General features: G+C 40.0%; 5 protein-coding genes across 11 annotated transcripts; 1 reads left to right on the top strand and 4 right to left on the bottom strand.

Moving 5' to 3' along the window:
* Window positions 1-37,708: 37,708 nt before the first annotated feature.
* eng (endoglin) lies at window positions 37,709-74,107 on the bottom strand. Of its 3 annotated transcripts, none has more exons than XM_034547603.1 (14): window positions 74,007-74,107; window positions 72,759-72,948; window positions 58,930-59,072; window positions 53,068-53,181; window positions 48,406-48,583; window positions 45,829-46,009; window positions 45,621-45,723; window positions 45,255-45,450; window positions 44,667-44,818; window positions 44,241-44,471; window positions 43,932-43,998; window positions 40,426-40,536; window positions 40,295-40,342; window positions 37,709-40,208 (listed from the first exon to the last, which is right to left on the bottom strand). In XM_034547603.1, the coding sequence occupies exons 2-14, from the start codon at window positions 72,814-72,816 to the stop codon at window positions 40,087-40,089; spliced, it is 1,704 nt and encodes a 567-aa protein (XP_034403494.1). In that variant the 5' UTR covers window positions 72,817-72,948; window positions 74,007-74,107; the 3' UTR covers window positions 37,709-40,086. The 3 variants fall into 3 exon arrangements, with proteins under 3 accessions (XP_034403494.1, XP_034403493.1, XP_034403496.1); XM_034547602.1 differs by having other exon boundaries at window positions 72,759-72,917; window positions 74,007-74,093; XM_034547605.1 differs by lacking the exon at window positions 74,007-74,107 and adding an exon at window positions 73,262-73,340 and having other exon boundaries at window positions 72,759-72,917.
* A 5,296-nt stretch (window positions 74,108-79,403) lies between these two features.
* On the bottom strand, window positions 79,404-84,780 carry ak1 (adenylate kinase 1). Of its 2 annotated transcripts, XM_034547563.1 has the most exons (8): window positions 84,609-84,780; window positions 83,538-83,584; window positions 81,395-81,432; window positions 80,504-80,539; window positions 80,225-80,388; window positions 79,859-79,975; window positions 79,576-79,767; window positions 79,404-79,490 (listed from the first exon to the last, which is right to left on the bottom strand). In XM_034547563.1, the coding sequence occupies exons 3-8, from the start codon at window positions 81,399-81,401 to the stop codon at window positions 79,425-79,427; spliced, it is 582 nt and encodes a 193-aa protein (XP_034403454.1). In that variant the 5' UTR covers window positions 81,402-81,432; window positions 83,538-83,584; window positions 84,609-84,780; the 3' UTR covers window positions 79,404-79,424. The 2 variants fall into 2 exon arrangements, with proteins under 2 accessions (XP_034403454.1, XP_034403453.1); XM_034547562.1 differs by lacking the exon at window positions 83,538-83,584 and having other exon boundaries at window positions 84,609-84,779.
* Window positions 84,781-85,454: 674 nt separating this feature from the next.
* Window positions 85,455-109,729, bottom strand: gpsm1b (G protein signaling modulator 1b). 2 transcript variants are annotated; one of them, XM_034547143.1, is made up of 15 exons: window positions 109,383-109,591; window positions 108,863-109,024; window positions 100,251-100,472; window positions 98,855-98,990; window positions 98,335-98,477; window positions 96,636-96,759; window positions 95,168-95,283; window positions 94,777-94,932; window positions 94,473-94,581; window positions 94,242-94,356; window positions 92,638-92,708; window positions 92,350-92,520; window positions 87,824-87,986; window positions 87,512-87,717; window positions 85,455-87,381 (listed from the first exon to the last, which is right to left on the bottom strand). In XM_034547143.1, the coding sequence occupies exons 3-15, from the start codon at window positions 100,469-100,471 to the stop codon at window positions 87,172-87,174; spliced, it is 1,941 nt and encodes a 646-aa protein (XP_034403034.1). In that variant the 5' UTR covers window position 100,472; window positions 108,863-109,024; window positions 109,383-109,591; the 3' UTR covers window positions 85,455-87,171. The 2 variants fall into 2 exon arrangements, with proteins under 2 accessions (XP_034403034.1, XP_034403033.1); XM_034547142.1 differs by lacking the exon at window positions 108,863-109,024 and having other exon boundaries at window positions 109,383-109,729.
* Window positions 109,730-113,513: 3,784 nt separating this feature from the next.
* On the bottom strand, window positions 113,514-117,000 carry LOC117740711 (uncharacterized protein DDB_G0271670-like). Its single transcript, XM_034547248.1, has 3 exons — window positions 116,967-117,000; window positions 113,846-114,499; window positions 113,514-113,602 (listed from the first exon to the last, which is right to left on the bottom strand). The coding sequence occupies exons 1-3, from the start codon at window positions 116,998-117,000 to the stop codon at window positions 113,514-113,516; spliced, it is 777 nt and encodes a 258-aa protein (XP_034403139.1).
* A 10,854-nt stretch (window positions 117,001-127,854) lies between these two features.
* On the top strand, window positions 127,855-136,921 carry lhx3 (LIM homeobox 3). Of its 3 annotated transcripts, none has more exons than XM_034547035.1 (6): window positions 127,855-127,924; window positions 132,793-132,964; window positions 133,088-133,290; window positions 134,887-135,038; window positions 135,854-136,025; window positions 136,488-136,921. In XM_034547035.1, exons 1-6 carry the CDS (start codon window positions 127,855-127,857, stop codon window positions 136,919-136,921), a joined length of 1,203 nt encoding a protein of 400 aa, XP_034402926.1. The 3 variants fall into 3 exon arrangements, with proteins under 3 accessions (XP_034402926.1, XP_034402925.1, XP_034402924.1); XM_034547034.1 differs by having other exon boundaries at window positions 127,855-127,930; XM_034547033.1 differs by lacking the exon at window positions 127,855-127,924 and adding an exon at window positions 130,521-130,617.
* The last annotated feature ends 7,258 nt before the right edge of the window (window positions 136,922-144,179 follow it).

Here is a 144,179-nt window from a genome sequence, read left to right as displayed (position 1 = left end):
GACAACAGACAGAGACTGAGTTATTTATCAGCAAATATTGGAGCAAACTCTTTGAATACTTATTCAATATGAGGACACGTGACTTTAGGAAAGCAAATGGCTGAAAATAGAAAATAATCTATACACTTCATATCCTGATGTCTTTAAAAAAAGATGTTCTTATGTATGGATAGAAATTTAATGTTGAAATTCAGAGATGACTGAAGGCTAATGCTTTTTGTCATATTTCATCATGTTATTACATGTCTTGAAAAATTTAATTTCAAACTGCCCAAACAAAACATATTATTTAACATGATCTGACAGATAAGCTGGAACAACACATGCTCATAACCTTAAAAAGCATTCAGTATTTAGTTACTGAAATGTGCTCTTGCTGTTCATCAGCTGTGGCAGATACAGAAACCACATGGTCAGCAATAGCTTGAGGACTAGAGGTCACGCAGGTCCCGGTAAGCTTGATGTATTTTGACAATTTAGACCGGTTTCATGTTTACTGCAGTCACAGCTTTGATATGCTAAAGCGTCATGATGGGATTTTTTTGTTCTGTTTTATTTCTTTTATTTCTCTGACATACCTGTCATTGCATCAGTCTAGTGTGCATAATATAGGTAGGGTGAGCATATTACATGCAATTTTTATGTAGATGATGATGAATGTGGCCAAATAAAAGAAATCCACACATACCTATCCGTAAAGGCACTGTAAACAGAAGGTGAGCCAGTCAGCAGCAGCAGGAGTGTGAAGCCAGAGGGCAAAGTTGAGACACAGAAACACTAAATAAAACTGCAGCAATTCCAATTGGGCTTTGACTTTTAGGCGTAGAGGGTTGCGACAGTGGACTTTTAAAAGTTTTTTTATTGCTTTCTGTAGGCCGACAATTTCGGCAAAGAATATAATAAGAATAGATTTTTTTATTTCAACATTTTAACACATACACACACACATACACTCCTCACAGACTACTTGTTAGAAGGCTGCTAGGTGGGTGGTTCATTCCAGATCTCCTCACTAGCAGAACTGTGTGGGTGGAAGAGCATGTCTGGAGTATGAAAACAGTGCCAAGGTTGTAGCTCATAACACTGGGTAAACACATGGCAGTGACACACACGTGCTCATGCACCTATACACACACACACTCACATTTGCTCGCACAGACGCACACACACATATTGCCTTGTTCAAGTTTGTGAGCTGGCAAGATGCCGGACTTGAGCCATCCAGCCCTAGGCCTGATCATTACAGTCAAAATTAACTTACCTTCCCATGGCCCCGAACTATACTGTTTATCCTCGTTTACCCTCCCTCCCTGCTTCTGCTCTGTCTGAAAGTGCCGTGAGCAACATTGCGGTAAGGGTCGTGGACTAGAATAGAGCTAAACTGATAATAAACCTGTTCGTTTTTTCTCTTACTTTATTACCCTGGCAAAATGTCATGACATTAATATGTTTTCTGCTGTGAAGGATAAGTCCAAAACACCCAAAGGAGAGTCAGAATAAACACAGCAAATTAAAAGTAGGTAAAAATGACTGATTTCTTGTCTCACTCTTGATGGGGCTTGAGCTTGTGTTGACTGCTGATTAGACTGTCACAGCCACTCTGACTCTGACTCACTGAACTGGCTTCAAAGCAGCCTGTGTGTGCAGGGTCTATGTGTGTGTGTTTGTGTGTGTGTGTGTGTGTGTGTGTGTGTGTGTGTGTGTGTGTGTCTGTGTGTGTATACGTGTCTTCTGCTGCTCGAATGTTTGTCTTTTTATGTATGAGTGTGTGCGCTTGTGTGCGTTTGCATATATGAGCAGTCCAGCCATTCATCATGGCTTCGTTCCTCAGCATCATGAATAATGTCAGTGTGTATGCATCTATTTGATGTCCCACAGCACAGGACTGCAGTGCAGCTTCGGCGAACTCTATTCATCGTAAATCAAAATTAATCAATTAAACGGAATCAATTCACTGCACCAATGGCCATGGATATTTTGTTAAACTGTGCATCCAACTAAAGTTATCAAGCATGCGCTTGAGCACTGAGACATTTGAATCATCTTTACTCATGCTCATGTAAGAGTAATGGGACAGTATAACTACAAAAAATGTGCATTCTGAATGTAATTTTAATTGAAAATCCTCAATAGTTTTCACAGAAACAGAATAACAGTTTGGAGTCAACAATAATTTAACAATAAGACAAGGCAAATATCTGTTTTTTTACTGGATGGAAACAATGCTGACCAAATAACATCTAGTGTAATAGAATTATCTCTGTGATCCAGCTTAGATACGGGCCAAGCACATCAATGAGAAGACCTGCCAGGGAAACAAGAGAACAAAGCAGATACTAGAGCTGAAACATCCTGCTTGATTAGGCGGCAACGGACGGAAAATTAATTGGTTTAACTAGTTTAATCATGTATCTTTTCATTCAATTATTAAGCAAAAATGATTGGACAAAACATGACATTTGTCACCCAGCAAATTTGAAAACTTCTTTCACTATTTTCTGACAAAAAGCTTTTCTCTTTACATTTCGTTCAAGGTAAACTAATATTTTCAGGATTTATTAATGTATTTATTGTTGTATTATTCTAATGATCAATGTTTAATTGGGCGAGACATTTTCCCTAATAACCACGGACTAGGGCTGCAAAATAATGGCCAAAATGATAATCACAATTACTTTGATCTATATTGAGATCACGATTGTTTATCACTATTATTCAGTAATGTGAGGGAAGAAATATTTTCTTTCACTGTCATGGTGTTCTACATTCCTTCTAACATACACATCTGGTCCTTACTCACAGTGCATCTCCTAGAGGCAAAATTAAATTGTACCAGAACTTTCTAACCAAAAATAAATCAACAGAACGCTGTTTTTACTTTCATGTTGTGCAACTTTTCTGCTAATTAAAAAATGTTTGTATATTATTCAGTATATTATTATTCTACTCTGGACTGCAGCCGGAACATTTAGAAACGTTTTTTACATGCTGCCCACCATAGCAAAGACATAAAATCTTGATCGGCTCCTGTTGGCTGGCTGTTAATTTAGGAAGTGCTTGATTTGATTAGCAGCAGAGTTTTCTATGAGCGGAATACATTAAACGTCAAAAGCACAGTCGATCACGTTCATCAAATTGTGGGAATCCAAAAATCAATATTGTGATTAATATTTGATTAATTGTGCAGCCCTAACAAAGACAAGGGGCTGCTTCTTCCGAGACAGGACTGCACTCCTTCAAGACGTGGCTCGTCAAATGTCAGCAGTACCCGAGGAAGAACTCCCTATTTTTCCTTCAAACACTGGTGTCTGTCACCACCGGCCCCTGCATAAAGATTGAAAGCATTTCAAAATGGCAGACGTTCCATATGTCCTGAGCAAAGAACAATATCTCAACTTTGAAAACAGCTCTTGTTCAAATTGAACATCACTCGCTCAAAAGACTGAGAAACAAGACAAGCGATGTCGCCCGAAATATCAGGATGAAGAAACAGCAGACGGATGACAGCCCTCAGCTGTCTTCAAATCCGGGGTTCATCCTTGGATTTAGAACCAAAGAAAAGGGAAAAAAAAGAAAAGATGGATGCAGTTCAAGTGTGCCTGACAGATGGACAGTCGTGATGCAGGGCTCGCCCCTAGCCGTCGTCATTAGGTTGCGTAATTGCACAGATAATGATTCAGTCTGCCTTCAAGTTAAAACACTCCATGACGCACAGCGGAGCAGGCTTTTTCATTTTCCTGCCTAACTGCAAATGTCAGTCTGAGAAACATGTTTTAGTAGTGTCTGCAACCAATGAATAAAGACTTTAAAGTGGTGGCAGGCTTCATTGTCAGGCTGGTGGGTGATACAGTCCCTGCGGTTACCACTGCGGCTTTCACAAGGAAAATCCATTCACAATACACTGCAAGTTTATACTCGGCTTGTAACGCAGTGTTTGTATTAGAGTACAAAGAACAAGAGGCATTTTTCTTTTTAAACAGCCTCCTAAAACTCATGGAGAGCAGTCAAGGAGGGTGAAGTCTGTTTTATAGACACTTGCCTTACAAGATGACAGAACAGACAGTACAGTTGAGCCTATCCACAGATAGGCCAACACCCTGAAACACATAAGGAATAAGGGTCTAGCATGTGTGGTGCTGTCCAACAGAAAAACCACAAACTAGAAAGATGGCTTTGTTCACTACAGGTGTTGCAATGCACTGAGAAGCTGAATGCAGAGACTTGGCTGACTACACTTTGGGTCATCCCTGATTCCCCTGCAGAAGCCGAGGCAGGTGAAAGCTGCTGTCAAAGCAAGAGATGCATGCATAGTAAATCTCTGACAGGATTTTTCGTTTATTACCCAGACGGGGGTGTCACAGTTGAAAAATCTGAACCCATGAAAGTATTTTATTTTATCGATGAAGCGGGTGGTTGCATCAAACCCGGAGGCTGCCGAAAGACTGGGGATCCATCAAAGTAAATCTCTCTATGAAGACAGCCATGGCAATGAACTCTTTAAATCTGAATATGATGTTGTTCTTACATTACACATTCTAGTGAGAACAATGATGGATTGAAGTTTCCCTTAAGATTATAAACTGACTGCAGCCAACAGTCTCGGTGTATATACCACTGTGCTATTCAGGCCACACCCACTGCACTCACAGCTTTCGCTCTGCTCTTTGTGATGGAGGTATTCACTGAAACACACGAGAACTCACTCTAAAATCTTGAAAGCATTCGGCTGCAGGCACCGCGTCACATGTTGCTCAGAAACACAGGGCCTATTCTATTTCAGCCTGTCTTAAAACATCTTCCTTTAAAAGGCACTCCAGCACAAGTTAAAAGATGGATGGATATTTTGATGAAGACGGATTCAATGACCCGCAACACAGCCTTCAGCCTTCTCCACGGAGCTCCTTCACAACTTCAACCTCATTGTATGTTAGCCAGTCTAATTGTAGCTATGTCACTGTAACTCAGTTTTACCTTCACTATTGAACAGTCGGCTGACCAATCCACATGAGGAACAAGTTAAATTAAATGTTAAAATGCCATTAAAACAATATAAAGGGGAAAAAAGAACACACTCCTCAGTCTATAATGTATTCGCATCCTGTGACTTGTTCAGTGTTTGAACCATAAATGTATACAGTGAACTGTTGGTGTTCTTTCATTACTGTGCTCTAACAAGCATTGAATCTGACATCAGTGACAATGGACATACATCCTTCCTCTCGGTAAAGACCGAAAGAAGTGAGAGACTCCCCGGAGGACACATTTGTATCCAAGGCTTCAGCCCGAGCATGTATCATGGATAACAAATGACTGGAATTCCTCAGTCTCTCATCTTGACAGCCATGCAATGCGAGCAATTCTGAGTTTGTAATATACTGGAGGTAGACAGACACCATGCATGAACTTTCAGAACGCCTGTAACTTCCCCAGTGCTTGTGCTTTGCTTATTCAAGATCTTGATTTTTGTTTTCATTTGATTCATTTAGGAACCTCCGCCCTGCCCACAAACTCAATACTGGCAAGACAAAAACTGTCAAATCAGTGTCCCCATCATTAAATGTATTGCAGGCCCTAAGGACTTTATTGGATATGTTTCAGATGAGTCATAAAGTATGACTACACAGGACGTATGATTTGGGGAAGAAAAATAAGTCTACAAAGCAAAAATAAAGACACAACATCATTATAATGATGTTGCTGTTTGCTGTGTTTGCATGTGAAAGTCTAATTACAAAGCAAATTCAGGAGAAAACTAAATCGCCATATCCTATTCAAATACACACCGATTCTTTTGTAACAACACTTTGATTAGATGCAGTTATACAACCTTATTTCCATTCCTCTGTGATACTTGTAGATCGATTTTATTCAATTTAAGTATTTTTTTATTTGTACATTTGGGACGCAGAACGTATTTGTCTTGATTGATTGTTACTTGTACTATTATTATTATTTAAAATCTCACTATTGTACCTATTTCTGGTTAATACTACATATGTTGTTTACTATAAGGAAATAACATAACGCATTTATGTATTGATAATTACATGTTCCACTCTTATGTCTAATGACAACCTTTTCTGCAACTTTTGCTTGATTCATTTAGTATCTAATTTTGTCCTTTTGGGGACATACCCACGCAAATCTAGTTAAGCTGGACCACGAGTACAGCCTGCTGGCAGAACAATTAATCTGAATATCTTGATGCCATATGTGTCAAAGTGTAAGCCTCTTTTCCATACAACCCAATGCGAGTCAACTTTCTAAGTCCAATCTTTCACATACAGGTAAATGAAGATATGGATTTTGCACACAGACTTCCTCAAAAACCCCAAAACAGTGGGTATTGGGCTACAACATGAGTGAGTGCTGACATGGGTTTATAGTAATGATGCAATGCCTGAGGCATACTGACAGGTCTGCTGTAGGGGGCCAAACCAGAACTCCGGGCTGCTGATGCTTACTGCTGACAGATATTGACTTCTTCTGAAGGAAGGCCTTGCATGGCTGTGTTGGTGATTACCATGTTCTTCGTGTTGACATGTCGAGTGTGTCAGGCATATGCAGGGCTTTGAGGCCCCACACCGTGACTCCCTCGACTCTCAACTAGTTGTGGAGACATAATATATCTTGGTGACGAAAGAGTTCCTTTCAACGATTCTACCCGCCCCTCCGCTAAGTTTACGTGCTACTGCTAGATTACATGTTCTCATTTCCTTCAGAGCTAACGGTGTGCACGCTCTTACTCATCCTTGACTCTTTTATTATCAACTCCCTGCTAGCTTCCCCCCCAAGCTCCTTCACTTGTTCCTGCTTTCTTTGATTATCCAATTAGTCAAAGTCTCTGTTTCCCCTGTCTTTTTTTTAATCTCTTTTGGGTTCTATGGCATAATATGACAAATGGAGGCAACCTTGTCTTTTAAAAACAATGTACATATACAACTAATTTGCGTTTGGCTTTTCTTTTTTTTTTTCATGTAACATGTCTGCAAAACATTTACCGTCAATGCTGCTAACATGCACGGTATTAGCAACAAAAAACCACACTAGGCTACTTGGGTAAACTGGTCTGGGTGTGCAGACATGATATGAATAAAACATTTTAAAACACTAATGAGACACTTTTTTTTATGCTGGGCAAAACAAACCTACACCTGTATCAGTAGATATGCCAAAGTAAGGTCAGTAAGCCATTCAGGCAAAGCTGCTCAATTTTACACAACCAGAACGTACATACTGTACATCATGCACATACTAGTGGAATTGACACAACTTACTTTGTCCACTGATCTCGATGTCAATGTTATGATTGGTTGAGGCCTATCCATTGGCCAGGTGACGTCATTAACGAGGTAACCATCTTTGTTGTATTAACTAACAGTTCTGTAATAATTGTTTTGTCAAATGTGATATTTTCTTAGACAAATACAATGTTAAAGTTGGATTTAAGGCAAGAGGGCCCTCCTGCAATGGGAATGCTCTTTATTTAATTCTAAAGGTGAAGTGAGAACTCGTGGTAATGACTTCTATCCCATATTGAGTAGCTTTGGGGCTTTTCAACATTGATGCTTCTTTGATACTGACACCTTTGTAAAAAAGAAGCCTCCCAGACAGTGCTTCCTAAGTGACTGCTTTAATGGCAATAACACTGTCTTCTCTCTCATCTTAGTTGAGAGGTTTGTCTTACTGTAGGATAATGCTTATTATCCATTAATATTGTTGCTTCTCAACATATTGAAGTTTTTTTTTCTTCTTAATCTCAGTCTATTAAATGAACAATTGAGGACTCTAAAACATAATTTTTGCCCATTATTTAAAAAATGTGTCAAATCAAAGCCTAGAAAACATCAATGTTTTTTAGACTACAATGCGGCTGTCTTTTCAGACACAGTAATATATTATTGTAAAAACTGAATATATTGAGTCTCATTATCTTCTAGGATTTAATGCCCACCAAATGTAATGCCTATGTATAGTATTATATTTAACTGTAAACTGGAACAATCTCTTAACAGGCAACTGAAGTTAGAAAGATACGAACATATTTGCAGGCAATGTCATGCAATGGTACATTCTCTATTAAAATCACAACATAAAAAAAAAAAAATTAAAAAAAATCTTCTGCCATCTCACCTTATTTCACTCACTTTCCAGCACAGTTTGGCCTGCACGCCAATATACAGATAATACAAATATGCTCATTATGTGATGACTGTGGCTCAGATCCCATGCCTGCAAAACGTATACCGTGATAACAGGCTGGAGAAATTAATGGGATTTTTATGCAAAAGAGGGATGAAAGATATCTTTTCTCAGAGACATACACGTCCAAAGATACAAAGGGTATTAAAGGAGTTAAGATAAGAGGTTAGATACTGAAGTCAAATTACATAGAGCAAAGCTCTCTGAGGAATTAGTATTTGATCTGAGCTCCATTCCCAGTTGTGACTAAATGACACTTGAGGACTGATGCTGGCGTGGTGAACCATGTACGAGGTGCCCTCTGTAACAGTTCTCATTATAACTCTCTGCTCTGTTGCATAGGGAGGTGTACATATACTGACAACATATATTCTTTGCCACTGTGGTGCGACAAGTCTAAGCTTTACAACATACAATGCATACAGCATACTCAGCCAATGAGTGATGATACAATTGTGAAGATATCACTTTAAAGTGATATTATCGACATTTAAACAGATGAGTGAAAGGCTCAATTCAGGCTACAAGTAACATATATAATCAGTACAGATGGTAAAGGTCAGCCTTTATAGCCTGAGATTCAATTACTCTTCTGGAAAATCAATGTTCAGCACGGTATGTGACTGCGCTGCTCACTGTAGAGCTGCACGATCTGAGCAGAAGCTCCAAATATACACAAAAGCACACAAACTCAAGAGGTTTTTGTATTTCTAGTTCCCACTTCAGAGAGAAATGTGTCTAGCATCTCGACTCACCTCGGGGATTACAATACTGTGCGGTTAAAGTAAACAAGTGCAATGTAGCATCTTAGATCCCAGACAGACAGACAGAGAGGAAGAAAGGAAAGAAGGAAGGACAGTAGATAGGTAGATGGATAACATAGCTCATATTTCTGTAACCAGTTACGCTGTCATAACATTGATTAATGTTGGAGTTTGTATGTGACAGAGTTAGCAACTAAAACAAATGATAAAAGCCCTATGTAAATCTATGTGAAAAGGCTGTCTGAGACTTCAATTTGATATCTGAAACTCAACACAAAATAAAGAAATTTTGAAGGGTAAATACAGAACTGTATGTAGGACACAGGCGGCAGATAGGGAGAAATGACAGATAATCGCCTTGCAAAAGCAACTGAGTTGACACATTTATCTTGAATTCGTAAATAAACAAAAGTAGTGTGAAAGGAAATAAGTTTCAGACAAGGGTCTAAAACTTTGTGCACAACAGTGGCAAAAATTTCATTTTACAATCCTCTATTTAGTTTTTAATGTGTGGAGTGAAGGTGACACAAAAAAAAGCTCATTAGTGAGAGCAGTTGCTTGAGAGACATATCCAAGACCTTTCATATAATTTCTCTGTCTGGAAGTCGTGATCTGGAGCATTGTCACGTCTCATCATTACACCCTGGTGTTATCACTTAGCTCCGCTTGAGGGCAATACACAACAGTGCACATTAGCAGAGTTTTAAAAAATTCCAATTAATCGGGAGTTTAGTGGGAAAGAGTTTCAATTTAATCTCCCAAAGGAGGAGGCTTCATGTACCTCATTGAAGCATGTCAGAGTTCAGGGGTTTAAGGGATTGTGGCACAGGCTTACCGCATCTGGACAGGGACAGTTATTGAGTGCACTCGTCCTTGGGGTCGGACAAGGGCTTACGTGCTGGTGATGAGAGTGACAATGGCAGTTGTCCCTGATTGTGTCCTATGCTGTTTAGTTTTGCAAAGGAAATGAAAAGGAATGAAAGGAAGGAACGAATAGCATTCACTGGATTCAATTAGTGTTTGGAAGGATTAGTTCATTAATCAACAACTTTGATAAATTAATTAATCCTTTCGGCCATTTGTCAGGCAAAAATGCCTTGATTTGCTGCTTTTCTCTGCTTCATATTGTTGTTCATTGAATATCTTTGGGTTTTAGTCTGTTGAGCGAAAAGAATCAATTGGAAGATGTCAGAAGATTTTTCTCAGCATTCTCACATTTTATAGATTAAATAGTTGATCAGACGGGCTCATTTGATAAAGAGACAATTTTCTGTTCACTCACTGACTCTATTGTTGTTATTATTCTGTTCTTTATTAACCAAAGTTAAGAAAGCGTCATATCCACATTCTTGGAACGACGTTGTGTGTGTTCTACGTTTCTTCCCCAGGTGGTTTATAGTCAGCAGTGTCAAGTCTGACGGCATTGTACTCTGCCAGGAAAATAGTGCTTTGCCCAGATGGAATTAAGCTTTTGCCCGAAATGAGGAATTTAAGCATTTCAGGGTCTCGTCAAGAGTAAAATTGATCGATTACAAAATGTATTTCTGCTTTGCAGTCAGCAAACAACCACTGAGCTGGACTCCTGGTTGTGTTGAATAAGATTCCACATTTATGCACATTTTTATAATCTTCGCGGCATTATGCTCTTTCACTCCGTGGCTGTGAAGGACGCAGTTTTGAATATTTGTTACTCGTGTTATCAAAATTCTGCTTGTGTCAGTCCATTGAATAAATTAATTCAGGGCTGAAGAAGAGACTTTCTCCATATGTTCACCTGGACGTGTGAATGCAACTAAATATAGTCCTAAATTACACCAATGCTCCAGCTGTTGAATACACATAATCAAAATGTGACATTGGGGACAGTAATAAAATAATTGTCGCTTGCAATTTTGGGTTTGCTCATATTGGTAATAAATTCAAATGAAATTATATTTCAAAGGCACAGTAGCCTGTCACAGAAAAGATATCTTATTGGAAAGATATTGGAAATCGATAACAATTTGGAGACCCTGTTTTATTATGTACTGATTGTTATTTATAGCCACCTAATTTAAAAAGGTTACCAGTGTTGTATCATCAGTCAACCCAAACAGGTCAGGCCCGTTCTCCCTTCCCTCGCTCCTCACCTCACCCACACCAGGAGGTACTGCATGTGTTCAGTTGATAAGTCGGTTGTATCCATGTTAACGTGGTGTTGTCGTTCGCGTTCTACACATCAGAATCCCTCTTTGTACTTTTCTGATATTCAATAATACCTCTTACTATTGTCCTTATTTTTCATTCTCTTTGTTTTGCACTTTGAGACTGAGAACTTGGACTCAGACACATTTAATTTGGTAGCACACACAAAATTACTCGTCTGTCTAATGTATTTCCTCCTCCGTGACTGACTCATATTTTATTTTAAAGTTTTCAACATTTTCTTTGGACCAAACATTTTATTATTAAACCACATTGCTATTTAAGTATGTAGCCCAGCAAGGAATGTCTTAGTACACTGTAATTGTTGTTCTTTTACTGAATAGATTCATATCCTATGGATGTCCACTCCTATGAGTGACTGAGCCTCGGCCTGGGTGCATTGGACAGGTCTGGACAAGTCACCGGTGTATCACAGGGCCAAAACATATAGAAAACACAATCACACTGTTCCTCTTTACTTCTATGTCTCACAGACACCGCAGCTCATATACACATTGTATTGAACCCTTAAAGGTGCTGTGAAACAATCAGTTGAGCTGACACATTTATTGAATCATCTGTTCGGACAGATCATGAATATGTTCATGTTTATTTGCTGCAGGTCTTTTCCCCTTTTCACATTTTCAAGGAGAAAATGCATCCAAATAAAATGCAAATAAACTCGCTACTGTTTAAATTCATACACCAAATCACATTTTTGTTATGTGTAAGTTTGAAAACCTGCAGGGGGGGGATTTCAGGTATGAGATTTTTGTGGGCTCGGCTGAAGGCACACAGTCATGATTGAGTGCTTTTCCTTGAATCAATAATCCTGGACTATGCAGTACCAAGGACAATAACACATTCCTAGATCTCCACCAGCCGTCTACAACACCTGCATCAAGCCCTTCATAGTAGAGACGGGGTCCCGTGGTTAAACGACGGACACGATGCATAGTCACGATTAAGTGCTGGGCCCGGAGAGTCGAGGCAACGGTGGTGAAAGAAGTTCTCATTAGTCACCCATTCCCTATTCTGCTGGCTTGCCTGGAGGTACTCTCGCCGCACATGCTTTGAATATATTCACACTTCACATACACACTCATGCAGATGTTCAAACGTGTTAAAAAATATATTTGACATGGAATCTGATTTACTTTTTAACGGCATGTTTTATGAGAGTCGACTGAATAATTATGCAGAGCATGTGACATGTTAATGCATATTTGTTATCTTGTGTGGTGTAGCCCTGAGCTGATCTTCCTGCCTAGCTAACTGGCTGGTCGGGATAGATTTTACTGTATACAAGCAGTGTGGGAGGTTTACAGATTATCAAACTCCCTTCGTGGCCCGCAGTTCATCTGCTTGCTTGTTTATCTGCTTATCCCTTGCCATTACTGTAATTAGGTCTTTTTTGAAGCCACGGCAGTCGAAGCGCAAGCTCAGAACAGCATGTGAAGACAGAATGATGGTAAATAGGGCAAAAGCAAAATGGACTATGTGTACAGCACACTCTCTGAAGAGAAATAAGTCAGTGAATGCTATAATTGCTCTCTTCAAAGGCCCCCTGCCTTGCCAGGACACAATGGAATGACCTTTTTGTGATTGCAAACCTCTATTAATGTGAACCCCACACAACCCTAGGCCTTCCCTTTTTGTTACTGTCCTGCACTGTTGTCATTCTAATTATATAATTCAAGTGTTTTTACAGCACGTCTCATTAAATGTAGGGGCATAGATCTTTGTTATTTCAATTGAAACAATACTCATTTTGTTTTGGTTCCTACAGTTCATGCTGTGTCCTAGTTTGAGTCATTTTGGGGAAGAAGAAAAAGCTTCCTGGCTCAAATATTCACCATCTGGCTGCTCTTTGAAAGGGTGACAGCTTACGACACGCTTGTTTGAATTGCTGTGGAAGTCCTTATGTGACATAAGGGGCAAATTGAATGCATAACTATGGCACTCATTGAATGAATATGAATGTCTTATGAATGAAACCATTACACAAGTTCTCTTTACTAGCAGGTAATGGTGCCTAAAATAAACATACTTATTGTTCCAATGTTATATGTTTCATCTCTAAAAGTAACTGCACAAAGATAAATGACCTTAGCAATACCCAAATCAAGGAGAACATGCACAGCAATTTTGTGTTGCTCAGAAATAGGATACATTTAGTAATTAGCTTATAAAAACTATTATGAATCATCCTAATGTATTATTGTCAGTTGCAACGCTTCAACAAGGTTGAGTCAGTGCGACACATTCATTTTCACCAACCATTTTTTTACACCAGGGAAAGCAATCAAGAGCCAATATGCTAAGAATGTTGCGCTATTATGATTGCCAACATGCCTTGGACTCCACTGAATACCAGATGTCACCTCCAGAAACCGCTAAATCAATGATGTGGCGCGGTGAACTGACTGAAAAGACAGGCCAAACGATATTTCACAAGATGTCTTAATTTTGTGTCTTAATTCAGGGACTTAATTGTCTTTTTTTGTAATGATTTTGTGTCCGAAAATTTTTATATCTATATGTATACATTTATTTTCTTTTTTTTCTTTACTATGGCAATCAAAATGTTGACATAAAACTGTAACTAACATGACAGATGGAGTAACGTATTAGTATAAATGCTGAACCGAACAGTGATTTTGCTGGGGCAAGCTGGAATGGAGGCTCCTTATATCAGTATTGGTTGCAAATAGGAAATTCTTGCCATTTGGCAGCAAAATATGTGCTAGACATATGCCAGATCTCTGGTGCAAAACATTAGAATATATGCCTGTGTAGGCAAAGTTTCACACATATAAAACTATAACAACACAGGCTACAATTCTGTAAGTAAATGTATTTACCACCTTTCGGGGAACATCCGCAAATCAAGTTATGTGTTTGCGATTTTTGTTTCTGAAAACTAATAAAAAAGTAATGTGCTTCTCTTTCAAAGTCATGAGTCTGCCACCTCTATCAGAACTGAATTACGAGCTGTCACCAATCACACTCTGAAACTCTAAAACATCCTGACATACAGCGGTCAGCAAAGCATTGATCTTAGTGCCAGAGAAAGCTGTTGGTTGTTTGGCCAAAGCTTCACAACATAAAGAAAGCCATCCTTCGAATATATCTGCTTTATCTTTCAAAGGAAGAGCAGACACTTTGGAGTTCTTTCTTTTACACATACATTACATACATTACATGTCATTTAGCTGACACTTTTATCCAAAGCGACTTACAATCATGTTACATTCATACACTGTAGACACAGCTACAGGGAACAATGCAGGGATAAGTGTCTTGCTCAAGGACACATCGACTAGGGCGGGGATTGAAGTCTCCAGACTTGAATATTAGCTACTGAATATCTGTGGTCATTTCTCAAAGGTGCAAAGGTCCATGCAAAAAAAAATGTTCTGCATGGAAATGTAATGAAAAAACCTTGAAGCAAAAATGTATAGGTGTCCACAACTTACTAGTGGTTTCCTGCATAGGATGAATTAACTTGGTTTCTCTTTGAAAATCTACAAAACCAACAAATGTCCTAGGTAAGCAGACTTTTATATATATATATACATATTCTGAGCTACAGTGTACCTGCATTTGTATTGTGTCTGCATTCATTGTGCGCCTTCCTTTTTGCCCCTGCTGCTCATGTGCTCTCAGTGCATTGTACATCAGTGGATTTACTCCAAATAGCTTGGCTCCCCCCTACTGCTAGTCACCCCCTCTATTTTGTGCATGTTACGTGAGTAGCATTGATGTAACATCCCCTGACAATGCCCTGGGTTTCTTATTCAGGAGGTATAGGGCTTCTAAGTAGCCATCTATCAGAAAACCAGTGCTCCAAAACCAGTTCTAATTGTGCTCACACTCTCTGGTGGCCGCTGCCAATTGCTTCAGATTAACTGTATGACCAACCCATTAATTTCCAATCCATTGTTTTGTGAGCACTGTAGCCCATTGAACTTGAGTGTTGTTTGTTTTCTACCCTTCACCCTACGATGCGTCTTTCTCTCCCTTGCTTACTGTCTAACTTTGTTAGTCTTCCTGCTCTAACTCTTTCTTCATCCCTTTTTTGCCTCAGCTTTGAGCTTGGATACATGAAAGCAGGGCTGTAGGACGTGCTTTTTTGTCACGGATGCTTCTCAATGAACGAATAGAAGAACAGCAGACAGTGTTGCTCCGGGCAACACATTCCTCCTTGGGTATGTGACATGAGTCACTTGGTACATCTGTATTTACGTCTGTTATGAATGCATATAAGTGCATAGACCTATCCATGGCTACATTGGCAGATTAATCAAAAGTACCTCTTAGACTGCATTAAATTCATTATTACAAATGCACTTTGAGAGGCCATTCATTGTTCAAACCAACATAACTTATCCAGTCAAGGTCATGTCGTTAAATACCTGTTGAAGAATTATAAGAAAATTGTAAATTAATTAAGCTCACGCATTAGATTTTTTTATGTCATATAATGGCACACTCGAAAAAAAGGAATTGTGCGTGTGACTTTTTTTCTGCTTGTTTTTTTTTAATTTTCGAGGACTTCAAAACACTTTCACAGCAACTTCGCCCCGGTATAGGTTTTTTAAGGTCATATGGCTAAGAATAACACAAATATAACACATTCAACATAAACAGCAACATGGGCATCACGTTGTAGTCTTTTCCTTTAAACTTTAAGTTCAGGTTTGGTCGGCCAACTCATGAGAAAAAAAATATTTCACAATCGGCAGGTGGCATAAACACACCTTGTCTGAGCTTGTTTGCTGGATATGGGTGCCTACAGTATATAGAGGGTCGATAGAAGCCGATAGGGAACAACCATACAGTCGGATCCCAAACAATTAGCACCAAGCTGCTATGTGTTGATACTCTGTAGGTTTGGCAGTCGCCCACAAGCAACCTTTCCACATTACAGAAAGTTTAATTACAGAGACATTTATTTAATGTTAATATCGTCTAATGGAACTTTAATTACACCTCTCCTCCACCAATCATTCTTAATCTGTATCAGGATGTAGCTATCTTCCCTGCCTTCTGTTCCTATACCTTGATGTCTTTTTGCCTCTGTCACTCGGCCCTGCTTCCCTTCACCTTTTTGCAACCCACCTTCCACTACCTCTCTGTCTCTCTCTCTCTCTCTTGATCCCTTCAGCAATATTCCACGTCCCTCACTTTGCATCTTTCAGCTCTTTCCTTCGGCTTGGCCATCCCCCCTCTTTCTCTTTGAGATATGGCTATCATGAGATGAAAAGCACATTTTTGTGTCTCCATCTTTCCCCTCACTCGGTACACCACCCTGTCTATTTGACTGCATTTCTCTCTTCTGCTCTCTCTGCCCTCCTAAATCAAGCAGAGAGAGATACAGCCAGGAACTGTTCAAACAAAATGCTAATGGTCTGCTAATGGATCCGTGCTTTCCAAAGCTTTGCCTGGTAGCTGGCACAAAAAAAAAGTTTACACTATGCAATGAAACCCAGCACTCATAGCCACCTAACTAAGCACACCTGCTTTATTCAGAGTGAATGGTGTCATTATTGAACAAAACATTAGATCAAGCCATGTGCTCTTATTATAGTTGTATGAGGCCTGTGTCTGCTATAGAAGAAACAGTTGATGGTTTGGGGATTTTCACATATTTCTCTTTTCACAAGGCTTACATAACACAAGGTTGGGTGACAAATTGAAGAAAAAAATTAGTGTCTCACTAAGGTCTTCATTGAACAAGGACCATTCACTAAAAGCATCAACCTCAAATGAGAAAAGATGATTTATGCGGGATTATCTCTTAGCTAATTTCCATCCGCAGTCCCTGGGCAGGTATGGCTACACAGAACAATCGCCCATGACACTAACACTAACTATTGAGACTCGACTACAAGCACACATCAGCATATAAATACCAGCACAATAATGCAGTCCAACTATAAAATGACAATTCATTAAAAACGTGAATCACTGTCAAATGAATTAACATATTACTGGTTGCTCAATATCCGTTTTCTTTTTTCACCATGGTAAAATAATGAAAGTATATGCACGTTTTAATTAAAAAGCATAATCCAGTGCATGATGGCAGTAAATGAAAAAAACAGACATCTTAGTTAAAGCAGATCGAGATGTTCTGCACTTCATTAAAGGAGACGTGGCATTGCAAATGATCTTGAATCCCAATCAAACTTCTGAAAACAGAATGAGATTTTCAGTTCAATTTATACATCCCTTAGGGGGCAATTATATTCAGCATAGTTAAAGTAAGTTTGGTACGGCTGTTTCAAGCAATTGTACTTCTCACTAGCATTTGTCTAGCTTATTCTTTCAGGTGAGGTAATAAATAAGAAGACAGACAATTTTAAGGTACTTCACCGTTTCCCCAGGGTTTCTACTGGCAGAGATGCCACGAAAAAACTTTACTAGGAAGGTGCTTCATGCATTTTTTGTACGTCCTTTTTTCAAACCCTTCAATGGAATCTCCAAGTGCTCTTATGTAGTGAAACCATCGGTTGGCGTCCTTACACTTGATAGAGCCTGGCATTCTTGTGCGAAGAAAAATGTATCAGCATCGGGTACCCGAACAACCTCTTCTATCTCAGCAATCGCTTGACTCCAAGGTCCCTCCAGACCTCTGATGTCCGAGAGTACCTTTTATTCTTGCAACATGGGCAATTAAATGTTTGCACTAACAAATACCACTAAATCTCAGATTTGAAATACTGGTGTGATTAGAAGAACTTAATGTATTTCTAATGTTCTGGTAATATGAACATTAGATAAATAAAAAGGATAAAGGCATTCAGTATATGAGTTTAATAATGTGTCTGTATTGTGGTATCTATGGCATTTTTAAGTATACAGTATGTGTGTGTCCCACTGGCTAAAGGAAAGAAAGAAAGAAAGAAAAAAAGAAAGAAAGAAAGAACATTTTCAATTTGAGTGCATGTGCAGGATACTCTACAAGGTATGTTTGTATGTGTAGATAAACATGTAAGTAGCTTGATGGACCGGAGAGCAAATACAAACTATTTGTCTGCTCAGCTATACTTTGGGAATACCATACATAACAGAAAGATGCAAATCTACAGTTCAAGCAGACCTATCACATTGAGAAGTGCTGCACGAACATCACAAGAAGAGACGTCAGGAAATAAGCAGCGGATACTGTGATTCTTGATTAACCTGTCGTAAAATACATAAGCATGCAGGCCCAGGTAGTGCTGTAAACAGAAGAAACCTTTTACCACTAAGGTGGGCACTCAGTCCTTCGAAAGTCATTCCTCAGCATTATCGATTCATTCCCTGCTCGGTGAACTGAATTACATTCGATCCAATTTGTTTTCCCACCTTTTCTCCTCTGCAGGACAGGAGACTTATTTGCATGAAGTTGCAATTGAAGTTTTGTGAGTAGAGACAGGAGGACAAGATGAGAAGAGGTCGGGACCACAAAACCAGAAACTGTATCGTGGATCTGCATTTTTATATACACACACACACACACACACACACATTTGTATATATATATATATATATATATATATATATATATATATATATATTCATCAAACAGAAAAATCTAATTTCTGTGTCAAGTGTTATAAACTTTGAATATATAACAATCCACCCACAATTAAAGTAGGTACTGCTTTAGAATTACAGCAAGCTGCATGGTTTCAACCATTAGCGTTGTCCTTGGTAGTCATCCACAGTACGAGAGAGGGTTGTCTTGGTAACCTTTCATTTTGAGACATGGCATGGGTGAAGAAGAAACTCTGTGGCATCCAGTTTCTCACAAGTCACACATGTGTCCAACAGCAGTCGGAATATTCCAGTTAGCACCTTCAGTCTGGTTTCTTACATCCTAAATCACACATCAGCATTGCGGCATGTATGCTTGAGACAGCCAGTATTATAATGATGTGTGGACAGACCCTCCCGCTACATTTGCCTCCTTTCAGTATTACACATCTGGTAAAGCCAGGGGCTGCTGACAGGACAGCAGGCTTATTAATGATTACCTTCAGCAGGTGTCCCACCGTACTGTATCCTCTGACCTTTCTCTCTGAAGAAAACAGTCGATGGACTGCAACAGCGCCCAGTCAGATGCCCTCTCTTCTCCTCCTTCTCCTTATGCCCCGTCAACCATGTGAGGAGGTCAAGCTGGCTAAAGGCAAGGAAGGAAATCGGTGTTTCTTTCAAAGGCTTCTTTTTAAAATGGCTTTTAAAGGTGACTGTTCCCGGAAAAGCATAATTGCTGTCTGCAAAAAAAAGCCTATTGTTGAAGTTAGAATTCAGTGTGTGAATCCCTGCTTTTGTTTCTTTGTAAATCTTTATCATCTCCTTTCCTTTTTCCTTCTCCCTACCTGTGGGAGGGGCATTTTCTAAAAACTGCATTTCGCTGTATGCTAAACAATTATGCAACAAATATGGGTCAACATATCCCTAGGAAGAAAACTCAGAATTGATTACATATCTGGAAAAGCACTCCAGTGATTCCATTATCAAATATTCCCCAAGCAGTGCTTAAAGGAGAATGAATGAATCCACCGTACACATTTTAAGACAAGTCAAATGGGTTAGCTATCCCCACATCACCTTTTTTTGTGCTGACAAAAACAAATTAGTGACAGGTCTTAACGATGGCTCATCTGTTTTGTACCTGTGTGAAACGTGAGGAGTTATCTAACATCCCAGCTCTTCACTGAGGAGCAAATCATTAGCCCAAGAGTATCTAATGTGTTGTACTTCTGCGGTGTGTTCAGGGGAGATATCATGGCTGCCACTAGCCTTACTGTTTCTGTCTTTGCTCCTGTTTGAAGCTCCTGACAGCCTATAGCCTCAATCTCCATTCTGGGAAACCAGCAGGAGATTCTTCAGATACTAGGATTCTGCACCTTTTGAATATAAAGGATAGACCTGTAACTATTCTGTTAAGCCTTCATTTGTCTAAAATAAATAAATAAAAAACAAAATTAAAGATAACAGTAACCGTTGATACTAATAGAAACAACCTTTTACAGACATTCATTTTTTTATATTGTGAAATTGACATGATGATAAGATTTATTTGGATTGGGTGACCCAATAATATAATGATAATATAGTATATAGGTATATTACTTGATATGTGTGTGTGTATATATATATATATAGTATGTTCAGGCAAGATCATAAAATAACGGAAATCAAAAGGTAGAATATTTAAATGCTGGTCCTCTTCTCGAGGAATATATTTCCATTCAAATGTTCTAAATGTACTAAAACAATACTTTTTAAAATTTCGGATCTTGGATAATATATCTTGCAATAGATTTGACCCATTTCTTTTTCCAATACGCAAAATAAATATATTTATTTTACTGAAGGTAGAATAGACTTTTCTTGACATAAAAACAAATGTAATTCAACATGTTTATTGTTCATATTTGGTAGTGTGGGAGGAAACCGGAGCACCCGTAGAAAACCTACGCCGACACAGGTAGAAACTGTGAGGCTTCAGCCTCAACCACGGAGCCACTGTGCGGCTTTGTTACACGCCTCTTCCGCCTGCAGCTGCTGTTGTGCTGCTTCATGGGATGAGTAGGATTTTAACTAACGCAGCAATTAAACCAGCTAAAGCAATGACCTGGAGCAGACCTTTCCACCAGCAGTGGGAGGGCTCCTTCTTTGCAAGCTGAGCAGACAGCTCTGTGATTTAGACCTGCAAATACTGGCCGATGGCTACGTCAGTCACTGAGACTGCAGCATCCTCTTGTCGCAGAACTTTCAGTACAGTTCTTCGTGCTCTTTAAGTCCAGGCAGAAGCCTTCGGCGATGGCGAGTCCCTCCATTGTCTGGTTACCAGACTCTTTGTGTGGTAGAACCACTCTTCTTGGCTGGGGTTCTGGAGAGAGCGTGACACTTGGTTATCACTCTCGCTGTGAGCAGGGTGGCAAACAACTTATTGGAGGCAGAAGGATTGGCAGATCCCATAGGTGTGTGAGGTTGGTTCATGGTTCTGGTTCTCTCTCTCTCTCTCTCTCTCTCTCTCTCTCTCACACACACATACACACACACACACACTCTCTCTTCCAGAAAACCACACAAATATAAGTAATAGACACATCACCACCACCTATAACCAATGATGAAAGAAGTTCTCAGATCATATACTTATGTAAAAGTACAACAATACAACAGTGTAAAAATATAGTCCCAAGTAAAAGTTCTCCATTCAAAATCATACTTAAGTAAAATGTAATAAATATTATCAGGAATATAAATATCACACTGGTAATATTTCTTTTAAACCATTAAAGTAAAACACATAAATATTATTTTTGCATGAAGTATCTTCAGTTATGGGCTGCACGGTGGTGCAGTGGCTGGCACTGTGTCCCCTCACAGCAAGAGGGGCCCATGTTTGATCTCCGATGCCGGCTGGGCGGTCCTTCTGTGTGGAGTTTGCACGTTCTCCCCGTGGCTGCGGGGGTTCCCTCCAGGTTTTCTGGCTTCCTCCCACAGTCCAAAGGCATGCAGCTCAGGTTAATTGGAGGCTCTAAAATTGCCTGTAGGTGTAAATGTGAAAGTGAATGGTTGTCTGTCTCTATATGTGACCTGCGATAAACTGGTGACCTATCCATGGTGAGCCCTCGCCTAATGTCAGCTGGGATATATATATATATATATATAAACAACATTTTCAACGAGTGATTTTTCTCAAAATCAAATGTAAAACAAAAATTTACCACAGGTTGTTTCATACAAAGGAAAATTAAGATACCAATTCTCTGCAATTTAAAAAAAGAGTGGTACACTTGGTAAAAGAGCTTTAGTTAAAGTTGTCAATATAATAAACTGTTTCCGTAATTAGAAGCACTTGCCAATACAATATGTTTGTTAAATATAGATGAATTGAACCATAATGTAAATAAGAGATACTGTACGTACAGTGGACAATGCCTCTTCCCAAGAGACCAACCTGCTTTTCATCAGAATACTTAAACAATACCTATTTCTTGAAATGTGAATATGGATATTAATTTGCTATATTGATTTATGTTAAGACCATAGTTTCTGAGCCAAATATTACCATGAAAGTCAACTTTGAAAAACTTGGCAGTAATAATATAGATAGTTTCTAATCCTGGATAACTCGTTTGTAATTGTGGGACTTGCTGAGCCATTTTTAGGTCAGAAAGTATGATGCCAGTTGACACGGATTATGCTAAATTGACCGATAAAGGCTGACAATAGGAGTTCTGACTACAAACTTTTGCATCAACTTTCTTTTTGGCAAGGCATGGACCAGCACTTGAAAGAAAATCATTGAATTTACAGAATCATTTTTTTTCTCCTAATGTAACTGATGAATATTCTTTCATGAAGCCTTGATATTGATTTCAGATTTTTTTAACTGGTCACTGAAGAACATTTTTTTGACTGCTCTAAAGGGGATGAATGCATTTGTTTTTGTAAGATGTATGAATAAAAAAAAGAAACAAATAAAGAGACAAATAAAGTTGACCGCAAATTAGCATTATGTGTCAGGTTTAATACAAGTCAAACATTTTCTACTTTGATTTGCAAGTTTGAGTGCCAGACTAAGTTAACTAATGTGTGAAAAGACAACAGTTTATATTGTTGGATCATTGGTCACAACCACTACAGAATGATGTAATGTGTCAAAAACACAAGAATACTGCCCTGGCAAAGATAAACGGTGCTGACAAAAAGACCTACACTAACACTCATTAAAGAACACTTCCTGTTTTGTTCCGCTTAATTACACAACATATTATTGCCTAGAAATCACCAGCATGGAATCGCCATTTTCACAACAGTTGTATTTCTTAGTGTTATTGCATGGCATTGCAATATCCTGTAATGTGCTCCTATTATTTCATCCAACCCATGTGTCTGCACTACTGTCCTGAGGGAGTCCACACTAAGCCTGTCATCCAATTTGGACATAATCTGATTTTGCTAAAAGGCTCCACAATTTAGACGGGGTTTCGGGAGCAGGCACTGAGGTGCATTACAACTGGGAGATTGTTTGCATTCATTTTTGAAGATGTTAGCACAGTCTGCTTCAACTCCTAACCCCTTCCTGCCTCATCTTTGCTAGAGGCAGCTGGCAGATACAGACAAATAGGTCAACAGTCAGACTATAATCAATATTTTCATAAAATGTATCAAACGTCAATATGGGAACAATGTGACAATGTGAAAGGGATGCTCAAGCTCCCCTTGGCCTTCCAGAGCTTTACTGTGATATCCCACCTGGTATGCAACTGTACAGTTTCACTCTTATGGTGTTGTTTTTGTTCCTTAGCAGGTAGCTGTTTTCAGAGAAAAGGTCATAAAACCCAACAATACATTGACTGCTGAACACCAAACAGCAGACAGTCAAAGTTAGCGACTAGCTGATGGACATAGTAGAGCATTTAGCAGATAAAGAGACACATATTTCTCTTGGAAGGTGGTGGAGACCAAATACAGAGCTGAAAACATCAAATTAACTATTTAACTATTGCTTCAACTAGCTAAAACAATGCCATGTTCAGGCGCATATGCATCAGTTTGATTGAGCGCAGCCTGGAGTGACAGCCTGACATGAAGTCCTTCTGACAGCACCCCATTACAGTCTATCGGATGAGAGAGAGCATATCAATCTTCTTCTCTGTCGCGATTTTATATTGTACCAATTCGAACACATTGCAGTGCTGTCTTCATATGCTTGCCTGATATGAGGTATGTTGATTAGTAAGTGCCTACATCATTAACTGTGCAAAATGAATCTATTTTTAGTGCAAATGTCTAGAAAGCTGAATTTGATCAAGCAGACTTAAACAGGTTTCTAGTGCCATATACTCACACACAATGAGCTCTTTGCACTGTTGGTGTTTTTGTCAGTGAATGCTGAAAAATAACTTCTGCAGTCTTGAGCCTCAATGCCTATTAGATAAAAATATAGCTTACTGAGTCCTAGTTTTTGTGACAACTGTACATTATATGTTCTATAGCCTAAACACTTTATGAATACAATACAATAAAATAGCTATTAAAAATTATAATAACATTGTCATTCATTATAAAATAATTTGTGTTACTGAAGCTTCTGGCTATGGTAATTATTTTCCCACATTTTTATCATCATTTTTAACATATGGGTTTGAAACTGTTGCTGCTTGGTCTGTACAATCTGTCAGTCATAGCCTGACTTCCTTTGCCCTTCAAAAAGATGACTGACACTTTCATATGCTACAAACAATTATCCAAATTGACTTGGATTCAAAGAAAGGCCATAAATGTCAATATGGATCAACCATATTGAGGGGCAAACTTAAACAAACACTTCAAAGGTCACAGTGGTAAAAAGAAAAGAAAACCCATGTGATTCTTGTAAAAGGTGAAACATGAAAAGATATCTTCCTGTAACAAGAGCTGGGAGCAAATAGGGAAGAAATATGCAAAGGAGTTAGTTGTTCCAATATCTCTCAGTAGCACAGTATAAACTTTTACTATCACAAGCTCTCTGTAAACAGGAAATTCAAAATATGATTCATTGTGGTATTTCCAGAAATATTGCATGCTTTGCAGAACAAATGTAGTTGTGTAATAATGCTTACAAAAATATTGGGCCAAACATATGCATAGGTAAAACAGTATGAGGATGAAACCGGAGATATATATCTTTGAATATATATAGATATATACAAAGATAGTAACAATTGCAATATTTTAAGGGACTACAACCATGGCCTGTAATATAAATCACAACTCAATATCAATGGAGCAAATTGTTGCAGTGTTTGCTGCTTCTGGCTCAGGCTTTGTGAAGAGAGAACCGGCTTGAACAAATTACCTCAAAGTGAAGTGTACAGAATTTCCATTTGCTATCCAAGTCTCAAAGATTGTTTTGTGGTGCTATTTTGGTGGATTTGGTAACACTTGTAGAGTCTGATTGTCGCATCAATATTTCACACTTTCATCTGGAACAGAATAAAGTATAGAAGGAGGGGGCAGCAGTGTGCCTTGCAGCATCTACTGTGCCTAGAGATTCATTTGGAAACAAACACTCTCGTACAGCAAACAGCCCCAATAAACCAGCATAGTTAAACTGATAATGTGCTGAGTGTTTTATTAAGAGGGCACATCAGCAGTAGATCGCCTTCTTTCTTATATTATTTAGCTAGTGTCTCATTAACCATTAGCATAGTCTCCACAAGCTGCTCTCTTCTAGGTTTGACAGTATTGCATTTCTGTGTTGCGATCATTCCCCGCGTGTGAATACAATTAACATATTTGCTGGGACCCACCAGCACCCAAATCGACTAGCATATACAAACATACACACATATACGTACAGGAGGCGCTTACGGAATGCAACTACTGCATAAGCCAACCTTCATTATAAGGCTCACAATGTAGACACATATACAATATTTGTGATGTTTTGTCACATTTCAATGAAAAAAGAAATAAAGTAACACAAACGTATACATTGAGTTGTTTACTGGTAAATAGAAACAGTGGCAAGGGAAACTGTGTCCCATCGCAAAGACAACTTGAGATTCAGCTGTTTCTTGATTTCCGAAGCTTTCAGCTGAATAGCAGCTCTGGTGACATTCTTCATTCTATTTTTTTCAGTCACATATATTCTGCTATCAAGTTCTTGGAGGCAGCTGTTTTTGGGGCCACGGAGAAATTTCCACTGACTGGATTTTTAAGACTGTCTTTAAGGATTCTCTTCTAACATGACGTACTGTGACAGCATATTTCTTGGCCAGTCTGTTTCTGTGGAGAAAAAGTCTAGAGATAGTTTCTAATACTTGGGAATTCTAGACAAAGCATTGAGTTTGAAGCCTCAATTTCTTATGAAAACTGGGTGAAAGCCTTCTTTTTCCGTCATCTAGCAACTGAATATTCTGACATGCCGGAAATGATTTACAATTCTGCATTTTGACATGACGGTTTGGTATTGAAGAGTTGAACACTTTAGAAATTGAGGATGGAGATAGATCTGCTAGTTTGGGTTACCTTGAAGAAGCTTGTGCTTGAAGACCTGCACACCTGCAAGAACCCTAGGATAAGGCTTGACTTATGCACTCACATTATATTAGCACTTGATTAGCAAGCCTGTGCTGCCATTAATCAAACACAGCAGGGCAGACACATCCTCTTAAGCCTTGGTCATGCTCGGCTCTATCTTCTATCCCTCAGCTGTACCAACCTTCATTCTGCATTTTGCCATTGAAATTACTTTGCAAAAATACAAAGTTCACAAAGTTGATCCATTTATTTGACGGACTATCAAGGTCAAGCTTGGTAATCAATGCCTTGGCACATCATCTAGCAAAACGTCTTGCTACAAACCTTGCTTCTGTTGAAAGCTACTCAAAGGCAGGATTTAGAGTCACATAATTCAATTCAGCATAAGAGAAAAAAAATAAAGTATTCACTCAGAAAGCCACCCTCTACAAGAACACACCCCTGTGCAGCTACAGAGCTATGGAAGATGAATGCATTTTTATTTTTTCAAGAGGAGGAAGGACATAAAGGTATAATGGGATTCCTGTGAATGTCTTGCCGTTGCCTTGTCTGAACCCAACATGAAAGGTCAACCTGTCCAAGGTGCATTTTCTTCTGGTGAAGCATTGCAACCTTACATCACATCCAAGACATTTTGTATCATATACAACAATCGGCCTTCATTGATCTTAAAATTGGTGCTCATATCTAAAAGCTGCTTTTTTCACAATATCTAATACAAAATGTCCTTTCGACAGTGAGTTTCTCTGCTGCCTCAGCTCTTGTCAATACGTCTCGCTAACAACACAGTGGCATCTCATCCCCATCGTATTAAAGACAACCATTGTTGTATTACAAGACCGACTCAGAAAGACTTTTTTCTCGGGGTGGCAATACGTTAAACAACGTGGTAAAGTGAGGTTTACCACAAAACAGTGTCTCGTGTTTGAAAGTCCTGTGTTTGTTGGACCCATCCACCTCCCCTCCCACCCACCATAACTGTTTTTCGGTTATATTTATTATTTCGTCACTTGAATCTGACTGTTGCTTCGTCACGTGGATGCAGTTCATTTGTGTCCACCGTGAAAAAGAATCCTAATTGACTTTCCATTGGCATTATTTTCGCCCTGAGCCACATGAAACAAAACGCCAATTTGTGTCCACATAAAAACAATTGATTGCATTTTGTGACTATTACACAACCTGTCATGATAATGGGCTGAATATTACTACTGGCTGGCGATGTGGAACTTAATTTTAATCTACAGCCATTATGGGTGTAAATGAATATTATTGCTACCTCCAGCATGTTTACATCTTGTATATGTATACTGATGTTCATTGTCATGTTGTGTCCCTGCAATAAACTAATAAATAGCATTAAAAAAAATACAACATTCAATCCCTCGCAAACAGCAGCAGTATATTGATTGATGTATATGGCCTGGTGTATGGTGGCCAAATTAATTGACCCCTAAAAATGTGTATCTGAATACAAAACTGACACGGGCACACAGAACATGGACTATCTTATTTCACAGTGAGGGTTCACACGTGTACTCTTTGTCTCTAAGCTTTGGACATTTTGAACTGTTTCTAACACCGTTCTGACCGGAGTCCTGATCCGATGTGTTTGTTCTTCCGTGGCTGTCAGGCAGTTTTAAAGTGATTGCTTTCTCCATTGTTGTGTTTTGGTTGTTATTGGGTCCAAAACCTTTGTTTATGTTTGGCTCACCGAGTGCACCGTGGTGGAGTTGAATAGTTGCGAATGTGTGACATGATGGATGCTCAGGGCCAATGTTGTGGAAAACGTGATTCCACTTCACACCTAATAGACTGTCAAGCCATCCCATAGACCGCTGGAGATCTTAAATAAAAGCGCAGGCTGACAACACTTCTGACATTAAATTAGCTTTACTATCTATCCCAGTCAGACAAACACCCTCATCATATTGTACAACAAATGCATATAGCCCTCCACGTGTTGAAATTGAATTTAAATCTAGAATATATTTTAGAATGTATATAAACCCTGCGGAAATGTAATAGCTTCTAAGTCTGAATCAGGCGAAGCAACAGAATCTTTCTCTCGAATGGTTGCAAACAAAATGACAAGCACAGACAGTATCTTCCTTCGAGAACGGAAACATCGGAAAACCTTAAGCTCCGAACACAACAACATTGCATGTATTATCTATATGCAGTGAGCTTTACAGAAGCACACGAAGAGAGAGAGAGAGAGAGAGACACAGACAGAGGCAGAAAGACAGTGAGACAAAACACCGTACTGCTTCTGACCTTTTCTTAAAGCTCTCCATCTCTGGGTATTTAGGCCTCACAAACACAGAAGAGAACAGTGGACAAACAGGGGGACTGCCCTGGTCTGACCTCACCACAATTGGATGGAATGACTTGATATTCCCCAGGCACACGACACAGGGTGCTCAGATTAAAAGCCTTTTATTCACCGTGACCTTTCCCTTGCCGTTTTCCCTCAGAGAAATCTTCCCTCCTTCTACTGCCATCTCTGTGACAGGACATCCCCACCAAAACAAAAGGCCAAGTGGTAGAGTGACATAAAGTCAATATGGGCGACTTGTTCGCGTTTGAACACATCGCAGAGTAACCTCTGTGTTATTTTTCTTATACCAAACTCATTGCGGAGAGAATCCGACCTGCCATGGAACATGTTGATCATTCGCCGTTGTTCAGATGCATTTATCACAAAAAATGTACCGTATTCATTATTGCCAAATGTTAAGGTAGCACACGTTCAGCCTTTCTGTTTCTTGGATGTTGTTTAAATCATTTACATTTAACAATAGGTACTCTATCATCCGGCGCAATGTGGTTGACAGGACTCGGTGTGACACATACCTGATTGAGTTCCAGTCTCCATCTTTGTCCAAAACATTGGTCATTATTACCTTCGCTCTCTACGTCACCCTCAATATGTGATGTTTTGAGTGGACATTGAACTGACGCATTCCTTAATCTTGTATTTTAAAGCTTTATGGTGGGACTACAGCTCCAACAAGGTTTCGGTATTCCACCTCTGTCAAAGGATTTGTGAGAGGTACACTTACCGACTGCTGGGCCAAGAAATGGAGAAGAATATCATGCCTCAGCTTTTTAAACTGATTGATTTAATCCTAAAATGTTAAATAGAAAGAGAATATATGAACAGAAACAATGGTAGACATAAGAAACCTTGAGTCATATACAGCCATATAAAGGTCAAACTGCCATATAAAAGTTACTGAGGTCAAACACACTTAAGGAATCAGATAAAAAATCATTACCCTGAACAATAACTCTGCTTCTATGACACCTATTCAGAATTGAATTAAATAATAGCTACAACTAAAATTAGGAGTACAAATAGAAAGTAGTGTTTTTATGATGTGGTCAACTTATTATTGATATAGTTAGAAGGCACTACAATGGTGCTACAATGCAAGATTATTATTAGAGTAAGAATATGTATATATTTTGGAGCTTTCAAATTTCGCTATAATGAAGTAGGTAATTTACGTTTTGTAGTGTAATATCCATAACACTGGTATTGAAAGCGATTATGAACAATAATGTGTTCCCCTTGCTGGTGAAGTGCCTAGACTTAAATGCTGAATATCTGCAAAAATAAATTACAATTGCAAATACTCTCTCTCCCTCCAACACAAACACACACACACACACACACACACACACACACACACACACACACACACAGTTTCTCTCTCTTTGATGTATAGATAAAACACGGAGAATAATCATAATAATTTGATTTTGATGCACATTCATATGTATGTTGTTCCCCTAAATTCATTACGGTTGCACTTTTGGCTGGAGGCTTTGTTTGTCATTGTCCAATTGGTCTGTGCCACCCGCTAGTAACTTTTATCTCTCAGTCCAGCTTTCCCTCCACCATGGCCAATTCCTCTCTCCCTCCACCCACAAAAGACTGTCCTCTTTGCACAAGCCCCCCTCATTCATTCTAATTAAGCCAACTGAAACTAAATAGCAGAAGCTTTGTTTACAAGGGGCTGGCTGTGCTCAGCAGTCTGTGCACGGAGGCACTTGTCTTTACAGCCAGTCAGGGAGGTTATCTGGAGCTACACTTACTGCTTACACTAATTTACATTTGTGTATTCCTTTCCACTTATTTCCATATCTGCCACTGTGGGGCTAGGTCGCCTTCACAGAGGAAATGTATCAATCACAGTTAAACTATAACTAACGCAGGCTGTTCCAGCGCCACAAAAGCATTGTTGCGGACACGGTTTTGAGAGATTGAAGGGTGATGATGTTATTGCATCACCCTTCAATCTGCATGGAAAGCAGTAGTATCAGACGAGGTCAATACGAATGTTGGTTTTGACAAAGAAATAAGCAAAATAACTTGCCGGACAAATTCAAAGAGAACATCCAATCCTGAAGACATCCTTGAGGACTTCACATCGTTAATACGAGATCAAACACGCAGCATGCCACAATGCAATATGTGCCACCCTGCGATGATGAAGTCGAGAGAGGACTCTCTTCAAAGAGTTACGAAAACATAGAGAAATGAGACGAGTGAAAAGCGATATCATCATCTCTCATCATTTCTTGCGACAAACAAGACGCCAACAAGACTGTCAAAAACTAGACGTCTTAAACCTAATTCATCGTTGAAGACTGTGCTACGGCTTGAATGCTTGGCTTCAAAGAATCATTAGCCAGAGTTAAGCCCGGTTACATAATATTAATCAGATTTCCAAACCCCCCCCCCCCACTCCCCCCTCTTTTACTACAGTTTATATGTCCCATGTGTGTACAATACAGGTACAAGTTATCTAAAATGCTATATTGGTCATATAATGTAAAATAAGTGCGCTCTGCAAAAAAGCCCATCTCGCTATTGTGATGAAATATTTTATAGTACTGGGATTCGCGTGTATGATTGGCCAGTTCTGATCCAGGTACATATTTTCATATTACTGTATTTGTTATGTCATTTTGGTCGTGTAACTTTGCCAGAGACATGAGTCTGAGCCGACCATCTGTCATTACTCAAACCCAACAAAACCCAACCCAGAGTCAAGGGGTTACTTAACTAGTTTCAGTGGTGATCGGTCGTGTTCGGCTGTGATAAGCAGACAAGCAGAAACACTGACCCGACTCCGACACTACAGTAAGTCTGGTCCTGAGCTCGGCCCGTTTTAGGTGAAAGTGGTAAAACGTGTAAAGTTCTCTCCGAGAGAGCAGCATTAGCAGTTGAAGGAAAAAGCAACACAATGAAAAAAAATATTACATTACATTTAATTGTAGCAGCTATGGGGAGCAATTCTGGGTTCCGTGTGTTGCTCAAGGACACATCGATTAGGGCTGTGAGGGGGGATCGAACCTCCGATTGAAAGACAGACCTGCTTGACTACTGACCCACAGTCACCCAATATAATCTGTTGTGCCAGTAAGAGCCAACCTAGAAGAGAGAAAAAAGCAATACCCGTTAAGCATTTAAGAAGGAAAGAAGCTGAAGGAGAACATGCTTACCATGCCTTACCTATATGCCATTAAAAATGCAAAGCTGCAAGCAGCACTTTTTGGTATCTTACTTTAAAGAATGTCTTGGAACATGAAGTTGGAGCGCCACCGACAACCTGCTTACTTTAAATGAGGAGGACAAGAAAGAGGTAAAACTGCTCCAGACTGTTGTCCGCTCCCATCCAGTTGAAGCTGTTTGAGCTTCTGGGTTCGAGGAACAATTGTCTTTCTCCAACCACAATCACAAGGAAATATATATGACAAAATACCTGCATCTGCACTGAGTCGGGAGGTGGAACCCTGCTTTTTCAAAATGCCAAAATAGAACATGCCGACCTGGTTTGCGTTCATATTCTCTTTTCCGCTAATGCTCATTTTGAAGTACTGTTCGCCCCAAATCAAAAAAAGGAAACATTATCCACCTGCTGCTTTTCCAGATCTACCTGCTACTGTTGTCAAGGTTTTCTTCAATGTTGTGAACACTGTAACACACTAAATTGTTCCTTCCCATGACAAATCTACATGATGTTAATGTTGATTATATAGACCAACCTGTGTGTTGTAACCGCATCACCGTCACATATCCAGTCTGCACGCAAGCAATTATTATAATAAAAACTCATTGCAGGCTGGACATTTCTATTACACAAGTGTTATTTCCATGTTGTAGAGAAAGGACTGGAGCAAAGGGAGAAAACATAAAAGAAGACAAAGCTGTGTTATTTCACCTTTGAGGTGTTTGGGCCACAGCTCCAGAGGTGTCTGCTTTCTAAAGGGGTGGGATTTGATTGGAGCCTATTCATTAGGGGATGACCCTGGTCCAGGCTGTGGATGCTCAGTGAGGTAGTGGCACGTGTACCGCTGCTTGTGAGAGAGTGAATGTCTGCGTGCGGGTGAGAAATGGGGAAAGAGGCAGAGCCTGGACACAGTGCCAGTGTCTGTAAACAACCTTGCGTGCAGCACATCGCCTCAGGGTGTGAAAGTCTGAGGGAGAGGCGGCTTACTCCGAGTAGCTTCAGTTACGCTGTCACATAGCGCTCTAAATTCAACATGCCCGAGAGGCTTTATAGGCTTCATGTCGGGATCACTTACAGATGTGTTAACCCGATTCTAAGAAGAGTTTTAAATATGCATACACGATAATTTGAACGGCAAACAAGGTGTAAAAACGGACCATTTCCACGCCGCTGTTTTTTCGATGCCGGCCTAAATGATTTTTATCCAGGCGGCGGCATGAGCCTAAATGTTTTCATTACATCATTGCTGATTTCATTTTTTAAATTATTTCAAAAGTGCATGGTAGCTTTGCTTTACAATGAGGCTCATTGTCTTCTTCTGTTTTTTTGGCTATACTGTCTGTGTGTTCAGAGAAAATACAAAAAATGTACTACCATCTGGTGGTGGTCAGTGGTAATTCATTCATCAGAGTAATTAAATGGACTGGGACGTTTCCCTGCAGCCACTCATTACACACCGTTAGAGGCAAATCTAACGCTATAATGAAAGGTATGCTGGGATAGTTTATCTTTTTAATTTCATTAGAGGGCACAGGTCAACTTTACCCAATTGAAAGTTTGTTGAGTACTTACTTAGTGCTCAGGGACATACAATTAAACACTTGACCTTTACTGTCTATAATCATATTAGGGTCATTGATAACTTGATAACATTGTATTTCTTATTTGCACTATTTGTCAGTGAAGAGCTTTGTAAAACATTTTTCGTATATCCTATAGAAATAAAGGATATTATTGCAAAGGACATCATAATATAGTAATTATATAATACTTATTTATACTAATATAATATTTAGTAAAAATGTGTAAGTATATCAATATATAATCTAAACTGGACAAAAATAAGACCCTGATAAGCTATATTTCTGTAGTAATTTTAATGAAAAACTTTCAGACATTCCTTTCCTCCTTTTTCAAATATTTAATAATTTAATTATATTGAAGGTTACGAAACAATACAACTTGTGTTGTTCACCTGCCAAGGATCTGTCTATTCACACCAGTTTAGCTAATCTCTCTTAATCTGATCCCCTTTTTCTACTCTCTCTTCTCTTATTTTATTTTATATGTTGCATGTATGGTTACAAAACTTAGAACTGAAATATGCACACCCTGTTGTTACCCTTTACAGTGGCAATAAATCATCAAATGGTGTTTAATTTACTAAAAAGGTGAGCTGAATATCTTATCGGCTATTGTTATTTTACAATATGTGAGCGTTGAACACATGGCAAGGAGAGGTTACATTACCCTACACAGTGTTCACAAGACACTGTATCCTAGTGCCATACTCTGTATTATTGTTTTATATGTTTGAATATGCAATGGGTTGAAATAGAAAAAGTAAAAAAATGTAGTAATCTCGACAATCTCGGTATGCATAATAAATTGAATATTTGAATATTGAGCAATGTGCGTAGGAAACGAAAGAGCTATCTTCATCTGAAGCAATAAAGTTATACATCTTTCGACCATCTTTGTTAAGATTTCCAATTCTACATTGCAACTAGTAACCTCAGTTCACATTTTTTTTCATTGGCAGGTAAGGCCACGCGCTAATAATTACCATACAGCACGTTAGCATGGTCTCTAACATGAATGTGTGGATGTAATGAGAGCTGATTAACACACTATGATGCATATGGAAGAGACTTCATGACAACCACAATGCGGTGTAATTGTTCCCTTTTTCTCCTGAAATGATATCCCTCACATTCAATTTGCAAAGACAGAAGGCTTTATAGAAGTTATACCCCTGAAGCTCACGACTCCATAGAATGATGTCATCTGTTTCTTTATTTACAACAAACTGTATGAAGTCATGAGTCCTAAAAACAAAATTAAATGTGTATATTTCCATTTTATACTACTATAAAACATCTATTCCACTACATCTCACAGCAAAATATTGCAAATCCATTTCTCTACCAATCCTTTTCTCTCCTGATTTACACCTTCATTTTTAAAGAACAACAACAGCAAAAGACTTGTTTTGCCCTGAGGTCATTGCATGCACAGTTTTGCAGAAAAGAACATATTTTTTCTGAGAGTTAAACAACCTGAATTGGCATGCAAGCAAGCAAGCGCACACACATAGACACACACGTCACATAATGTATCCTGTAAGGCCAAATGGCTCCATGGTCATATTTGGAAATGACGGCAGCCCATAATCATGTATTGTGTGCTCTGGCTCGAGTCCTGAAAACTAAATTGAATTTGTATATAAGAAGGACAACTTGAAACCTCAAGAAAGGCCATAGATGGAAGAAAACACCATTATTTTTTTATCATTTCGCCCAACAATAAATGTTATATATGACTCATAACACCATTATGGTATGATGTCTTCGATTCTTTAAGCTTATAGTGTTTCTGGTCAGTCATAAGGCATGCTCTGCTGAATCAGATGAATATAATAATACCATACAAAGACAGCATTTTCTGCGTTATGTGATTTTTTTTTTAAAACAGTTTCAAGAGACTGCCGCATTTGATTTTTATATTCTGTGAGAAAATATCCTACTTGTTACTTAGTGGAATATAAGTATCGTTACTCTGTTACGTATGCAACTATACATTTAAGTATTTCCATTTAATTATATGTTTTACTGCTTTTCCACTACACAACAGAGTGAAATATTGTACTTTTTACATGAATTTGACAGCTACAGCCGATGCTATTGTATAACATTATTTCCACCTTAAGCCGCTGCAAAATAAAATGCTGCTTACACATTAACACATAACTAATAGCAGTATACATTACTCTTATTACTTTTACATCAGGGATTTGAATACTTCTTCCACCACTGATGACACCTGTACAAAATGCTACACTCTAAAATGTCCAGTTTTAAGAACATACAAACATTGTAATGATTATTTTGGAGTCTTGGTTTTCAAGATCTAAAAATCTCATCTTCAAGTCACAAACACTTTTGTTCCCAAGTTTGAAACTTGGCTCCTGTAGTGGGGGCGACGCACCGTGACATAAAACCTGGATTGCATGTCTGAGATCCCCCGTTATTAGTCATTATGCTAAACCACACGTGTCCTTTACTTGGGTTGAAAGTAACTTCTATGTGTTTGCCAATTTTTATGAGAAGTCTCTTTCCGATGCCAGTGCTACGGTGGAAGTGTCATCAAATCAGGGAGAGAAGTCAACAGGAGAAGCTCACACATCCTGATGCAGCAAGTCATTAGGTGAAAATGTCATAGCAATCGTTGCCACTCGAATAATTGGGCCTTTTCACTACCTCCATACAGCATGTTCAACAATATTTTCAATTAAACCCCAAGGCAAATGCAGCTTAAATACAGAATATGTTATTACGTGTGTTTATTTCATGCTATTTATTCTATATGCGAGTGCTCTGCCAAGTGTGTTGAATACATGCTCCATGATATTACTTGTCCTTGGGGATTGTGTGAGTTTGTGTATTCCAACAGTACATAATGCTATAGGTTCACCACAACAATGCTGCCCACGAGGCTGTGAGAAGGAGACCAGACAACACAAAGAGCAATTGTCATATTCACTTTATTAAGATTATTTTCAGACAAAACGTATATTTCTTCAGAGACATTTTAGAATTACATCAGATTAGTATTATCTCAAGAAATGGACCCATTTTAAATGGTACAAAAGAAACACTGCATTTTATACTTGATTAAATCAAAGCAGACATTCTGACATGTCAGCTTCTTTAGTAAGTATTCAGAATATGGACATTGTTAAGAGATTGGAGCAAAGATCCACTCATATAAACGTAGGCATAGTTTCTATTGTACACCTACACACAGACACAGATACTGTGCATGTGTGCACACACACAGACACACATATTGTGGTAACTGTGTAGACTGTCTGTGGATGAGGAAGCTGTTGTCAGAGGTAACGAAGGGGTCTGCAGGGTTAACAAGTGATTTAACTGGCAGCCTGTCTGATTTTACTGTCAGTGCTCAGACAGTAGCCGTCAGTCACTGTGGCTGGTTTAACACAGCCACAGAATACCTGACATTTAATAAAAGAAGATCTTAAAATTAAATGATAAAAAAAAAAAAATTCTCAATCACCACCACATTTTTACTGTTTTAAGTCTGAATGTTCCCCGCATTCTACGAGCCCGTGGGTGTTGAATATTTCACGAAGATGCTCCTCTGTGGCGAGACATTCTGTCTTTCGGAAAGTACTTCCCCATTACACCCACTGAAGATAGAACAATGAACGCAATACAATGTGAGGATGTCAGTATTGGCAGAGATATGCCATGTTTTTGGACGGCAGGGGAATCTTAAGAGTTAAAGCAAAAGTCAACCGGGGAGGTGTGATGTGACATGCACTGTCTGTGACTACATTGTAATCAAAACTCAAAATCTATACGAGAAGGAAAGAAAATTAAACGAAACAAATGGATGCATTTGATGAGTGCCTTAATTGGGAATTGTCCCAGTTCTCCAAATACGTAAAAGCCTCTTAAGAAAAAGATTCAAAGTAAGAACATCATACAACATTTGCACAAAAAAAACATGGTAGAAAAAAACTACATGTCGACATACAAGTACACCTCATCATATTGCACAAATACTCAAGTGGCAATTTGTACTGGCCCTCTTTGTTCTCTGTCTCTACACAAATACATAAAGAAAATACGGCATGCACAGAGGATTGTACACGCACGCACACGTTGAGCTAGATTGGGGGGGTGAGAGGCTACGTAGCTCACATACAAAGAGGAGACAGATTGCAAACAGTCGTTTTGGAATACTTTTGAGATTAAGGTTTGAAGGTGAATACATTATTTTCAAAATCAGAAGGCAAGTAACTATTGGGAGTGGGAATATATATATATATATATATATATATATATATATATATATATATATATATATATATAACATATATCATTTTTATATATATATATATATAATGAAATTAAAGAAATATATATATATATATATATATATATATATATATATGCATGGAAGAGTAATCAGTGTCATTGTGTCAAATGTATATGAAAAATGTGTCAAAGCTCTGTACTGTGGATACAAACTGCTTACTTACACCACGGGCGATGTGATGGGAATATGTTTTAAGAGGTAACAGAGTGGCAAAATATAATAAAAAATGAAATTACATTTACATTTGTACATTGAAACAAATATTGGGTTCACGGATCAACCGTCACTCTACAGTTGTAGCCCTCATGAGTTATTATGCATCTATGCAGCTTCTGTCTAGCATTAGCACTGCAGCGGCTGATGCAGCCTATCAAATGGAGAGAGCAGAAGTTCATAATTTGAATGAGAAATTCACCCCTCTCAAATGACAGTTTCCATATCATTAGGCACGTCATGTGACAGCTAGAAATAAAGCTAGAGTTACATTGTGTAAGCAGTCTTCATGGGGTTAAAGCACAACTGAATGACTAGTGTATTGTTGCAAACTGTGCATATAAAATGTGGTCTTATATTGTTATTATTGATTATATTATGGAGTCCAAAAAGGCTGTATTCAGAGCCGGTGACTTGTAATATTAGGGAGTAGTGGGCTTGCATGTGTTATACTCAATACTCAAAGTCGAACTGAACTAGATAGAAATATACCAAAATGATCTATATACAGCCCACATATCTGAGTTTGCCATTTTTCACAGAGAAATCAGGTTTTCTAGCCCGTTCGTTTGAAGCAAACATTCGCCTCAAAGCTCACACATTTAATTTTATTCTGAGAAAGGAAGAAAACATATAAAATGTTACGTTCATTGTGAAAGCCTATTGTTGGTACCAAAAGTCCCCCCCCCCCCCCCCCTCCCACACCCCAAGGAATAAAAGTTTCTCGGAGTTTGGTTACATCGACCCAAAGGATTTCCCTTTTCGTGCACTCATCTTCGAGGCTGGCTAAATATTGCATGCAAAGTTTATTGAAAATGAGAAAGCAGGTTATACACTTAATACCTTCTGAAAGTCTTGAGCTTCAAATATTGGAAGAGTATTACGGTTTATACACCATAAGCATTGGCATCTAATTCATCAGGGGGATGATTCAATCTGTCTGACAATACCTTTATAAGATATATTTAGTAAAAAATTGTTTTTGTATTTGTGTTTATGTATGTTACAGACATGACATGTAAAAATAATTATGGTTACAACTAATTGCCAGGCAATTGTGATGGACTGCAAATACACATTGAGCAAAGGAAAAGTACTGGAATTCCACCTCCAGACTATTTTGGGGAAACTCCACCCTGTGGGCGTAGCCGTATGAGAACTGATGTGAGTTTTGGTATCAACTCTTCATAATGGAACATTACTCCGCTCTGTATACAACCATGTATCTCTGCATGCTTTACTGTGCATTACTAAAGTGATCATTTCTTAGTTCACATAAATAGAAGTGGTTCACTATGTATTGTGTCCTTTGGGCCATAAATAGAATTTAGGATTATGTTGAGTAATTAGGAAGTAATGTATATATTCTCTGAATGCCCTGATACAGCTATCGGGTTGTATTAAAATGGCACCATGACTTTGTTGTCGAGAGCTACAAACGACCCAGAGGTCCACTACAATATTCAGCTAAAGTGACACAAAATGAAACCAACATTTAAAAAAAGGCAGAAAGTAAGATCAATTCACCAGTAAAATCTAGTATTAAGTTTAAACTTAACATTAGACTTCTAAATAATAGGAGGTAGCTGTTAACTATTTACCTTGCACTCCAATTAAGACAAATGCCCCTTTAAGTGAGCATTTCATTAACAGGTTTTTAGATATGAGCACGTTGAGCGTTTCAGTCTCAGAGACATTAATAACTTTCTGGACCGACATAGACAAAAGCCCTTCGTATTTGTATAGCTTGGACGTGAATGCAAAAACTATTTTTCATCTGTTTTTCAAAGTCTAACCATTATTGTGCTGCCATCACACAAGCACAATTCATTGAAAGGAATGCAGGGAATTTCCTGTTAGTTCTTGGGGGATATGGTTTGTTTTTCCTGTTGCTGGGAGCCAATTTTTTTTTCTCCTGCCCTCTTTAACTTCCTGTCTAGGAGCTTGACTTTACAGAGAGGCCGCAGAGGTGAGCGTCAGAGAAGCCATTGATTTGACTTCTGTCATCTGTCACCCAGCATCCCCTCCACACACACACACCTTCGATCCACCAATACAAACTCCCAGATCACATCCATTCGGGGCTTGTTAAGTCAAAGATGTGGGTTGTGCTTTTAAATGAGGATTTGAAGGAGGCAGGCGAGGGAGAAATGCTTAATAAGCATTATAAACGAAAACAAAAGCACAAAACCCATATAGGTGACTTAAGGGAGACGGTGGCTCTGCTGGTGGGGGAGATTACCATAATCTCATGCCATGCTGCTGGTCGGTGTGCTTTGGGTGCTTCCAATGCTTGCGCTGGCGCTGCTGTTCTCAGAGGGAGATGGGTTGGTGGAGACAGGTTGTCGTTTTGCTCCTGAACAGGGACATCCTTAAGAGAGACGAGAGAGAAGCCAATAAGAACCTGATGAAAATGAAAGAAAAGAACCAATAAAAAAAGAAAGAAAAATCCCTTACCAGGTAGATTTGCTGCAGTTGAGCTAATGTCCAGTCCAGTGAGGTACCCTAAAATAAGCAGAATAACACCATTTCAAATCTCAAAGCTCCATATTAAACCAACAACACTATATTGTTAGTCATATATTTACCTGTTTTAATCTTGATAAACCACAGTGCTCCAATAAGTAATACTCCAATCAGGAACCCTCCAAATGCAATGCCCAGAACACCAGGTAAGCCAAAATCAAAGCATGGTGGGGCTGAAACATACACATGAAAACAATGAAAAAACAATGACTGGAAGCTTCAGTGAAACAACAGCAATCATAACAATCACAAGGCAGAACTGATTGATACCGTTTATGCCAATACTTTTGCAGATGTTCCAGTCGGTGGTCAAACGCAGTGAACACTATGATACCGTTTCATTTTTTACGATGATGCAAGTTGTCCATTTAATAAAGGTGAGATTACAAATCCAGAGATATATTATACAATACATTTTATTTGGGAACAGCAAGAAGTTCAAGGATTTCCGCAACCTTTTCGGATGGGCTGATTTCTCCAGAGAACCGTAGAAAACAAGATGTACCCGTTGCCAGCACCAAGTATTCTTGCAGAACACCCACACAGAAATTGTCCTGGCATGCCTCGTGAATATATGTTTTCAGGCAACAACTTCTTGAATCCAAGATGGAGTTTCCTGGCATGCACCAATAACGGTGTAAGTTTGAAGTCTCTGCAGGTTGATTCATTTTTTTGTAGCGTGAGCCAAAAGCAACAGCTGCCTCATAGGTCAATTTAAGGTTGATGGTATAGATTATAAAGTGGCCAACGGTACTGAAAGATATATGCAGCGGCGATATGGTCCTTTAATACTATGCTTTCCTCCTCCTAGTTACCATGGCAATAAAAGCAAAGCCAATGCAGTAAATATAACAGTCATCTCTTTTGCAGTGTTAGACCTCGGCTGAACTGAAATGTAAAAAAAGAAGAAAAAAAGTGCTTATTGTCTCTGTTTCTAATTAATGAGACAAATCTTTAATTAAAAACAAGTTTGACATTGGTGATGTTCTGTGTGCCGGGTTGACTCCGCACAATGTGCTTCACTGCTGCCAAATATTACAAAATCAGCAGCTATAAAAAACAACACTCCCTCAAATGAGCTTTGAAAGAGTAAGAGCACAGACAAAGACTAAAACTCGCTCAAGCCCATGACTCTGTGGCACAGACATCCATTACGAGCCTGGCGAGGCCATTCCAATTTTGCTTTGCCCATTGTGGTCTGGCAAGGCCCTAAATCGATTACCTTGTGATAGACGTCATTCAAAGAAGGCTGCACAAAAGATAAGTGACAGTTTCTTCACTCAGAAATCCCCTTAAAGTCAGCATGATGCCAATTTTCAAGCAGACAAAGCATGAAACCACTGCACCTCACATCAGTTTGAGGGTTTGGTATTTTATATTTGGCTGAATTAATTATATTCATTGTTACCAGGCTTATTTCTTTAATTATTCATTTTGGAATATAGGCAACACACACACACACACACACTCAAATAACATAACCATATGTGTGCATGCTATGTGTTGCAAATCGACAATAAACAGTGCACCAACACTTGCTTTCCTTTCTCGCCTGCTTCTGCTACCTGTAGAGATCCTCCCACAAGTATTGAGAACATTTAGAAGAAACTAATCATCACCTTTGCAGCAGTTTCTCTCACCTGCCTCTGCTACCTTATGGTGGAATGTGCTTGGATAAGTACAAAACTAGGCTTCATGTAATACTGCTCCCCTTTCCTGAAGTACAATGCAGAGAGGACATGAGGGACGGAAGACAGTGGGTTTGTTTTGTAGAAACTTGCCACCACTCTGCGGCTCATGTGTATTTCAATAAGTGCCACTGTCATCAGCCTAGATCAATTAATACTGATGTCAGAACATAGAACATTGTAACTGAATTGGATGGACATTAGGAAAGTACAATGTCTGCAATGTCACATGCGGCTCCATAAGGTTTCATTTTTTTGCTTTCTTTATAATTAAAATGAGGAAAACTACTTCCATTCTGATTTTGATTAAACAATGACAAATATCTACTGACCAGATTGCTGAAACAGGGACATCTTGTGGTCATTTGGGCCGACTGCATCCCAGACAGCCAACCCAGTTGGAAGCTCTGTCAGCGAAGGACCATTCCTTGACCCCGAATGAGCCAGAAACATCACAGCAACTTGAGCAGGCTTTCTCTTGAGACTTTTTTAATTTTTTTTTTCTCTCTAATCACTTGCTGTGCTAGTTTGTACAAGTGACGCTCTGACAGCAAAGCTGAATAAACAAGAGCAGGAAGCAGAAGCTCCAGTGAAGGTGGAGAGGAGGAGGCAGACGGTGCTGTGACTCCCTGGAGCCCTCTGTATGAAAACGCTCCAAACAGGAATGATTGCTGAATGGAGCACTCAGTCCTGCCCAGCGAGGGTCCGTGACAGAATGCAGTCCACTAGTCCATCCGATGCAACCCATGTATCTCTGACACTGGCTAATGAATGGAGCCACACAAACCGACATGTTCCTCAACAACTGGCACTGTATTCCTGTATGCCAGTTCCCAGAATCCAGAAAAAATAACATTTGTAATTGCACAAGTTCAAGTTAAAATAGCAGGAGGACAAACAGGACACAGGGAAGTAGGATGAGTAGTTTAGTCTGCTGCAGCACTGGCATACCAATCTTTATCGTTCTCCTCGAGAAGGAAATGGAGGGTGAAGGAAGCTTAAAGAATAAACAAATCTATTATCAGGCTTTCCAAAGATGTCTGATAAACCTCAGGTGATTCCCCATTTAATCACGTCTACTTCCTCGTGTCTTTTTCAAATGAAATCATTTGAAATTAATCATCTGTCTGCAGACTATTTTTCCCTGGAGTCAACTGTGTTGACTGGTTCGACAATAGCACCAGGTCCAGTGGCTGTGTTTGGACAGCAACACAGTCAGACCCCCTTGGAAACACAAAGGACTTCACCCCCGTCGCCGGGGGGGCATTACTTCTGATTGTGGCAACAAGGTCAGCCTGCAGACCTTCCTAAAGGACGGGGGCCCAACCTGGCAACCTCTTACTGGCTTCACTGCATATCCTGAGCTCCCTGCTATGACCACCGCCCGCCCAGCGTTGGAAATTCACTGGCCGAGCACTAGACTAGTGATTATGACTGAGAGCAAAAAAGGTGATTCAAAAGTTTAAGTTTGTCACCTGAGAGTTTATTCTTAGTGAATCAATCTGGAGACTTTTCATTTTTTTTCTTCGTTTGTTGATTGAAGAAAACTGAAAAAGTATCGCACACCACTGAACTGCCTATTTACTATATACATTATATCATATTCATATTATGATATTTATACATCTTATAACAACATGACTACAGGAATAACAACACTATTTAAAATGTAATAATCTACCACATGTACTCAATTGCTTTGTAATTTAGTTTTTTGTTCGGTCAGGACAGTTTTGATTCGTAAATCATTGAAGGAAGAGAAGTGAAAATCTATCAATATATGCCTGTAATAATAAATTGGGATTTGGTCCAATCTGGTCCAATGAGGGCTTAAGTAGCATCTGAACTGGTCCATATTTTGGAGTTTATACTGAACTCACTTGGTGGTTGCAGACATGGCTGGGTAACCTCCAGATTCCTCTTCACTCTTCCTCCATCTCCACATTGCTATCAAGTTAGTGAAACAAAAAAACACTTTAAGAAAATCCACAAGGACACAAGTGTGTCAAAAACATAATTCAAGCATTAAGTGTCCCATCAAAACGCTCCCACTATGACTGATCTGCACGACATTCATACAAAATATTCGAATATACAAGAAAGTCGTTACACAGATTTTTTTTAATACCCTTACATGGCATGTTTTATTTAAAATGCAAATGTAAAAAAAATAGTTGACAAACTCCTACCTCACTGTGACAAAGTTTGACGGCGCATTCCAGGTCCCACATGGTGGACGTGAGCTCTTGGAGCTGATCCAAGGAGAAGCTGAGTCGGGTGCTATTGGGACAAGAATTCAAGGAGCAGGCCTCCGGCATGAAGGGCAGCTCCTTCACGACAGGGCATGAGCCCATGGAGCGCACAAAGCAGCTGATCACCTTGATGGTCAAGACGATATTTCCTAAAGTGTGCACTGAAATCTACAGGAAAAAGAGAAAAGATCGGATAAACATTCAACAGAATGAAAAAAGCACACGAGTGGGCATCAGCCGAGTGTGGCGGCGTATTAACTGTCCTAACAGCTGTGTTTCGGAAAGAAATACTGGATTGCACATTAGCGCATTAACAGCCATTTTTGTTGACAAATACGGCAAAGAGGATGAATGATTTCTTACCTCGGCATAGATTCTCTTGTCACTCTGCACCTTGGTGGTCGGGTCCAGGGGAGAACGGTAGTCTGGGGAGGTGTATAACTGCATCAGCAGAGGCATCTGATGAGGGGCATTAGTTGAGATGGGAGTGACTGGTGCTGGCGCTGCTTCTATAACTGAAAGAAAAAAAGGCTAACATTACAAGAGATAAACCATGTACATCCATTTTCTTTTTTTAATCAATTTCTATTGGACTTAATATGGGGATAGTTGTGCTTTTTTGTTCACACTATGTTATTATACCACTCTTTTTGAGGTCGATGCCTCGCTCAGGACAAAATCTTCAAATGTATTCTGAATTTAGCAAGGATTTAAAAAAGAACTGCAAAAAAGAATTCAAGGTCATGCAAATCGCAGCATAGCACATTGTGTGTGTACAATAACACATTGAATGCAATAATGATGATTAGGAATAATACAGCAGTCATTATCCTCCAAATGTTAGCATTATGTAATAATACCATGCTTCGGCTGTTGCTTTTTGAGGTACTCCATCTACTTTCTTTGTAGAAAATGCCTCAAATTTGAAAACACGCTTTTTTTGTTTTTTACCTGCAGAGTTGTCTTTTTTTCCAAGAACCAGTGAAACCATAGAGCCCTCGGGTCTCAGTTCAGTGTAGCTGGTGAAAGTACTGGCTTTAAAATGATCTAAAGCCTTTCTTTGCACATCCTCTGCATTGTCGATGTCCAGTGTAACAAATGGAGGGATTTTGTGTGTGAATGTGGGCAGCAGGATGTCATTGTTGGACTGGAGAAAGAGAAGACAAGTTCAAATATATCAGTAAAGACTTAGAAACTCTCCGTCAACTCACCGTAATATTAAGTAAGCTATATCACACTATTGACAGATTCAGTCATCTCACATGTGGTTGTGAGACAATAAATATGCTAACTTTCTGTGTCTAAGTGGAAGCTTACTCCAAACTGGGTGTGCTGTGCGTTGATGATGGTCCATGTGGTGCCCTTAGGGCCTCTCAGGAACACACTGGTCTTCTTGGTGTCAACTCGAAGTGATACATTGCTGCAATAAGAAGAACCAAAAATTATAAGAGATTTTTTTTTCTTTTTAGACAAAGATCGAAAAACATTACGTAAGATGCCATGTCTTGAGAATCTCAAGGTTTACCGAGTGGTGGAATTCTCCAGGATGTTTATGATGTGAAGCTCAGCTACATCTTCGGGGCTCTGTTGCTGTGGGGAGCACGATTTGAACAGAGAGGCCCGGGGTACCGTTTCAATCTTCATAAAGTGCTTCTCCATTGCATCTTCATTTCTGAGTGTGCAGTAACGAGAGCCAGGTTTGGTTCCTGTAAAACCACAACTATTACTTTTCCATCATTGTTCATTCATTGGCTGCAAACACAAACAATGGCATTCCAGGGGAAATTACGAGTAATACAATTATCCCCGCATGCATAATCTAAAAAAATAAATAAAAAAAACAGCTTGAAAAAAAAAAAGAAATGGACTGCCAGCACTTGCTTAATGAAGAAATAGGGTAGTGGCTGCAATAAGCAATTACATTTAGTTGTTAACATTTATTTATTTATTTCTGTTCAGTGGGGCTGATAACAGAAGTGCAGTTTACAGTGTTTTACTGTATGCAGCACTGGGGAGCCGTAGCCCAGTCTACAACAGAGGACCAAACTGCTGGGGACAGACACATTAGTACCTCGCCTTTCCCACGATGGGAGATGTTCCAGGGGCAGTCTCACGACAGTACACTATGCTCACTCAGCCTTTGACCAAATAATGGTGACTGGTGATTTACAGGTGCCCCCTGGGGCAGTGCTCAAATTGCTACACACATTTTGTTTCAAAACACTATGCTGGAATGGGGACGATGTATCCCCACAGCACCTCGTATACCTCGTAACTAACAGCTGACCGGTGTGAAAGACACAATCACAATCAGACGAGGACGACTTGGAACACACTGAGATCATGCCCCGCATTATGCTACAAGGGGTGATTTGAGAATGTTTACCAATATGAAATTGAAACCCGATTAGAGTATATTGAGTTTTGAATCCAAGCTGACCGCTACTGTCATTTCATAGTGGACAGTACATTATTTTTGACTAGAATGATGTTCAATCTGCTTTCAGCTACTACAAGTCCTTATCTGTGCAACTAGAATGTAAAAGTAGCTTCCCTTAACACTGCTTAACAAGCCTCGGTTGCACTTGCACTTGCATTCAATTTCAAATCACATTGAGACATTCGAGAAACCTGAGGGACATTTACATAATGTTCTCAAGCAAGATTTCACCTTGGCATCGCCGTGTAGTCGTTGCACAAACTTTTTCAAAACGCCTCCAACTAGGCCTACGCAAGTTCACACCTCAATGCAGGCCGAGAGGAACAACAAAACAACGACTTAAAACGCTGCACTGCCTGAATAATTTGAAAGCCCTGGGGGCTTATGAATCAGTAAAAACACAAGCTGAAATTTAAGACTGGTTGAAAACACAATTCAAATGATACATTAAAGAATGGGTAAATAGTGCGATGCCATGCATTGCCAGACAGTAACTCCCTATAACTGATTGACGGGAGAAAGACTGAACAATATAATGAGAGGGTTTCAAACTTAAATCTCCTAAAATACCGTGAAAAGACACTGAAGAAAAGCAGCATCACCACCGTTCAGTCTGCCTAAACCCGTGTCAAGGCTCATCTTTTGCCCGAAGGAGGCTTTATGAGCAAAGACGTGTGCTTGTATTGAGCATCCCACTGCTGGCAATAGCAACCATTGATATCCGTTATGTCCAGCCTTTACTCAGACATGACATCACTTTAAATCATGATGTTTTTCTACCACCCTCTTGTCAATGTTCAGGTATTTGTGTACAACGTGTATCGTGAAGGGTTGAGTGAGCTTTAGCAGTGCTGCATATTTTGGAATATATTGTATAAAGCTCTTTCAGTTTGGCTGCAAACACAAAACTCCACATGCTTGCTGCTCAATATTGGCTGATGGTAAAATGAATGCAACTTTTTTAGAGGTAGGGTTGTTTAAGGCTACACATATTCTCTAGTTATTAAATCTAAATATTGATCGTGCTGACATTTAGCTCACTGCTGTATACGATTTTAAAAAAGGACTGGTAGATACACAAAGCGCTCCCCTGGAAATGTCTAGAATGGTCCCGCGTGAGACTTGTCCAAATTAGTATGGCCAGTCAGGCGTGTACATATAAAATGTGAAAAGTAGAAGAGGGACTATGTTAGATTTTTAAGAATTGCATTCAGCATCATAAGTATATAGACGTGACTGGAATATATTTCGGTACACTTATATTCCACTTTTGGTTTAAGGAGCGTTTGTAGGAAAATGTCCATATGGCAGCTGGAGCTTGGCCCCCACACCATATTTTAAAACAGCATGGCGTCTGGTTCTGTATGTAATGCAGCTCTGCACATAGCCATCATCTTATCCTCCATACTGAGTAACATATTTTCTCTGTCAAACTGTACTGTAATATAATTTCTTCCTAATTAGTAAATAAAAAACAATATAGAATATGCAAGCATTGAAATATGTTTTTTTTTACATTTTTTAAATGCAATACACGCTTCATCAAAGCCCAGTGTTTCCTAAGTGAGTGACGCCAGAGAGGGATTTCACACACATTACAATAAGAGAAGGTGAGTGATTAATTCTATCGAGAGAGCTCTGGAAACCAAAAACAACTCTCACCTTTTGTTCCCGTCGATGTCAAAGTATGCAGATTGATGACTGTGGTGAATGAAGTCACACCCCCAAACTTCTGTCTTGCCCACTTGATCAGCTCCTCGTCTTGAGTCGGGAAGTCTTGCTTGTGGATGTTGTTTTGATGTTGATTACCAAGAAGCATAACTTTGGAGTCATTGTTAATCTGGAAAGTAGAGCCCAAGTCAAGCCAATTAGTTTTATTAAATACTATTTCCAGAAAGAACACAGTCAGAATCACCCGAGTTTAAAAAAAGGAGTCTCTCTACCACGACAACACAGAATTGAGTGAATCAGCTTTACATCTATATATATATATATATATATATATATATATATATATATATATATATTCACCTCATGTCTTCTCACATTTTGTCATATCAAATATGTTTGCCCATCCCTCTCACTCTGCGCTATAACAGTGTTTTACTCTCCACCCAACTCTCCCTCTATTCTTTGAGCTGGGTGCTGTTCAAAAAAAATGTTTATTATGGTTAAGTGTCCACGAGCCTAGTTGCACAACCCTGTTGGAGCCATGGTCTTTCCTTTGCTTCCTGACTGGGGCCAGGAAATGGGACCTTTTTTAGCTTTGTGCGTCACCATAGTCGGCTGGAATCTGGCTCCATACAAGGTATAAATATATACATCCATCCCAGCGACTAGACACTGCTGTTTCCTTGTCTGGGCCAATGGGAAATCATGTACATCACGCTTTGCATGAGTATAGATTGTCTATAGTAGGCTTCTAGACAGTTAGACATAATGTACTCAATAAATAAGATTTTGTCAACAGATTGTGTCGTCATCTCCTTCAAAGGACCAAAGGCTGCAGTGGAAAACAAAGATCTGTATATGCACTGTACCTCTTAATTTTGTAAACCCTTATGCTCACTTTATTTTAGAAAGAACTGTATGTTCTGTAAATCAGCCGTGTTAATGTTTATAAAGTAAGAGTATGCTTGTTTAAATAATGAAAACCCCTCTCCCGTCCTGTCTAGTGTGAATGAGTACTTGTGTGTGTGCGTGTGTGTGTGTGTGTGTGTGTGTGTGCGTGTGTGTGTGCGCGTGTGTGTGTGTGTGCGTGCATGTGTGTGCGTGCGTGTGTACGTGCGTCACGAAGCGAGACAGAAACAAATGGTGAAAACCAAGTAAGCCTGAGGGAGCCGCTGGTCTTTCTACATGAATATTTGATTGACGCGAGATCAAAAACAGTGTGAAGGGAAAATAAAAGAGTGGAAACCAGCCACAAGAGAACCAGGCTGGGGGAGGGAAATAACAATGGCAAACATGTTAATGATTACAGCGGAATTGAACTCAGATTAGTCTCTGTGAAACCGACTTGATATTGTGCAGGCTCACAGTAAAGTTCAAGGAACTCAAAGATGTTTTGAGAGGAAAGTACATCTCTGTCAACAGGATATAAAGAAAAGTTCTACTGATACTTCTTTCCCCACGAGTCAGCCTCCGGATGAGATTTCAATGCCAGGCTCATTCTTTTCGCCGAAGCAATATCTTAGATTCCTCCGAAAAAGATTATGTATTGAATTGATATTAGAATATCCTAAGTAAGTATATATTCGACGGCGTAATGTGTGAACTGCAGGGGAAGAACTTGCTTTTGGGACCAAAAATTAAGTATAAAGACTCGTTATAGATACAAATTGTGCCGTGCATCTTCTTTTTGCTTTTCTTTTTTTCCCCAACAACTGTGGACTGAGGCAAGCTTTTGAAGGCCAACGAGAGCTGCGAATGTGACACTGAGCCAAGCCTGTCAAGCTGGTGACGTACTTTCTCAGACGCAGAACAGATGCTGTTTCTCTGACACTGCAATCTGCAGGAAAACACTATTATCCCCCAGTGATACTGCTCATCCCACGAAAACATCCTGTAGTCGGGCACTGCTGTCCAGGCTCTCGACAGGACATGACACAGCGTGTGGTAACACACGGCTGTCAGCGCATCAGTAACTGGTGTAAATATTTCATCCCCCTGATTAGTCAGCTGGGATTTGTATTTGATCTATTTATGTGTTATAATGTTAAGAGTTAGCCCTTATATTTGCTAATGATATATTACCCTTCCTAGTGACCAATGGGGTCCGACAAGGTGGAATACTGTCACCTGCTCTTTTTAATCTATATATGGACGACCTTTCTAAAGAGTTAAAAGAGTGTAAGACAGGATGTATGGTGGGGGAAAGTCTTATTAACCATCTGATCTACGCTGACGACTTAGTGGTCCTGTCCCCTTATAGCGCTGGTTTACAACAATTGCTCAGAGTCTGCTCAAGATATGGGGTGCACTATGATATCAAGTTCAACGCTAAAAAGAGTGTTATCATGATAGCTAAAACCAAGGAGGATCAGAAGCTACATTTTCCTTCCTTTTTTTTGAGGAGCTAAATGTGGTGCAGAAATTTAGATATTTGGGTCACATCATCAGGAACGACCTCAGTGATGATGACGATGTGCAGCGGCAGTGTTGCAAACTTTATGCCCAAGCCAACATGCTGGCACGTACATTTCATATGTGTACAGAAGATGTTCAAACTGCTCTCTTCAGAGCCTACTGTACTCCTCTCTATACAGCCCACCTGTGGTGCAGTTATAGTAAAGCGAAAATGAAAAAGATTCAGGTGGCATTTAATGATGCTTTCAGAATCTCGCTCAAGCTTCCCAGAAGGACAAGTGCGTAATGTTCCCACTTTCCATGCTGTGTTGAGGAATTTTATATACAAATTTAAATGTCAATTAAATGACTCAGAAAATGTAATTATAAAAGTCTTAACTGAGCCAACACAGAGTGATACAAGGTATTTTTCCCGTTTCTGGAAACATTGGAACAAGTGTTTGTATGTTTTTAAACCACAAGTGACTTTTTAACTGCAGTAATTGTACCTATGTCCCTGTATTGTATTGTATTGTATTTTATATATTGTTGTTGTATTTGTGTTTGTTGTTTTATGGACTCATGAGTCTGGAATAAAAGAAATATATATATGATACCGCTGGCCATTTTAGAAAAATATAGCTTTTTAATGTATGTCATATGATGGACATATTGGATAAGTAATAAACACAGTACACATGAATTCATCTTCATCTGTCAGCGTGAAAGGTATTCACGTGTGCTGAAACGGTTCAAATGTCACGGTTCTGACAAGTGATGCATTCATGTCCAGCAGCTCTGACATGCAGATGCCGAAATGATTTGCACTTATGAGCAAAAAAAAAAAGGTGCAAAAAACATGGACAAACAAAATTGTGAATGTAAGTGCTTTTTCATCTTTTAAAAGGTTAACGTTTGGCAGTCGCCTGTCAAATCTCAAGTGTTCCTGACAACTTTAATTGAACAATCCAAGATTAGATTAGAGTGTCAGTTTGTGAAAAGAAGATGAAGAAATATCTTCTTCTTAAATCTCATATCATGCTGTACTAATGTGAACTGACACCAGTGACTGCCTCTAAAATAAGAAACACATATTTATACAACTTAACATAACATAAGAATCTGACACTAGTACATGTAATGTGGAGTTGGTACAACAAAAAAGCACAGGAGGCTGAAACTGCTCAATTGACGGCCTGATAAGATACATTATTTGTAATTTGGTACATCCAGATGCAACATAGTTTAAATATTGGTTCAATAAAAGTTGTTACAAGTCTCCATGAGAATAAGGTTCCTCCTCTCCAGAAACAGTAGTTCCATGTTGCCACTACAAGTAAATATAATCTATGTTTTTCATAGACAAAACATACTTAGAATTAATAGTCTAGTTTGAGGCAACGCCATTTCTTTGGACACTTATGTCCCTTTTAATATAATTTCCTGTCTGGTTATTGAGTTTGCTAATAAACGAGTGTGACATATCCAAAGGAGACGTTCCTGTCAAAATCAAATTGAAGCCATCAGCGGCTTTTTTTCAAGACGTTTGTGATTGATTCACCTCGTTAGGTTCATCACCAATGGCAATTTAATAACCAAAATAGTTTGACACACTTCAATGAACAATCTGTGACAACCGCTGCAACATATTTTCCCCCAAAACAGTATTATTCCCCAGTTTGATTAGATACTCAAGCAGCTGAATAAAAGTGGTTTCCTCGCCTCCCTGGATTTAATTCACAGATATAATCTGCGGACAGTGTGTAAAAGTCGGAATCTCCAATTTCATTGCAACATTAATTTTACAGCCGATGCCATCAGCCCCTCTTGTTGCTGGCCACTTGTCTTACTGATTTATAGCGTGGATAATAAAAACTCAAAAAAAAACACAAAGTGCCTCGTGCAGAGCAGCGACTGGGGAATATGTCTATAGAAAACCAACATGGTTCATTGTCTCTCTTAAACTGCTCTCTCCAAAAATATGCACAGCTGTGGCAGTTTGACAGCATGCAAAACAGCTGGCACGAGACAGAAGTCAATCTGGAGACATTTTGAAATGATACAATGATAAAAAAAAACAACACTTAATTTCTCATGCTTACTTAGCACGTACAACAGAGTCGCTAGATGAATGAAATGTAGTTTCGTGTTGCACGATCAGCATTTTATCTTCCTCTCCACTACGAGAGAGCTGCGCACACGTCCACCCAGCTGTGAACCTTAATGCCGATGCAGAAAAAGCAAAAAGACGTCACTCACGTAAACGTTGACGTCGGTGTTGAGGATGTAATGAGCGTAGGCCGTGTCCGGGGACGTGAGGATGAGGTTCATTGGCTTGGCGTTGGTCATCTGTAGAGAGAACATCTTGGAATCCTGAGAGGAAAAGAAAAAAAGCAACATATGCCAACTCGGTTACTTTTAAGGTGATCCCAACACATTACACGTTTACAGTGCCACCTATTTAGCTGTAAATCCAATGCTGCTCGAGCATGATAATGAGACAATTGCTTCTAATTCTTTGCCAGTACTTTGAAGTTTATGATTGTGTTGAAGGCAGAGAACGTTTGGCAGTAGTTTTAATCTTCAGGTGGAACACTGGGACTGATCAGGAAGACACAAACTATAATCAAGTGGCATGAATATTCACTCTCACTGTGAAGCCATTCATATGTGAACTACTGCACTGCCTATAATGAGTTATATGCAAGCGTATCATGCTGAGCGTGTGCAGTGTTTTACAGAGAAGTCAAACAAAAAAACTTTATGAAATGTTTCACGTGCTTCAAACAATGCCTCTCGCTCCCGTTGCATAATTGCTAACTGTGTTATCATACAGCACAGTGTTGGAATTAATTCAGCTGTGCAGTCTGGGAAACTACAAACACATGACCGACTGCATTTTAATTGTGTTTCTATTTTTACGAAACTTTACTTTACTTTACTGACTGAACAAATAGAAACATCATAACTATGCGATATTGGAGGCACAGACTGTCGGACTTAGGGAAAAAAAAATTTGAAGCAGAAATATAAGATGATCTGCATGCATTCATAAATCTGTAATAACCTGAAATTGCAAATTGTTGTGTTTCCGTTAGCTTAGAATGAGCCCTTCATATCTACACAGGGAACGGGTTCTCTTCATCGCCATGTTTTAACGTTAGCCCAGAACGGACAAACCATCGATTGCCAAACAATGGTCCTGCCAGCCGTGGTCTGACTTCAGTGTCGTGGTTTCGGCCTCTGATTGAGCCGAACTTTGTTACCACGGTTTTGCACTTTTCGGCTCACGTTACTGCAGGTTGGGAAAGGGAGAAGTGAGCGGGAGGGCTGTTCCGTTAGTTGCAATCGTCACCCACACAGCTGGATGACAACAGTTCCTACACACTGTACCTTTCAGCATTTTATAGCGTGTGACCGTATGTATGCCTGAGCCGGCATTTTTTTTCCTTTTGTTTTTTTCTGAATAAAAGAGGATTATAGATATTCCCCAATCTGCCAGCTTCCCTATCTGACATGCACTGCCAATAAATAAGCAGACTTCAAGTTGACGGAGTAGAGAGACATTTTGCTCGCGGCACCAAGTTTAAAAATAGTTCCAACTGCAGTTTAATTCTAAACAAGTTGGATTCCAGTGCTGTCCTTTTGCAAAAATGGGGATATGACAATTATTCTTGTTTTTGTCAACTATTAAATGTCAACACATGCATCTCTCCAGAAAAAGCAGTGCCCGTCATTTGAAGAGGGCTTGTAGACAGACAGGAAGCTGTCTTTGCTGTCTGCCTCCGTTGTTGACACAGACATTAATAAGGTTATGCAGCTTGGTTCTATTCTTGCATCTCCATCCAAGTCCACAAGGTAAAAGAAAGCTATTAAAATCAATTATTTACCGTATGTGCCATGAGCATTTGTGTGTATGCTGTCTATCTTTGCATCATTAAAACTGTGGAAAATAGTGTGATGATATACTCCAGAGTTATAATAAAAACATTAATAACATTAATAATAATGATACCTACTGTGTCACTCAAAAGGATTGAACATGATTGTACAGTAGTCTTATTATTAATTTGTGTATTTCTTGCAACCCAGTGTCCTCCCACACGTGGCTGATCCTGTGGTAGTTATATACTGTATATAAAACACCATTAACATAATGTAACACATAATGTAGTACCTAATTACCCATATTTTCAGCTGAGGGCAACACAAAAGCGATGTGATTCGCTAATCACCACCACAGTCACTGAATCAGCCGTAATTACCATGCTCCACGTGTGCATCGGGTAAAGCTGCTACTACTGAGTTTTATGGCTGTAAGTGGTGGTGAGTAAACCTTTTCTCTGTGGAATAATATGTCTGAGTTTAGAGTTGTTTTTTTTTCAAGACTGACTTAATTCCAATAAATTCTAGTTCTAATTACTTTTACTTCTATAATGGCCCCAGGGACAATTGGGTTTAGAAAAGTGAAAGAGTCATGGATTTGAAATCTGTGCATGACTCAATGCATTAGAAATGAACAACAGCTTCAACAAAGCTTGGAAAGACCTCTCCGGTGTGAGGCTTTTGTGGAAATGTAATATTCATAAATACAATTGTCTGCTTCCATCCATCTGTGATGCCTTTTGACACCAAATACTTTATTCTGTTTATTTGAAGGTAGATTGTTTTCAGAGCTGGGCCTGCTGGGGAGATAATGAGCATGCTGTGGAAACAGTGTGAATCCCTAATATAAAATGTATTTACTTGCTAGCTGATATTGCCAGATCCAAAAGAATTGTCCTGAGCTCAGACTTGAGTTATGGTAATTGTCAGACCCATACAGAAAAAAAGTTAGGTCTGAGGAGACCAACAACAAATTGCCAGTGAGCAAAACCCACAGTGCAGTGCAGTGGATAGAGGGATCTGTCATCTCACACACACTCAATACACCAAAGGGGGCACTGGAATGCCCCGGTCTCTGAGTGGACAAGGGGTCAAAAAAAAGATACCTTCCTTTTTGTTTAGTTTTTTTAGTGAAGCAAGACATGACAGGTGAGACTGGACAAGCCAGCACTTAATACATTGGGTGACATGACAGGAGTCAGATCTTACGGTGGGGGCAGTATTAGTAAAAATGCATGGCAGCCTGCTGTGTAGGGTTCCTGAGCTAGGGAGCAGTGCTTTTTAGGAGAAGGAAACTTGAGAGTTGTAGATTTGTTATTTTTATTGTTTTAAAATTCTGAACAAAAAAAAGGCACTGAAGATGGAAAGTCACAAAAATAATATAGCCTGGTTGCCTTGAGGAGAGAAGGAACATAAGAGGGACAGTTATTATATCACGTATCACAGTCAGAGACTTTGAACACCATGTCTTCCTTTTTACCTGAATCGCGTGTCACGTACATAGAGAAATAAATGAATGGCATTTCCTGTGGATTTCATTGTGCTTCATACAGAGAGATAACTCAGAGGTGCTTTCCTTAAATACTCCTTTTCTAATGAGCTTCATTGTCTCTCCATCTAGTTTCACCCCCTTCATCCTTTTGTGACTTTCATTCTTTCATTTTGCACTCTGAATCATGACTGTTGCTGACCCTGATTACTCACCTTTCCACTTCCTGTGCTTTCAAGATACAATTGTTTTCCTTTTCAGACTTTTTTTTTTTTTTTTCTTCTTCTTTTTTTTCGAGAGAGCTTTTTTGAAGGGCCTTTGGTGATGCAGTTTCCAGTTATTCTTTTGGCTCACTCCCTTCACTTGAATTGGCTCCGTTGGTGTAGTCTCGGCCTGGTGCCAAGACCCTGACTACCCAATCCAGTGTGTGACATCAATGGGCCCTGAGCAAGCAGCTCCTCCCTATGAATTGGCCTGGCCTATGCAGGCCCTTGATGCTCCCTCTATAAATTATCTGTGCGGTCAAACTGTGAGAGTCAACCGTCTCTGGCAGGTTGTAAATCAGTATGAAACACAAAAGAGATGGGGAAGAAGATGATAAGAATATTGAAAGGACAAAGAAATGGGAGGCGAGAGCAAACCTCCCATCTGACCGGACAGTTTGTCAAGCGATGAAGACGTCCTCCATTCTCTGTGTTTACAAGAAGAATCTGTTCTAAGTAGACAGTCGAGAGCAGATAAGAGGTCTGTGTTAGTAGATCTTGTGTCCACTTCCTTCTTTCATTTGATAAAACGTCCACTCGCAGTCCCACAAGAGATGTGCAAACTCTGCACAAAGTCCATTGCATCACACACACATGTCACAAGCAACATTCCTTCTGTGAACTCCTACAAAACCCACATGAATTTATACTATTTTAAGACAATTTCTTTGTACAAACTACATTTTGCAATGAATTTGGACTTTTCTTACTCTCTCACAAAAGATGATTTGTCTGGTGTTACTCTTCAGCCCAAATGATATGGCTAGTATTTCCCTCCTATTATGCTTTAAATCTGTTTTGTCATCAAACAGCTTTTTTTCCTTATTTTGAGTACGTTGAATATGCTGCAACCCATTAAATGGGACTATATACTTGTCAAAATAGTTCAGCAACATGTATGCCAATAACCCTGTCACTGAGGCATAAAACTATCTTCTTCTTGCACAATGTTAGCACACTTACAGAATAAAAGTAAAGAAACATATCTCTGACAGGCTTCTGGGAGGCTAACTAGCTACATTGATAAAGACACTTATATTAATGACATAACATAAAAATGAAACATTGTATCCTCAATTGGAATATCCAAAAGAATCAATTCAGGAAAAAAAGAATCAGCACTCATAATGAAAGAATCAGCTTATCTTATTGGAGAAGGTGTCCCCGAAGAGAAGAATTATGACAGGATTCTCTAAAGCTTTCCTAGAAGCAAATGACGAAAGGACCTTGAGTGATTTTATTGATTTGTATAGAGGTGATGGATTCAGGCAGGCATTGTATTGCCTGCACATACTGTCTCATATCTGCTTCCCTTCTCATGCTCACCACCAAACGGGAAAGCATGGCCAACGGAGTGTAAAATAAAGACACTGCCAATAAATAAACTGCAGTTGCTTAACACAAGTTATGTGAAAGTACGACATAACAAAACTCTGAGAACTACCAGAAGAAGCAAACAAACAGAGCACACTGATAAAGAAATGACTAATGTGAGCTGACCGACAATGTTGGACAGTGAAAAATGGACTCTGGCACAGCAATAACAACGTATAGATTACAAGTTTGCAGGAGTTTCTTTCTGGTGTCATTCCCTAAAGCTAAAAGTTTTTTTTTTAAATGACATAATACACAATCTGCAATCAGGCTGTGTGATTGTTTAACTGAAAAAATGAAAATTCTTTGAACACACAGTCAAACATGCAGAGCCGGGTTTTCTTTGCAGTCTGTTTAGTGTAAAAATATGAAAATGTCATGCAGGGAAACACTATGTGTCGGAAATGTCTGGCATCCATTAAGGGTTAGTTAGTTATCTGGCCACGGACTGGGTGTTGTTTACATTTGATAGTGTGGGAAGAATAATGTGGGACTTATTTATCCAAGGGTTAGAGTTTGTACAACAGCAACATTAACCAGCATGCAACAGTGAACCAGCATGCAAAATACAATCATCCTGAGACCAAAGAAGCAAAATGGAATTCAGCCATCATAATTTATATATACACTTTTAACTGATTGCTTGCGTTTGTAACAATGACGGACCCGTCTTATTCATCTGAAAATGCTCACACGCATGTGTGCAATGCTTGGACCGGCACACTGATTCTTCATTTTACTGTAGGTGTGACTGAACTTGACAAATTGGACTGTCCACTCTAAAGGATGATTAATTAGCGGACGATAACATATACCCAGGACGGGCCACGGTATTGGACTTCAATGACAAGGCAGCTGTGTTGTCAGCTTGACAGATAGCTGTGGTGTTGATTTGAGTCGCCTTTTAAATGGTTACGTTCTCTTGCAGTAAAGCTTTTCAATTGTCATCTGGTCTACAGAGCAGGTTTTGTTTTTGCCTACTGAATTTAAAAAATGTAACACCCATTATAATATAGCTATTTTACTAGCATAGCATCTAACATTTTTCACTTCTTTACATGTATATAATTAGCACTCAGCACCTCATTTGTACAACCTTGACATGCTTACCGTGGCGACAAAGTTCAGGTTAAGGATGTGGACCTCTGCCTTGTCCTCTCTGATGAAGCTGGTCCAACAGCCAATTTGAATCTCACTCCCGTAAACCCACGGGTTGGCGTTAACCTCCATTGGATCGCACGTCTGACTTGAGGCTGAAAGAAATCAAATACAATTGGTTAAGCAGCGTCTGCCACATATAATCAGGTTCCACGAAATAATCTCTTGCCTCCAACATTAATACGCGTTCCACTTCCGCATTATCCAGTCCTGTGTGTCAAATGCCAAGCAGTGCGAAATTATGACTCTATCCACTACACAAACCTGCCATATTTGGACATGGAGACAGCACCCGAATCAAGACCATTATTTAAAAGATAGATACACAAAGCAATGTAACAGATTCCTTGTCAGAAAGAGGCTACATTTGTTATTGGTCATACTGAAAGCTTTGTCCTGGTCTCAGAGTATGGATGTTAAATGTGTGGGTAGGACTACATTGTTTAAGAACGAATCTGCCGGTTTGCGTTTATCAGGCGTGTCAGGATACCGGTCTGCAGTCATTCATCAAGCCGGCTCACTCTGCTCTCTGCTGTGCGCCTGCTGTTTAACCTGGGCATCCGTGTCTCTGGAAGCTGAATTAATTGAGCCGAGGCTGCGCGGTCATGGATGAGGTTGGGTATAAATGCCTGGTGTTTGACCTGTGCTGTGCTGTGTGTGTGTGTGTGTGTGTGTGTCCTGTTTTGTGCATAAAGTGAGTACGCATGTGCACATGCTCCCTCGAACAGGTACAACATATTCTATGTCTTTCTTCGAGAAGAACGGGGGAGAATACAGTGTCGATTAGAGATGGGATGGTCTGACTGGGGCATTATGGGAGTCCTTTGGCATTGTAGCCTTGGTGGGAACCAGAATGGCTGCCATAGTTTCAATCTGGATTGACCCGTCAGGACGAGGCCTTAAAGCCACCCAACTTCACGATGGAGTCGATCAGTCAGCACTACTCTGTCCTGCGCCTAAGCATTGGATAAGCATATCTTCAGTAAGATGAATACAAGCAATATATGTCTAAACATCCACTATGCATGAGTCAATCACTTCCAAAACAGCTGCTGCTGAAGCATAAAAGCGAGCAAGACTGATAGCATAACAGATAGAACTAATTTAGTAAGCAAATGCTGCATGACATAGCGCTCCACTGACTTCCATGATGTATTTGGAATGTTAACCCAGCGAGCCTCAATCCCTCAGAGAGGCGATGTGGAGCAAGTGAGATGAGAAGGAAACGGGAATCGAGGGGAAAGGGTGAAAAGGAAATTGCAACGTTCAGAGGCTCAACAGGATGTGCCTTATTTAGAAGCAGCACTAATCAAAGACCCTGGTTGAGGCAGAGTCATCACCAGCGTTGGAGGAGAATGGTTGGAGATAGAAATTAAAATGGGACAGAAAGTGATAAATGTAATGAAAAACAGTAAGAATAGAGGATGCTAGAACGCGTTACATAATCAACTCTTTCTCCTGTTGTTTGTTGCACGCACATTGAACTGATATTGGCAGCATAGACTTTATTTGTTCCATCCACGTATTTGTTCATAACATCACTGATAGGAAAAGAGTTGCTGATGAGATATCATATTAATTTGATCACATTATGTCGATTTTAGAAAAATTATACATCTTTTGTTTGTGTCCCATTCAAATTGTATATTGTTCCTATTTTCTGAGGGAGTAATGCATCATACCACAGCTTTTTCTTGCATCATTCCTGGAACAACTTCTTCCCCGTTTCTTAGTCCGCTCAGCTTTGAACTGCAGCTTTTCTAGCAAATCGAGATGGAGAGCCATCCATGTTCATTCGCAATCTCTTTTTCCCTCCCTCACCCTAGAGGTCAAGGCTGGTTTCCTGTTGTTCTGGCCCTGTGTGTTAATGTCTGTTGCTCCATATCCACAAAGTTATTTCTCTCTTGTTCTGCTGTGACAGAGTCAACAGCCCATGACTGTCGCCCAAATGGTCTTGGTATAAATCACACTGACTGCGTGAGGCTGTGCGCGTGAGTGTGTCTGTGTGTCTGTGTGCGTACGTGCATGCATGCGACACTGGTCAATTTTTTTTTTTACAAGTCACCATAGGATATGAAGAACATTAATTTTGCCATCTTGACCCCGGAAATGCCGATGGCTTCGCTAAGCGGTTTGCTGGTAAATGAGGTATAGAAGAACCATTCCATTCCCTGTCCTCGTCGTCGTCTACTTATACCAGTCCCCCCCCCCCCCCCCCCCCCCCCCCCCCCCCCCCCCCCCCCCCCCCCCCTCAGTTTCCCATTCCATGAGAAGACATGTTTATGAATGTTGATGATTTCCATTTAGATGTTAGGTATGAGGGGGAGATGTGAGTGGGAAACCATTAGGGAGCATTAGGGAAGACAGGAAATAGCCTCATTTCATGAAAAGTGCCTATAATCACATTTGACCTTAAATTTGCTTTAATTCTTGATGCAAATTTCATTAAATAGGTATCAATGAATGTGTCTGCCTGAATAGACGGCTGACAATTAACATGATAACAACACTATGGTGCCAAATTAACATACCTAATGTCTATTAAACACATTTAACTGCAAACATTATCATAGCAAACTGATCGAATGCATATAAGATTAAGACCAACGAGTGTGCAGCCAAAATCTATGATGGCCAATTGGCTGATTGGATTTTGGCGAAAGCAGATTTTGTTAAACTGCGCCAATATCTGTGAGCGAGGAACCACTTAAAATATGATGCACTTTAAAATGCCCTCAGCATTCCCCTGGTTGTCTGCAGCACTCTGGGGGCCACAACTAACAAGAATAGATTAAAACAAAAACTCCCATCTAGTAGCTTCACACGTACAGGGCCTCACTGCTCCCTGTTTCCCAACCCTCCAGGGTATTCCAGAAGAAGATAGGAGACTAGTTCACAAATAACCGACATCCGTTTTCCATGTGTTCAATTGTGCAGAATACCAAGACATCACCTCTCCTGTGACCATGTTGGGGCATCTCAGGGCCAGCTTGACATGAACTTGCCTTGTCTGAAGGCTGACTTTGTTAAGTTGAGCTCAACAAGCTGCGTTGCGTCAGGTTGCTGTACGTCGTGAGTTGCAGTTGTACTTCATCAGCTTTAACTTTAGTCTGGCCAGTTGGAGTTGACGCTGTGCTTCAGACACATACTGTGTGTTGTGAAGTGTGCTGAAGGCAGAAGGGCCACTGTTGTCAGAGAGGTTGAGCTCCACGGCTGGCTTCGCTATTTTAAGGCGATAGTTTTTGTGTCTGGTCTATTTTCTATGCTTGCTTTGGGGAAAATCTGGGCAGAAAACACTGATAAACTATATTTACCAGAAAATGATAAATGAAACTGCCGTTTGTCAATGTGTTTTTTTAATTAAATACATTCCACATATTTTTCAGTTGTGTCAAACCGGATGAGAAGACACACGTACAAGCAGACAGAGAGGCAGAGTGAGAGAGAGAGAGAGATTAGCTCTATAGAAAACAACAGAGGAGCAGAAACGCTTGTTGATTGGTGTGGAGAAATGCACTTCTGGTGTGAACAGCCGGGCTACTCCTTGCAATTAACTTTAATTAATTACGATTGACTTGGCACGGCGCTTCCACGTCTATTGTGAACCTGCGAGTAAAGTGGAACTTACACAGATACAGTGAAGACCAGTCTAGGTCTGAGCCTGACAAGTTGAGCTTGACATGGCCGTAACATTTGATGATTGCTGTATGAATTATGGTTATTCCCTTCGTGGGCTGGACAGAGTCTATAGAAAGATGTATAGATTGCAACTAGCCTGACCAACAACATCACAGTTAAGGAGTGTCCATGTGTGCATAAAAGCGTTATCTACATCGTCTCAAGATTTAAATTAAAGCATCACAATTTAATTAAAACAACCTTTTTACAGGGGACCAACCTGAACCTCCTAAATCAAGTTTCACTTCCTACATAATTATGCAGAGCTCAACATAGCTGCACCGGGGCCAGTGGCTGTACTATGGGCGTTACTGGAGACTTTGAGCAGACTTACCATTATTAGGTGTCAAAGTAGCCCTGAATAGTATTACTTCCTTTAAGTCCCTAAAAGCACCTGACACATATACACCATTCTGCTGGTATGCAAAACTTCTTTAAAACACTTTTGAGGAACACAATGACTCACTGACAATCCAAATCAAACCAAGTAGTGTTCTTGAATGCTAAAAAGAACATGTATATTTCCAAGTGGGGTGGACCAAATTACATTATATTGTTATAATTGCTCTGGGAAATGAGATGTCGTAATGTGGGCGCTCATTGAGGCATTAGGGTAGCATTCAACACATTGTGGCACACTATGTTAACATTATGGTGATTAGGAAAGAAATCAATCTGTTTTAACCCATCCAACCAAACTGGAATGTGGTTCCACTTACTGTGAGTGGAGAGAAAGTGGAGAGATGCGAGTAGGAAAAACTAGAGTGGCTACGAGTGGAGTGGTAAATCGTAAATGGACTTGCATTTGTGATGACAGAACGCCTTAAGAGAGGAGATTACATTGTTGTCACTCCACTCATTTGCATGGGCACCATTTCACCACACGAGCAACTTGTATATGAAAAAACGTGAATAAATAACATTAAATCATTTAGAGGTCATGCTGTATTTCTTGGAAACGGCACACTGTGGCTCCTGACTGTCTAAAACGTTTGCACAAAAAAAGAAGAAGAAGCACCAACATGAGGCACAGTTCATTTTTCATTGGAACTGTATATCTGACTAGATTATTATCACTTCTTGTTTTGAACATATTCAAGAGTGTCAGCGTCTCAGCAGAAATACAATTGACCTCATCTAAATGTAGAAATCAATGAACTATGGTAATAGGGGTGATAACCAGAGAGAAAAAGAAGTCTCTTCTTGAAAAAAATACATTTTCCAAAATGAAAAAAAATGGATGTGGTGGAAATGGTGGACATGGTTTGTTGTTAGTGCTACTGGCAGTGTGTTGTTTCTGTTCGCCAGCCACTTCTGCCTGTAAATGAAAGATCTGTCTGCCTGTGTGTAACACCGTTGGATCAACTCTGAGTCTTCGCGCTGTGCCGACATTACAGAGTACTGACAGGCAGTGGCGTGGCCTTGAATTTCTATCGCAACTAAATGTTGATTTAGATTCAAGGGATTGAGTACCTGCGGCCCAACAACGAGCTGGCTTTCCACTTACCTCGGGGCCAGCAAGCAGACAGACTTGATTTCATGCCCTGTCTTTCCTGCCTTCCCTGATTGTAAGTCACTGTGTAAAAGTGCGCCAGCTACTTGAGAGTATAGATGCAAAAGGAGGACTAATAGTACTTGAGGCTACAGTGCATGGCTTGGAGGGGGCTGGGGCAGACAACGTCAAGACCAACTGTCTCCCTTGGTCCCTCGGGGTAGGGTAAACTGTTTGTGTCCAGGGTCGGTGGTGATGGGGAGAAGGGAGGGAGGGGTCAGCGGTCCTATCAGAGTTTGTCGGAGAGGGAAAGGGGAGCTCCAAGGCCACACACACACACACACACACACCTATTGTCCCGGCGTTTCCGCAACTGCAGATCGAGGCCTGACCATCCACAGGAAGGTAAACAACCCCTTATCAGTGCTCTGCAGGGGCCTGCACTGTCCCCTGGCCTCTCACCCCTGCATACTACACATTACACACTCCATACCGCACACACACACAAACACACACACACATGCTTCCTTAGCATCTCACCTCCCTCTCCTAAGTCCAGAAATTATATCTCCAAAAAATGTGCTGATTAGTCTCGTCAGTATAATGGCAAAATACTTTGTGTGTGTGCCAGGAGCCTGCATCCAGTGTTTGCTGGAGGATGTGATAGCGGGTCTGGAGACAGCCTGTCTTCACACTCGCTCTGTTTACACCTCTGGGAGCCATTCGTCCGTTGTCTCATCGTTGTCGGAAGCCGGCGGAACAACAAGTCCGACGGTGGCGTATGGAAGGTCTATGGCTCACTTCCTCCGTTGTTCACTCACTCACTTTAAGCCTTGTCTGCTGCTAGTAATTAGGCATTCCTTATTCTTTGACACGGACACATCCGATCGTATGGATCGGATGCGTCTGCGGCAGCTGCAGACGTGAAATATATGCCATCATTTTTCTGTTGATTCTCCAATATGCTCTCAGGTGTCCTGTTATATTCCAGACACCATCAGTTACCGTGAAGAGCAAGTCTTTTCCATTCACTTATATAGTTAGTCGCCCTCCCACACCCCACCACCAATACAGCGAAAGAGCACAAGCAAAACACAATTAATCACCTGAGTGTTAATTGGTGGATAGACAGACTAATTTAGCAAGTTTCATGCTAACTGCGTGCAACCAGAGCAGATTGAAGCTTTGGAGATTCATTGCACAGTGGTTGCCCCCAATCATTCAAGATTGATGTAGCTTTGCACAACATATGCTTCATTGAGAACCAACAGAGATTAGCTCGTTTTTCTTGACTGATCTTTGCCAGAAAATATTAATGTTTTCCGATACGAGGGTGGCATAGTAATGAAGGCTCTGTCATTTTTTTTTTACATATTGAAAGTGAGGGATGTCAAAAGTACAATCCATGATCCTACGGTAAACAAAAGAATAAGAACTACAAACTTCTAAAACGCAATATACATGACCAGAGTGGCTATCACTGACATACATATGACATATCACACCGGACATGTAAAAAGAAGCACATCTCTTTTGTATTTTTTTATATTTTGGTCACAAAAATGATATTCTGCCTCAAAGAACATAAAGGTTTTGAATTATTTTAGCAAGATCTCAGACGCCTTCAAGTTTATTATATAATTTTCACTGTATAACTTATGTAAGTGTCTGAACCGGGGAGAGTTGTTAAAGTGTAACTTTATTCCCTCTAGCGTCTGTGAAAAGATTAAGTATCCAGACTTTGACTGTAGGATTTGTTGTAGTTACAGTATATGAGCAGATTAAAATAATCTGTCAGATGTCTCGAGGCTTTTGCTTTGAGTCACATATAGTCACAACATGTATATTACAGAAATATGTGCATGTGACAAAATTCAGTGTCCAAATCCCGTGAGGATTCTTTCCCTCACAGCAAACACGCACACACAAGCTCTCTAAATACAGATTGACCGGTGGCACCTGAATCAACAGGAAAACTACCCACCCAGTGCTTGAATCAAGAGGCCATTATAGATGGCTGACCACTTGAGGAATCAGGGTATGCAGAAATATGGTATACTCTCTCACGAAAATGTACTTAGTACAACAAAATTGTACTAGCATGCTCTAAAATGCTATTTTGGGATTTGCCAGAATGTCCTTTAGGCCAAAAGAAAAGGTTAAAAGCAAAGGCCCCTCCGTTCGTGCAAAAACATGACATGAAGCACTTGAGCTGACATTTTAGCTGAGAACATTTTGTTCATAGCTGTGCAGGAACAGATTTAGAGGCTGATTCTGCCCAGCATAACAGTACCCTCGTTAATTAAAATCACTGGTGAATAAAGTTTTCGTGAAATGAAGACATATGATATAAAATGCAAGCCCCCCCCCCCCCCCCCCCCCCATCGACATCGGAAGACTTCCGAACTTTGTGAAATGTTGACTTTAAGTCATAGGTGAGACAGCTGAGCCATCAAGAGTTTTCTGTCCAGGTACATTTCCTGTGTTTGTGCAAACCCCAGGGTTGACCATGGGTAGACAGACCGAGAGATAAGAGTAGATATTGCCATGCCTTATCTGGACAGACAGCCGGCATGTTGATATGAAGAAGTGGTCGCCATGCTGTCGAGGCATTTATCTCGCCCACCACTAATGAGCCATTCAGTGGTCATGCCACTGCATGAAGAAAAGCGTCGGGCCAGAGGGCGCAAGATCTTGTAGTCACACGGTAACACAGCAAAAAGCCATACAGATCTATAATGATGAGCATTATAGATTTCTAACCTTGTCATACATACTAAACTCTTTCTGTGCTTAAATTATTTAAAAGCAGGCATGACTATTAAAGCAATACAGGAGCGCCATTTAGAATAAGAGGGAGCCAGTCATCTAACAGACAGTAGAGTTAGACCAGACACTAAATACAGTATAAAAGGATTATTGTTTTCAGCTTTTTAATTTTTTATATGAATAAAATGATACATAAATAATGAATGTTTAATAATCAATATTAACTAAAACAAATATTAAAATGTATATAGTATAATAATAATGAACAAGCAGGGTTAATTATGTGTATCAGATTTTTTTTTTTAAATACTGAAAAATATGTCACTTACATAAAATACCATTCAATTGTGTTTTGGTCTTTTTTTCATCCCACAAATAACATTACTTGTATGCCCCCATTGCATGCTAGAACAATCTTGAGTAACAGTCAAGTGTTCGCTGGTGAAAATCCTGCTGGAACAAACAGCAGAGAGGAACAAAGCCTTAGTGAGGCTCTCTTTGCACTGCATGTTCAAACAGAGGAAAAGCAAGGCAGTCAGAAATGGATTGTTATTTGGGAGGGGCATAACATTCGAGGAGATTGAAATCGGTCTGAGGCAGCGACAAGTGGTCGCGTCTCCCTGCCACCCAGTCTGACGGCAGGCAGCGCTGGCTCACTATAGTAAAACGGGGGAAGTGGACTGTTTTGACTTTCAACGCCATATTTAACATGACTTTTTTTTTCTTCTTTTTTCTTCTCCTACTCCAGTATTGCACGCCTTCCGAGAAACGTCCGTCATCGTTTTTTAAATCCAACATACCTCGTTTCTGTCACACATATGTAGGTTGTTTAGTATTTTTCTGCATCGTTCGTCAAACAACTTAAGTCTTTTATTTCCACTTTTCCTAACGTCATTTAACTGGGTCTCCATATCTCCTAGTCTTTATCTCTGTCTTGTCCTTTTTCCTATCTGTGTTTTTTTAAATCCCCTAGCTACTTTCCCCACATCTTTCGTCTGAACCACTTATCTTCTCTTTGACAGTCGCATAAATTTGACCCCCCACTCCCTTACTGTCTCCATGAATCAGTCTTTATGAATTCTGTTATCTCTTTTTTTCCGTTCGTCTGTCTCGCTCCCTTTCCCTCTTCATGATTCATTTTCAGACGGCCCTCCCTCCTTCTCCAGCCGCTCGCTAATTACTTTTGTGCTTTTCCTTTAGCCCGTGGAGGGAGACTCTGGGGTAGGCAGAAATGCAGCAGGAGGTCTGATGGTTAACATCGTGATGCCTGGGCTCCCACTGGGAAAGTTGCTGCAGAAAAGGGGCATATTCAACACTACTTCCTGACCAGGAAACGCGGAGCACACAGCGGATAAAATCACAAAATACAAAGACTTCAGTCAGATGCATAGATAATTGTTTGTTTCCAACCGCTACAGGGAGCTTAAGTGGTTATTGTGCTTGCAATTCTAAAACGGAAATATACAACTAACTCTTATGTAATAAGCAGCTAGGGCAGACAGACTCTAAGAACTTCCTTCCACTTCTTGATGTCCTTAAAAAGATATGTGTAAGATATGAACATCATTTTAGTTTAAAACATTAAAAAAAACAGAAAGTGAAATGGCAACAGGATTTACACAATGTCTATATTGTGCTGCAGAGTTATCGACTGGAATGAGCATGCAGACAAGCTAGCCCCGGGCCGTCCTGTCTTGTAATACCACTTGTACCTGTAGAGGCGATAGTGAGTCACCGTAGTGTTGCGTCCGCCTCCAGTCCAACATGAGAGGACGGAGAAATAGAGCTGAGAGGGTACAGCACCCGGTTATGGCGTCATAAAGGGTTATTTTCAGTTTTGTAAGACATGGGTGCGTACCAGTCAAAGAAGCTGTGCTAGAAGACCCTTTTGAGATGGCACTAGTAGTCGGAATATAGCCTCTACTCCCTATTTTAATCGTTATATTTTAACCCTCAACTTTATGCATGACAAATATTAAATCTCAGCAATTACCCTCAAGTGGCGTGTAAAAATGATGAACATTGCCTCGTCTGAGACTATAACATAGCCAAATTAAATACATTCTTTAAATGCTTTGAAACAACACCGAGTGTTGCAGCTGCCTAGCAGCAGTGCACAAAAAAAATGAAATAAACAAGATTAACAAAAGACTAAAGTCCAAATAAAACAGGCACAGTTTGGAGCCTGGGAGAAAAGAGCCTTGAGCATGTTTTATCATAAGCATGGAGGGATAATTAATTTAACTATTTCAAAGGCATCACCACCTATCTTGGCACAAACAAATACCACAGTTTAATGAGGAAAGGGATTTAGACAAATTGTGGTACCATAGGCGCACAGAGATAAACCCGTAGGCTGGACCATGAAGGGCTTTCGAAACAAACGGCTACATTTTAAACACAATTAACCTCCCGGGGAGGCAGTGTAGTGAAACTAAGGCTGCTGTGATGTTGTCTGTTTTATTGGTGCCTGTCCAGAGATTATTGATGAGCTGTAGACAAGAAAGAGAGGCCTCACTGATCCCAGCATATCAGGGATTTTAATAATCAAGGTGTAAGGTGAAAGCAAGGATGAGCTTTTCTAGGTTTAAAAGAAATAAGGCTGTAGGCGATTTTATAAATAATCCAGAGCTGATGAAAAACAGGATCTCATGTAAATTTCCAGGGAAGAATTAAGAGCTGTGTCTGGGTTCTTCTGCCTGTGGTTTGTGATGGGCGGACAGAAAAGGAGTGTTGGAACTTAAAAAGTTGATCTGGTGGACGACTCAACATGGAACATTTTCAAATTGAAGCAGAAACGTCCATAGCCATAGAAGTTTTCTATCACGCACAATAAATTACTAATTGCTCCAATAGTGTTTCAACTGCACAGCACCAATTCCTTCATTAATTGGCCATTAAACACATTTCTCCAAAAATACATAAACGCATGACGCCAGAACACAGGCCAGCGGGCTGCTCTGAGGAAGAATTAAAGTTCCAGTTTCAGGAAATGAAGCAGATAAAAAGGTATGACTTATATATATATATATATATATATATATATATATATATATATATACCTTGCCAAGTGACCCAGTAAAGCCAGAGGATAATGTCTGAGTCTGAGATATATGTTATGTATCTAGGATATCTGTTATGCATCTAGGGTATCTGTTATCTATCTAGGATATATACAGATACAGCAGATATGTGTTCAGGTTTCTGAAATTATGAGCGCAGTAGCTGCAGTACATTGAAACCGTGTTTCAGACATCACAAAAGGATTTAATAAGCCTGATAACAAGGATCTGACAGAGGAAATAAAGCTGAAGCTCAAGAAAGACACCATACCAATGCATGCAACTGGCCAAGAGAGACATGGGATTTGTTGCAGACTGCAGGCTATTTTTTTTAATTTACTTTCACTTTTTCTGTATTCACTTCTTCTTTTGAGAAACTTTCACATCGTGTCTGCTCCCACACGGATTCACAACTGGCGAGGATGCTATTAAATAAACAAACCTCAAATCTCAGTGAATTTTGCAGCACCTTACTCAGTCTGGGAGCGTGCAAATTTGATTTGGTATCCTCTTCGCTGTAGTGAGTCACACCTGATGTTTGTGCATCATTTGTTCAACCACAACAATAGTGCTAAGCCCATGAGACAACGTCAGAGAAACTGACAAATTAATGTGACAATAGTGGATAATATGATGACAAATATACAATGCCCGAGATAGAGGGACGTATATTAACGCTTCGACATTCAGTGCACGGGGTCAGAGTTGAGTAGCCTGCTGTCTGAGAACAGGGTCACGGCTCCCTATGGCTCTTCTTCTAAAGATGATGTTGCCCAGAAAGAATTAAGAAAAAAAAGGAAGAGAAGAAAAGGAAAATCCTTAGAACCTCTTTTGAGAAATTAATCAAATCATTTTGAATACAGGTCTATTTGTCGCAGGCAATTAAGGCTACGCTGAACATCTCCTTCAATTCTCCACCGGCAGACAGGGAGACGCTCCGTGAGGTCAACTCTCAACAGGTCTGCCAGTTGGCCAAAAACATACCTCTGTATCCTTGCCATCAGCACCTCATGTTGAAGGGGTGTTCAACACTCGTGGCAATATTGTGATTTGACATACAGGTCAGCACTGAAGACAGATTCAGCAAACGGGCATGTTTCTTCTGGCACATGATCATAACAGTGATGTATGCCTGCGAGAGCCAATTTGCCACTCCTAAAAGCTGGAAGTTGGAAACGCCAGTTTACTTTTCTGGTGTATGTTTATAAGCACGGGGTGTGAAGAAAGGTTATTTGGCACTGAAGTGCTTGTTCCAGCTTCAAGTGCATTATTGGGAAGTGAATGCGGACAACTTTATTTTGCTGACAGTTCACCTCTATAAATACTCTCAACAATTTTTTTAAAAATCTGCTTAGAACAGAGTGTATATATTTGTTCATACTTTTTTAAATCACAATTGGCACTCAGATAATGATGCAGTTTGTCTAAAACTATAGTATAAGATTGATGAGGTTGAAAAGACCAGTTAATCTCTAATATAATTCTACAATCTATTCCACCTAAAAAAAATATATATTTTACAAAATACGTTATATATATAATTATATTAAATGCATTGCACAAAAAGGTAATAATCAAATAAATTAATTAGCATTGTTTTATTTATTGAAGCCACGTGACCACCTCAGATGCCAGATTACTGCAGGGGAGTGAGACCTAAACACCCCAAAGCCGCAGCGCAGAGCACTGTTCAGAGATTATGGCCTGAGGGCACAGGGATAGTTTCTGATCTTTTTGCCACTTTATAGGGATTACAGGTTTGGATTCGATATGGATAGCCACAGGCAGCCAGTAGAGGGAGTGTTAGATGGGGGCCAACAGAGGAGGAGCATATGAAACGTGTAAGGGCCCCCACGTTTCCCTGTCCCTTGTGCCTGGGCTGCATTTCAATAAAATATTCTTCATTACATTACATTACATGTCATTTAGCTGACGCTTTTATCCAAAGCGACTTACAATAAGTGCATTAAACCATGAGTCCAAACTCAGAACAACAAGAATCAAGCAAGTACAATTTCTTCAATAATGTTAAACTACAGAGTACTATCAGTAAGTGCCATTTAAGTGCTACTAAAGTGCTAAACAACAAAGTGCTATCGGTAAGGGACATTTAAGTGCTACTAGAGTGCTACTACGGCTCTACCCTCCCTATTCAAGGTATAGTCGAAAAAGATGTGTTTTTAGTTTGCGACGGAACATGTAGAGACTTTCTGCTTTCCTGATGTCAATGGGGAGCTCGTTCCACCAATGAGGAGCCAGCACAGCAAACAGTCGTGATTTTGTTCATCACTGAAACCTGAACAACTACACAAACAACAAGATCAATCAGAGGTTTAATATTCTGAGTACCATATGTAGTTGCATGGTTTTTGAGTCATCGGATTTATTTCCCTACTATCAAAAATATTATAATCTCTCTCTAATCTCTGAGCTGTTGTAAGGATAAACCATCATTCAAACCAAATGACTTTTTTTTGCACATAACCTCTCTCTACAGATTGGTACTAAAATTCATATATAGCGTGCAAGACAACAACAACAAAAAAAGAGTGAAATAATAGTTTTCCGTATGAAATTATGTAAGAACACAGGACAAGATTAATATCTGACTTTGAATTTTGGCTCAACGGAAATATGCTCTGGAGGCTCAATAGCCACTAAGCCCAGTGGCCTGTGGTCTGCTGTCTGAGGTTGTACCCTTTTCAATAGATGCACGTTTTAAAACCCAGTGACAAAAGATCTAAATGCTGAAAGCCCTGAATAACAGCTGGTACACTTACCAGAGGCTGCAACCGTGATGCACAGAAGAAGTGCAAATCGCGTCACGTGACCCTCCATCTTATGTTAAGTTGATGTTGGTAGAAGCTGAGGTCTGGGTCTCTGGGGGCGTGAAGCTTCTCGGGCTGAAGAGTCCTCTTCTGGTGGCGGAGCAGCAGTGACTGTGGCGGCGGAAGAGCAGACAAGTCCAGTCTTTAAAAAAAGGCAGAAAGGCCAGGTGGAAAAAGAGGCTGGGAGTCAATGAGGACATGTGATGGAGTTGATAAGGATGTGACCAGCTGCCAATCAATCGTAGGCCATGTCACTTTCCTGGAAAGTAATCAGTGTAATCGTGTAAGCAAATCTATCTCCTGTTATCCAACACTCATATATTCCAATGTGGGCATAAGTATTGAACATTAATATAAAAAGTGAAGTTTACCATCAATAATACATTGTATTAATGTCGTGCAAACAAAGCACAGGACATTGGTCATTTATAAAAAAAAAACTATTCATCACTGACAGTGGAGGAAGTGCGTCTTAAATGTTTGAAATTCCTTCAGTGAGATGACAGGATGTCTGTCCCCCCACGACCCCCCGAGACAACCCCACAATAATTGTGGTCGCCTTCCTGGTGCACAATGCCGGCCTGAACCCGAGGGTTATCTGGTGGTCAGTGACTTCTGGCGCACTGTTTCAGGAAGCACGACGGCATCGCTTTCTTTAAATAATATCACAATGCCTAGATCAGATAAGGAGGAGACTGCTCTTGTTGTATGATTCATATGGAGGGAAAGGAAGAGCCTGTGTAAACTGTGTATGCACTTCCAAAGGAAAACAGTCGCGTTATTTTCCGCACACTTCTTTCTCCCTCTTTAACGCTCTTTAACGCGCAACATCATCACTTAAAAAAAAAAAGTACTTTACGAAGCCATAAATAGACTTAACTGGTGAAACGAAACAAAACGAGCGCAGCAATAAACACGTAATAACGACAAAGGATTGAATGAATGAAGCGCGACAGTAATATGACGCATCGGCCTTTTTTTGGCCATAACTCCCTTGTTTTCATAAATCTAATACTAAGCGCTTCCTCCCGTTATTCGAGCTCCCGCTGATCATTGCAAGACAGACACAACACGGACTGGTGGAGGGTTGAGGAAAGAGCATGGCTACATTGCTGCCCCCTAGGCCGGAAATGCACATCCCTGTGGCAATAAGAGAGAGAGAGAGAGACTTAAAGCAAAGTTATGAACCACCAAACTTACTTTTTCGGCTCGTGGGCGCTTTGTTGAATAAAGTAGCTGCTTTATAATCCACGGGCGAGGATGTGGCCGATGTAGAGATGTCAGGACTTTCCTAACTTTGAGCTGCCTGGGCGGTGCAGATTTACTTTTGTACCCCTCCCACACCGGCCCTTTTTTTTTTCTCCCTTTCTTCTTTTCCCAGTAACATTCGGGCTACTGCCCCTGTCTTTGCATTGTCTTGTCTGGTCAACACAGAATCTGTTAAACATATAGCTTTGAATCTCAAAGTTATTATTGTGACATTTTATTTTATATTAAACAGCAGCCCTGGGTTCTTTTACTCTTCAGGGAGGCTATAGTAGCCGTTCAATATATATTATTTTTTTTCTTTTGTTTTCATAATCTCCAGCACTCACGGTGATATTGCTAGATTATTTTTTTATTTTTTTTTAAATAAAAAAAGTCTACATTCATTTACACCAACACAATGCTATGTAACACCTCTTTGTGTTATATTGAGGCAACACACAAAGTGCTGCCTCAATATCAATCTCGAAGAGTTTGCACCATATGGTGATAAGCGGGGTTGCCTTATTGCGCATGTGTTTTTTGGATCACACGTTTCAGAGATACAAACAGTGTGCACCGCTTGTGATTTTGTTCCCAGTACGTCGCCACAGACACCCAGTTTGTAGTACCGTAAATGCAAAAGGCCATCGGCTCAATCCCCATTGGGTCACCTCATTCTTTCAATAGATAGGGACTTTACAGACACTCTTACTTTAAAATGTGTTACATTTAAAAACGCAGAGTATATCTCCACACAGCTCTCAACATGGCAACGGCCTTTGTTTTCACTGTTAGCACCGGTTAATGTTGCTAACAGTGAAAACAAAGGCAACAGCGCTGACACATTGTTTACCTGAGGGGTGATCGGAGCTCAGCTGAGAGCGACTTCTAGCAGTAGTGCTTCTTTAAATCGGCGGCATACCGAAAGCCATCTACTGTGGATTATACACAGGGGACTCATACGACCTTCTTTTAATACAATTACATAAGGACATGACTTATTAATTAGTCATAACATTATAATGTGTCATCAAACCGTTTCCAACAGAACATAAGTCACTATTAGTAATATCCTAACATTGTTGTCACAGATGTTTTGTTATATTCATTCTACCTGTAGTGAGAGAAAATGCCCATGTAAAGTAATACTGTTGTGGTCAGGCTAGACAAATACAATAACAAAGCAATACATGCCGTAACAGAGATGTTCCCATAGGTACAGATAGCTGTTTTAGTTACATACTGTAAAATATTAAACCCATTATATTTTTTACAACGAGTCCCATTTAAGTCTTATGTAAACGTGTCTTTCACAGAAGACCTTCCACACTCACACAGGTGTTTTCAGTTATTCTGATTAGTGGAGAAGAGGTCCAATCAACCCAAATAAGTGAAATCACCTGTGTGGCTGCACGTGTTGAGATTAGTGTATTTACTTTGAAATCACTAAACGTTAATGGTATGTGTACTGATCTGAACCAACAACCCCTCACTGATAGCAGATTTTGACATTTTTGTTTCATATCATATGCTGTCTCCATATATTACATCAAATAATTGTTATCTTTATTATTGTTTGATTTATCCTGACAAAACGTAAAAATGAGAACACACATTAAAATGTCTTGGAAGGAGCAGCATTTTATATACAGTACCACACACCACTGGTACTTTGTGAGGATAAATTGAGTGGAACAAAGAGTAGACATAACATCCTTTCTGTACCGAACAGACTCAGAGGAGTCATCATCCTGTAAAATCAACTCTCCACACAATGTCTATTGGCAGAAGGAGTAAGAGAGAAGAAAAACAAACGTATGGACTACACTTCAACAATGCCACAAAAGCCTTTATAATAATAACAAAACTGCTGTAGCAAACTAAATTGATCAAACAGAAACTTTCCTTCTCTCTCTCTCTGATTTTGCTCCACATGTGTGTGTCATGTGTTGTACCAGCAACACTGGCACCGAGCTCTCTCTCCATCAACTTCCATTCTAAAGTTAGTTCAAAGTCAGGTTGTTTTTAGCTACATGTTTTCTTCATCCTGATATTTGAAGGGGGGGGGGGGAAAAAAAAGTTGAAAGGAGTCTTTGAAGTCTTCTTTGCTATGTATGGAATTTGTGATTCCGGAAGAAACTGTCTCTGGACATCACAGGAACAAAGTGCAGTTGCGGGACGAAACAAAAACAGCTCGTTACAGATTTAGTGAAATATGTTAAATCACGAAGGTGCAAAGTAATGGTCAACATTGTCACAGCTGGTGCCATATGGCTCTAATCGGATCTCTGTATCGGCCTCGTCAACCAGGACACAATGTAATCTCACCAAAAAATCAATATGTTTTTGGAGCAGACATTTGAAAAGGTCTCCAATGTATAAATACCCACTTTAATTAAGCACTAAACTGCTCAAATTTAGCAAATAATTCACATGTACAGGATATATCTGCCACAATCATTTCACATTGATTTTAATGGGCACTCGAACTGTCGACAGTCAACAGGCTTAATCTAGTTAATCTATGATTGCATATCATGAGTGCCTAACGACTAATTTGTCCAATTTACATGTAAGAGTGCTAAAATCCCATGGTGCATTGCAACAGTTAGACTGTACATAGAGTTTTCTGAGACTACTTGATGTTCTGCTTATTGACTCTGTGAACTTGCCTTGACCTCATTCCTTCAGGCAGCACGAACAAATAAATGCACATGGGATACTACTCTAAGTAGAGACAAATTGTACTGCGTGTTACTTAAATGATTGCAATCCCCTAATAGTCGACATGACTTGTATTAAGATGCTGGGGCATATGTCACAGTTGGCAAGCGTTCAAGGTATTCGAGGTACTTCATTACATCTGAGGTTGACACATCCACAGTAGCACTCTCTTTCACTGGCTTCCCTTTTTATAGTGGAGCCTACCCTCAACTCTCCACCCCCACCCATGAGTAGTGTTTCAATAACAGGAAACAATCGGCCGTCGTCTTTCATCACAGGTTGACGTCGGTTCCCGCACGGTGCCACTGGGTCTCAGTGGTGCCAGCCAGTCAGCCCTCCGCAGTCTACAGCGGCGGCGGGAGAGAGAATAAAGTGTATGTGCCAGCTTACTCGCTTCCTTATCGTCCTCCAAGGGGGTGATCTGACGCATTCCCTTGCAGCGGCAATATCCGAGACTGAACCTGGATGATGAACAGACGCCTGTCAGCCTCACAAAGTAACTTAGATCTACATTGTCATAAGGCAGCTAATTGGCAGGGCCTGAGAAATATCCCATCTTTCCACGAAACTAAAAGCAGCCAGCCATCCGTTAAGTGACTCGACCTGGTTAATTTTACATTGGAGACACAACTTTGCATGTAATTAATTGTCTGTGACAGTCTAAAAAGGGATTATTTTCTCCATCCGGCCCTGTTTCAAGCTGTGAAGATCCCCGTGCCACCCATGGATGGATAGCTCACTGGTAGCCCAGATGATACCCATGAGATACTCCGTAACCAGGTTACATTAGGCTACCAGCCATTCCTATTCTGTTGGCACACTCCTTTTACAGCAGAAACAAATGTGCATATGTTATGTAACCAGACAACATGTTTGATCTGCCTCGTGCCACAGTAATTATGTCAGACTCTGCAGCTAGAATAAGTATATTTTTTAGGTTAATCTGATCTACCTTCGAAGCCTCTCACAGAAGGTTATGTTTGCACATTTGCTTATCAACACGTATTTCAAAGATTTAACCATTAACTCGAAAAGGTAGATGAAAAATGTACAAATCTATCTATTGGTAGATTATTCCATTACAAAAGTGCTGTCTAACCGGTGCTGTATACCCGGTGCTGTCTACCCGGTGCTGTCTACCCGGTGCTGTCTAACCGGTGCTGTCTAACCGGTGCTGTCTGGCCTGACTAAGAACGCATCGGCTCATGGGTTTCCTCTCTCTCCCACGTTCGCAGACTTGCGTCTCTTTCTTTCTCTCTCTGCTACGTGACCGCCATGGCCTTTCTTCCCCTTTTGTTTTCGTACCTTTATTAGGTAAAAGCTGCATTCCTAGCATGCAAGCAGTATCCTCAATGGCTTTATGAAAGTGCTCACAGACGCCTTTTCTTGATTGACTTTCCGATGGACACATCCTGTCCCCCTTCAGAAGCTGTCTTCCTCTTCCTCATCCCCACAGCGCAGCCATGCTCAGAGCTCTCCTTGGAGGGTACTCCGGATACCTGTTGCAGTGTTTGCTTGGCTAGCTGGAAGTGTGTGTGTGTGTGTGTGTGTGTGTGTGTGTGTGTGTGTGTGTGTGTGTGTGTGTGTGTGTGTGTGTGTGAGAGAGAGGAAGGTGATAGGTAAAGGAAGACATGTTGGTCATCACAGGCTCAAAGGAAAGGTTATAATAACAGGAGTGCACTGTGGCCGTAGCAGCGTGTCCTGCATCCTGTTGTGTCTCCGTGCTCCAGCACCTTGACCATATTGTCTGAATGCTTTCTCCTCTTCAGCCGTGATGTGTCTGTGTTTGTGTACGTGTTTGTCCAGGATGACTCATCCTGTTAGTCGGCCTGCAGTCGAATAGTGTAGTGATATAGATTGCATGTCATTGGAAATTGCACAGTTGAAGCTAATAAACTAATTCAAATAGCATAGTTTTTTTCCATATACTTTAATTTTCTTTTTTCTTTTTTATACATACACCACTTTATACACCACCATGTTACATGAGTGCATCTTGATGGAAAAAAATATATATATATATATATATATATTTCTGTGCTTTAAATATAGTTATAAATGAATTAATAGAAAATGATGTGTGAATATGATGATGAGTCATTTGAAAGTTCTGTGGATGTACATGTATACAGTTTGCTCACAGTGGGTGATCTCTGCTATTGTTGAATGGCACAATCATAAAGGGCTGTATTATTTCCCCATGAACTCTGGACTTTATAGAGTTAATTTAAGATTAAGGAAATAAGATTGTGTAAAGTGCAGGTTTTCCCCCGAGCGGGGTGCCTAAAAGGTGAGGAGATGGTTGACACCTCCTGTATACATGTCACTTGGATGCATCCACGTACGTGTTTAGCACAGAACAGAATCAATACTTATCAATACTTATAGAAAGACACAAATGGATTTCCCGATGCTGCTTCAAGCAGATCAATTCCTACAATTTTGTAGAATCCTCCTGCTAGAGTCGGAGCCGAGTTAAGGCATATTTGATCTTTAACGACCTTTTATTCTCTTTTTTCTTTTCACCAATAAGAGTGATTAGGGTATGGAATTCATGTTCATGTTATGTCCTGATGAAATTTCTACTGATACAATTTAAAAAAATTTAAAAAACAACAACCAGACTCATCTAGTTATCTTGCTTTACTACAGCGCATCAATAGCCTTGGACACTTGGTTGAAGACCTCATCCACTGGGAGCTCAGAGTCAACCTATTGGATAAATAGAACACATGTTAGATTTTGCAAACAAATCACATTACATTAATAAAATTAATTCAGGAGCAGGCATATGCACCTTCCTGACAATGCCGCGGCTCTCGTAGAAGGTGATGACCGGCTCAGTTGCTTTGTAATACAGGTCCAGGCGCTTCTTGATGGTCTCCTCGTTGTCATCAGAACGTCCGCTGGTCTCGCCGCGCTTCAAGAGCCTCTTGACCATCGTCTCTCCTTTGGCATCCACGTACAGCAGCAGGCAGGGTTTGCCGATCTGCAGAATCAAAGGTAGTTTGCGTTTTTCATTGTTCTGCGGGGATGAACTATAGAACAAAAAAAAACCTCATGCCCTCTCCTCGGCCCACCTTCTTCTCAAACTCCTCGCCCTGCTTCACCTCACGGGGGTAGCCATCAATAAGGTAGCCCTTGGACACATCAGCCTTGGCGATCATGGCATCCTTAATCATGTCCAGGACCGTGTCCTGAAAAGAGACATTATGAACGACCGTCGCAATAATATGGCTCTTCCGATAGAAAATACACTCAGTTGCTAGTTTATCATACCCCATTAATATCAATGAGGGTAGGCTAAATAACAAACTCTCTGTATGATACACAGCAACACAAACTACATCCTCCAAGATGATCCTAAATCACATTGACTAACACAGTTTCAAGAAAGACTGAACATTATAAACTTTGTGAGTGTTGTATTTAATCATATGTCTGACCAGGGGCACCAGCTCTCCCTTCTGCATGATGGCCTGGAGCTGCTTGCCCCTCTCAGAGCCAGAAGCCACCTCAGCGCGGAGCAGGTCCCCGGAGGACAGGTGGGTGTAGCCGTACTTTGCCACTACCTTCTCACACTGGGTGCCCTTTCCAGAGCCAGGCCCACCTGAAGAAGACAGACACAAAGCATTGGCATAGCACAAAGGAGACAGTTGTATTTTAGCAGGATTTCAAAGTGTTTTATTGCTAAATGAGACAAAATGCCGCTTTAATTTACTCACCCACAACAAAGATGATTTTAGCATCTTTAATTTTGTCTGAAATGAGCACATACAAAAAACAGAATTATGAGTCCATACAATACATGTGAGATGGCAAAGTTTTCACAAACAAAATTCACGAATAAAAGAGTGTTGTAACAAACCATCTCGACAGTCAAAGGTGGAGGAAAGGCCTTCCCTTGAATCAGCAGTACACATTTTGAATTGCTACACAGTGTTGGTCTGGTCCACGAGTCTGTTGTGAGCTTGTGTAGGTTTGGGCAAACTACTCAAACAGTGTTGCCATGGCAACTGTTGTCCCGTGATAATGGTATTAAGTCAGGTTCACAGGGAACAGGGAAAGTATGAGTTCTAAATTAAACAAATGTGCAGAAAATGAAGAAAAACTAACTCTTAACTGTATCGTATGATAATGTATAGGTTGTTATATAATCATTATAATTATAACATATTGTGTTATTAATTAAATGCTTTGTCATAACAATCTTAATTTTTTTCAAGGAAAACCATATATAAGTGCAGTATGTAAACAAATTATGTAAAATGTGGCGACTGTGGTTCAGTGGTTAGCATGTCTGTCTTTCAATCAGGGGGTTGGCAGTTCAATCCCCGCCCTAGTCGATGTGTCCTTGAGCAAGACACTTAACCCTGAATTGTTCCCTGTAGCTGTGTCTACAGTGTATGAATGTAACATGATTGTAATTTGCTTTGGATAAATAAGCATCAGCTAAATGACATGTAATAAAATGCAAGAGCTCCACTGTAAACTCAAAATCCACCATCAGAGGGCAGTAGAGTCCAAGAGAACGTAACACGTCTGCTTCTGCTTTATGTTAACTCAGTGCATCATTAATCATCATCAATCAATCTCCTGCATGATATATTAATTACCTGCCATTTTGTTGTGTTAGATGAGTATTTTCCTCCAACTAAAAAGAAAAAGGACAAAGAAGAGCAAATAAGGTCACCGCAGCAGACATTTGTTTAAAGGCAGACGATCTTATAACATTTTCATTTTATTCAGAGTCTATTGCTGTCGAGATTAAATAACATTCTGTATTTTGTGAAAAGCTCAGGGACTGTGTCACAAATTCAGAAAAGGCTATTGAAACCTTGTTGATTATGTTTTTTATCATTTAATACTTTATCAAATATCAACTTTGGTCTCTCTAAATCAATTGCATCTTTTTTTCCATTGTAAATCTTTTGTATTTTGTACCATGTAATACTAAAACACGAACACACAAGACCCACTTTCAGGTCTCACTGTTCTTCTGACAAACACATAAAAACATATGCAGAAGTAGCTGGTAATAGTTTTAGTGTTGGCGGTTATGTTCTTGTTGGCGTTCACCTATAAATAAAAATAGACTATGCATTGACCCAAATACTTCAAAGATGAGTAATGGGAGCTGTTAATAATTATTTTATTTATAGAGACTTAACGATGTGGCCTCACTTAACTTATACGTATGGAGCACAATATAAGTGGCTTTTCCAATGGGTCTCGTTACTGATAAAATGCTCCCGTCCCTCAACATTTGATTGAGACAAGAAATGCCTATTCATTCTGTACTAAATATATATCTAAAGAAGACAACAGCCGTGTGGTTTCCTGTTCACACTTCTCTGCTTGATGACTTAAAGAGAAGAATGAGGAAGGAGAAGACTAAAGGAGTCACTGGTGCTGTCATGTGTAAATAGATACCTTCACTAAACGCTAGCCTGTGTCATTGATAATGAGTGTGTTTGAAAGAACTGCCTTTAAATAACTCAACAGGTGGTGCCTATATGCCAAAATAAGCAACCGAGTGTTGCTCACTATTAAGAAGTTCTACAGGCCAAACCTGTACATTTGAAGTATACTGTATATGGGTTATATCCTAGGCCTAGCTATATTATGTGCATCTATTATTAGGTTACAGGGATATTCACCTTTCCGTATACACATTCCAGTTTTGCCAACTGGTTACTTAAATATAACGTACGTTCATGGTGTAACCTGAGGAGTTGCTGGATGGAGTTTTATGAAACCAGATATTTGACACTCGGGGCAAAAAGAACTGGCTTCTTAGGTTACGTGGTCCAGCTTGGATTTAAGTATTTTGGCCTGGTCATCAGCAAGGAAAGAACATCCTGCACACAGATTACAAATATCTTTAGAGGTGCAGTATTAAACTTTTTGAGTATTATTGTGGGATTTTAGACTTATGTCTTGGTGGGTTATTCTACACCCTGCATATTTTGCTGAGCTCGACATTACAGGAGATAAAAAACGGGGGAGTGTGACATTAGATTAGATTCGAGACTTGAATTTGACCTGGTGATAATGTTTGCTCACTCCCTCAAGCCTGCTATTTAAATAAATCTGTTACATGCCAGACTTTAAGGAATGCACGGTATTAGAAAGGCAACTTATTTCACCTCAGCTCGACTGCAGCCGAGGAATAATATTGTTATATATCACAATATGGACACACGTTTCCTGGTTCACCATGAAGCTATATTTCAGGAGAGTAATACACCAAATGCTACCAGCTTGTTTTCTGATTCTCACATGCAACCCTCCTCAGCACCGGTGCTGCTGCTGCTGCTGCTTCTCAGGTGTCTAGTTTTATGTCAGGGACCTTTAACCCTGTCGTCTGTAAATGTCACTCGGAGACTGTCATCTGAGTCAGCAGAGAGCCGGTTTGGGAATCCCACCCTGGCCTATTATGGTGCCATCTTGTGGGTCCCCTGCTTCTTTGGCATTTGAGAGGTGTTCTGGTTCTAATAGGATGCGAACAACAGTGCATGGCTCTCGGGAACGGTGTCTGTGTGAGAAATTGTGGCAGCGAAACGTTACATGTATTTTGTTTGAGCGTAATAGTGCTATTACATATGCCAACCGAGGCGTCACTGCATCAGTATCGGTACTGGAGATCGATATGGCGAATCGTTTGGACTGGACTTCCTCATTTTGTGGACGAAGCCCTGTGAATGTGCTGCAGGATTAGATCCATATTGTTTCCCTTGACGTTTATGAATCTCTTACCGCATAGATAATGTGGTATCCTGTGTGCTGTTAATACAGAATAATACCTGAAACATGGGAGAGACATTTGAACATGCAATGTTTGTAATTCAACCCTTGAATTAGAGATCCTGGACTCCCCACAACCCCCAACCCCCCCATGTTAGTCACCCGTCACACCCTCAAGTCTTATTACCGTTTTTTAGCATTTGGCCCTGCTAAAAAAAGACTCAGCTGTTAAGGGATAGCATGTCAACCGTTCTCAAAAAGCACATGGGAATAAAGCTTTCACCGACTGCCCGTAGAAGCAACAGGAGAGCAAACAAAGTAGCGAGCACATGATCTATTAGTACATTCCCTCTGTGTACCGTTAGGCACTCTGCAAATTAATAGAGCGTACTGTTCCTTTAAGGGAGAACAGGGGACCCTATGACGTCAGTGCAGTGGGAGATATTCCATTATGTTTGTGAAAAGGATGGAGCAAGATAATGTCTGTGTGAGCTGTGGCTGTTGTGGATGTGTTTGAGTTCCAAATGTTGGTTCATTGTAATGTGTGCCATCTACTGACAACAACCAATAGCACTCAGCCCCTAATCAATTGTTCATGACCGTTACTGGGGCAAGAACACTGGCTGTGGAATTACAAGGCTGGCTGCATGGAAACAGCCTGTAATGGGTGTAGGTGGAGGATAATGTGTGCATGGTATTGGAGTGAAGGCAAAACCATCAATCAATGAAATGTCTGGAGGAACAACACATGAGAACCGATGATGGTATTGCACACTTTTCAGCAAAAAACAATAATAGTGATGTCATTCATTGAGTGTCATCTCTGTAGAGCGTCGTGCTTTGGCACTGTGCAGAAATGCCTTATCCTCTTGACAATGTCCACCATTTTAAACAGCATGGCGAGCCAACGGGTTCTCTAGAAACCACATGACAGTTTACCATTACAGTTTCAGTTTGCCTTCAAACCGACCTGCCCACACTCTTTCTCTCTGACATCTCTCTATGTGTCACTCCCTCTCACAGTCAGACTCACTCCCTGGCATCGCATGCTTCCTCTATAGAGCCTTTGTCCTCTGTACTGACCTCTCGTTCGCGCTGTGGCTCTAGATCCCAGTGCAAGGGGCTGCCGTCCCTGGATCCCCGTGTGTGTGTGTGTTTGTGTGAGTGTGTGAGTGTGTGTGTGTGTGTATGCACAGTTCCTACTGCACGGCAGCCCTCCCTCCCCCTTGCTATGCCTTTTTATAGCTCAACTGAGCCTGCTCAGCTGGCGTTGCATTCTGGGTAAGAGGGAGGAAGCACACACATAAACGAACATGGATGTGAAAGAGGGAGGGAGGGAGAGAAAAGATGGGCAGGAGGGAGGAGGCATGAGAGAGAGAGAGAGAGAGAGAGAGAGAGAGAAAGGGGCTGCGGTAGAATGCACCACCGTGAGTTATTAGTTCAGGTCATTTTGTGCACATTGTTAAAAATTCATGGAGCACTTAGAAGATCAGACTATTAGAAAGGGGAAATATTATGTCGTGGCGCGGTTTTTATTGTCATAACTATCCCAAGAGTCATTCGTGACTGTGATTCAAGAGTTTATTATTAACATTATGAGATAAATTAGACATGACTTAATATAAAGGAACATGGGAATGTGTCAATATAACAATGAAAAGACCGAATTAATGCCTTTTTCTTATTAAAATTAAATTACTGAATCTTGGTGATGCAACCAAACTGGAAGTAAACCAACACGTCGAGTCTTGTTCTACGTATTAAAGTTTGATTTTGAATGTGATGATATGTATGTGCTATAGAGGTCAGTGTTGCTCGTGTATTTGTCAGAAGCTTAACAGATGAATTGATGTGTACCAATAGTGTAATGACACTATTCATTATTTTTGTTAAAACTATAAAAAGAAAAAAAAGAATAGAACCCCAAAAAACATCTGAAACATTTTATTAAAAGCACGAGGGGACATATTCATGTCCTCATATGGAACATAAATACAAAATATATTTATATGTACAAATTATGGCAAAAGACAAATTGAAGCGTACCAAGAACTTTCTAAAAAATGTTAATTCACAAAAAGAAAATATTTACTTTAGCTCCCAATGTGTTGTTTATCAAAGATGGACGAATCAAACACAACCACCGTGAACGTGGTTCATGATCCATTCTGGTTCAGAACTCTCAGTTCATGAGCTTTGGAGGTACAAAAATGAGGTATGCACGACTTAAGAATGAAAACCAAGCCCATCGGCACTGTCAACTTCTTTTTTTAACGGTACCATTATAAAGAGGTTTCAAACTCTTAGCCGATTCAAATGTACCTCTCCTGCTGATTTGGGAACTGTTATGGCAAAGAATATATCTAAATGTACACTGAACTGAAAGGATACACTCGGACCTTTATGAGAACATGTATGGTGCAAGTTGGCGAAACACTGTTGCTGAAACTAGAGGAAAGTTATGCGAATAGTCATGCCTGTATTGTGTGGCAATATTATCATTATAATGTTGCCTTCCACCCCCAATACATCGTATTACTCTGTATTTCTCAGAGGTAATACAAGGTTCTGACCACCGGGAGGCAGCACACTAGTCGTGCTTCAATATTGTTCATGGCATTAGTTAAAATATCACACATTGATCTTATCCATTCTGCCTCTATGTCTATGTTAAGGGATGATAATAATGACAGTAAGCAGTCGTCTGTTATCAGATGTTGACAACATTATGGGATGCATTACTTCCAAAGCGAAGCAGAAACGCATAACTGGAGCTGCAATCCTCGCACAACTTTATTCTTGGATCGATAAAAGAAGCAGCCGTTTCATGTCGTTTGCCCCGGTAACCTCGGTTACTGCATACTGTGTTAGGAGATGCACTTATATAAATGCAGGAATGCACATGAATAACATGTATGTGGGAAATAAATCATATTACTTTGTCAGAAAACGAAAATGAAGCATTGTTATCAATGAGTGGAACATTTTAAACTGACCAAAGTAGTTTCACTGGATGATCCGGAATACTGCACAAATAAAACCAGTTGTCTATGAGCAGTGGGAACCACAACCCTTTAATGATCAAGCACCATTGATCGTTTGATAAGAACAGTTGCTATATACATTATATTTCATATCTGTATAAAACTGGTTAAGAATTTAGTGCAAATCTGTAATTTCTCAGATGTTATTCATCAATACAGTTACCATCATCATATCGTTGTGATCCCCACGACTCATGCCTGTAGGTCTGTTTATTAATCGTACATCTTACACTTTATGCCCATCATGTGCCTCTACAGAACACATCTGGCAGCAGGAAATACAATCTTCAGTCTGAAAAACAAAAAATGCTGATTAAGGCATTAGATCGAGTACATTATTTCATGTTATCTCAAAATGTATTTCCTTCTTACGGCATCGAGCTTGAAGTCTGCTTTGTTTTCCCCTTATATTAAACACACACTTAGAACACAACACATCGAGCAACATTTGACAGGGCACCACCTATTGCACATGGAATCTGTCTTGTTATTTAAAAAAAATCGTGTTAGTTCACCCTTCAGTGCCGTCTTTAAATGTTGGCTCATCCCTCCTTTAATTTCTTCCGCTTGTCATGAATTCACGCCGCATTATTCACCGAGTCCTAGCTGGAAAAACCACCGGGCGGCTCGGGATCAGGCGAGTCCGGGTCGTCCTGGTCGTCCTGGTCGTCCGAGGGCAGCTGGACGCGCTGCTCGTCCATACGCTTTGCCTGCACCCTCTGGATTAAGCTGAAGAAGTCTTCATCAGGCACTGTGGGGGCGTGGGGGCCGGCTTCTGGTGGGGAGCAGCGCTGATCATCAATCCTAGAGGACTACAGTCAGAGAGATGGTTACATTTAGAGTGTGGCCATAATGCTACCTGGGCCACTTCTTCTCATCCTTGTACGACAATCTGAATTCTGAGACTAATAATTAAGAATCTAAGAGGAGTCGTAGCCTCACCTGGCACTTGATAAGCATGTTGAAGAAGTCGTCGCTGGGTTCTTGATGATCTCCTTCACCCACCAAGTGTCCCAGATTGTTATGAGTGATCCTCAGTCCTGGAAGGTTACCGACATTAACCCTCTGGTCATCTAGACGGCGGCTCTGGGAGCTCGCAATCAAATCAAACAGCTCTTCAGTCTGGGGGGAAGTGGTAATGCCAGGATCTAGGAGAAAAGAGAGAAGTCCGGTTATCAAAACGGAGTTCACGTGTCCTTAAAATAGCCAATAAAAAGGACCAACATAGGTGTGGGAATACTCTTCTCAACCAACCTAATATTTCGTTTAGGGACGGCACGGAGTTCGCGGCACCTTCCCCGTCGTCTCCGTTCTGCGGCTCATCAAGATGGCAGCGCTGGTCATCCATGCGGCTGCTCTGGAACTTGCTAAGGAGGTCAAAGAAGCAGTCTTCATCGGACGGGTCCCGGCCCAGCTTCTGAAAGAAACAGGACAAGTTAGTAAAACACTCTGGTTAGAAATGTCTGCCACGTTTCAGAGTGAGTCTCTGATCTCATGGGACTCCCCAGTTATGTTGTTCCTAGAGACAAGAAATATGATCCGCAGATCTGCGTGATGACAATGGGGATTTTCAAGGAGGCCAGCATGTGAATGAGAAAAATAATCTGATTAACTCACACGGGCTGCCCTTGGCCTAGATACTGAAGGTGGTGAAATATCATAAAATGTCATGTAAAAATATACAACCCATTTGTATTCAAGTAAAATTGCCCACATAGTGGCACCCTTGAAAAGCAGATGGAAATGTCAACAGATACTGCTTTTTTAAAACATTCTGGGGTTTATTTTGTTGATTGACTGAATAATATAAAAGTAATTAAAAATGTTAATCGTTTTAAAATGTCACACTAAAGCAGTGCACGTGTTAGATACCAACTAAATACAACTTGGCAGAGCTGGAAATGAGCAAATAGGTCAAATCAATGATCAGCCGATCAATAATTCAATCCCTGACTGACTAAATGCTATTAATGTGTCATATCCTCACAAATAGCCAGCCTCTGGCAGTACTGCTCTCTCCAAGCATACACAATATCCCTCATCCAATGTCAAGGTTGAGCTAATATGTTTAAGCTTTGCAACAACATACGCATGAAAAATGTTTAAGCTTCAAATATGAATTTGTTCTGTTTAACAAGCACTATTGAAATATTCTGACAATCCGTTATGATACGGCAATAGAATATGTTGAGTTGTAACACTGAGCTCAAATAAAAAAAATGTAAAAGAATAAGCTGCTGTCCAATCAAAAAGTCAGAGAACATAATATACTTCTAACAATTTAATTAAAATGTTCAGACAAAGCAAAAACAATAGAATCACAAATAAAAAACATATTTTTTTTAAGTAAATATACTAAAAGCAACTAGTTAAACTAAAAGCAAAACAATAGGCTGAATTCCTGAATTGAACTGAGAAATGCCTGGGACACGTTCCAAAATATGAATAAGCACGAAGAGCAAAAGAGAAATGTTCATTTTTTTTACTCAGCAGAGCTAAGATGAAATGATTAGAACTGCTTTCTGGAGGGTTTTTTTTCTACGCCATGCATCACGATTGTGAGCAAAACTGTAACTTTACTCATTAAAATAAAACTGAGATAAAAGGAATATTAATTAAGCATAAAAAGTTAGAGTTACTTAGAGTTAGAGTTAAAATTTAAAAAAAGAATATGTAAGACTTAAAGTAGTCATTATTGAAGAACAACAAAACATTAAACTACATTATTGAGGTCAGTTCACAGCATAAACTCATATACAGTATCATATCATTCTGCAATCAATATGTTTTTTTTAACTGACTAAACATTAATTAACTGAACCAAAGATGGATTAGGACTCAATTTAACGACTCATACTCGACAAGAACACACACACACACACACACACACACACACACACACACACTACATTGCAGAAGCGGTTTGTGATACCAAAACATCAACCAAACGTCCACCAGCAGGTCACCGGGAGACGAGCTAAAAGTAAGCGTCACAGATTGAAAACAGTGATAAGACGTGTCGTCAAAAAGCTTTTATATTAGAGACAAACTAACGCCATTACCACAATGTGCAAGTTTAACAATATGCCACGAGACAGAAAAGATATGTGACATAACACTAACTAGTGGAGGAAGTTGAAATCACTTTGCCTCACAGCAAGATGTGAAGTAGGTCAGCAGGCAGCTGATTTCAGTCATCTCCATTCTAGTACGTTCTCCCCTAGAACTCTTTTTTTTTAAAATTGAAAATCAAACGATGTTTCAAACTAAACACAGCTTTTACTGTTTAACATAAAAGACTCTTCACTTACACTACAACAACTCCCTGAAAGTAGAATCATATACATATATACATATATTCACACAAATACATACAGTCACATGTGCTAAAGATCTAAAGGAAATAACTAAGTTAATAACCTCTGGTATCCTTGTTCAAGCTGTAAAACATCAATTAAATATCTTACCGGCAGCACTTTTTCTTCCTCCTCTCTCTTTTATTCCTTCCCTCTCGCTCTGTCCTCACGCCTGACTCACACCTCTGTCTCCCCTACTTTCACCCTCCACTTCCCTCCCTCTCTGTTTGCTCCCTTGCTCTACTAGACTACCTCCCCCAAAATGTCCTCCCCTGTTGCATCCCTCTGTTCCAGCCTTCCTTTAATCTCAACCATCCAATTTGTCTCCCTCTCTTTTTCTCTCTCTCTCTCTCTCTCTCTCTCTCTCTGTGGTTCTCCTGCAGGCCATTTCTATCCTGTTCATCCACTGTGGGAAAACAACTCATTATGGGAAGCAGGGGGGTTGACCCTGTGGGTTGGGTAGCAGCTCTGTGATCAAGGTCACATTATCAAGCATAGGGGTGAGCTGGGGTGGAACAAATGGGAGGAGGGGATGAGGGGAGAAAGGGGGTGAAAAGATGGGTGCACGGGTACAGTCTTGAGTACATTGCATGCCAACAGTGGCAGCCAGCAGAGATCAACTGATCAAATGACAAGAACCACCGATGTCTTTCAAAAAAATATAAGTTCTATAATATACCATTCATAAAAAAAGAATATCTTCTGTTATGCCCATAAAAAAAAGCTCTCATGTGATTGATATGTTATTTACGTGTTATTTGCACACAAATCCGCTGTGATTTATGGCAGTTTCTGTCCTCGTCCCCATGATCTCTGTGTGGATCTCTTCACTTCCCTCTCTGTAGTGTTTAATTAATCAATTAGTCCAAAGGGACCAACCAAGAGAGAATGAAACATGTGACGAGAGAGAGAGAGAGAGAGAGAGAGAGAGAGAGGGGAAATAAACGGTAGGACACGAGTGAGAGTCGGAGGGAAATGAAGATGTGTGTGAAAGGGAAGAATAAAAGACGACGGCAGTTCTTACTAGAATATATCAACATTGTGAATTCTAACCCATTGTGTCAATATCTTAATCCACTACATAGGAAGGATACAAGGAAAAGGTTCAGTCCTTAATCTGCTAATGAAGAACATGTGATAAGGTAGAAAGCTCCAGATTGAGCGAGTAAGTAGTCGATTGTTTTATCAAGTTTTAGGCCAACATTTATGAGAAGACAGCTCAAATGGAAATGAACTCCATCTGCTGCTGAAGACCATGTGACACGTTTGACAGCTAGAAACGAAGGGAGTCGGTCGACCTTGTGTCAACTCTGTACTGTGTGTCCTTATAGCCTCATGACAGTTCACTCATATCAGTGGATCTAGAAACGGCCTGAAGCAGACTCATTTATTTGCTAAAATGCGGCACTGATGGATCGTTGATCATTGCACCCTGACATGATTACAACTGGTTCTTAAGACACAACAGTGAACTTCTGGAGGAAAGAACGATCACAGATGCACAGCTGGCTTGAACAGATTGAAGAGGGGATGCTTCAAAGTCATCGGGATCACCGACATTTGGCTTTCTCGTCCCTCGTGATGAACTATCATTACGCATCCCGGTAATTTCCACTCTTTTCTAGTACGTCAGCTTGCCGATTACGACAATTAGCATTGACACAGAAGCAAGGCATGATTCGGTGGTGTAGAGATACAACAGCTGTGAAACGCCATATTCATTAAGAATCTAGTTCACAGCAAATGGAGCACTGTTGGCATTTAATAAGAAGACACCTTTTGCACTGCATCTGACTTCTAACATAATACTGTATAACCTCGTGGGAAATTAAGGGAAGTGTTCCCAATTTAAATCTCTGTAATTTCTCTCATTTCTTTTTTAAAGCAGAAGCCCTGAAGACATTTTGGACAGCTGACAGACAAGAAGGCAAAAAAGTGTAGTTGGTGAAATTCAGCAGTCAGTCCGCTTGATGCTTTCTAGGAGAAAGATCAAACTCATCTTTTCTTGGGCTCTTAGTGATTGAATTAAAAGACTGAAGAGTACTTTATTTATATATATTCTGTAAACTGCGATATGTGTGTTGTCAAAAAGTGCAAAACTTACATTTTCTAAATCACAGCTTCAATTATACATCAGTTCCAAATTATTAAAAGAAATTGATCAAATATTTTCCGAATAGGCTAATATGAAACACTTCAGGGGGCTGAAGTGGAAAATATTATAAGGCCGAAGCCCAAAAAAAAGATGTGACAAAAATCTTTGATTGATAGCACTTTTTATGGTTAATATGCAGCTGGTTAGCTTATCGTAAAGAATGGAAACAGGGGAAACAGCTGTCTGGGCTCCGTCCGGAGAAAAGCTTCTATCTGGCACCGCTGAAGGAGCAAACTTGGCGAGTAATAAAATAAACTGAAGCTACTCACTGGCACTGGAGGTGGGACTTGCACAGTGATGTCATCCGTGTCAACAGGAGAGTCCAACCAGGGCCTTTCATCTGATGACTGACTGTCCGGATAGCCTTTTCTTTTGCCCGGCTGTGACAGCTGACTCTTGGATCTCCTGGGCATACGTTCCAAGTCTTGGCTCTCTCCGTTCTGCAGAAGAAGAACATATTGTGAGAGCGGGATTGATAATCCTTTGGGGAGAGGGGTGTGGGGGCCACATTCACAGGCGCATGTCCCTATGGAGTGAAATGTGAGGGAGATATTCACCTTGTCTGAAGAGTACTTCCACAGTTCCACACTGTCCATGCTGTTTCTCTTGGTGAACTTGGGTCTTGCTCCTACAGTAAAAAGATTATTACATAACGTTGAAACAACTTATCTCACAACTGAAGAATCCTTCAAACAGTTCAGTCTGAAATTAAAACAAGCATGCAAGGTGCTCTTTGTTAATTCTCGGGTCAGCATTGGCCCCATGATGTTTCGGTGTGGATCTGCGGTTTAGATAGACAACCAAACTTCTGAATAGGAGTCTGTTCGCCAGCTCTGCACCCGAGAGTGAAATGTAGGACATGGGTGTAAGCTTCTGCCCGGAGGGCGGGGGCTGACTGTACACATAAAGACTGTACAGTTCCTACACACTTCATTGTATATCACATGCTCCCTATTAGTTGCTGGGAGTCTATAATGATAATAATAATAATAATAATAATAATAATACATTTTATTATTGGAAGACATATTGAGACTGGGGGGAAAATCAAGAGTTCAGTTGGATTTACATTATTCCGGTTAGCGTGCTCAAGCCGACACGTTATTTTTGTCAAACATAGTTAAAAGTGCAGGAACTAAAAGCTATTGCGAAATAGATTTTAGAGTCGGCTAGCTGCAGTTCTACTCTCAGTAACATCCATACGTTTTAAATTCCTATAAACAATGTTCATGAGCTTGAAGGATATTGTTTGTTTCCTTCCTATTTTTGAGAGATGGGAGGAAGTACACCACACGTTGCAGAGTGCAAATAGACTTTTACATTTAAATTCAAACACACAAACACAAATACAAGCACACACACACACACACACAGAGAGAGAGTTTAATCTCCTACTTGACTCCTACGCCTGAGTATATTGCCACTGTGCCAAAGAAATAAGTGCACATAAACCACTGGTGGACCAAAGTGAAATAAAGTTCATCGAGTTGATATTTTATCCTTTAAGATTGATTTCCTTGTTTGTTTTACCAAACATTTAGTTGTATATTAATTTAAATATTCCTGATTATACAAAATCCATAACAGAATAAATCCTAATGGGAGATGCAAACATTAATGTCATTACTTCATTCAATGTACAGTCAATCTAAAAGCAGTGGACCTTTGACACAAGCGTATGTGTTATGAACTACTCTCATTAATTGTATACAACTATAAATCGGGGACATTTATTCTGGTCCGTGTAAAACCAAACCCGTCACATTGTCTGAAAATCTAGAATTAGTGGAGACAAAGACAATGTCATGTTTTCAAGTATAATTCCATTACTAACAGTCATATAGAGAGTATATGAAAAACATACAGTACATGCTGGGTTCTCTGAAATCAGACTCTCCCACTCTTTGTATGTGTGTGCACTTTTCTTTATAAGGAACACACGTATTTGCTTTCTTGCCTTGAGAGATTGATAGCACACGTGTGTCTGTTAAATATGAAGCTGCAGCTAGTTAGCTTAGCGTAGCATAAAGACTGGAAACAGGGGGATACAGCTAGCTTGACTCTGTTTGAAGGGAACACAATCTGCCTACCAGCACTTCTAAAGCTCACTGTTTAACACATTATATGTTGTATAAAAGGTAAAGATAACTTGTACTGTTACCTTGCATCTCAAACTCTGAACTGGAAGGTGAAAGGTCGCTCTCATTGACCCCCAGAACCTCCATCAGCTGCTCTACATTCATTCTGGCGGTCAGTTCCCCATTTCTGTCTCCAATCTGTGGAAGAAATTAAGAGGCAGGGACAAAGAGACAAACAGAGCCAGATGAGTCAAATGAGGTTGAATGCAAGGAGTCTTGGCTTTACCAAAGATATTTTTAAGAATTAGTCTCACTTCTTTAGAAATGTCCAGATGCTTCCGGGCATAGTGGAGAGCTTGTTTGTGGTTCTGTAAAGACACGTATGCGTTTCCCAGACTCCAGCAGGCACGGCCCTCACCAACTCTAATGAGACATAAACATGCAGACAAATTATAATTATAATTATATTCCTTTGCTCATGCATGTCTGTGTGCATGCACATATATATATATATATATATATATATATATATATATATATATATATATATATATATATATAGAGAGAGAGAGAGAGAGAGAGAGAGAGAGAGAGAGAGAGAGATATTGCTCATTCTACCTATCAGTAAGCTCCTGGGCTATGTACAAGTGTTTCAGGTGGTAGTCTATGGCCCTCTCATACTGCTGCAAAAGAGTGTATGTGTTTCCAAGGCTGTAACAGGCCTGAGCCTCCATCACCTGGTCCCTCAGCTGCCTGGACAGCTGCAAAGTTTTCCTATAGAAAGATAAACAGAGGAGTAAATTGAGTGAAGGAAACATTGAAGATCTAGAAGGTAAGCAAGTTGACAAATGAGTGAGAGAGTTGAGAAGGTGAAGGGGAAAGGAAGAAATATAGTGTTACAACTTTTTTTTCAGTGTTTCAGGATGTTTCCGGCATATTTTGTACTTTTGCTGAAATAGCTTCACTTCACCTTCCCTCCACTAGATGTCAGACTCTCCTCTTTCCTCACCTATAGTATTCAGTCGCGGTGTTGAACTGGCCCAGGAATATCAGGGCATTGCCGAGGTTACTGTAGGCTCGTCGTTCTGCTGCTTTGTCCCCAAATTCTTTGGCTATGGATAATCGCTGTGAATGACAGAGCAGAGAGGTCAAGTCAGCGCAACACCTTAAACATGCCTTGTAATTATAGCAGCTAATTTGTCAAAGTTAGCTGCTATAACTCAAGTTATTTCACCTTACTCTTTGCATTGTGTTTTTTTTTTATACTCAAGGTACAAGCAGAGGCAAGTTCACGTTGAGAGCTCTGTTGGGCACACAATCTCATAAAAAGATGTGCTGCTACAGCAGCGGTGGTGGTGCATCCAATCAGCTTCTCCAAAACCCTTTAAGGGAAGTGTGCTCTCCTCTATGGCACACTGATAGATCTGTAATGGGGAAGAGAGAAGAGGCCGGCTTCTCCCATGAGGAAAAAAAAGCGGTATACAATGAAGAGTGACCGAAAACACGGGGAGCATGAAGTCGTGGATGTGACTGATTCTCCAAGAAACCAATTTCATCCATTTTCTTTCAATGAGAGGTCATCAGTCTCTGCCCACTGTGTTGCTTCAGGGTGTGGTGGATCGTGATCCACTGGAAAGCTCACCAAGGTGTTATTTACTGGCAAGACATGCTCGGACTAGCATGAGTAATCATCTCCCGCTAGCATCCTACAGGAAAATAACGCAGGTTTCAATGAAACACGATATTGTCTTTCACCTCTATCCCTGTTCTTGCACTCACTGCCACCCATGCAATCTCCACAACTCTGCTATGTGTACTAATTCAGAAGGTAATAGGTACAATATAATGGGACAAGTAAATACCTCCTTCACTTTCAAACTGGCTGTGCATGGGCAAGTCGGCTATTTTGCATGTACAATTTCAGTCCGACTGAAGTCTGTGCAAAGCAAACTAGGTAAGATCTTTTCTCGACAAGAGGCAAATGCACAATAGCCTGCTTATTCAGCAGGGAAGGAACCACTGGTTTGCTTCTGGGCTGCACGTAAGAAGCACACACAAGCGGTTGAACGCGACCACGACAGAAGTCTGCAAAGTGAAACTGTGGCTGCAGGGAGGACAATCCCTGGCTAGCATGTCATAGCCACACAGCATGAGCACCAGCCACCAAAACTCCAGCAAACCACATTTTACTGTGCGTGTCAACGGCATGGAAAGAGCAAACCAAACAGGAAGCTGTGTTTGTGTTCACAGTATTTGTAAAACCCGATCTAAATAAGGGGAGATGAAAGAATATTATCTTTTTAATATGTATTTCTAGTCCCATTCCGTGCAATCCAACGCAATAGCCACAAAGTTCCTGAATAACCGTACAGTGAACGACCTTGTAAGTAAGGCTGTTGACATGGCGATGCAAAGTCACTGCTCTTATCTGACTTGGCGCTTATTTAGTGGTATTAATATGATCTTGAATTTCTCACCTGACGGTGGAACTTGATAGCTTCGACAAAGTTTCCCAGCAGATAGTGGGTGTTGCCCAGGTTCCCATAGGCCCTCCCCTGAGCGGCTCGGTCTCCGAGTTCTTTCACCAAACACAAGTTCATCCTACAGACAAAAGACACCAATTTAGCAGCAGCATGCACATTATATTAAAGTAAATTGTTGCTATGAGTGTCACCATTACATAATATAAAAATATAAGCCCATAATAAAATTATAAATATTGATAAACAATGGTATGCTTATTATGATGAGTTATCAAACACAATAAACGCTGAAAACAACTTTCGCCTGTTATATGAACCACGTATGAGTCCTCTCTTTCACTTTTGGTGTTAACTACTCTACTGTTAGTAAATGTATTTAATAGGGTCTTGATAATTGCCCAGTGGGATAAAATATTATTATGGGTTTATGATGTTTCATTTATCTAGGCAATGCCAAATGTGTCAGTTGTTTTTAAGAACAGTCCTGCTTCCCATATCTGGAACGATTTATGGCAATTTTTAATGGATTTGGATTTTTCTCATGAACCATTAGAAAGTATTTAATAATAATAATAATAATAATAATGCATTTAATTTATATAACACTTTTCAAGGTACTCAAAGACACTTTACATAACTAATTTAAAACATCCTAAAAGCTATACAATAAAATAACTAACTAAAAAATACAATGAAAACAATAAATAAATGTAACACTTGTTTTCTGAAGCTTTAAAATAAAATGTGTTGCATCTTAACACTAATCGCCACATGATCCACAAAATTAAAGTGCACTATATTTGTTGCTCTTATTTACGGCTATTTATTCAATATGGTATTCCCTCCCCTGCAGCTGCACTCCAAGATGACACTCCCTGCATTCAATTTCCTTTAAATGTCACAGAGAGTCTACCTGGGATCAATTACACTGGAAGCTCATGATTTAGAAAGACATTTAGAACATCGAGATAAACCTGCATGTCAGATCGGAAACTCTCCAAGGAAATTCAAAGAACTCATTCAGATAATGGTTTTGGAGATTTGTGTGTAGTATTTTATTTGAGCAAAACTGGGCTGTGAGGCAGATTGGCCTGAAGGAACATCTTTTAACAGCGAGGCATACATGAGCCTGGGGTTTGCCAGAAGGCATTCACGGAGCGCTTGGAGTAAATTCTGCGGATTTGATGACAATAAACTGAAATCTGCAGCAACAATGTAGAATGACTTTCTGTTGAATACCAACTCATCTCATCATCAATTCCCACAGCAGCCCACCTGAAAAGCCTGACAGTGGCAGCAGTCGGTGGGTCTGCTTTTAAGCATCAGGCACTGAGGGGATTGTGAACATAAATGGACAGTGGCAAATTCAAGTAAATGTTATTCTGTATACAAGCGAGCAAGATCTCAGGAGAGGTAGTTTTAACACAGGCTACACAGCCCAATCAAGTCAGGACTGTCAAGCTGTGCTACGCAGGAACAGATGTATTGTCAAACATTAGTGGAAAGACTTCTGTAACTATTTTTTGGAAAAGCAAAATATTCTATTTTTTGTTGAAATTGTTCAACATTCATAAAAATCCATTTTGACACCACACAATGCTGTTCAGCTCACCTGTCTAGGCTACCACTGTGCTTTTGAGTTCATCTATTATACATCCCCATGTGTACGAGTTCACTGCTCAACAATACATACTCATAGAAGCCAGTAGCCCTTTGCAGAGTGTCTCTGACATCCAGAGGCAGGTCCCCTGGGTCCTGGGTGCAGCCCCATAACTGCTGTTTGCCCTGCGCATGAAACACGTTGCCTATGTTATACAGAGCTCTGGCCTCTCCAACCTGCAATCAGACAACACAAACAACACAACAACAAAAGAGAAAGGTAAAACAAATGGAAAAAGGCTGCATAAGGATCTATCTTCAGATGATCTGTGCGTCTTTCTGGGTCATTTTTTTCCCCTAATCTATTCGTTTATTTTTGCTTCCAGATGGTTGTGTATGCTTAAGCATTTTAACATTAGTATCGATGATACATACTATCTTTCATGATGCTCAGAAATACATTTTTTTTAAAAAGGTATAAAAATGACTGCATATACAAAAAAAGTCTCAATTATTAGTTTTGATGTAATCTAATGAACAAATAAAAAATACAGGCAGCAAACTGAATGTGACGTTTGTAGACTCGATCAATTCAAAACAAACGTGCATGTTACCTTGTCTCCCTGCTCTTGAGAAATATCCAGGTGTCTTTGACAGCACACCACAGCCTCATCAAAGCGCCCCAACACTTTTAATGTGTTGCCAAGGTTACCACTGGCTTTTCCTTCTCCAATTCGGTCTCCTATTGTTCTGAGAAAGCAAAAAGTGTTTTGTTTACTGTAAATGTGACTTAGTTAAACAATATCCCTTGAGGTTTTGTGAGAAGATATAATGAGGAGATGCTGTACAGTGCATTTCCAAATGGTTCTTTACTTACAGGTCCAGGTCCCAGTGGCCCACATGAGACTGTAATGTAACAAAGTAAATCCTCCTGGGGTCGTTGATCAGCTCCCCGCTGAAGAACCAGCTGCACTCACTGCAGGGGACCACTTTACTCACTAAAGCTAAATATCCAGCTGGTATTGTCGACTGTTGCTATTAGAAAGTCACTTTTTCTTGGAATTGTCATTGTCTAACTTAATGTCAATACACTAACATCCTTAAATCTCTTCATGCATCTGGTCTATACATCAAATGGCAGAATCATTATTATAGAATTCCTCCAATAGAGAGCTCTGAATGCATAAATGAGCCGACTCGTGATGTGAACAACTAAGAACCCAGCTTCAAAGTTTTCTTTGTTAGCCAAAATCCTGACGTATCCTAAAAGGATTCATGTTTTCTAATTGAATTGCAATCCGGCTACAGAGCTGGCCACTCGGTTGTAGTGCCTTAAGCCACCAAAGCAAACAAGCACCAACAAATATGCATTCAGTGCCTCATGAACTTCACTTAATGTATGAGTTTCATGGGGTTTGAATGCTGGGATAAACATATATCGGCTTTTCTCAAAGCCTGGAGAGTGATTCGTAAAAACAAAATACGGATGTTTACTGTTGATCCTTTCAATTGAGGCAAAGCTTCAAACACCAATTATCTGACTGGATGAAAATACCTCTTTCAAATCCAAATGGAAACTTTGCAGATATTCAACCGGCATTGTAGCGTTGGAATGTGAGTGGAATGTACAGATTAACAATGTTTGGCAGACTTTTTCTCCTCTTGCCACAAATAGTCTCCACATCCAACTCCCTGGTGGGAATGTGTATCACTCCATAAATGTAAAGCAGGTTGGTGCATAATAATATCTCATCCCACAGGGAAATTATCAAGGCCCTATTAAAAGCTATTGTTTTAACAATGGAGCAGTTAACATCAAAATAGATAAACTGTCAAAGGTGAAAGAGAGGACTCTTGCATGAATACATGGTACATATTACAGGCTAAATTAGTCATTTTTATTACATTATATACAAAAAATAATGACTGTAACTAATACTTTGACCAGCTCAAAACAAGTAGTGGCAACTCAACCTCTGTACTATGCTATTAAAAAGGAGCAATGCTCACCTGGCCAAAGTAAGGTCATGTTTGTGGTATTCCAGGGCTTTGCCGTACTCTTTGAGGTAGAAGTAGGCATTGCCCAGCTGGCTGTAGATGGCACTGAGGGTCTTCAGGTCTTCTGTGCCGACCTGCACGGCTGCCTCAAAGAAAGCGGTCCCTCCTTTAAAGTCCCCCGCCTTGCACAGCCGCTCTCCTTCCAAGGCCAACTCCAAGCAAGAGGCCTCCATCCTTAACACATACAAAGAGGGAAAGACAGAAAACATCAACATTCGAGCACAATCGGAGATAGAACAATGTCTCTCATGTTTTGGTTTTCCTCCCCAGGCTGTGGGTCGGCCCGTCCTGACTCGTACCTCAGTTAATAGTTATCATCTGGATTGTAAGTAGTCCAAATAAATAAATAAATAAAATGAATAAGAGTTGTAGAGCGATATTGACACTTATTATTGTGGCATTGCAATATCTTCTAAGGAAGGAACAATTTGCCAGTATCACCATGACAACGAGGTCTGTAGCCGAATCTATGGACTGTTGCCTTAGCAACTTAAGTCTGAGGCTGATGGATGAGCACCTTGAAAAAGGTGCACTTTTCACTCATTACTGCTCACATCAGCTTGTTTGTCTGATTTAAAAAGACAAAGTTGTTTTCACATCATCAGCTGACTTTATCAAGCCGATTGCCAACAGAGATTAAGGGAAACCTTGAATGTTGTGAATAATAATTATTTCTATGAAAAGATAATAGAGTAATTCATTAACTGATATTGTTCATCATCCATGTGACCAGGACAAAAAATGATTAACTCCCATTTCACAACATGACCATCCAAGTGTATCTCTGCTCTCCTACACTGTGAAGCTGAGATATAATCAAAGCAACACGTTTCCAGAAATATATCAAAAGGCCAAGTGGAGAGGAATCTTCCATTCACCTCTACAATGTCTTTGTCACCATGGCAACTGCTGGCTCAATGATGCTGACTCAGGGAATGTAAAATACTTTTTTTAAGTAAAGTATTTGATGGACACTAGTTCAATAATATGAAAAGGTAAGCATCATAGAGCTGGGCCTAAAAAGATGCTAAGCAGAAACATACACTATGTGACGTGTTTGTTCATAATAAATCAGAAACCAGGCATTATGTGAGAGCAATTTCAGGAGGCAAAAAAAGGATGTACCAAAATATCGATGTATCGAGCCAAAAGCGTGTTGACCATAGGACATGTACTGTGTGTACTACCATGCATTCCTTTGAAATAATTCACACACAGACGCACACACACACACACACACACACAGAAAGTATACACCCCAGATTCTTTGTATAATCCAGGATAAACTAAAGGCCAGCCGATTTAGCTGTAGCTCTAAATTCCAGATACTGCACTAGAATTTAGAGTTAAGCAAGGATTATCCTCAAATCTAATCTGTTATACAAATGGCACCATTGAAAAACTATAGCGTATATAGATACTGCATAATATATATAGTTTCATCTGCAGCTTTAGCAGAAAACTCAAAAGCTTTTGTTTCATAGGTGCATTAAAGAAACACCGCTTTAAGTATGACACTGATTATCCATTTAAACTGGTCAGGGACCCATCTTATTTATTTATTTTGAAATCTATTTATTTGATCTACCGTTTCCCCTTTTCTTTATATTGTCCCGTTGTAAAGGGACACTGGAATGTTTATATCATTTCCGTTGCATTCAAACTACTATTAGGATTCCTTGTAATGTTGGTCATCTTAAATGTATTAAAACGCCCAATTCACTCAGTAGAAGCACGTTTGCATTTTGTAGCCCTTTGGTAGTCAAAGGAAAATGGAAATACAGACGTCTCCTCTGTCTGTTTCCCAAACACATGACCGTAATTGCAAAAAGGATTTATTGAAACAGGTATTGTTTATAGTTATTTACATTACCAACATGATCGTCTGGTCAAATCGTCTCAAGTTGTCCTGATCTAGAATCAGTGTGCACCAAGGTCATTTGGTTTGCAAAACCTTGCTTGCCAAGCAACACAAATCACCACATGACTGGCCCTTTGCAGAGTTCAAGCAGTACCTGTGTTTTTGCTTGGTTCGTGTTTTGTCCACATACACCTGCAGCTCCAAGGTTAACGGCCTTAACATAGCTTGAGGTCGGGGTCCACAGTGGACCAGTCTACACATAGCTCTCTCTGCTCCAGTCAGAGGACAAGGCTCCAATGCCATGAGGGCAAAGGTTAACAAGACAAGCGGTGGTCCAAAAACAATAAGGGATGCAGTGCATTCAAGCAGCACACTTATTGATAATGAGACGGTAAGTTATATCAGCTGATATAGCTAGTTCAGATGAAATTGTTCTGTTCGAAAAAGTCCATGTTGTCCACTGAATAACTTCATAGAAATTGCAATTGCAATGTTGCAGCAAACCTGGACACAACCCAAGTAGAATGTATAGACAGTCCCGCACCAGCCAAAAAAATAAATACAAAAATCACATCTGATTTTCAAGTCCTCCAGAATGTCGCAAAAACTCAAAAGATGAACCCTCTAATCCCACAGGCGAGCCGGTCCAGAGGGAATTGTAGAATATTCCACAAAAGAGCAGTTCCAGTCACAGTTGTATTGATAAGCAAAAACATGTTGATTTAACAGCTAAGGGCATGTTTCACTAATACAATTGAATGTAATCAGGAAGTTGTCCGTTGTTGTAATGTTCTCACAATGCCCAACAGAACTATGTCCTTTTTCATCCTCTTCAACCTGTCCTCAGCTGTGACAGCGAGATCCATTGTTCTGACAAGTCACACTTGGAAAGAGGGAGTGTGTACTGAGGGGAACAATTTAGGTGAGAGCACGACTCCAGTCAGGGAACGACAAAGCCAGTGCAATACTTCTAAGCTTGACCATTGCTCCAATGAGAGGACGGATGAGAGAGAGAGAGACAATTGCTAATCCAGTGATCTGCACCTGCTTGGTCGGGACAATTTAATGAACTGATTGGCCCAGTCTAATCCAACTATCTGCTGACACTGGCACAAACATTACTAGGTCACCAACCAGCACAAATAAGACTGTGAGTGAAGATGAGGTCATGGGCGCTATAACTGTCAAGAATGAGTGCATAATTAATTGTAATTATCGTCACTCCGATGTATAACCAATGTATGACTTAGACGTTATGTCCATGTTCATTTATCTACAGTCTTGGGACAAATAATATAGCAACTACTACAAGAAATGTGGACGTTTTTCACTTCCAAATAATGAAAAATTCTAAAAGCTCAATATATATTATGCAGATTATTCATGGAGGAAATGGGTAACTTTAAAATCACGCTATACACACTTAACGCTGCCAAAACGTGGTTACTGTACCTGAATGCATCTTGTGCCTGCGCTGCTAATGTGCCACTAATGCTCCTCCTCCTGCGCTGTCGGGGCCTTAGAGACGTCACACGAGCTTGCCGGAGTTGTAACTAATAACATTAACGATATTCCATTCATGGTAATTAAAGAAAGGATGATATAAAAACAAAACCCAAATTCACAGTATGTACTATGTCATTGGGCAACCCCAAAGCCGTTTCAGACCAGTCAAACATCTGCCACTCTTTAAAAAGAAAAAACAGCAGACATGAAAATGTGTAAGCTGTGACAGCAGGCACAATAAATAAACAAACAATCAAACAATCAATTAATTAATTAATCATTTATTTACTGCAATCGTTTGATTTTGAGTATTTTATGCCTTTTAGTTAAAACCGCTATTTTGCCTCAGACATCCCATTGGTGCCAGTTACACAGTGCCTCTACACCAGAGCTGGGCTTCCCCTTTGATCGCTCACAGGTGTTACTGATGACAATGACTGTGGCTCTTTTATATTCAAGCATCCCAGAGAACAGTAAAAGTGAGAGCACAATACCAGGAGGCCGTGACCAAAGCAGCAACATGGAATTCAGTCATCAATCATTGTATTATTCACATCGGTGCCTTTGTTACTGTGAATATTACAATTTCCTGACCTCTCCGAAACAGATGCTGATACCGCAGCTGAGATCATAGCTGGAAAGAGGCCTATCCTCTTTGATCTTGGCAGTATCCCCCAGGTGGTGTTTTACTGTATATTGTTCCCTCGTTACTTATATCACTTCTAGCAGTGGGCGATATGGGAAAAGAAATCTAATTATCTAGTGTAGTAACCAAACTACAATGTGTGTGGGCTAATACCGGGAATTTTATACTTAAACTTCATTACATTGATGCGAAAATCATATACAAATTCATTATTGACAAAGCTGTGCTTGCCATAGAATTGCAACATTATATATATATATATATATATATATATATATATATATATATATATATATATATATATATATATATTAGAAGGATCGATATCAAGACATAAAAAGGCAGGGAGAAATTTCTGATGCTGGACAAATGTATATCATCTCACGGTCTGGCTCATATTTACCAAAACCTAACTGTCTCAATTATTTATATATATATATATATATATATATATATATATATATATATATATATATAAATAATTGAGACAGTAAAAAATATGAGTGGGCAATACTAAATATTTTGGCCATCAGAACCATTTAATCTGGTACTTTAAGTACACAAAACATCTTTTAGGTGGACTGGCCATAACAGATAGAAGTAAATCACGACGAAAAGTGGATGGAACTGTTACCACAGTCCTTCAAATGTGCAAGGTACCCTTGGCTACAACAGACTTAAAATAGCAACAATTAGGTGTGCTGGAGTGGGGGAAACCCTCCAGCTCTGAAATCGTTCAGAGGGGAAAAAGGACATGAAGGTGGATAATAACTCCAGAAAGCAGATTTCAGTCATTAAAGGAGGGCCCACGCAGTTGTAGACTGAAGCAACGCTACTCTTCAGTGCAAACAGGCCCTGGTGGCAGTAGCCAGGAGGATGAAAGGTTTTAGGGCAATGAAATGACAAGATCATATATATATATATATATGTTTATGATTGAGCAATCCTATATATGATGTAGAATACATCAAATGTATTTCACCAAGCTAAAAACTCTGTCCCTTCAACTTGCCCCAGTGTTATGGCATCAAGCAAGCCTCTGCACACAGGGTTGCAGCACGTGTCCTCAAGAGGCTCACAGAATGTACGAAGGGCAAGGGAGGTGTTTCTTTCCTTTATCCCCCATTTGCTTCTCGTACAATTAAAATGTGTCTGACAAAGAAAGGCAAAGAAGCCTGACATCCACTCAAGGTGGCTGCTGAGGCCTTTTGCAAGGACAGCAGTGCAGTTCAAGGGAGCGTGACCGTGATAAGGAATGAAGTTGAAGCAGGTAATTACAGAAGTGCTGCGACAAAGGAAAGACAAAGAGGGGGGGTACCATAAGGACACTGAGTCCAGCAGCAGATGGTGCAGCCCCCCCCCCCCCCCCCGTAACAACTCTGAACTTTAAAACAGATTGTGGAAAAAGGGTGGAGCCTTCAGAGCGCCAGGCGACATTGTTAAATAACCAAAGTTGTGCAGTTTCAAGTGAAACGGACAATATCTCAGGACTCATCTTGATCAAATTCAGCAAACTTAAAGGGGGGCTAGTATGAGGAAAGTAAGAGACCAACATCGAGAGAAAGACATTCATGGGCATGTGAAGAAAAGGAAAGCGAAGGGACGGCAACACAAAGACCCCCCAAAAAAAAAGGATTATTCTCAAAGAGAGGATTTTCACAGTGGCTCTAATTCTTGTCATCTTTGAGGTTGGAGTGAGAATGGATCAGTGCAGTGCAGGCTAACATTCCCTCCTCTGATTACCACTCTAATTGGTCTGTTTGGGAGACATTCATCCCATAATAGCCTGCCTGTGGTTTAAAAGAGACAGTCTCCCAGTATTGTTCCCATAACAGCGTACATTGGACAGGTTTAGGTTGTGTGAGCTGAACTCTGACTGGCTCTCTCTGTCGTATAGTCAACAGAATGCCTTTGGTGTTTGGATTGTGGGCCGAACCAGCTATCAAAATACAGTACATCACCTTGGGCTGTAAAGTTTACCGGTCGAGACCATTAATAAACAACAATATTATTGTGCCGTGATTGGCTTATCGGTCATAAAAATGATTGAGTTGCAGCCCTATTGTGTTTTGCGTCATTGTAAGCGTAATATATTTGGTTTAGACTGTTTGGAACTAGCACTTAAGCTATAGGAAGCAGTTTAAAAAGTAGTTACAAAATAATAATAATTAAAAAGCAGATTAATTGATCATGAAAATAACTTTATACAACATACCCCCTAGATATTTTACAACTTAAATAGTTGACCCAGTGATTGAAATGCTGCAATATAGACCTGCTACTGTACACTACCTCGTCCATTATAGTCACATAAACCCATAACAGGAATATATATTCTAATAAATAGTAACATTTTGAATAGTTTCAATATGCAGCAACTACCTGAATATGAAATATGACCCAAATAAATCAGGATCATAAAATGTTGATTAGATTTATTTCCTCTGAAAAATAAGCACCTTTTGGATTTACATTTCTTTCTTGGAGCTCTTTTTTTTGGATCCTTATTCCACATTTATTCAGCGTTCAACACTACACTCCCCTTTATTCTTGGCTTCGCTAAGAAGCTCTGTGCTCAGAGTGGTGATCCAGCCATAATTACAGAGTACCACAGCCAGTTGTCAGGGAAACCAAAGAGAAACTCTCGAGGAATGTGTGTTTCTCTTGCAGCGCATGAATCTTCCATTAACAGCAGAGCTGTCTCCTACTTTCTTCTTTTGTCAGATTTGCTTGTAAAACTTCATCATTTCTGTGATTCGGTTTCTCATAATCTTGTTTTGTCTGGAGCAATATTATTATAGAAAAATCATGTAATATGGTCCGAACAACAGAAAACATTCAGGGAACATAACACGACATTTAGGGACAAATAATTATAATTTCATCTCATAAGCAACAATTCCCATGATCCTTGGTCTCTGTGAAGAACATGACATAGATCTAATGACATCTTCAGCATCAGGCATTTATCTTTTTACCAATGAGGTGATGTCATCACACCTTCATTTGATTGTTATTTTGCCAATTCTTTAGCTGATTTAAGACATATATATATATATATATATATATATATATATATATATATATATATATATATATATATATGTAAATAAGGACATGAAGCTGTTATGAGCTTCTTGGTCAGGATAAAGGTATATAAAGCAGTAAGTCTAAAGTTTTAGTCCACAGACTGCCATTTAATTTACAGAATCAGTTATCTGATGCTTCAGAATACTTCAGAGTTGCTTCTAAGCATAACAGGGTACTGTTTTATAGCAATATCCAATTAACTGAATTCATGTCTGGAACCAAAGGACTTGTTTGTTTACAAAGGCCACGCAGAAAATATCCTTGTGTCTCTTGTCTGCGTTTCCTTAGCAGCTACAGACAAAAAATAAATAGAAATACACATACCCAACCCTCATTGCAGAAAGGTCATCTATTGACTCCATCAGCTTGTAAAATAGAGAGAAAGCAGTCACTGAGGGTAGACCTGGCAATATGATCATGACCAGCACTGAGACTCTGTGTATTTGTCGTGTTTGTGGTTGTGTGTGGTTGTGGGTGTGTGCATGTGTGTGTGTGTGTGTCCGTGTGTGTGTGTGTGTTTGAGTCATGCACAATCTTGAAGGTTTTATGAAAGTCACCTCAAAACGTTCAACACTTATTCCCAGCAGTCCACTCTGTGTCACAGACACTGGGCTTCAAATTAAAAAAAGGATGTAATCTGTTCTGTTAGCGGTATATGTTGGTTACTTTGTTAATAAAGTTTGAGTGCAGAAAATGTGCTTGCTCAAAGTATGTTACACAGTTACACACATATTACCTTGATTTGACTCGCAGCCCTCCCCTCCAACCATTCCTTTGGAAAATGTTACCATGCAGTTATTATTAGATGAATCATTTCCCTACAATTTATTTGCATAATCCGTGGGTGTTACTGAATTATCCTAGTTGACTGACTAGCACATACGTGGAGGAACACTAACACAATGTAACCAGTGTCTTGGCGATTAGTAATTTCCAAAATGTCAAAATATTAAACAAAGATGCATCACTCTGACAAGTGTTACCAATATCTGATCAGTGGTGTCAAGATATGACTTGACAGAAAGGCAAACAGATAAACTGGCCCATGGTCTAGTTGGTGCAACTGTCAAAAAACATTCATAACTCGGACTGATTACAATCGGTCAATAATTTGCCATTTAGTTTTTTTCCCAAGCAGAAATACCAAATATATTTCCTTTCAACTTCTCAAAAGTGAGGATTTGATGCTTTTGAATATGTCATAATGGGCCTATAACACTATTGTATGACAAGCAATCAATTTAACAAGAATATATTGAATAATAAAATCAACTATTGATACTTCTTAATTGGGACTGCCATCGAAAGACAGTTAAAAGTTCAAGCTGGTGAAAGACGGCGCAGAACAGTGAGAAACTTTGCAAATGAGTGGGAACATGGTTATGACATAAAGACCAAATATGCAAATAAGAGGTAAAGTGACACATTCCCCTACACAAATCCATCTCAATCACGCAATACCTCTATGTGCATCTGTGTTCAGATTTCTTCCATGGGATCATCTCCTGACTGTGTACATATGGTCCTGCATCCACATGGCACGTTTCAACCAAAGCCCTACGTGCTGTGAACGTGTCCAACCTGGAGACACACACACACACACACAGACGCACACACACACACCTACACACACACACACATACTCAGTCACTCCTCCAACGTCCACATCTGATGAGGCTCCTTTCAGTCTGTACATTCCAGCCACAGCAGCTCAATGACCCGAGCCAGGAATGGGGCTTGGAACCGGGCTCTGGTTGGAGCTGTCGCTGGGTCTTGAGCTTTAAATCAGTGAAAGCTGGCCGGTCAAGTTCCGCCCGGCTGACTCCTCCTTAGTAAGCAAAGCCCCGAGCTGGCAGCCTATATTATTCTCCCAGTTTGCTGTCCCTTCAGCCGCTCCCTCCCTCTCTCTCCTGACAGCCATTCACCCGACCCATGTGTGCCGGCGTACCCCCCCCCCCGTTCCCCCCAGGCTCCTTCCTACCTTGAGTGCAGCCTCTTGCTGGCCAGGTCCTGGTCCACACCGTTAGCAGCCGACTGAGCCATAGAACCGCTGCTAGCGTGCCTGCCTGCCCGCCTCCTAGCTTGCTTCCTCCCGCTATGAGGCCCCCCTCACAATAACTTCCTCCAGAGACAGCTGCCCTTTTCTTCTTTCTGTCGTTCCGCTTCTCTGTCACTCCCTCCACGCAGACACACACCACCACCACCACCCCCACCACCCTCCCCACCACCCTTTTTTTTACGCTTGGTCTTCAACAGTTTCTTTCTCCCCTCCCCTCTTCCCCACATTCACCACAGCAATGGAAGCTGCTGAGGAAGAAAAGCTATTGTGCAAAATAAGCTATAAAAACGCACAGCCACGCCCCCGAAATGACGTCACGGGCCGGGGAGCCGCTTATGCGTGAGAGCCTTGAATGTTGCTGCTGGCCACTATGAGCGTGTTTCACAGGTTAAAACACATTTCGTGCACACATAAAACGAAAAAAAATGTGTCTCAATATTTTTTTGTTTTTTTGTTGCTGCCTCTTCCTCAACATCAGAGGTGAGCAGATGCCGTGTGTGGGTGTGGTCAGAGGTTGTACCTGTACCCACGCTCAGCTGCTCAGCATCACAGCAAGGTGGAAAGTTAAGCCACTGAAGGTCAGCAGAAACAACAATGTCAGGAGTTGTTATCAGGGCTTTATGTACAGTCAGGCATGCAGCATATCCACGGACATTAAAATATCCCAACATATAGATCTAAATGCTGGTCCAAATTTTTCTTCACACTACCATCACATGAATTACTTATCTAATCGTTTGCCTAAAAGCCAGACATTTCTAAACAGGGTCTTAAATAAGTTCATGAAATAATAGCTCCACAGGTTGCTAATAGCCTTGGATTTCCAGAAGAAAATACCTGTCAAGACTCCAGTCAGATTCCATAAGAGATACTCCAGATTGTCTGTGTCCGCCCTGGATGCTTTCCATCCTTGTTTTATTAATTTAGCCTGTCTGAACCCGCCTGCCTAAATTCCTGCCCGTTTATGGGATTGGTGAATCTTTTGAGATTGATCTCCTGCTTTGTGAAGCCTTTGGGTTAAAGTCTGTTCTGTGCCACAGTCGTTACAGTACCTGGGACATGACTCACGATTGTGTCATTCTTTTTAAAGATCCTAAAGACCTGGTTTCAATTCTTAAGAATTTCCCTGACAATTATTACTCATGACTAACAAAGGGAACAATGATAGTTATGAAATGTAGATCTTTAATCAGTATTTTTTTAAACCTTAAGACTTCTTAAACTTAGCTCATGTTCCTCATCAGGGCTGGATGTGGTTTAATAAGAATGGATTGACAGTGATGGCGACTATAAGGCTATGTCCATATAACTTATTTTTACAATTGTTTCCAATGAGGAAAGAGCATATGAGGAAAAAGTGCTAAACCTCTCATAGACTTGCTTCATGTGTTACACAACTTTACTAGATCTACGACAGACATCTACAGTATCAGCTTTACAGAGCTTTGGACAAAAATGTCGAGGTACTTTTACTCTGATGTCTCTAATGTGGGCCTTCGTACAGTGAATCTGCATGTACCAGCATGATACGCCTTTTGGAATAAAACATTATGAAAATCACAATGTTCATTTTAATTCATGCCTACTGTAATACAGTCACACATTAATTGATGACAATGGGGAATATAGTTTTTTTTTTCTTCCTCTTTATTATTCTTTTGCAAGATAACAGTCAATAGTGAAAGACTAAGACCATACATTATTCTTGTTAATTTCTTCCTCATCAAAATAATGGGTCTCTTCCGAAACATTGCTTGTTGAAATAGTATTTGTAACTCTTTCTCTAATTCTTGGTGCCTTTTTAAACAATGGATTTGACATCACAACAACAGAGGGAATGTTAACTGACTCTAAAACAATCATCACAATGCACTCACTCATGGACACAATCCTTTGATTGTCTATTGTTAACATGTTTAGGCCAAATCGTGAAAGTATGTACATCTGTTTAAATGTACATGTTGATTATACAATAGTGCATATAAAAATTGTGCCAAAACTCATGAATTAATGCCCAAATAATAATCCAAGCCTGGTTCTCACTCGCGTCACCATGTCGGTGCAATCTTTCCAATTCATTCCTGTTATGATGACTTGTGTGGTTTATGGACTTAAGTAATAACTGTACTCTGCAAAACACACTATACAAGGGCTGTTCAGGGACAAAAGTACAGTGTGTTCTTTCCAGAGGTTTTCCATATCACACTCATTTCATTTGAATCATGTAAAGAGGGAGATTGTCCCCCTCATTACATATGTTATAGCTCTCTAAAGCATGTCCAGCAAAAAAGTTGCTGCATCAGTACCACAGTGGTAGTAGATAAATAGGGAGTGGTGGGCTCATCTGTACATAACTAATATTGAGCTTTAAAATCACTTCAGTTGTGTACACATTTTTATTAATCTGTGCAATTCATGTATTATAATATTGAATGGATAATGCCCGGTTGCTGTTTGTTTACATTAATAATATGACTTGTGCAACCCTGTTTCTCCTCCGCATGTGACTTGCATTAGTGTAATAAAGCACATTGAACATCAATGCATGTATAACAGTCTGACATCCATGATAAATGTCCAGTTGATCCAGTTGATTAATGTGGACATTTTACAAGCATCCGTGTTAATAAATTGGCACATGTACAACCTGCTCTGCATGTGTCGTCTCAGATCTCTCCGTCTGATCTGTGTGACTCTGTATGTCTAATTAAGGGACTTAGTTTCTCTTAGCTGTTGCATCAGACTGTACAGCAGATGTTTTGCGATTGACCCCTGACCTCTGACCTGTTGCCTTGGTTTCCACAGAAACAGAGATAGTCTTTGTTGGATGCTTCTTGTCTCATGAGAATCTGCCCGGTACAATTAGAAACCCCACAATGCCAAGGGGTGTTGCTGCGGCTCTTTCTTTTGGCCGTCAAAACAGTGGTGTGCAATATTTTACAGACGAGACTACATGTGCACGACTTCATCTGATGTGCACACTGCACTTGTCACTCTTCACTGCCACTCAGATCAACTGAGCTCTACTGCACATTGACACACATGGTGTGTGCAGAGAAATAGTGTTTCCCGTGTGTAGAATTTATTTGTAGTTTATAGGCAGTGCACAGATCTAAGTACACACGAGTATCACATTTCAAAGTACATGTTACCTGAAATGAGTAAATCAGTATGTTATGTTATATCAGTTTGTTGCAAAGTAAAAGCACAAATTATATTAATTAATTAAGTTCCCACATTGTTTCCCCCGTAGATATTAACGTCACATCTTGTTCACTTGCACATGTATGTATCAATACCTTCTGTTTTGGTATGCAATCAGTAAAGATTACAATTGTTTATGAGTTCATTTGAATAAAATTGGGAAGAATTATACTGCACGTTGCTGTCCGTTTCTCCATTTTATTTATATCAACATGTACTATTACGAGTATCAATATTAACAGTAATAACAGTAATGCCTTTGAGTCAACCGGCGCTCTCAATCTGGTCCTATGGTCCTCCATCCTTCTTATCTGGTCCTGTGGTCCTCCATCCTTCTGGTCCTCCATCCTTCTGGTCCTCCATCCTTCTAATCTGGTCTTGTGGTCCTCCATCCTTCTGGTCCTCCATCCTTCTCATCTGGTCCTGTGGTCCTCCATCCTTCTGGTCCGCCGTCCTTCTCATCTGGTCCTGTGGTCCTCCATCCTTCTCATCTGGTCATGTGGTCCTCCATCCTTCTCATCTGGTCCTGTGGTCCTCCATCCTTCTCATCTGGTCATGTGGTCCTCCATCCTTCTCATCTGGTCATGTGGTCCTCCATCCTTCTGGTCCTCCATCCTTCTCATCTGGTCCTGTGGTCCTCCATCCTTCTCATCTGGTCCGTCGTCAAGGAGACCCTGGATGTTGCTTCTTATGTCATGGCCCCCGATACTTGAGTAAAAGAGACTTGGAGACTTTTCTTAAAGTTAGTCAATATTTACCACAAAGAATTGAAATTTTCGAAATACTACTTTAGGATTTCTTTAGGATTACGCTAAAAGTTGTTTAGGCATCAAATCTGTGGTCAGTTTGTCAAGATTCAGCCTCCTTAAAAATGTACTTTGATGATTTGGTAGTTTGATTGTAAAAATACTTCACTGCGTCCTCCCGTCCCTGGGAGTCTGGACTCACAAGTCAAAACTCCAAAGCACACAACTGGGGGCGGAGCTTCTCAGGATGTTCCTCAACAAAACCTCTGCTACAGGATGCTACCTATTGCCAACCCCGCGAGAGGGAAGGCTGTCTGGTGCTTTATCAGTCCTGCCAGACATAAAGGTTTAAAATCCGGCAGCAAACAGGCTGTCGGTCTCAATCCGAGTCGCTGTCCTCATCCCACTGCTAGTGTTTTCTGTGTGAGGCCTGACGTGGAGGACGAAGACTCCCCGTAGTCCTCTTCTCTGGTCCTCTTGATGGAGATCCGAGGCCTGACGTGGAGGACAAAGACTCCCCGTAGTCCTCTTCTCTGTTCCTCTTGGTGGAGGATACGAGGCCTGACGTGGAGGACGAAGACTCCCCGTAGTCCTCTTCTCTGTTCCTCTTGGTGGAGGATACGAGGCCTGACGTGGAGGACGAAGACTCCCCGTAGTCCTCTTCTCTGGTCCTCTTGGTGGAGGATACGAGGCCTGACGTGGAGGACGAAGACTCCCCGTAGTCCTCTTCTCTGTTCCTCTTGGTGGAGGATACGAGGCCTGACGTGGAGGACGAAGACTCCCCGTAGTCCTCTTCTCTGTTCCTCTTGGTGGAGGATACGAGGCCTGACGTGGAGGACGAAGACTCCCCGTAGTCCTCTTCTCTGGTCCTCTTGGTGGAGGATACGAGGCCTGACGTGGAGGACGAAGACTCCCCGTAGTCCTCTTCTCTGGTCCTCTTGGTGGAGGATACGAGGCCTGACGTGGAGGACGAAGACTCCCCGTAGTCCTCTTCTCTGTTCCTCTTGGTGGAGGATACGAGGCCTGACGTGGAGGACGAAGACTCCCCGTAGTTCTCTTCTCTGGTCCTCTTGGTGGAGGATACGAGGCCTGACGTGGAGGGTGGAGACCATGGTCGTTTCTCAAAACGACTTGTGTTTATATCTCTTATACATGTGTTTTTTATTAATTTATATTAATTTTATGTTATTTATATTTCTTAAATATATTGTATTACTTCATAGTTAATTTAATATGAATAGAGGATTATCCATTTATTAGTATATGTATTTATAACATTGTCATGTGGAGTTACTTATTCACACATTACATGCTAAATATACATATTACATAACATTAAGTAGACTGTTCCAGTTTCAATAAAGGCTTATTATCTCATAATGAAGAGGTCTCTGCAGTAGCAGAGGTTCACCAGAAGAGAGCAGCATTGCACTAGTGTGCACACAGTATTCATCTCAGAGACAGGAGTTCATCATGACAGGAACTACACAGAGTGGACACAATAACATGGACTCTCTACTGTAAAATAGGAAATAATGTGATGGCCATGCAAAAATACAATATTTGCAATCCTTAAAATGATAAGCCTGTGTTGAGGCTCACTTTTATTTCAACTCTTTATGAGGCCTTTTAAAATAAGATTTTTAAATCAGCTAAATTGTCATCTTTTAAAATATTCACTAATGCTTTTATTGTATTTGTATCCCTTTTTTGGGGGGCGCTTAGTTATCAGTGTATTGCCATTTGTCGTGTTTTGCTGTTTAATTCCAGTGGTAAGAATTCCTCCTTTTACTCATGACTGGACTTATTTCAGTATATATATATATATATATATATATATATATATATATATATATATATATATATATATATATATATATATATACATTATTATTATTGTTTTATATTTTATAACTGTTCTATATCATCAGTCTGCTTGTCTGAAAGTTCAATAGTAGTTACCCATATCCACATACATGACCAGTGGTGGCACACAAGGCTTCATGCACAATAATAAGCACGTTTATATTGTTTTTTATTTGTTATATTTGTAACTAAGTAATTATTTGTATATATATATAAACAAATGTGTATGTGATATTAAAATGTTGTAAGATGATATCACATTCTTCACTTTGACTACTTATTAATGGATTTCTTGTCACTTAAAGATACAGCACATACAGTACGTCAGTGTGGCGATGTTTACAATCCTGTTGTTTTGGTTGCAGTGTGTCAGGTCCTTTGGCTTTTCAGCACTCTTCAATGCACCTTATCGATGTCATCAATATGCTGGTAGCAACATGGTAATGTGTGTAATGAGATTCAAAGATTGTCATGGCTCTGTACATCTATACATATATAAATGTGTAGTGGCACACATTCATCTGTTCTGAATATATTTGCTATTATCCTTTTTCGTCATTATTATATTTTGTCCATCCTTCCCATCACATCACTGGCATAAGCTATATATTTAGAAAATAATAGTATTATCAAACCCATCATGTTGTACATATATTAACTAAATGACTGTAATGTCAATTTAATGTTTTATTAAAATTATTTATTATTCAGAGCTTCTGCTTTGACAAACTAAGGATTATAAGAACAACTGTTCCTCGACCAGCCACTAATCTTCAGAGTACGGTATGTTTATACTGTATTTGTTGTTAGTGCTTTTACATTATTGCAATAGAAACCACTTATTTTAATGAAACCCTACTTGTACATTTGACATAATAAGCTCCTCAAATCAGCTACTTCATACTCGTATATGCTGTTGTTGTCCCTAAAAATAAAAGTGTTTTTGGTCTCTTGCTGCTTTGTTGTGTTTCTGCCTTAATCCTCCAGCCGCATATCTCTGTTGGATCTTGTGCATGGCAGCAGCTCATTACAGACAACCAGGAGCAACAAAAGCAAAATGAGATTGCGCTAAGCTGATTTCAGATTTAAACGGAGCAACTCAAATTTGTTTCTCATTTGTGAGGCTGCCCATTTTACAAAAACAAAACCATCTGCCTGCATCTATTAGGTACTCTTGAACATGTCGTATTGTTTTTCACAGGGTTATCGTAACTATAGTTAGTATACGTAGGGACATGTATTTTCCTCACTCCCATCTATACATTATTCCAAAATACATTATAGTATTGTTTCATTAATGTTCCTAAAGGCCAAAAACATGAAGGTTTAAGAACATAATTGACTTAATGTGTCACCATAGTCACGTTTCTATTCTTTTTGATACTTTTATAAACCCTTTTGACACACTTTGATATTGAGAAAACTATTTCTAAAGCACCTTAAACAGTGATTGGAGCCATGGCTTTCTTAGCATCTCATGTTCACATTGTTTTCAAACCTGCCCAGTTTGAGGGTTGGCTTTGGATCCAGATTCCCACCTTTCAAAAGCATAAAGAATTAGTTATACATATTTTTTCTATTTCTGATGGGTTGCGCGATTGTTACATTAGGAGCCATAGGTGGTCTTCAGCAGGTTCTTATCTGACACACTCCTCCACTTTCTGCCATTGAGCGAGCGGTCAGTCCTCACTGTGGTGGTGCTGATCATCCGGAGGTGGAGGCATCCTAACCAGCTCTAACTGCACAAGCACTAATTATACCAGTAACACTGCAACAACACAACCAGGAGGACACACTCTTGGGTTTTAGGTGCTGCTGTTGTTGATCATGACCTGAACACCCTGAAAAAGATATTAAAGATAGGATTTTACCAGAAACAGGTGCACCAATCAGCCTATTTACAACGCTTATATTATCATCCACGAAGGAGAGAGAAGATATATCTAGGAAGGCAAATGGTTTTAGTAGTTTAAAACAAATATAAAGAAGGATTCTGCTGAAACACTAATGGCATCTCTTAAAGTTTGTTTTGCTTGATTAAGTCAGATATTGCAGCAAGCTATTGGTAAATTCTTTCTCAGAATATTTGCATTTTAATCCTAAAAAAAAACTGATACTAGATTATTGGCATAATTATGGCCAGAGTGTGCGACCCTGATAATAGTGTGGGATACCATGAATAAAGCGAAAAGGCACCAGTTCTCCATTGATTCCGCTGTATGTCATTTCAAAGGGATAGGGAAGCATTCCTGAGTTGCAAAAGCTCAAGTGTGTCTCACCTGTATGCCACTTGTTGCATCATGTTACACAAGTTATGGTAAATAACTGGTGGCTTGCCAATTCAACATGTTTGGCTTTGTGCTCATGAAACAGTTTATGCGAGAATGAATTGAAGGTCCAAAGTGAAGCAAACGTAAAATACTAGCATATTTTGAAAAAGTTTCTTTTCAAATGGAATTAAGGTGAACATAAATGTTAAAAAGATAAATAGAGGCATTTCATTTTTAAGACAACAAACATAAATCACACAATGGGACAACACCAGAAAGTCCAAAATAGTGTGAGATAAACAGAAACCAAGTGTTACACCTGAGACCGGGGTTAAACAGATAAAGACAAAAGATGAAAGTATATTGTAAACAAGGAGTAAGGCATTTATGAATGCATGCTGATGAAAAGAAAAAAGTATTCTCTGCCCCAGTAAGTTCTAAAGACATGAACAATATAAACCTTTTAACTTTATAATATTTTCTTTGGTTGTTTTTGCGTTCCATATATTCAATACCACCCATGTAGTCCATTTCTAGTGAATATGGGGGATTAAATAAAACAGTACATCTTCTTTAGATGTACTTGAGTGTTTGAGTTACTGTTTATTTAAGGATTATCCATTTAATTCACATTTTTAGAAACAACCAGACAGGTGTGGAAAGTCATGGAAATCCATGATTTCTTGCAGGTATAATGACATCAATGAAAATTGGCTTATGTGTCATATTCTTTGTGGACAAAACACACAGATATGCAACACATATTCCTAAACTATAAGTGCAATGTTACCCAGTGAGCACCTGATACATCCATTACGATAGCATCTTTTTTCTTCCAGTGTTGTTCCCTCTTGGCAGTACAATTATCCAACATCTGGGCTTTCTAATTTATGAAAGCAGGACAACAGGCCTTTGTGGCTTATTACAATACACTTCACTAAAACCTGGCTATTTTATGTGCAGCTTGGTACTAATGATAAAGCAATCTCTCAATAATACTAAGTGATGACGGTGGGGGGATGGGAAGGAAAAAAAATAATTTGCATAATGGAAAAATCAGACCTAATCTACTCCAGAACTACTGCATGAGATCTTGGAGACAGGGAGGGTGAGAAGGAGGAACGCAGTGGATGAGCCTTTAAATCTGAGAATCCAACTGGAGCTCAAGTCTCTTAGCTCAATCCTTAAACCTCTTTGAATGCCCGTTATTTTACAGCAATCCCCAAGACAATACTTTGGCCTCCGACAATCCCCTTATGGAAGCATATAGCTTTCAGGTTGGTCTCATTTTTCCATAATGTGATGAAGACACGTGTGAGGTGGCAAATCCTGTGCCACCTCCTAAACTCCACATGCTGATGTTCTCTACTGGCCAACAGGGGGCAGTGTTGTTTACTTTCCTCTGGCATGGGTTCACTCCAGATGAACAGTTGTTAAATCGAAGATTATGAAGTTCATAAATAGCACACAGACAGTAAGAAAAGTAGAGAAATGAAATTGTTAATCATTAAATCTTAAAACAATGCTAACATGTATGTAGATAAAAAACAATCTTCTTCCTGTTTTTGTTGGCCAGAAGAAATCCAATATGATTATCATGTAATTGATGATGGGCATAATCTGCTTTTTCTGTATTGTGAAATTTCTTTGTGTTATACTGAAGAAAATATTGTCTTCAGAAGGCTGTAACTTTGGAAGATAAAAAATATTGGTCTGACTCAGTGCTAAAACCTTATGTATTTGTTATTCTTTTACTAAGTAATATAATTTTGTCCGCTATGACTCACAGTGCAATGGAATCACTTCACGGCACAGTATGGACAAGTGTACCTGTGACAGGTTTGAAGACACTCTCAGTCGACGCTCTTTGCATGCAACCGTTGGTCTGAAATTGGAATAAAGTTGCCATATGTGTCAATAGACAAATCCTTATGTCTGATAGATTTATTGGCAAAGAATCTTAAAATTGTTAACATGTTTAGAAAATTGTCAACGTTCTTGTTCATGACCGACTAACTGACCACATGATTTCAAGGGAAGGATTACTTTCAGTGGGGCGTTTCTGTAATCGTGGGAACCACAATGCAGATGTTTAGATCACAAATTACTGAGGCTGGCGTGTCTTCAGTTACACCTGTCATCATGGCAACCGCTGTTTCCATGGAGACAGTCCCTGTCGCTAAATGTGCCTTTTAAAGTTTTTTATTTCTCCACAGATTTATGACCAAGGGTATTTCTTCTGCACAAGCTTTACAGGTTGATGAAAACAGCATATGGGCGCGTGATTTAGAAAATTATTGATTTGTGTTCACAGCTTATACTCAGAAGGCCCCTCCTGTCATCAAACGTAAACAGGGCATTATCTCCCATTAAGCCGCTGTATAAAGAAAAGAAAGTTATCATCTAACTGGGAGAAACAGAGAATAAACACACCGGAGCAGAGCGGCTCTGTTCTCCCTTCCAGTGGCCAAGTCGAACGCTGGAAGGTGACTGCTGAAGAACAGGACAGGAGGCTGTGGCTGAAGACAAGTACTGCATGTGTTACTCAGTGAAGATGGAAGAGGAAGCAAGTGTGTGTGTATGTGTTTGTCATTTTCAGGTTAGCATCTGTGTGTGTCTGTGTGTGCGTCAGCTTGTGTATACTCTCCTGGTAGACCAGCTTATATGTCATCTGTCCAACGTGTGTGTGTCGCTCATGACTGTCTGTCTGGCAGCGTGACAACGCTGAGCCCTCGTGAAGCCGCTTGCCTCTCTGTTGTGGCTCCTTGTTCTTGGCCTACTTTGGGAGAGGTGAATTTAGGGCAACTCGAGTCTATGGGTAAGGGGATTAGGCCTCCAAACACGCTCCTCTCCAGTTTGGGATTTCGCCCTGATGCCAGACACTTAAAGTCTGTCAGGGATTAAAATAAAGAGAGAAGTAAGAGCGGCGTACATTGTGGTGTGCGTGGGGAGATGTTTTCAACAACAAAAAAATGGGAGAGGAGGGGCAGGTGGTGATTAATAAATGAATAAGATGTATGGTGGTGATATGATCTGATACATCAAGGCATCATTTGTTGACCTATTTGCCAGTGGCGCGTGCCATGATGTCAGTCCGTATGTTTTCAAGGGATAAGACACAATAGTAAAGAAGCTGTTCTTTTAATTTCCTTTGTATTAGTGGATGCTCTCTGCTTAATTCAGTGGTTTAGTTAGGAAATGGCTCAGGTCTTTGCCTAATATCATTGGCTTCCCAGTTTTTCTGATTCAGGAAACAAGAGCAAAGTCCTTGAATTTGACAGGAAGAAGAATCAAAGTCCATCTGACATGAAGCTCAAGCTTACAAAGTAAGCATATTTGCCAATGTGTTTCACTGACTCTACTTAGAATATTCCAGTAAAATCATCTGCATAAAATGACATTGTTGTTAGTCTTTGCTGAAATAATGTAGTATTAGTAAATAATCTAAAAAATAACAACAGGTGCAATCAGCAATAAAATAATTAACATGTATGTTGCACAAGAGAGCAAAGTGGCACGCCCTCTGAATTATTTATTAGAATAAGAGCATCAGGTTGAGGTATTAGTGTTCCTGAACCTCTTATTTGGCTTTCAGAGGGGTCTGTCTTTTCCTTTGTCTTGACAGGGTAGGGGTGGGGGTCCCTCGACCCCTCCACCCTGCGTCTGGAGGCTCCTCCAGGGTAAGAAGCCGCTGCTCCATCACGCTCCTCCAAGAAAGTGGGTCATGAGTCTGAGACTGTGGGATTACCCACAGTCAGGCAGGCGTGTGCCGGGCCGCCTCTTATCCGTAATGTTTAGACCCCCACCCACACCCCCTCCCGTCAGTAGAAAAGAAAGGCAAAAAAACACATGTCGTCCACCAGCCCTTGGTACACAAACATCCATCTTTAGCCGTAAGCCTGTTAGTCTAAGACAATTGAGCGCTGACTCGCAACGCAGCATGGCCATCACTAATGGAGTGCTCAACTTCCTAAAAGTCATGGAAAAACACATTCACAACAATAACACTTGAGAATGTAAACAAATAGAAACGAAAACATTGGCATGTCACCCTGAGGATGACGGGGTGATCTGTACAGTTTCCCAATAAGCTGTTTTCTAATTTACTGGATTCCAACCAGCTCAGCAATAATGCAATCTAATAGCATGACCATGATCAATGCTCGCTTTTAAACAGCGGACCCTGTGTTACTAATGGCATGCTGGGTGTCTGCTATGCTCTGACATGGAGTATGATTAATCAGCAAATAAATTACTAATAATAAATACATTCATTTTGCAACAGTGTGACGACATCCATCATTCGAAGTGACTGTTTCCTTGTACGGCCCCTAATCAGTGTCCGTCTCTCGACTTTCCACCTACTGATGGCGAAAGAAAGAGGGATACGTCAATGGGGGACTGTGGAGACTTTGAAAGGTGGATACGAAGTCAGATGTAGCAAACGGAAGATGGAGTTGAGGTATTGGTGGATGAGAGGGTTTTAGAATAAAGTAAAAGGTTTAAGCGTAACACAAAACAATACTCTGTTGTGTTTGGGAATTGGGACGGATTCATGCTGCAGAGAAGGAACTACAATTCATCTGCTCCTCTTATGGTCCAGATTGGGGGTCTAGCTCACTCTTGGAGGGTTCATCAGAGAGAGAGAGAGAGAGAGAGAGAGAGAGAGAGAGGGGCGGGACAGGGATTTCAATAAGACTTCAATTATGAGCATTCATTGCAAAACATGACCTCCTTAAACATCCAAACACTACATTAAATTGAGCCACGGTGTCTCATTCAAATTCATTAAGTCTTTGTAATTAGCAGTTTTTAGTTAGGCCACATATGGGTATCGACATGCATAAATAAAAGATATGGATTTACAAAATGTCCTACCACACAAGACAGTAATATTATTTTGTTATTTTGTCTGGCACTTGGTTGAAATGATGCCCTCTGGATGGTCCACGATGATAAATATTTTTGACAAAATCATGCTTTGTTAAAATATTTCCTTCTTCGCTCATTAAATCTACCAGTGATTTTACGCAGCACCAAACAGTTAATATAATAAAGCCCCAAATTTAGAATTCAGCTTTCTGTTGAGTGTTCCAATTATATCTATATAAAAAAACATAACCTGCTTTAAATGTGTCACCATGATCCCGTAGTGTAGGACAATACTTCTTGCTAATTATTTTGACAACAAAGTTGCTTTTTTCACAGTGAAACATAATAATAAGACTAATAAGGCTCAGTGGTCATCATCAGTGTTATTACTTACACAAAGAAATGTATCCTAAACTGTGGACTAACAACTACAAGATGTAGTCGTGAGCACAATTCCCATTGAAAAAGAAAACATTCAGATTCAGACAAAGCATCAGAGCTGCAACTACAACATGTTTTATTATTTTATTTAGTCATATTTTATTAATTGAATGTACCTGTTATAATTCAAAGACACTTTGACCTATCCATACCGGACAGGATTAGAATTCACAAGGGAAAATACTTAAGACAAATGGTTTATTTTGTCCTTTTTTGTTGTTAAAAACCCAAATTCACAGAGAAATTACAGAGGATTTAGCTCATTGTCCCCGACAGCTTTAAGACAACTAGTTAAATATTTGGAAATATTAATTGGTGTTAAATTTGATTCTGTTAAATAGTCTAGCTCAAACCCTTGGCCGTGCATCCTTGACCACGTAGTTGCCTCTTTTTGATCAAAACATTTCACTCTGCAACACAATAACAAATATCCCATCAAGCCTTTCAAAGCTGATTAGGTCTACATAACTTACTTTAAACCAGTCCATAGATGTAAAGCTCATATTCCTGGTAAGCTCTTCAGAAATCTTCATTTTCTGTATTACGTATTTATACAAAAATATAGCACCTGCAATCCAAATAGACCCCACAGTAGGCCAACATCTGTAATGACAAGCTAAGTCAAGCCTCAACTCGGCCTGAAAGGTTTGAACTCTGACCTTGCAGGCATTATCTGCCTCTGGGGTGGCTTATCAAAGCTCTAAAAAGCTGATATTTCCCACCCAGGACAAAGATGGTTAAAACACAACGTAACCAGTCGGGTCCCAAGACAGTGCGTCGGGACAGAGTAACAGCACCCCCCCCATATAAATGGATGGGCAGTTGTTGGCCTTTATTGTCTGAGCATGAAACTAGGGACACATGTTGGGTGGTAAAAGTGTCAAGGCCTGACTGAGGGGCCATTGTATTGGTTTCCAGTGGTAGCAGTCAGGCTTTGTTCCCTGGGTTGTTCATCATTAGCATATCAATATTCAAAGGGTCTGATGCGAGGCAGAGGTGGCAGCCTTTTTAGCCTAGAGTAGACCCTCATGCACAAATAATGAAACCTGCATTAGACTCTTAAAGGCCAGCTGTTGAGTTAAGCCCATAATAAGAAGATGCGTGATGAATTATAGAGCTGATTTTTTTAATCACAGCTGGGAAGATTTCTACAATTTGTGTCTTTTTTTCCCTCATATTTCCAAGGATCATTTCAAATGTCTTGCAGAACACATGACAGTGTTTTGAACCACTTGTCCAGTGCTCTCGGGTGAATAACAAAGGGCTAAATGGTTTCACCCATTCCAACCCACCAAACCTCCCTCCCCTTCCTCGACTCAAGCCATCTGACCCTAAGACTGGCAGGCCGGGGGACAGTTAACCTTGTGTGTTATTGTGTGTGTGTTGGAGTGTGTTGGAGGGGCAAAGCCACCAGAGAGTGTCGGTTACTCCGAGGGCCAAGCGGAAAAGCGGTTGGGCAGTTTAGCCAGCTGCTGGGGGAGCGAGCCACGGCTGGCCTGGTCAGTGAAACCTTGCCAGATGGAGCCATTTTAAAACAATGAGAGCTCCTATGGTTAAAAACTAGAGGCTGGTTGCTCAGGGGACGCAGAGGGAGGGCCTTTATCTACAGTATCTACAACCGGTGGTTGGGGTTGAAATATCTACAAATATTCTTTGGGTCAGCAAACTTAATTCCTTAAAGTTTTTTTCTGTTCTAAATACCTTTGTTGACTTATTTGTCTTGCAGCCTCTGAATCAGACCTATCTGACAATCTAAGGTTAACAACTTTTTCTTAGTTTTCCAGATTCAGAAGTCATTCTCCTGCCGTCTTTGACACCATATCTTGCTAACTATTTCTTTCTCCAGCTCCTTCTCTCTCTCTCTCTCTCTCTCTCACACTCTTTCACACACTTGCTCTCTTCCTCTTTCTCTCCAGACAGCAACAGGCTGAGGTGTCCCGGGACCACTCCGCTTAGGAGTAACCAAGCCTGGGTAATGAGGTGTGTGATTGGTCCCCTCCCTCTTGAACAAGGCCAGTCTTTGGAAGACATGATTGATCATGACGGCAGAACAATGGCAGCCCGGTGTCAGAGGGGTGGCATGGGTGCACATGGACCCCCCGCGGTAACACTCTGTCACCCAGCTCAGCTGTGCAAAAGCAGCTACAAACATACACGGCATGTATGCACTCGATGTGCACAATTCGGGACAGCACAGCTCACAGAGGCACTTGTGGACATAAGCAAGCATGTAAAATGAGAGGTACAAACCGAGCAAGATCACGTGCTTCAATGTGTGCATGATAAAAGACAGCACATTGTAAGACTACATCATTTCAAAAAGAATTCTAATAATATCGCCCTTGATGATGTAGATTCTGAGCTTATTGTGAAAAATGTTCATTCTTCTACACATATTTTTGTCAATAAGTTAAGATTTGTATTCCAGAAAACTGTTCATATATAGTTAATGTTTTGCTGATTTAGCAAAAGTGCTGCACTTGAAAGGTGTCCATGTTGGGATTTTTTTTTCAGTCAATGTTAAAATTATTTTGCAAATCACAGTCTGAACAAAATCCAACATTTTCAGATGACAGAATTACACATGACACAACGTTCCCTCTAAGGTCTTGTTTTTGTTCATAGCTGCAAAGAAAAAGATGTGGTGGGGGGTCTTTGCTACAATTGAATTTGTTGTGCAAAAAAAAATCAAATATAAGCTTAGATCATATTATATTATATCAAACACAACAGATCTTAGTAAAGATTTGTATTCGATAAACTATTCCATTCTCTTTTCGGGTAAGTGCCCTCACTTGAACAGAGATTCCATGTGCAGCATCTCCTTTTGTTCTTTTCAAGTAATTCTTGAGGGCCGAGGCTTGTCTCCGCCACTTGTGAGCCTGTTGAACCTGCTCATATTCAACATCAAAATCAAGGTCTATAGAAGCAAAAGGCAGAGTCTTTATGGAGGACCCTTAATGGCTGATTGCAGCTGCTATCTCAAGTATAGGACCCAGGTGTGTTAACACTCTTACCAATTTTCTGTGATGATGCTTTAGAAAAACAGTATAAAAGCCATGGCACGTTTCCGGGTTTGGCTCTTTATGATATTCATGCCAGCAGGCCGAGGATGCTAGAAAACAAAATGTTTGTATTGGCTTTAAAGGAGTGGCATCATCAAAACCAAATTCCAAATGCGTTTTTCTTTTTTGCTCAGTTTATTCCTCGAATTCCTTCTTTAACACAACTTGGTGATGTAATCAATCATTTTGATGTTATAGTTTACCAAACGTAGTGTTTGGAACATTATGAATACCCTATAGCTTATGAATGTATCTTGCATTCTTTGAGATCCTAATTTAAAAGGTTTGCTTAGTTCACACATGTCCAGTGAGTTAGAAATGGAACGGCAAATACTCTGTTGTCACATGAAAGGAAAAGCAAAGCAGTCCTGTTGTTGTGCTTGTCGTCTAAGCTCCTTTGATGCCGCATTGGCTTTAGGTTACTGTGTACATGCTCCTTTCAGATTTACAAACACTTCTCACTTAATCTGCGTAAAGATCCACACTGACTTGTTGACCTGAGATTACTGCACTTGAAAACACCCCAAAAATGTTGTGTGCTATACTCATCCATGAAAACAAACATTCACAAGACATTGTTTTTTAAAAAACACGACATTATGTGAATGTAGTGGGATTGCTGGATGGATAGAGGGTGCAAGGTTGGTGAGGTAGAATGAGAAAAGGAGAAAAGGTGGTTGTTTTGGAGGCTAATTGCCCCGAGTGGACTAACGAACAGCATAGGTCTAATTGGCTTACACCACTTGAGGGCTCGCGTGCTGGGCGAGCAAAATTGAATCAAAGCTGTAGGACTACGTCAGAGTAGTTTTGTGAGTTGTGGTGATAATTGGCACGGCGTCAAAGGAATGAAGCATGGCACTGAGCCAAATACACTCGCAGCTCTGCGCAAGCGCCTGAATTGACATTTTACAGGAACGCATAAATTAGGGACAATATTTTGTTTTAAGGAAGCTTGAAAGAAAGAAAGAAAGAAAGAAACGTGTTACTATTGAACTATAACCTTTGTGCATTTTAAGATTCAAACTCGTTTCTGTACTGTGGTCATATTCTATCAAAAATATAGTTTAATTTAAAGCGGTGTTTAAACCGATTACGTGTCACTCACTTTGAGCTAATCCAAGCAGTAACGACGTGCACCCACTTTCTCTTATTTCGGTACAACCCAACTGTAACTCTATAAAGTACTCTAACGGCATGTACTGTCCGTCCACTTGTATCATTAATGCGATGCGGTCTATTTTTAACCAACAAAAGAGAGACGCGGTGGCTGAACAGCATGACAACAATGTCCCGAGCAGTGCCCCATTGTGCGCCTTGAAAGACAGACACGTGCACTGCAACATAGCTAAGGAGAACGATGGGAGGGTGTGTGCGCGTGTGCGTGTGAGTGTGTGTGCGTGTGCGTGTGTGTGTGTGTGTGTGTGAGTGTGTGTGTGTGTGTGTGTGGGCGCGCGCTTAAAGATATAGGCTCGGGCGCGACAGGAGCAGCACACACGCCTCCAGTCTGGTTATAGGAACTCCCCTTTCAGGACCCTGGACAGAGGCAGCGCTGACCGCCGGCTACTTGAGTACTTCAGTAAAGTCGCAGGCTGCGGGGCTACTGGTCAGACACTTTTCCACGGCCACCCGCCCCCTCGTCTCCGCATCATCTCCAGCTTATCAACGCGGAATCAAAAGAGCAACTTGATGAATATTCAAAGTGTACGTCCTCGGTGGCTGACGAAAGGAGACAAGTGTCAGAAATCAAGCTGCCATCGAAGAGAGCTCAACTCACTCTCGAGAGGATAAAATATCCAGGAACGTCCGGGTTTGAATCTATCGTCCATATACCTGATTGTTAGGCCTTCTTTTTTTTTCTTCTTCTTCTTCTTTTTTCCTGCACGCGTTTCGGCGTTGCTTTCTCCCGTTGGAACATCGGAACATCTTCAAAATGTTGCTTGAACACCCGGGGTCAAGCTGTCAAAACACCGGAAATTTCTCCCGGTACAGTTCAGGCCAAGGTAAGAGCCCGTTTTTGACTTATTTCACTGCGCATATGAGCGTCATCATTTGGCCGGGTTTAAGTGATGTCCTGGGGTCAGTCAATTAGTTACAATTAGGCATGACATAGGGGACAATAAAGCAAATCGGCACAGCAGGACTGGAGGAGGCTCTTGTTTTGCTGAGTGAACTCTTGACAAGCGTGAAATGGGCCTTGTTGTTAAACTGCTTTTTATTTTAATGCGAAAACCAAGGACACTGACTAATTGACCAATTCATCGTATATAAATATGCAATGCGCCCGAACGGGACACCCTGTGGACATTACGTCATATAAAGCTGGCACAGTTGCAGAAAACCTACTGTTATTCATCGACCCATGTTGATGTCCACAGACTGTTTAGAGGCGCTTCTCTCGCGTGCGGGAGACGTTATGAATCTGTAATGAGCCTTCATTGTTGGGACAATCGCACCAACAGATGTTATGCGCGTGCTGTCATTTCACACCCGCCGTCCGCGGTTTGTAAGGAGAGCGCGCAGGGTGCGAGAGGCGGAGAGGGAGAGGCCGGATCCACTGTGGCGACAGCAGCCTCTCCGCGGCTGCAAGACAGACTGCCAGCAGGCGCAGAGGGGCTGCTCCCACCCGCAGACCACCCGCACAATGTGCGCAACAGGTGACATTCCTGCCTTGACAGGTGGGGCACCTGCATGTTGCCAATGGATGGTGATGTTGTGAATGGTGGTTAGGGTTCAAAGCCTCCCTATCATAGCTAAATTATTAGTGGCTTGTTGAAATATTGAGTGGCATCTAGACGTCGAAAAGACATGGTTGGTTGGGCCCGCTTCGTGTTGTTGTAAAAGGATGTGTGCATTAAAGCAACACGAAACCACTTTTTCATTTTATTTTACAAACATGGAATTGTGAAGAATAAAACTCCGAAAATGTGATTTGGATTCAGGTCACATTAATCATTTGAACCGAATTTACAAATTTAAAATTCAAGCAACAAAAAGAAAAAAAGAAAAAAAGTCCCAACGAAAATAAATTCTTACGTGATCGTCTTTGCAACTTTCTGTAACTGACTGGCCATTATTCTGATGGTCATTTCATCGCTTTGTTGTCACATTACATGTCGGGCTCACCCCTTCAAAAGTGAGCTATCAATATGACATAAACAAATATTACAAAGCTCAAAAGTAAGAGGGTGCTTCCATGAATCCCACAGCTTTCTCCAAAACGGCTTTCATATACTTCTAAAATACAGGCAAATAGGACATTGATTTTGGATTCGTCAGCGGCCCGTCGGCTGTGGCACTACGCGTGATTTCCCCTGGCGCTCTTTTGTGCCAAAGATCAGTGTCAATAAAATTCATTGGGGTGTTGGCCCGATCAACATGTTATTGAACAGCCAATCTCTCCTCTAAATAAACACTTGTCTTTGAGCACTCAACACACATGGGATGGAGAGTGTGTGCGCGTGTGGCGTGTGTGTGCGCGTGCGTGTCTCTGCGTGTGTGTGTGTGTGTGTGTGTGCGTGTGTTTGTGTGTGTGAGATATTTAAAAACACTTATTTCACTTTTGATCAGAATCAATATTGTACACATTGCTCCCCAGGCAAGCGAGTACAGTATTTGAGAGTAAAAAGAAGAAAAAATGCTGCATGGGCCTCTGCTATTTACATGTTTTACCAAAGAAGACAAGACTGTGTTCCCACGGGGCCCAATCTGTCCTTTACGCATGGCAGTACTGGAATCTGAATTAAAAATGGATCCGAATCCGATAGAAACCACTTTGGTCGATTTACATAATACACCAACAACATGATGATTTCCTAGTTTTCTGGATTTATATATATATATATATATATATATATATATATATATATATATATATATATATATTTATTTAGAGGTTGTAGAGCTGTTCGTTCTGTTGTACTCAGGAAGTCATGACGTCAGTCCAATGTACACGCTGCTGCTGCAGTCTTTAACAGTTTGTGTAACAATGTTCTGTCTAAATGCATGGGCTCCTTACTCAAAACACTTGAAAGAAATGATTAAAAGTGTAATCAGAATTAGTTGCAGAATATTTTCAAATAATTTATTTTCAAAAGAGTAATTCGTATGCCTCCTCCAAAATGGCATAGCATGAACACTCATTTATGTTTGAATTAGCAAAAAATACAAATTACAAATCCATCACGTCGTTCAATATAATAGTGAGAAGACTTTAGGGAATTCATTTATTTTAGAATTGGAGAAAACGAGCTTTTTAAAGAGGACGTGCAATAAATCGTCTGTTCGTGTTATTTGGAGCAATGGGCTGTAGTAACGCGTATCTGAGTAACGTTACCACCCAACACTGAACCTCCTGTTTAGGGAGAGGCCCTCTGGGTGGGTGATGTTAATCTATCTCCCTGTCGCCCAGGAAACGGCGCAGCGTAATCCTGCACAGGCTTCAAGCATAACAGCGAACTCCACCGGACACTCACTCGCACGCTCGTGTTCGCCATTGGGCCTCCCGATACACACATTTAGACAACACCTGCCCGGCGTGTGTGAGTGTGGATAGATGACAAACAACATTTGCATACATGTAAGCGTAAAGCATGAGCAATGGATGGACGCGGTGAGCGCAACTCTCCAAAAGAGGCACCGAATAACACGGAGATGCTCCTCGCTCTGCTGTCGCACAGTGAGGAGCTACGGAAAGGTAATCGGAAGCCAAAATATCATCAATGTATTCGTTTGTGCACTGAGGATATTACACACATTTGTGTATCATGTGATCACACACACACACACACACACACACACACACACACGTGTTCGACTGTCGTGTCTTAAAACAAGATTTCAGTGTTGATAATGTGTGTCTGTTGAATATGCGTCATATGGAGGATGGGTGCTACAGCATGCAGTCCTTTTAATGTGCCATGTTCGTTGCTTTATGCTTCAGGCATTGATTTATATAAAACTGTCTTTAAAATGTAGATATATTATATTTCATAGTTAGTGCACTGTTTTGGATGGTAAAGCAGACGTAACTCGGTTTACGCGCTCCATTAATTTGGAAACTGTTGCAAAAATATGTTTGAGTCTGACATAACCTTTGTTATAAGATTCAGAAGAACACGGTTTCAATCACGTGCTAAGGCGTAAACTAAACAACGGGTTTCTATTAACTTGCGTTGACTGGTTGCATGATTATTATTCACTATAACATAATGAATGCATATGAATCGTTTTGGGGAGGGTGTTGGATTGATGGACCGAACCTCACCTGCTCCAAAGTTGTGAATTAACTTCCATTGGGATTTGCAAGCGTCTTTATTTTCAATATTCCATAAGGAGAGCAATTTGCTTGGACACCTTATTGGTTGGCCGTGAGACTTCGAGGCCGCAGCTTTCTAGTTGTACAGAGCGCATTGAATTAATGATGACCTGGGTACACCTGTTCATGACGTGGCTCCCACCACCACCACCATGTGCAGGGCTTCGCTGATACCAGAAGAAATGGTTCATTAATGGTTCATGAATTGTCCACAACAGAACAATAGGAATGCGATTCATTGCACGGATGAAATATGAAGTGGTTGAACCTCTTTTAATTAGTAATAAAGAGATCCGATGACGTTTTACTTGGCATTTTAGTTGTCCTTATTCATACTTTTTTTTGTTATGTCTCAGAAAGTTGTCGTTTTAATCCGTCGCTGTTGCTTTAAGGGAACGTTGTTAAAATATCTGAAATGTGGTTTGGGGATGTTATAGGTGCTGTCGGCCTGTCTGTCTGAAATATGTATATGTCTGCTGCTTGTTAAAGCTGATTACACGTGACAAAATAATACGTAGCCGGCCACTATTCGATTGTCGAGCTATTAATTACCAATATGATACATTAGCTTATATGGTCTATTTATTTATTTAATTTAAATTTTGAAAATCCTGCAAACATTTCATTCTGCACAATTGCATTTAAGGCTTTATTGTCGTTTATTTTATTCAGTATAATCCATCGCCATTCAATGGCATGATGTACAAAGTCGTTTGCTTGTCGGTTTATTGATACAGTGTCTGATATCATTATTTATTTCAAATAATGATAATAGCAGGTCACTTACATTTAAAAATGTGTGTTATTTATATGATGTAGATTAGTGAGATACACGAGGCTAAATACACTTGTGTTTTCAAGTGAAGTTGTTTTCATTATAAACGAGACAGCCATATCCGAGTGGACTTCGAGCACATTTAACCTTCTTTAGCCTCCAAAATATAAAATAAAAACAATCTATGTATTATATCCAAATATGTCATTGGACAATGGCCTCGTGTTTTAGGCCGAATATACATACATTCATATCCTATTATGTATACCAAAGTATTGAACACTTGAGGGGAATTAACACTAACAGGTCCATGTAGGTGCACGTGTTCATTCAACACTGTCATTTTTTTATTATTTCTTTATTTTTATTTTGTGTGGTTGGGGAGGGGGGGGGGGGGTTGTGTGTGAGTGTGTGTGTGTGTGTGTGTGTGTGTGTGTGTGTGTGTGTGTGTGTGTGTGTGCGTGTGTGTGTGTGTGCAATTGTGTTTATAGTGTTATTTAGTTATTTTACTGCATTTGGGGAATATTGATGAATATTGATGATTGATGTTGTGTTCTTGCTATTTATGAATAACAAGTGAATATTAATTTATCTCCTATTGAAAATTATATATTATTTTAAAATCATTAAAAAAAAAATAGGACCTAATAGTAGGCTATTTAAAATAGAAAAAAAAAAAAAAGAAATGGACAAAAGAGTGAATAATTATTTCATGCGCGCAGCTGATCTTTATTTCAGCTCGTGACATGTTTTGCTGATTCCATCTTGTCCCCACGCAGACATCCCGTTATGTGCCGGCTGCAACCAGCACATCGTGGACCGCTTCATCCTCAAAGTGCTGGACCGCCACTGGCACAGCAAGTGCCTGAAATGCAGCGACTGTCAGGCGCAACTGTCCGAGAAGTGCTTCAGCAGGGGCGACAGCGTCTACTGCAAAGAGGATTTCTTCAAGTGAGTAGCTTTCGAAAACATTTTCCTCCGACATATATTGTTTTACACAATATATATATTCAGAATTGAATGGCGTTTAGAATGTTATTATGTATTGATGGAAACCGTCTGATTTCCCAAAAGGAGATTCGGGACCAAATGCGCCGCCTGTCAGCAGGGCATCCCGCCCACACAGGTGGTGAGGAGGGCGCAGGACTTCGTCTACCACCTGCACTGTTTCGCCTGCATCGTGTGCAAAAGGCAACTGGCCACCGGGGACGAGTACTATCTGATGGAGGACAGCAGGCTGGTGTGCAAGGCCGACTACGAGACGGCCAAACAGAGAGGTGAGCCGCACAATGACCGGCTCCACATTCCTATTATTGGCCTGAAGATGGACCTCACTCTGCGTGTCATACGATGCGTGTGTCCGCGGACGTGTTTTTAAGTGCCGTGCTTTGAGTTGTGCCTTTGACGTGACAATGAGGTCACCCATAAACTCTGACCCACCTGTGCTAATTGCGTCGTTGCCCGCAACCCAATCGATAGCAAACTGCGTAAAGCGGAGGCCTCGATGCCTCCACGTGCACTCTGTGGCTGGAAGGAATCAGCTTTCAATAACTCTTGTCTCAGAGTATAGAGACAGAAAGAAAGAGGTGTGTGTGTGTGTGTGTGTGTGTGTGTGTGTGTGTGTGTGTGTGTGTGTGTGAGTGAGAGAGAGAGAGATTTCCAATGTGTTATTATGTGTAATTACGTTACTGATCTAAATTATTTTAAATACATGCATAAGGGGAGTTTTTATTTGTATTTAATTTCATTAAATTCTACATTTGCAGTGAATTTACACGTTGTGCTTTTATTTGTGGCAGCAAGAATTTTCATCTATTATTCAAAAACATTATTAGCATTATTTAAATTTCAAGTCACATCATTGAAAATGCATCAGTGCAATAATGCTTTACAATCATAGCCACGTACCCAATAATAACTCATGTTCATATTTTGTTAGTAATAATTGTTTAAAGAGATAATGTTCTTTAAGGGAAATCACACAAAATGTTTTAACAAAATCAAGCCGTATTATCAAAAACATATTAGTACCAAAAACACATAATTCATAGATCTATACCTACAGTATAGTAATATCTGGTATTTTTATACTTTAACATGTCTTGTTGTTGAAATAGTTTCCTCCAACACTGTTTTATGCACACCATATTTTCATTAGATACCCTGATTATATCAACCAATGCCTCAATAACTTCCAGCATGCTCTGCTCCAAATAGGGCAGACTGGTACAGTCAAGTTTTATCTCCCCATCTGTTTGTTTGAATTTACTGGCTGATACCAAGTGTTGATTTACGCAGTTTTCACTAAAAACACACACGTTTATTTTACTAATGAGAGGTCGCAATTACTTGGGCAGCATCCATTTGGATGATGGTTTTGTGTTTTGCTGTGCTGGCCAACAGATGTGCAGCCATGATGCAATTATGCACATGATGCAAAGGTTCTGGTTTATAGGCAGAGGAGAATTTATCCGTTCATGGTAAATTAGAAAGTTGGATATTATACAAGCTTGTTTCTTTTTTTCGGTTGCTGTGAATATGTGTTTCTATCAAAGATGTTCTTGATACTGACCCAAAATATAGCCACATAAAGAATGTGTTGATAGAAAAAAATGTTGTCGTCAATATTTTTGTTGTGTTGTTGTGTTAGAGACCGCAATGCATTGCAAATAAAGTATAACAGCATCCATATTATATTATTTGACTAGTACGATTACGGTTCATCCTCTAATTTCTCTTATTTATTGTTCATTTAAGTATTGCAAAACATTTTCTTGAGACCTCAGGCGTGGAACCTTAAAACATTGACAGCTTTAAGGCAGAATAACTGTCTACCATGGTCTTACATTTTGTGATGTCAATTTATTTTTCAGAAGCAGATTCTACTGCAAAAAGGCCACGAACGACCATCACTGCTAAACAGCTGGAAACACTTAAGAACGCGTACAATAACTCTCCCAAACCCGCCCGCCATGTCCGGGAGCAGCTTTCATCAGAGACGGGCCTGGATATGCGAGTTGTGCAGGTAAGGTATATCATTATCAATTAAGGGCTATTCCATTAGTGTCCTGACTTCATTATTGAGGGACAATTGTGGCTGAACTGGCACAAGCCTACTGTACGCATAAGTGTGTGTGTTGGAGGGGAATTTATGGCTAGATGGAGTGAAATGAAGTCCGCGTGAAAGTCAGCACGGTTTAAGTGCAAGCTCGTTAACAATGCTCAGAGGGCCCCTCGCATATTGTCTGCTGCTGAGGAGCCTCACGCCGGTTGCTAGGTGGTGGTCATATATATTGTTTTATTTGCAAGGACAAAAGTTGAGACGGAAGCCACTATAATGCAGCTCATTATTCAGGGAAAGGGAAGGGGTGAAGAGGGTTCACTTCGGGCGGAATATCATTAAGGAGAATGTAAAAGCGCTTTTTGTGCTTGTGACTGAAATGAATTCATTTTGTGCGTATAGGATAAAGATTATTAAGAAATGGGTCATTTGTTCATTTTGTATCTGATTTCAAGCATCAAGGTTACAGGTAGTTAAAGTTTAGGATTATTTGTTTATGTTTTCTCAAGATAAAATGAATAAATCAGAATCAGAAAAGTGAATATAGATAACTTTGATTCATTTAGTAGCACTCCAACCTGCCGGCTCTGTGTGAGGACAACTTGAAGCTACGGTGAAGTTAATTAAATGCCTGATAAATGTAGTGTAGGGGACGCTGCTCTCAGGAGTACTGGTCAGTGTCACAAAGGTGGGTAGCCGTGTCCAGAAAAAACTTGTGGTAAACAGTTAAATGCATTTCTAATAAGTAACCAAAGCCATTTCGTCTTTTTACCCTCCAGGTTTGGTTTCAGAACAGGCGAGCTAAAGAGAAAAGGCTGAAGAAAGATGCCGGTCGGCAGAGGTGGGGGCAGTATTTCCGCAACATGAAGAGGTCACGAGGAAGCTCCAAATCCGACAAGGACAGCATTCAGGAGGAGGGCATGGACAGTGATGCCGAGGTGTCTTTTACAGGTACGGAGTCATGTGTTTCTAGAAGCTTGTAGTAACTTCTCATAGTTAGTTCATGGATGTTCAGCTGGTAAATTACTGCAGCTGGTGAGCTAACTGCTAACACATTAGCATCCTGGGAGCAAGTTGCCACCTTGCAGTCACAATATTTCTTCAAACATCTTTTTATTGTCCCTGCACTGTGCCGTTTACGCCACCTCGGCATTTAGCTCCTGGCTTTGTTCATTATTTCATTCAATAAAGGACATGTTGAGAAGGGGATAAAGCTATCCAGGCTTACAAAGCAAGCATATCAGCTCAGTCTCTAAGGAGACGATACGTTTACATACTGTCGTTAATTTTGAAAGATGGTGTGAAAAAAATATGCAGTAAATGAATGTTTCTATTGTGGACTACAGTTTTAGTAAATGCTATCCAATCTGAATAACAAATATCACCTTTGCCCCTCCTGTCCTTGTCGCACAGATGAACCACCCATGTCAGAGCTTGGCCTCACTAATGGCATCTACAGCAGCCTGAGTGAGTCCTCTCCAGCCATGGGGGGCCGCCAAGGGGGCAACAACCACAGCTCCTTCCCACTGGAGCATGGCGCTCTTCCCACTCAAGACCAGTTCCACGACATCCGCTCCAACAGCCCCTACGGCCTTCCTCAGTCGCCAGGGTCGCTTCAGGCGCTACCCAGGCACCAGCCTCTCATCTCCAGCTTGGTCTACCCCGACTCCGACCTTTCGATCATGACCCAGGGCAGCGGGCCTGGGATCAACCTTGCTGTGAGGGGCTCCATGAGTGCCGCCAACGGCCCCAGCTCGGACCTCTCGACCGGCAGCAGCGGTGGATACCCAGACTTTCCTGCCAGTCCTGCATCCTGGTTAGACGAAGTGGACCACGGGCAGTTTTGATTGGTCAACGACAAGAAATATTCGCTTTTTAAAACATTGAGACTCAATCATTTGGATTTTCACCAACTCCCCCTCTTTATTCTCATCACTTTGTTTTCTACACTGTGTTCAGGTGCAGAATTCAGTTCAGAGTCTTTAAATGTCTGGTTGTTGCCAAATGTCTATATATATATACATATATATAATGGTTTATCATTGTGGAGACTTTATTTTTATACAAACCCCTTCCTGGACACAAATAAGAACCCGGATATGAGGACTTTGTACATTCTTAAACAGGGATAGAGGCAAAAATGTAGATGTTGTCTTAAATGGTACCTAGGGGTCCAATTACTTCTATGCATTTGTGTGTTCTCAGATGTATGTTCGTTTCGTTCTACCGAAAACAACCCCAACGATGAACTTGCTGTAGGGGTCTGATGTATATGTTTGTTTATGTGGAAAATGTTTTATGTCTTATTTATTCCCTCTGGTAATGATGACAATGATTCCTGATTAAATGACAGGACTTTAATAAATTTGTCACCCAAATCAACAATGGAGTTTTATCCTTTTTGGTTGGACTCGTGGTCTATAGAAGAATTGTGGACAGTGATATGTTTCAAAGTCATTTATTTAATTATACATTTCTTGTCAAAGTCAAGAAACGTGAGCCAGGTCATCCTTAACATTTATCTTATAACTTACATGCGGCATCTATCTGTCTTGCAAATCTATAGCATATCACGGCGCTGAGAGTGAAACCAGAGCAACTCCACTGTTCTGGCTGCATCTGCAAATTGAGTATCTGGCTAACTACCAACACTGTATCAGAGGTTCAACAGCTCTTTAGTGGAGACATGTGATGCAGACAGAGAGTCAACTCATCAATTCGGAGATTACTGGGTCTTGTTTGCCCAAATGCCCCTATGGGAAAGGAATCTCCAATCCATTAGCCGAGAAGGGATCGAGTGCCCCTTGTGAATTTACTCATTTGTTTAGTTATTCAAAGTCAGGTTCAATTAAGTAGATTAAACAGTATGTGTGTGTGTGTGTGTGTGTGCGTGCGTGTGTGTGTTTATTTATTTGCTTCTATGATGGCTTGTGTTAGGAATGCTTTGCATGATTGTCGGTGAATTTCAAGTGATATATTGTAAAACAAAATGTACTTTCTTTAAAATATATTTGTTTATTTATTTATATGTTGAGTGTCTTAAGCCAAGACTAAAGACTGAATTATCCTAAATATCAAATGTGTCTATTTTGAACAAAAGTGGAAAGTAACTGACAACATTTACCCAAGTACTGTACTTATGTGCACTTTTGAAGTACTTGTACTTTACTGACAGTAAGTATTTACATTTCATGCTATTGCTTTACATATTTAGGGGTAATAATGTACTGTTACTCCACTACATTTCTCAGACAGCTATAGTTATCAGGTACTTTGTAGATTACATACAAAACATGCTCAACATATAACATTAAATACATTAGTATGGATTAAACTATCAAGCAAAAAAATATATTTAAAATGAGCCTGCATTGTTCAGCAACAATAACATTTTGTTTACACATGAATGCATCAACTATCATGATCTAACACATTTTTCATTATGATAATTTGTACTTTTGATATATTATTGTGAGTATATTTTAGACTAGTTCTGCTTCTGTACTTTTACTTACTAATGTAGGAAATATACAACTATATATAATATAAAAATAACAATTAGGGTAGAATCCGACAATTGTGAACAAAATAACAGTTTTAAACAAAGTTTCCAGCAAATGTACACTGTTGTCTGCTTATTGTTTTACATTTTGCATGAATCTGTCTGCATGATTGGGCAGTGTTTTTGGGTTCACTACGTAACGTTTTTAAATGCATGAAGGCGACAACAGCCAGCTGTCCTCAAACCTTTTGTTTTGGTGTACAATCTCCAACTTCCTCCACCGTTAATGGCTGCCCACTCTGCTCCTCAGGTTCCCAGAACAAGAAAAGGAACACCAGATAGGATATCCAGCTGAATCCTCCCAGCTGAGAGGCAGGTATCATTGTTGCCTCGCTAAAGCGACAGGTGTGTAACTTGACCCGAGGAGAGTTTGGCAAAGACAGCAAAGGGGGTGAGAGTGAAGTGTCGAAGGCTGTGTTAATCTCCTAGACACCCACCTTGTTCCGTATACTAAACTGTTTGTATTTGGGGTTAAACAGGCCGATTTCTTGCAGGCTCAGTCGACATACACGCTAAAAGTAGCTGAGCTTTTTATTTTTCATATATAGAGTCTTTGAATTGGTTGACCGCATGGAGTTAAAAAGAAAAACACAGCAGACAAGCTCTGTCACACAGCAGGTGTGAGACTTTGGTGACCAATTGATGAACTCTTCTAAGCAAAACATCTGGGATTACCCCGCCCCACTCTTTCAGATTGAGTTGGAAATCCACCGTTTTCTGAGTAAGGAATTAGATTAAGTTGGGTATGCAATTTGTCAGATGGGTCGTGTGAGAAGAAGGTGATAAAAGGACAACGCCATGAATGTAGGGAGGGAGCTTCACAATAATTACGTAAATTGTGGGAAAACTATGTGAGAAAAAAAAAGCTCTCTTTCCTGGTGGTGAAGAGTAAAGCTGTTGAAGATGAGGATGCTGAGAGATACACAATGCAAGAGGGATCCTATGTCTAATATAATGGCATGTGGGAAGGTTATTGAAAGCAATTACATGTGCAGAGACAAACATAAATTAAAAAAACTGTATACCTGGTTGTGGACGTGATTATTGGTCTAAATTAAAAAAACATTTGAAGACCAGACGCTTCCTGACTTCAGGTATGACATGATGTTTATGAGTACCACAGCTGTTTTGATACTGAGCCTTAACTGTGTCACATCCAAGATTTATAATCTGGTAATAAATAGGGAATAAATAGAGACAGGATTATCTGAACATTTTTGTATCTACATCTGATCCTTCAAGGTGTTATATGTCTGCAATGACATAACCTCGGTTTCAGTTCATTACGACAATTAATGTGATTTAACGCTAAACTTATTAGAGCAGTTGTGGAGCTCATAAAAAGAGCATTTGTTAATATCGCAACAAACTACTGTAATTTACGATTGAATAGAACTGCTTTCCAATCCTGAACATTCACATTTAGACATGTGTGCATTGTGTCATTAGAAGACTGGTACTTGTATTTATAAGACATGCAGACAACAACATTGTTTTTTCATACACTGGTCCATTTTGAGAGTTTGGGCTATTTTATTGTTTGCATAACATATATTCTTTCAGACTGTGGGAAGAAAACATCCAATAAACATATTTATTACTATATTTATTACATATTTTATTACAGTTTTGCAATTTGTGTCTGCAATCTTTTTTCCTAATTTCATCAAAAGTTAACATTACACAATTCCACCTGTGCGTGTTGAAACATATAATACCAGAAAACTTCTAATGCAAAAAAAAACATTTGACATAATGTAAATAATCAACTGGGGCAGTTTCATGCTGATATTTATCCGTTAAATTGTCCACACTCTTCACCTTCAGTGACAATAAATATTAAAGGCCATTTTCTATACATGAGGTTATTCTCATGCTCTGAGGCAGAAATATCCACTTCCGCAGCAATCTCTATTCTAAGGGTTAGTTCATATATCATTCACAACCTGATTTATATAACCTCATATTTCAAAAAACTATGCCACAATTATTTATGGCTGTTGACAATATTCTTGGATTTATGGAGTTGGAGATATCCCTCTTTAAAAACCTTTGTCTCTAAAATGAATTTTGAACCAATTCAATGGTAATATTTCTGTGCCGCAAATCTATGTAATAAGATAATGCCTCATTTGCATTGCCAAACATGAAATCTTAGAAAACTTTGAATGGAATAAACAATTGTCTTGGTATAAGTGATCACGTGGGGGAGTTTAATGGTCATATCTGTTCATTACATTTTCTTTTACCTTATTCAACTTTAGGGTCTCCCCTTTATGGTCTCCACATATTTTGCACAAAACTTCATGGTTGACTGTTGTTGGCAGCTCACTCAAAGAGGAAGAGGACAATTTTGTAAAGGCCTTTTATTTCTCACCCATTCTTTAAATCTGAGTCGTCTTTCGTTTTTTCGTTGTCAAAAGCCCTGCAGCTATATCTCTATTCTAAAGCCACAAATAGGGCCCACATTTCTTATTCTTATGGACTGTTGACATTTATTTTAATCACTTAGTCTTTAATACGCACAAAACTGAGAACATATAATAATAATAATATAATTAGTACTTTATATAATTATATAATTAGGGATTAGTTAAGGAATTAGGGAGAGGGATCTATTGTAATTGAAGGAGTTATTAGGGCCCGAGCACTGACATCGTCAGTGCGGAGGACCTATTGTATAATATAATATACTATAATATAATAAATGTAATATAATATATTTAATATCATCAATATTATATTATATATTATATATTATATATTATATATTATATTATAATATAATATAATTAATATAATAATATAAAATATATAATAATCTCCTCTGCCAGAGCTGGTGCAGGAGGTGGCGCGGTACCAGCTATATATAGTTGGTCTCATCTCCACGCACAGCACTGACTCTGGAACTAAGCACCTGGAGAAGTGTTGGACTGGTCCTTTTCTGGAGTTGCCCAGGGTGAGAGGCGCCGGGCTGGAGGGGGATACTCACAAGCCCCCGGCTGAGCACCGGCGTGTTGGAGTTTTCCCCGGAGAGCGAGAGGGTCGCCTCCCTGTGCGTGCGGGTTACGGGGAGTAAGGATCTGACTGTTGTTTGTGCTTCTGTTGTTTGTGTATCCGGCCTTCTTGGAGTCGGTGGGGTCCTGGAAAGGTCGCCACCTGCCGACTCCATAGTTCTCCTGGGAGACTTCAACGCTCACGTGGGCAATGACAGAGAAACCTGGTGGGGGGGCGATTGGGAGAATGTACTTGAATTGGGTCAGAACAACCTAAAGACCTTAATCATTAAAAGTTATCAAAAGCTCTAGGTTTGAAGGAATGGCATAGCCGTGGTGTGGCAGCCATTTTACTTGAATTACCATTAAACAAGGTCATGTAACTCTTGACTTTCTGCCCAAAACTTTCCATGCGTAATAAAATTCACGACCCGAGTATGTGACAAACAGCATCCGATTTGCATGACATTTACACAATGTTATTATAGAGCAGTATAAAGCATGTTGATGCATGTTGTAGTGCCATACAGTGGAAACAGGAAGTGGTGGACTGTTTGCAAAGCATAATTTCCAGCGTCACTCGATGCAGGAAAAAAAAAACGTCTAGCTCGTGGACGCTTTGTCGGACGGTCGTAGACATTCTCGGCCACGTGAGCCGGCGTCCAGCCTAGTACCCAAACGTGCACAAAGGTGCGAGGGGCCCGTACATCGCTGCTTGGAGCTTTAATTATACATTACATTTGAATGTTTCACCAAAATCGTAATAGATATCTCATCACATGAAGGGATATATTTACCTCTTTCAGGTTTGCACAGCATTACTGCTCATTCAGACACACGCAAGATTTTGATTGGTCCTCACAGTGACACGTTTGTGATGGGATTAGCAATAGAAATCTACCATGCACTTTAAGATATAGACCTTTTTATGAACAAATATTTAATCTCTACATGCTTTCAGAATATGAGGATAACTCAATATTTCTGTTAACATATTCTAAAGTTAAGGCCTCTTATTAAATATACAGCATATATTCAGATGATATGAGATATAGTAGAAATGGTATATTTTAAGTTTAGATTATTTTTTGAAAACACAAAAGAAATTGTCTGTATTGAAAAGAGAACTGTGAGATTTCAGATTTTAAAGTACAGCATGTTAGTGTTTCGATGTAAGGAGTGTATTAAATATATTTAAATTGTTACAGTAAACATTATTTAAGTTTCTAAATTACAAGACAAAAGTGAAAATAGATTCCTCATAAAATCACCAGTGCTAACAATTATGCAATATGAACGACAAGGTGTAAATCATGAAATATTAATTAAAATCAACACGACTGTTAAAGTTTCCTTGCAGCTACTGTTAAACTGTTGCTTTTGACTGTCCTTTCTGTAAAGGACTCTTAGCCTGGCAGCACGCCTGGTGTCTCTCATATGCACACGCACAACTACACACACACACACACACACACACACACACACAAGCCCCCCAGCCCCATGTCAGATGGTGCTAAGTAAATCAGGTCTGACAATAACACCTCCCTTGGGTCCCACACATCACAGCTACAATTCAGACCTAATGGAGCGGCAACGGAGGGGAGGCCGCTTGGTGCGTGAATTTGTGTGTGTGTGTGTGTGTGTGTGTGTGTGTGTGTGTGTGTGTGTGTGTGTGAAAATGTATGCACAAATGCATGGAAGCAACGTTTCATTTTGGGATCTCTGGAGGAGGGGAGGGATGTGGGGGAGAGACGACGAGGAAGCACAGTGGATTATCTGCGGCACAGATATCAATCAATTATGGCAACATGTTAATGAATAAGATCCTGCAGTGGTTGGCCCTTTTTGGTTATATATAGAGGCAGAAATGGGAGAGGAAAAGGTACTGAGGGAGATTTTTAATAGAAGATATGATTTGGGAAATGAATAGAAAAAAATGACATTTTCCTAATAACAACACACACAAAAACTTAGCTCACAAGCTTTTAACTTAATGTAAATGACTGTGGAGGTAAAGAAGGAAAATACACAACGGCGTGATGGTGCACACAGAGGCCGACGAACTGCAAACACAGCACTGACCAACAGGATACTTTTGTTTATGCTGTAGATTAATGTCAGCAGCGGCAATAAAGCAATCAAACTAATCAACGCGGTCATTAGTGTGTGTTTTTACTGACAACTTTAATCAAATCTATCACGGCTCCACCTCTCCATTACCCGCCGGCCGCATAATTATCTCTTCATTTCATTCTTAGACTGGAATGCAATATCTGGTAATCTGTCTGCAATGGTTGACTGAAATGCATCCAGGGACATTCATATTAGAAATGTATCGGCTAATGTATCACTCAGTGCTTCTTCTCACTGCCGGCATCTTCGTAACACTTCGTAACACTCCGAGCATTAACCTGGAAGTGGCTACGGGAAGCATGCTGATTTTCAGATAGTGTGTTTGTTCAAGTATCGTCATTAACAGCTACTTTACAGTTTAATTTGATCTGTATGTGAACCCAGTGATATTTACCAAATTGCATGAAAGGTTTG

Source organism: Cyclopterus lumpus, chromosome 12, assembly GCF_009769545.1.
Source record: "Cyclopterus lumpus isolate fCycLum1 chromosome 12, fCycLum1.pri, whole genome shotgun sequence".
Lineage (NCBI taxonomy): Eukaryota > Metazoa > Chordata > Actinopteri > Perciformes > Cyclopteridae > Cyclopterus > Cyclopterus lumpus.
This window is presented reverse-complemented; position numbering and strand designations above follow the sequence as displayed.

Bases quoted from the DNA above. Each gene is read 5' to 3' on its own strand.
- gpsm1b (XM_034547142.1), bottom strand. From the start codon at position 109,444: ATGGCTCAGTCGGCTGCTAACGGTGTGGACCAGGACCTGGCCAGCAAG. The intron at 92,521-92,637 runs GTGAATATCTCC...CTTCTTCTGCAG, and splicing joins GGAAGTACTCTTCAGACAAG to AACGGAGAGAGCCAAGACTT. The intron at 87,382-87,511 runs GTGAGGCTACGA...CTCTGACTGTAG, and splicing joins ACATGCTTATCAAGTGCCAG to TCCTCTAGGATTGATGATCA.
- ak1 (XM_034547563.1), bottom strand. The intron at 79,768-79,858 runs GTGGGCCGAGGA...TTGATTCTGCAG, and splicing joins GCGAGGAGTTTGAGAAGAAG to ATCGGCAAACCCTGCCTGCT. The intron at 79,491-79,575 runs GTGCATATGCCT...TTTATCCAATAG, and splicing joins GCCGCGGCATTGTCAGGAAG to GTTGACTCTGAGCTCCCAGT.
- lhx3 (XM_034547033.1), top strand. From the start codon at position 130,521: ATGGATGGACGCGGTGAGCGCAACTCTCCAAAAGAGGCACCGAATAAC. The intron at 132,965-133,087 runs GTGAGTAGCTTT...ATTTCCCAAAAG, and splicing joins TGCAAAGAGGATTTCTTCAA to GAGATTCGGGACCAAATGCG. The intron at 135,039-135,853 runs GTAAGGTATATC...TTTACCCTCCAG, and splicing joins TGGATATGCGAGTTGTGCAG to GTTTGGTTTCAGAACAGGCG.
- LOC117740711 (XM_034547248.1), bottom strand. From the start codon at position 117,000: ATGCCTCCACCTCCGGATGATCAGCACCACCACA. The intron at 114,500-116,966 runs GTGAGGACTGAC...CCTCCACGTCAG, and splicing joins GGATGATCAGCACCACCACA to GCCTCGTATCCTCCACCAAG. The intron at 113,603-113,845 runs GTCAGGCCTCAC...TTGTGAGTCCAG, and splicing joins GGGGAGTCTTCGTCCTCCAC to ACTCCCAGGGACGGGAGGAC.
- eng (XM_034547603.1), bottom strand. From the start codon at position 72,816: ATGGAGGGTCACGTGACGCGATTTGCACTTCTTCTGTGCATCACGGTT. The intron at 45,724-45,828 runs GTAAACCTTGAG...TTCTTATTGCAG, and splicing joins CTGGAGAATTCCACCACTCG to CAATGTATCACTTCGAGTTG. The intron at 44,472-44,666 runs GTAAGAAATCAT...TTTTTCCTGTAG, and splicing joins ACAAGAGAATCTATGCCGAG to ATTTCAGTGCACACTTTAGG.